Source organism: Protopterus annectens, chromosome 1.part2, assembly GCF_019279795.1.
Source record: "Protopterus annectens isolate FY-2018-M chromosome 1.part2, PAN1.0, whole genome shotgun sequence".
Lineage (NCBI taxonomy): Eukaryota > Metazoa > Chordata > Ceratodontiformes > Protopteridae > Protopterus > Protopterus annectens.
In genome coordinates, this window is record NC_056727.1 from 932,276,001 (window position 1) to 932,420,179 (window position 144,179).

The window sequence follows — 144,179 nt, forward strand, 5'->3', positions numbered from 1 at the left end:
AGGTTGTAAATAGAAAACATCTAGTGAACACAGCAAAGATAATCAATGCTCTTTTCTTAACTATCATCAGTATGTTCACATTCATATATGCATCTTTACCTAGATGTTTTTAGTCAAGTATATATGTTTCCTGAAATATATTCTTTTCCATAAATTTCAGGAATTCAAATGTATGAATTAAATAAACAGAATACAGTGTAGGAATTTATGGGATGCATGGGCAGGCAGAGCAGAGTGCTAACTAGAAATGGAGAAAGTAAAGATAAAAACTGAGTCAAATCTGTATACTGTGCAATATATAGGTAAATGTGTGCAACAGTGTTCCTCATGTACTGAGTTTGTATTTCCATTCTTCTGTCAGGGTACATATATTTGTAATGCATTCATGTAAAACATGTTACAAGGAAGCAGGTGTAATAAAATATCAAGAATAGTAAACACAAAACACTATGGAATGCAATATGGAAAATCACAATTAATGGAAGGTGAAATCACAAACACGTTCAGGAAGTGCTAAAGTACAGCGTCAGGAAGGGAGCAGCTGTTCCCTTTGTTCATTAACACTGGGCAGTTTGCAGCTTTGTGAATAGAAACATTTTAGTGCTGATTCTGTTGGTATGACACATAGTGCGGTACACTGAATGCAACAAGCAGATTTAGAACTGTTTTCAGAAAATTCATTTTACAAAATAAGATAGCTATCCAGGGAAAGAGACAAAGAAGGAATAGTTAAAGGGTTTGTCAAAAAATGGTGTACATTACAAGAATCTGTTAAATACTATCTTAGTTCATCAGACTAGTTATTTTCCACTATAGCCTACGTCCATACTGGAAATACTGCTAAGAACACTTGGATGACATCAAAGATTGAAATAAAACTAATTTCAGGAACTTTAATCATACCCTGACATAGCAATGGAGAAATTAAACAGACAGAATGTTTTTTTAGAAACATCACACACTTTTCTTCTTTGTTTAGTTTAGTTATTGTAAATCTGAATTCAGATAATGGTAGCCAGTAATATTGTATTATGCACTTAGTCTGTATTTTATTTACTTAATTAATTTGAGACCCCAGTAAAGCTTCAGTTGCTAACTGGGATAGCTAGCAAGACACAAGTGCTTGCTTTTCAAGGCATCCCAGATGCACTGTCTGGTTAAGAGGCTAAATTAGAATCACTTAGTATATAAATGGATTCTGGGTCGGGCTGAACCCAAGTCTGCAGAATGAATGAAACTGCAGCTGATGGCCTTAGTCTTTTTTGCTATACATGGCTTTCTAACAAATGATTACATAGTGTAAGCAATCTTCTGTTTTCAGTGGGTAATGTTTCTTCTAGCAAGCTATATTGATGTCTGACCTATGTAACAGTTCGTGCTCAGTAACCATGATGTGAGTACACACTTTCCAACAAAGCCCTAATGTACTATGAGTAGCATTGCTGTGCACTGCTATGTGCGATGTGGATGCTGGATTTTTTATTTTATTTTATTATTTTCTTTTCCAGGATAGAACACTGATCTCCATGGATCGTTTTTACACTCAACCCAAGAAGACCAATGTCTGGTTAAGTGATTTGCTCAGAGTCACACAGTTAGGCAAAAATTTAAGATTTAAGAAAGCTACTGTCACTGAATGCAAAGTGAATTTATCGACAACAAACATCTCTAACTGCCTTGACTTTGGAATGGGGCCTGCTTCTACCAACTTTCTAAACATATAGAAAAAAAGAAACTGATGGAGAAGGTATTCAGTCATTTTATTTACTTATTTTCTTTCTGGGATCACACAGTAAGGATTAAGTTGTAGAAACATGTTTGGATCATGCCAGTCTGTTATGCACATTTCATATAAAGCCAACTAAAGAAAATGCCTCCTGCATAACATCGTCACTAAAATGTCAGTCTCTTAAGCTGCCGTCGTCAGGACACATTAACAATTTACATTAAAAACTACAAGTTATGCCATGAAAGGAATGATATACACTGAAACTGGGCACCACATTCAAATTCATTCTAGTGCTTATTTCAGTTTGCTCAGCATGGTGGAAATGTGCATTAGTATTTTAAGATTGTTTGTTTGTGTCTTTTGGCTTTTCCCGGTTAGGGGTCGCCACAGCAGAACTCCGGTCCGCTAATGATTGGTAGTGGATTTTTACGTACCGGGTTACCAGCCCTGACGCACAACCTTCAACGAAGGCACGCCCCATTCACATATGCCTCCCCACAGAAGACGCTCTAGCTGAGAATCGAACGGGACAACGTCTTGCTATGAGGCGACAACGCTACCGCAGCACCACCACCGCAGTATAAGATGAAATGTATGGTTGAGAATCCATGAGTAGATCTGGGAAGTTTATAAAAATTATTAAATATTTTTTTCTAGTTACTGAGCTGCTCTGGTGAACTTTTGTCATATCTTGGAATTATCTATTTCTTGTGTGAACTTTCCTTAGCCTGGCTGTCATTGTCACTTTCATTCCCTTGTTAAAATTAATCACTGGAAGTGTATTCCGGTGCATTTTATGCATACTAGCCTTTTATTTATAGTTTACTGCTTGATGTTGAGAAATGTTATAGTTCCTTGAGTCCTACACTGCTGTTCAGGAGTTTAAGTTACTCTGTAAATGTCTGTAAATGTCTTGAAGGCTAAACTCCTCATTCTAATATTTGGAAAGTCCAAAACCACTTTAAAAAAATCTTTTGGTTTTAGATTAGTACTAGAAGATGTGGGAAGAATTGGTGGGGACCTCTCAGGTAAGTAAACCCTGTTGATATGAGACTCTTTCAATGATCTAATAGTGATTAAGATCCCTGGAATGAAATGAATCCTGGTACGATGCCTATCTTGCCTCCTTTTGACATGCAGAAAACTACACTTATCATATTAGTCAACCTCCTGGAGCTCCCACGTGCGTGGCAGTCCCATGTGCACTTGGAATGAATGCCAGACCCCTGCAAAAGAAAGACTGCGATAGTATGATACACTGCACTACAAGAAGGAGGCACGCATCATGATAAAATAAAGCATGCCAATCCTTGATCCCTAGCAGTGCTATCATTCCATTTAAATACATTATGGGGATAGGATGCAACTGCAGACTCCTTCTGAACTACCATCTGCTTGATTATTTGAATACATTTCTCAGGGAATTAATGGATTTCTTCAACATTGCAGTGCAATCTTCCAAGGGTCACGGAATGTTAGGGGAGAGGGATGTATTGACATTGCTTCTTAATGTGGTGGCAATGAAAGTGTCACATGCCATGATGAATCTGGGGAAAAGGCCATTTTTTTCTATAGTTGGGAACAGCTTTAGCCATTAGTTAGTTTTTTTTTTCCTAATTGACTCATCATAAACTAAAAGTCAGTGTCAAAATAAAAACGGAATGTGGTGGAGGTGATGATACGAGGGAGGAAGAACATTAGTGGTAGTAGCATGGAAGTGAGTTAAGAACTGCTCCGCAAACACTTCCAGGATACACTTACAATCAGTGATCACTTGTCAGTTCATTAATACTAACTTTAGATAAGTCTGTAAAGACCTCCCAGACAAGTTATTTATCTCATTCCAGAAGTATCTGGGATTTCCCAGAATAAATACTGGCACTTGATTAGAAATTCTGTTTTTTCTTGTTTGTTACATATCTGCATTACTTTCTTTGTGGGGCATTGTGTTGATAGTTATGTTGTCTGACACATTTATACTTAGCTCAGGCTACCTTATATGTAATAAGAGTCTTCTTCAGCACCCGTGATACTCAGTGAGTGACATTTCTACTAATTCTCCTGGTTTCAGCATGACAGTACTTTTCTTGCAAAAGCAGGAGAATATTTAGAAAGTTCTATAGTGTAGCACTGCATGTAGCCTGATTATTCACTGATGAGCAGCCTTAAATAGTAAACCTGTACCAAGCAGTGATTTCTATACCTGCTTCAAGCATCACAGCTGACAGTTTTGGGTTAAGATGCTGTTTCTTGGCATGGAAAATACACCAGAGCAACATGGTTACAAAAGTAAGAAGAATCTGTCAAAAGCGTTTGGAATCTGTAAGGCTGATCTGTGCAAAGCAAATCAACAGGGCTATGATTCCCAGTTATTAGGCTGGGACTTGCTGGCTCACTGTTAGCTGGTAGAGACTATGTTCAGTCAGGGTAGAAAAGGAAGAAAGTTAGCCATAGACTTCTAGTGGAGGTCAAGGCCCCCAAGAGATAACAGCTAATGATAGTTAAATTTATGTAGTATAGCGATCACTGAGGATTGAGTGGTGGATGTGATGGGGCTGATAGACTATATCAGTCCTTAGTCTGACTTCTTTCCCCATCAGGAAAAGATCTCTTACCTCCCAACACTCAGACTTGTGAGAGATGCACTTATATCTGCAAATTGGAAGCTATGCACTCTCCAGCCCAGACTGGACTAGCTGGTCAGGAGGAGAAGGTCAACACCTGCACCACACCACATGGAACACATAGCTCTCCAGAACACCCACCATCACAGCCCTCACATAAAAACACAAACCACACACCCACCTTCGAGGAGGCTGTCAATAGAAATTTACCAAAACAGCAGACACCTCCAAGACAGAAACACACTCGACCACAACACAGCACAAATCACAGGACACATAGCTCACTAAAAGAATAATAGTTCACTGTCTTTTCACTAGCATGATTATTAGCTTGAATAAAAAGTTGCAAGAATGATATGAAATATAAAGGGTTAATTTAGAAGTAGTATAAAATGCAAAAAAAAAGTAGTAAGTGTGCTGGCAGGCATATATATAGCTTAGTTAGATTTTTTAGCATCCATGTAAAGGAGTATGTTATTAAGAAACAAAGTCTATAAAAATAACTGCACAGATGGCAACTGGAAGGACATCAATGAAGTAAAGAGATGTAACATCAAGTTTCAGATAGTGCTGGAACACCACGTTTCAGATAATGCAAGACTGAGTTTTCATGGATCATCAAACTACAAAGAACCAAGGACAAGGGAACAAAAGACAAAGAAAGAACTGTTATAGATCAGACTCCGAGAAAAAATATCAGACCTTTTGGTATAAAAATGAGGGTGTATAAACAAGCTTTGGGTATTTGCCATAGAGAGCTGACAGCATCTGTGTAACGTGCTTGTAGATCTGAAAAGAAAAATGTGATAGTAAAGCGTATTAACTGAAACAGTTATCTTTGTGTATTTATTGTACTCAGTACAATACAGTAATAAGACTAGTTGATTACAATAAATAGTTAAATGAACTGTGGTATGCATGCATGTAAATGCAAGTAACAGCAAGAAACAAACAGGAAGATGTCATATAATTTTTTCAATGGCGAGCCACAGTTGACGGACCGAATGGTTTCTTATTGTGACAATTGCAGCTTGTTTTTTATTTTATTCAGTTAGTACGTTCCATTCCAGTGCAAATGTTTACCTCCTTCTTCTGCACAGTATCCAGTAGCAGAACAGTGCATCTCTGCAAATTCCATAGGTCCTGCACATTTACACAGTTGAATCTGCCAACTGTGTTTGACCTCTTTTTCAGAGAATTAACGAGGGACTTTCCACACTTTCTCGATGGAAGATTTGGCCAACTTCCACAACAGAATCTGGTAATTTTCTTTTTGTTTCTCATTCTGCAGCATGGATGCCATTAGACAGAAAAGTATTAAATGTAAGAATACCTTTCAGGTAGACAGTAATAATATTCCAGCACATGTATGGTCAGGATTTAAAGATTGGTATAAACAGAACTGTAGCACACGCAGTGCTTTATTAGTTAATGTCCATGTCAATGCTTTATGTAAATACATTATGTTTGACTGGTATAACAGTAAATGTTTATTGTACAAGTCATATGAAACTGCTTTCTCTGTGCAATGTCATAAAAGTAATCGTAAACAACCAAATGCATTATGTCCTGTCACCACATGTAAAATGTTAATTTCACAGTTACAATATCAGTCAAGTCAGTTACTTAGAAAATCTTCCGAACATCTTGCTAGACAAAAGTGGCATAAAACTATTGCACATTACAAAACAGATAAGAACAGAAATGAAGTTCATGGTGAACTGACAAAAAGATTTAATAAACTTCTAAGACACAGGCAGAGTGAGTTCAAAAAGTTCAGGCAACATATGCAAAGACTTTTTCAAAAGTGCATAAGAGCTTTAAAGTCAGCACAACAAAATAATCTGGCTAGTAAAGAGTTAAAGCAACAGCAGTTAACTAGGCTGATAAGAAATATTCTATGACGTACTATTCTACTTTTAGAAAATGGTTAAGCGTACACAGCACAAACTTTCATTCAGTTAAAGCAAAGCACTTAAATAGTGATTTTAAAACCATTTCATATAACAAAACAGTTCTATGGCATAGAAATCAAATGAGAGTAGTTAAACGCAGAAAAAACATGACATCACAAGACTGACATGCATGTATTTGCTTTTCACCTACAGTGCAGCAAAAGGCAAACAACAGCAAATGTAAATCATGTAAATATATTTGTTTTAAGCATGTGTTAGTTAAGCCAATATCTCTTTTGTTTCTTACAATATTTTGTAAAATAATCGAGTGGATTTACCGACTCCTGCTTTCCATTCTTTATGTTTCGAGTCTAGTTTGTGTTTTCCCTAATTCTAAACAGTTTGTTTTCACGGAGATGGCAGAAGAGGCGTTTCCACCTTCACAGTCTTTATTCTCTTCCACCTCTCCCCAGGTGAGGGATGAGATGAACAATGGGACTTTGACACAATTGGTTTTGTGTTTAAGTAACAGGGTCGACGAGTTATCTAAACGCATTGACAACAATCAGTCTTCATGTTCGGGCAGTAACACCAACGGACAACATTTTTCATCACTTCAATATTCTGCAATGAACATCTCGGGTTCCCCCACCTCAAACCATCAGTTGGGTTCTTCCGGAACAGGACCCAATGTTTCAAATTCCTCCCCTACAAGGGACCGCAACACACAGTATGGAAAGGATTGATGCAAATGCCAACCTTCATACCAACTTGGATGTTCCTTCCTTGAATGAAATGCTAAGGAAACCAATGGTTTTGTTTTCTAACAGCAACACAGGAAACCAGACAACTTTATTGAATAATGAGTCAGGTAATGAAAATGAAAACATTTCAATTATTGACAACTTAAAATGTTTTGATTTAAAACTATTCAAGTGCAAAAAATTACAGTTGGAGGTAGTATACCACCATGAGTGTCTACAGAGGAAACATATACCAAAGGGACTGAGGCAGTGGAGATAACCCACAGGGTTAGTCAACAATTCTTCTTTCCACTGCAAACTGCTGCACTTATTCGATGAACAGGGTTGTCAGTTTATTGAACTTTTGGTTAAAGACTACAATAACCAGATAGACAAACTTTCCAATGAATTGGACATTTTCGAAAAGGTCATTAAAGCTGATCCAGACTTTCCAATGTATAAATATGACTTCAGTTGTATTTTCACTAGCATAGACTACAGTTTAAACAAATTTAGAGAAACCAAGATAAAGAAATTAGCCAGGGACAAATGAGATTATGAGGGTGGTACAGTGATCTGTTTAAACAACAAATCAAATGATACGCACGTTCCCTGGATGACATGTTTATACTAATACAAGGTAACAAACAAATGGCCAGGGATTTTGTGGATCACATTTCTTCCCTAACAGAATTTTTAAAGTTTACATTTTCATTCAGTAAAGACAACATTCCATTTTTGGATGTTCTCCTAACCAAGGACATTCACAACAAGAGGTATTTAGCAAGTGAGTACAGGAAACCGACTTATTCCAACAGCTTTTTACACTATGAAAGTTCCTATCCTCAACATAAAAAAAAGCAGTAATAAAGGGACAAGTTGTCAGAGCAGCAAAGATGTCCTCTTTGGACACCTCTTTTTCAACAGAGTGTAGTACACTCAAAGAAATGTTCTTGAAAAGGTCCTATCCAGGAACTCTGGTGGAGAATATAATACAGGAAGTTACTGAAAAAAGGAGAAATGGTGCATTTAAAGCCATTTTGAATGGCAATGAGTGGATTGGAGGTCCACCAAACAGACACTCCTCCATACATGGTTACTGATACCAGCACACCCTCAGAATTCAACACCACCTTTATCACCCCTTTTTTATCTGCAACCATTTTAAAAGGAACTTTGATTAAAAATTGGGATTTATATCAGCCGACCATTTAAAAAAATGGTCACCAGTCCTGGTATGTACAAGTGCGGTAGATGTAACTACTGCAAATACATCAAAACCGGTAGCAAAGTAAACATCAAGGGGAACTATTTCCCTATTTCAGGCAGGTACAACTGTGAAACAAAGGGGGTGATTTACCTGGTTCTGTGTGAGAAATGTGGCTGTTTTTATGTGGGTAAGACTGAGAGACACTTGAAACAGCGAATTTATGAACATATTTACAACTTTGGGAAACAGAATCTTACCAATGCACTAGCCATGCATATCTCTAACAATATTCGTCACAGCTTTTCTTTCATAGTTTTAGAAGAACTCCCTCCTGACCCCCGGGGGGTCCATGGTCTTTAATACTTGAAGAAAAGGAACTCATTTGGCAATTACGGCTGAATGCCTTTTGCCATCCAGGTCTCAATGAGAACTGCAACCTGAAATGTTTGCTAAATTTAAAGGACAACCGCGCCCTCAGACTCAAAAAACATATTAATTTCATCATGGTTTGATGTTTCCTACATTTTAACAGCACTCTGAGACTATTTGTAGCTTTTTAGATATTTTTAGATGCAATTTCTGACTCTGACCACATGGGGTCTGGTATATTGAAAAAATTCAGACTGTTTACTCTGCCTCAACTATCCCAGAATGCATCATTTGTCTCCCTAAAATTGCATCAGATCTGCCACTTTTTCCCTTAAGTTGCCGTGACTTCATTGACTTAACAGGCATTCACTGCAGTCTTCAAATCCACTACTTTTGGTTAAATTGTTATCCTTTTTAAATGACCACTTGAAACACAAGCAGTGCAAATGCTACAGAACAGAACACAAAAGTGCATTTTCTAGCTTTTTCTCCTTTCAAATGCTAAATTGCTTTCTTTTGTGAAGGCTGGAATCTAGCTCTCCAAGGAATCTCCTCCCACTTCACACCTACCTTCCCTAGCTGTCAAACAGCCAAGGGTAATTTGAGCCATTATCTGCATGTGATTGACAGCTCATCACAGCAGGTGACCAGACCAATGTATTGTTTGCTAGTCTGCCTTTTCCTCCTTAGTGGGAGACTTTTTTTGTTGCACTACTCCTGTCAAATTTAAAACCAAGCAACATAGCATTGGCAATAGTTCCCTGCTTTGCAAAGCATCAGTCTGCCACTTATTTTCCCTTCCTGTTTAAATAGCCAACAGATGATACACTATAAACAAATAATTTCAGACCTGCATGACAGCACCCACATGCTTTGAGTCAATATTAAAAAAAAACTTATGGTAATGCATACCAGTTGTAAATTGTTGCACTTTAATTGTGCCAGACATAGTCTTATGCAATAACATCCTGTTACTGTCTACGCATGGTCACTGCAAAATTATCCTTTTTGTAGCCGTTACTGTACTTCATCAGTAGGGCTCTTAATAGTGAGATTAGTCAACTTATTTGGCTGGACTTCACAGTTCCAGCAATGTTCAACTACATATACTGCACCATATATTGGTTTACTCAGAATTTCATCGCTTAGTATGCATGGTCTTACTACATTTTTAGCTTTACAGCATCTCAATTTACAAAGTCTGTGCTATATCCATTTATCTCTAAATATAACCCCTGTATACATTAAGACTGCAGCGTAATGAAGATCCATCACCTATGAAACACTTTATTTTAATAGACCTTACAAATCTATAGCAATCATATACCATTTTATTTTTAAAAATGTACCAGAAGTCAACTGATCACTCAGACATACAAGATTAGCTGGCTTTTGGTTTACAATGTGCAAAAGTGGCAATTCCCACAGCACTATTGTGAAAAGCCTCTGAACCTCGTCAAGGTAGCCAGCATCACAGAGGTCCACTCACACCACAATACTTCCGTCTACAGCCTGATCCACTCACATCACCAGTTGCATCCAACAGTCTTCCAGATGCATCCAACAGTCTTCCAGATGCATGCGACGCTTGCCCAGCCAAAAAAATCTACATGCATACATTTATTCACCAAGGACCAGTCCTTAGACACTGTACAAGCTCCAGCTGCCGACAAATAAAAAGGAATCATACACAACTTCATACCGCTCCATCATTCACACAATAGTACTGCAAATCAAGGCTAAGACAAGACATTCCACAATAGCAGTCTCTTGGTCTACATCTGCACAACATGACAGATCTTACACAAGTTATGCCAATCGATTGACCTTTGTTATTTTATTTAATTCTAGCAGCACACATACACATCACTATTTCTGAAAACTTTATTATCACTTCACTATTTCTGAAAACTTTATCACTTCACAATACCAGTACACATTCCATAAAATATTATCATTTGTCCAGAGCCTCAACTGCTCAACAGCAGGAACACCATGTACCTCAAAATTGCAAACTTGCATGCTCAGCTACTTGTTCCCAAATGACCACAACCAAACAAAAGTTTCACCCGGACCAACTTGTTACAAACTACTATCCCTTCTTTACAACCTGTGCCCTCAATGCTATGAATGCTTCACTATTTCATGCTTGGATTGATACTCCATTGAAAATGGCACTTTCCAAGTGTGTAATGTGCAGGACTATAATCATACCATTCACAGATGAAGCCAAAAAGATACATTTAGTGACTGCATGTAATAACCAGTCCATACACCATCAGTAATACAATTCTACCTTACATAGCTTATCAATTCCATCCATTTAACCATCAGACACACACCATTTAATTTACCATCCATTAACAACTTAAGAACCAATCCACTTAGCTATATTCATCAAGTCAGGAAACCATAACATTACACATCACAAACCATCCATAACCCATTTGTAGACTCCATTTCACATCACATGAATTCATTGTAGCACCATGTTAGACATTGCATTCAACACGATGGTCTTCTGTAGTGAGCTGTACTACTTCCATGCATTCAACACGATGGTCTTCTGCAATGTGATTCCATCGTACAGGTAGCCAAATGTAATTACCTTGCAGAAAAGAGGCTGAAATGTGGAAGTATGACCACTACTTTTCCACACAGCCAGGGGGTGCAAAGACAAAATCCTCAACTCTTTACACTCTGATATGTGCATAAAACACAATTAGTCTGTGAACATCCACAGTATGGATAACAGAGGTTCCTGAATAGGTCTATCACCATTGCCATGGACGGTTTTGTCTTGAGCAAGAACATATCGACTAGATGGGAGACCCTACAGTCCCAGGTTAGTGCCCATGAAATGTCATGGCAACAAATCCGAGTGAAATACAAGACTCTGAATAGACCATAGACTATATCCAAAACAGGGGGTATAGCCAGAGGCCTATGTTGTAAGCTCAAATGATGGAAGCCTGTTCTGAGGACAGGGATTATTCCTCCACTCTAGGCCTTTTATCTGTGGGGGTGGGCGAGTACCCCTGATATGAGTAATCAAGTCCTCAGCCATTTTAAGCATCTGCTTCTTCATTGTGGTTCCAGGTGAGGGGCCCTTACCAAACGGTTTCCTGGGGTGTTTGGAAGCCTTGGCCTTGGTAAAGGCCTTTATAGAGAAGGTAGAGGGAGGTCTGAAGATGCCATGAGAAGAGGCAGATTTCTCGACTGTCTCAGCATCAGTAGCAAAGGAGGCTTCGGTATAGCCAGGTAAGATTTTGGCCGACACCAGCCTAGAGTACCCAAGGTACTGCTAAAGAGGTGTCGTCTGTAGGCAGAGGCTGTGTCATAGTCTTGCTGCAAACTGGGACACTAGAGGTCGGCTTAAGCGTGGTGTTGGTAGAGGCCGCGGACCGCATGTGTCTGGCCTTTTCCTTGTGTTTTGTATAAATGCATAGTCGGTATATCAGACGACATTGTAAAATTCAAATCTTCTACAAAAAGATTTTCAGCGAACTCGCCCCGACGCTTTATAGTGCGCATACTGAAAGCACTAAAGTGACAGGCATAGACGTAGTGTTCTGGGCCTAAGCAAGGTATGCAAAGGGAATGTAAATCCCTATGAGGCATTTGCTTCCCACAAGAAATAGAATTACCTTTTACTGCTTTTAGTGACATTGGTCTGAGCCAAGAAAATTATCCCCAATGGGGTACTTATCTTTTTAGATGACTTTGGAATGCTGATATTTAGTTCTCATGAGCTGTCCGACCGGCACTTGCAAACTGCTTCGGGCACCGCGCGGCAAGAAATAGTGAAGAAAATTGCCTCGGCTGTTTCCTTTATACCCATGCAGCACTAACGTCAGGGAAGTAAAGACAAACTACACTGGACAAGGACTTTGGAATACTGCCGACTGAGGGTGATCTCCTGATGGCAGGACAACCCATTTGTGATGACTGCAGCTGTATGCACGATGAACATTGATTGTCCAATGCCACCCACAGGAGCCAGTGCATCACAGGATGGGGAGTGTGTGAAGTAATACTGCAACATGGAAGGCATGGACATCTTTCGAGTAACAATTCACACATCTTTGATGTCCTCCAGTTGCACTGTTGTACTATTCCATGTGGTTGCCTTCTGCAGCTCACCATGAACTCTATTCTTTGCTAGACGTTTCCCTAGGAAAAGGTGGATGACAGCCCGTTCCAATCTAGCTCTGCCCATTGTGATTGCCCTGCTTGCATTTTTACACAACGTCTCAGCTATGGAACAACTAGCTACTTCAATGATAGCATTGGTGGTGGTGCCACGTCCCTTAAGTCCCATGAATAGGCCATTCATTTTCTGTAGTGAGCTGTACTACTTCCATGCAATGTGTTTCCATGGTACAGGTAGCCAAATGAAATTACCTTGCAGAAAAGAGGCTGAAAAACTTTTCCACACAGCCAGGAGGTGCAAAGACAAAATCAACTGTTTTACACACTCTGATATGTGCACAAAACCCAATTAGTCTGTGAACATCCACAGTATGCATAACAGGTTCCTGAATAGGTCTATCACCATTGCCATGAAGGATGCTTTGGTCTTCAGCAAAAACATTACATCGACTTGACGGGAGACCCTCCCGTCCAAGATTACTGCCCGTCAAATTTCATTGCTTCATGTACATACATTTAGGTGAGTCTTTGACACGTCTCACAGGGGGTTCTGTTCAGTACTTTTTCCTTCTAGTTAAACCCATGTAGGTGTCCATTTCATATGTTTTCTTAAATGTAGAACCCCCTTCATGAAGGTAGTCTGTATAACGGTCCATTCAGGTTGCGAAATGCAGACATATATAAAAAAGTCAGTTTATAGCTCATTATGCACCCCTCTGTATTCATTACTACACAATACAGGATTAGGTGGATGTTACTTTTCTGTGTCTCGAAAAACTTCGAAACTTAATGGAAAATATTTTCCTCTTTGATAGGCAAGATTGCCTTGTTCATCTGTGATCACTACAGTGTTTAGTTGGTCCACTGAGTGTGGTAACTTGGTGTGATTGACCATAGAGGGAACCAGGGCTCTCTTGACCAGTATTGAGTCAACCTAAAGATGTACACTTTTTCCAGCTTAAGTTTCAGCTGCACATTTGGACTCTGAAGGGTGGTACAGCATGCAGACAATTCCCCTGCCAAGAGGTGGAGATGGCATCACTTATCACTGCCTTGTCATTTTGCAATGACAGCCTAATTGCCTGTTGGAAAAGGCAAACAGGTGCATTTGAGGTACGCCCCACATGTGTTCCAGTTCCAGTAAGATCTCTGAAGCTGTACTGAATGCCCGGGTGCATCCCAATGGGTGTCACTTAACTGGTCAATCAGGGCTAATCTTGCATATTCTAGCAGTCGTTAGAACCACAAAACAGTTAAAAATAATTTAACTGCAGTGAGCTATTAATGGTATAGGTGTAGTCTCGCCTATTACCATCAATAGCTGTGTATAATACTCTGTTAGTTTACAAAAATTCCCACCATTTACTTACCCAGTCCACATTAGTAAATGTGCTGTTTCAACCTGGAGGTTTACTACAGTCACCGAATCGTGAAATATGTCTAGCAATCACCATACTCTTCTCAGGACGTTCACACTTAGCAATATTCTTTGGTATGTCAGGTATAGACATGGGTTGCGTTTCCAAGATCCCTCGTTTAGCTTTTATAACTTCCAACATCAGGTCATATATGTAGTCAAACTTTCTTTTCTCAAATATTGGTTTGGCTACCCACTCCTGTTTTGCTTTTGGGTACACCACGCGATACCTTAGCTCTCCCTTTGCTGCCGACTTCTTTGTAGGGAATCTCACCACTGCTTGCTCACGATGGACGTTCTCATTATGATCCAGGATGGCAAGTATGATTCTTGCTTTCATTCCTGCAAAACTAAAGTGCTCAAACTTGGGGTAATATTTGCATAGTAATGCATGGAACACCTCAAGATCACCAGTATGGCAGAATTTGGTGATGTGCTTCAAATCTTTAATGAGAAATTTGTTAGCAACAATTCTCTTCAATGCACTGTGACAGGCATCATCTTCTTCCAGCCACTTTGTCTCGTCTCCATCGATGAGTGGCATTTCATGTCCACAACAGGAAACCTTGTTGCCACCATCCCAACTGTGTTGGTCAGTTACATGGTAGAGCAACGACAACCATTTCTCCTCTAATACTACTGCATCCCCTTCACACGTTTCAGCACACCACCACAGGTGATTTGAAATACTGTGGCACCACTGCAGTAAGTCTTGCTTGCCTCTCCTTTTCCCAGCTTCAGTGATTTTCTTAGTCAAATTTTTGGTCATATGCCACACATCAAACTGATGATCCACATTTGGAAATTCTGTGCGCATCAATAACCTTATTCCAGGATGTCTGTCTGTCGCCACAAGACTGACATTAACATTTTTATCCATCAAGTTTTTCATGCACTTCTTAAAAGCTTTCTTCTCCAGTGCCACTGAGGATACACCTCGGCTGACCTGCTCCAGGCAGAAATCTACAATGAATCCAGAATCCAGGTCCATCATGCTGTAGCAGCAGTACTTTGCAGAATAGCCTGGACTATCACACCGCCCATCTCCAGCTAACCTTACTTCCTTACCCATTGCATCTTCTAGCAGACGAGACTGATGCTGTGTCCAAGTATGCTGCAAAAGGGGGAATAAATACTCCCGTTGAAACAAATAGAATGTGGTTTCACTTATAAATTCAAGTCCTAGATAAGCACTGAATTGCGCTATATGTGCATATGTACTTCCACTGAAAAGTACAGACGATGCCAGTAGAAGATTGCCAGCTGGCATTCGGCCAATTAAGGGTTGACTTTCCCAATGGAGAACTTCATGTCCACTAATGCATGAAACATTCACCGAGACATAGGATCCCAACTTCACTTTCCTCAGTTCCACAGCAGAGGTGTGGCATTGTGGACAGGTCAGTTTCAGCAACAGGCAATCCAGGCAGGACTCAAAGACAATGAACTTTGATTCTCCAACCATTTTCTCGTCTTCGTCCTGTTCCAGCACTGTGTCTTCGATCTCTGACGTAGACAAGTTGTAAGAAGTGTACAACCAGTCTGGATCCTTTTCCACATCATCTGTCCACTGAGAAAGTGAGGAGCTGCTATGCATGCTCGAGTTATGCATGCTCGTGTTATGGACGTCCTTTCGTAGCTTGACCGGAGTACTGCAATGTGTCATCTCCACAGCAATGTATGCACTAGAGCTACATGTGGCCTCTTCAGTGCAACTTTTGTCCTTTTCATTGGGACATCTAATCTCAATCAGGTGCTGATTGGCATTATTGAAACTGTGTTGTGGTCTGTCCGCACTCAATTCTGTTTGTACATCCTTAGATTTTTTAAAATATGTGTGGTCTAACAGTGGTGAGACTCCTACTTCTGGAACCTGTACAGCTGCATCAATCATAGTGTGTGGTACTGTTTCAAGGTCCTTTAGCTTCACTTGAATTCCTATGCTGCTACCTTTCTTTTGGGAAAACTTTGTCTGACATGCGACTGTACTCTGACTGCAAATCCCAGTCTCCATTGCGTATACTTCCATGTTTTCGACTACCTCTTCATACAAATCAGTTGCTTGAACCTACAATCACATAAGTGTTAATCAGTCAATGCATGACTAATGACAAAGTTAACTACAGACACTCTATGATAACAGGATAAGCATTTTGATTGCCAACATCCGGACTCAATAAAGTCAAGGGAGTCACAATGAACTACATAAAAATTTTGTAATTTACACTATTACTCAGCCAACCACAGACTGAATGCTTATCCAGTATCGCATATTACTGTAGGTTTTCATCTAAACTTACTTCCACACATTCTTGATGCGCTTGACAGTCTTCCATTCGGTCTTCCACAGTGTGTCTTGACGCATCATTATCTGCATCCCTTTGATTCTGTAGCTGCACATGCTTCCTCTGCAAGAGATACAAAAAGGCACATTAAAATTACACATTCACCTGAGTAGTGAGTAATTATTTGTGCGCTGAAGAGGTAATACAATTACTCACCTTGCGTTGCACAGACCGTTGCTCTGTCATAAGGTCTTGCAATGTAGGCTGCGTTTTACTCAGAAGGTCTTCAATAAGCTGCATGAAAAAAGTACATCCAATTAACTGTTGCAATTTGAAACACATGCAGTGCCAGTATCTCAGTACGCAAACGTCAGTTGACTCATTAAACCTTTCATTGATCCACTGATACTCACCTTCTGCTGCTGTTTCTGCTGCAACCGATGTACTGAAGATGTCCGTGTCTTGCTGTTCGAAAGTGAGAAAATAGATGGTACTGCCGCTTTTATTAATCTCCGTATTGGTCGCTTGGGTCTCATCTCATCAGGAAGTAGCTGTTGCTGGTAGTCAAGGTGAAACTGGCTCTGCTCAAAGTGTTGAGAGCAGAGGAAATGTCGTGGCTTTGCACTACCCAAAACTTCCTTAACAAACTTCGGTATGCTACCAACATCTCTACCACAGTTAATCACCCACTGTCTACACAGGTTGATATCCCGTGGAAACCGATGGAATGATACCCCCCGTGGCAGATTGTCTTGGCACATACTACAGTTGATTGCAAAGCAGGAAGGCATTTTGACGATCACCTAATAAAAATAGAAATTACTATATCAAATCATACAGTACACACAATTCATGGTAAACTAGTTACACTCATTGATATTCATACAACCTGTATGACTTAATGGTTAAAAATCGATGTGCAATCACATATCCAAATTTAATAATGGCTGCTTGTGTGACAGTCATGCAATGCATTTGTCAGTGTCACTTGCATCCGCCTTCTCTCTGCAATCAAAGTGTATCCTCGCTTACAGCCTTTACACGACACATGGAAGTCTGCATTTACTCCGATTTAAACTGGGGCACTGTAAACATCTACTTTTGTGCATGAGCAATGTGAAAGCATTTTTCATGGAGGTGAATTTCTCCCCTTACCACAAAAACACTTTGTGCTACAAATTAATGAAAAGACGCAGGATGGCATATAGCGATTGTATGCCAACTATGAAAAGGCCTAATAACTTATGGATTCATTAGTCTTGCATAGGCAGTGTGATCGGACCTGTACATAATTAAAAGTCACTTAAAGTAGGACATACACTTTTGTCTGCATGGTGTGAAGGACGTCAGTTGCACAGGTGGACATTTGCCAGTGATTTAAAGTTGCTGAAATATTGCTATAAAAAAAGACAATCACCATCATGATATACAACAGTGAAAACGGCTGTAAGTATGTACTCTGCTCTCAGAGCAGCATCAATTTAAGGCAATGGTAGACAGATGTACAAATGTACACATGACACAATAAGTATCCAAGTCAATGATACTAACTTTATTAGTGTACAAACTTCATAATAAGGTAGCGTAAACAGTATTTGACAAGTAAAACCATTTTTCAACTGTGAACAGGAAATGCACAGCTAACAATAGACATGTCAGTGTTCAGAATAAATCCAAAGTCCCTCAAAAGCTCTAAATCCTGTGTACGAATCATCATCTGCACATGGAAACTGTTCTCGAATTCGTGACACTACACAAGCAGGAAGCACCATTCGATTACCAAATCCCAGCCTTCGATTGTTATGCACCCACAACACATATGCACGGTACGCCACAACCCGGTACAACCTGAAATATAGAGCAATCCTGTGGTCAGGCGGAGAGACAGACTGAGAGACAGACTGAGAGACAGACTGAGAGACAGACTGAGAGACAGACTGAGAGACAGACTGAGAGACACACTGAGAGACACACTGACAGACACACTGACAGAGAGAACGTACTTGTTTGTCCACTGTGGTATTTGATAACACCCTCTACGCCAACACAGAAGCCTGAATATAGTTTTTAAATTGTGGGTATAAAGGCATGCAGAGTCAAACTGTGGGTGCACAGTTATGCATGCATTGTGACCTGAAGTTGAAGTTACTTCTGCCCATTTCTCAATTGCTCGTGGAGAAGACACACAACATAGGCATTCGAGTGACGTGGTCATCATTGTGCATTTCCCACATAGGCACCATGTCATACTTGACAGACTGCTGTAATCAGGGTCCGGTGAAGGCGGTTGATGCTGACCACTGTTGCACAAATGGCGCTGCTTCCTTGGCTCGCCAGGTCGATACCTTGGTTCAAATTGATATCCCTGTCTTGCACTATTTTGACTGTGCCCTGCCATGAGTACTGTTACAATGTGGGAGAGAAGAGCCAAAGGAAATGCATGAGAATTCTCCAATGCAAAAGAAATACATGTGTTCAGTGTTCCCAATATTGCATGCATGTACACATCCATATATATGACAGCATGGAGGAGAAATCACCCTCACTGAAGACACCATTGACAGTGTTTCAGTTTTGGGCAAAGTAAACTATATCTATCAAAAGCCATGTAATCATAGTACTAGAGGAAATAAAGTGACTCCACAGACTCCACACACACACAGACACACACACACACACAGACTCTCCACACACACAGACTCTCCACACACACACAGACTCTCCACACACACACAGACTCTCCACACACACACACACACAGACTCTCCACACACACACACACACACACACACACACACACACACACACACACACACACACACACACACACACACACACACACACACACACACACACAGACTCTCCACACACACACACACACACAGACTCCACACACACACAGACTCTCCACACACACACACAGACTCTCCACACACACACAGACTCTCCACACACACACACAGACTCTCCACACACACACACAGACTCTCCACACACACACACAGACTCCACACACACACACAGACTCCACACACACACAGACTCCACACACACAGACTCCACACACACACACAGACTCCACACACACACAGACTCCACACAACCTCTTCTCTAGACCCTTAGTTTATCCGTCACTGGTAAGATCCGACCTCTCTTGTTTGGCATATATTTCATCGAGGTACAGGACAAGGAAAGACTGTGGCTGACCAAGTTCACAGATGACTGCAAACTGGGTGCAATAATTGACTCTCCAGCAGACAAGCATACACCAAAAGGGGCCTCATAGCAACAGACAACTGGTGCCACAGGCATGGCCTCAAGCTACATGACAAAAACTGTACAGTCATCCCCTTTTGAAAAATAAATAAGTAAACACAAATTTAGTCTTCCCTCAGGTTCATAATTGAGTACAATGCCACTTTTGCGATATACCTTACCAAACACCTGCAGCAACTGGAAAGACACCAAAAGTACCTCAACAAGAGGATCAAAGGGCTCAAACAGATGCCATATGCTACCTGGTTAAACAAACGCCAGCTCTATTTAGTGGCATACCGCCTGTTCAGAGGTGATCTGTGCGTGACATATAAATCCATGTCCAACCCGGAATTAGTGGACATGCTGTACCTCAGGAAATCCTAATCACATCGAGCTACATGCTAGAGACTAACCCCAGCATTGAAACAGGACATGCTGGAGGGACAGATTCATAACACAGAGGCTCCCTTCACTCTGGAATAAAATCCCAGTCCATGTAAGGCAGAGTCCCTCATTGACTCTTCAAGAAGAATGTTGAGTGGATGTGGGATCCTAGGTTTAGCCCGGGTATCACTTCTGTGTCACTGTTAGACAGAGGCACAGTATACTAACCTTGAAAAAGGCCATAGCAAAATTAATTTAAAACGGGCGTCGAAAGCCAAACAACTTCTCCATAGGATTATAAATTACCTAGGGCAGATAGGTGCTAACCTATGCACCTAACTCCAGTTATTCAGGACAGGGGCATGTACATGACACGTTAATGGTCACATGCACTTACATTACATTTGGCCAGCATTACACAGAGAACTAAACTGCCGCATGGACGCTCGCAGAGAAACGCATGCCAATTTTCAATTTACCAAATGCCAGCATTACAGAGAAATAAAACGAGTAATTATTAACAATCATTCTAAAAATACAGCCCCCATAATATAATATAGCATCAATAAATACAAAAGAGCTACAGTAATCAAGTAACAGCAGCAAACAGGGTAGCACGTGGCACATGCGCACACAAAAGGTATACAATCTATAAATGTGCAGTCAAACACTTGCGAGCACAATATAAGGTCTAGTAGTACAGAGGCTCCATGTATAATTAACATCTGACTTCATTATGAAGACTTACCTTACTAATGAAGAAAAAATTCAGTCAAGCTGCAGGCAATGCAAACAGTGTTGAGGTCTTGAATCACGTTGACAGGATACACTCACTAAGAAAAAGAGTTCCACACGTTAGTCGGTCCGTTTTATTGTGGGTAAGAGTGTGATGGTCAAGGCACCTCATACATCACAAGATGGGTGCCTCATCTATACAGCATTCACATCAGGCTGTGGTTACATCAATTTGTGGGGGGGGGGATCTACTGAAGAGTACAGTAAGAGTTATGGCAGATATGACGGCATCATTTCTGAGCCAGCTCGACTATTTCTAGCTTATGGTTAAAAACGGAAACTCATACAGTACGTAAACGTAAATAGGCTAAGAGGTAAAACAGTAGAGTGGATTATTTTGTAAAGCTGCGGTTTTTACTTTCTAATCAGGTATCAAATAACTGCGATTAGACGCACACCAGGTTGAGCAATCTAGTTTAATATCACGTTCTCCTTAAATGCAGTAAATCTAGACAAGGCAAATTATATCTGGGGGGACATGTAAACAGTACTAAAAGTTGATCTGTTATAAACTGAGACAGGCGATCAAACAGGTCTTGCCTTGGCATGCATTTTTCGCAAGGTTATGAAGGCTGAACTGTCTCGGCTACTAACTTTATCTCGGAAAATTACAGAAAAGCACAAATTTTGAGAGAACAAACCCAAAAACAAGAAGCATTAATTGGAGTCTCACACAGCCACACTGACAGACTTGTCCCCTTTGCCTGCAGTCACAGTCTTGCCCCACCTCTTTGCTTACCTGCAGTCACACACACTAGCCCCTTTGCCTGCAGTCACACTCTTGCCCCACCTTTTTGCTCGCTTGCAGTCACAGACACAAACACTAGCCCCCTCGCTTGCAGTCACACACACAAACATTAGCCCCCTCGCTTGCAGTCACACACCCAAGCCCGAAATGAGCATGCTTGTTTAGTCTTTTTTTTTGCTGTTTTCTGGTTTCATTCCGATTTAAGCACCACTACAACAGGTAATAAGCAAACTCAAGACCACTGAAAAGGCTAGAAAATTCAGTGAGGAGACAATTCATTTTTTTGCAATCGATTCTGAATTTGAAAGTCATAAATACATAGTAATTTGTCAATATGTGGACACAATACACAACTTGAAAGTAAATCAGAATGAAACCAGAATAGAAAAAAAACAGACTAAAGAAACATGGTCAGTTCACTTTAAACCCCATAGTCAAGAGTAAAAAGGATGGATAACTCATGGGTACTGGCTTTTTTTGATAAGGTTATATCAAAGATTCTTTGAAAAAAGACTGCAGCTGATTGAATAAATTCCAGCAAAAAAAAAATAAAAGACCAGTACTAGGCACTGCCTGCTTCAGATTGAGATGTTGCTTGAACTATTTCAGTTTAACAGAAAACATTGAAATCATAAGCTTTGGAAGGCTCAGCTTGGATTTTACAAAGGAAGGTAAACAGAAAATGTGCTGTTATTGGCAAAACTACTAGTAACTGTAAACTTGAATTACCTTCAGTCCTTAAACATTTCTTAGAGCTAGGTCAAAAACAGATCAAAATGGCATTCTCATGCAATAGTGACAATACACAGATTCTCAGATGTATCCCACAAATTGTCTGAGGGTCACAGGTGTTACCCTTTAGCATTTTCACAGTGCAAGTATTAACAGTCACATCTTGGGAAGACAGCAATTTCCCACACAGGTGAGACAAATTCCAATTGCCCTCCTTTCTCCCTTAGCAAAAATAATGGAAAAATGTATTCACCAACAACTTTTACAGCATCTCTCTCAAAACAACATAATAGCAAACTGTCAACACGGTTTCAGACCACATCACAGTACTACCACTGCTCTCCTATCATTTGTAGATACTATCAACAGGAACCGCAACAACAACCTTCTCTCTTCTGCTCTTTTCATTGACCTCTCTAAAGCTTTCGATATGGTCAACCACTCCATTTTAATTAACACTCTTACATCCCTCTCCTTTGATAATCTTGCCATTAACTGGTTTACATCCTACCTTGGCAATAGACAGCAAGCAGTTCGTTGGGAAAACCAAATTTCCTCACTCACACCCGTTTCCATCGGTGTACCTCAGGGCTCCATTCTAGGACCTCTTCTCTTCTCCCTGTTCATCAATGATCTTCACTTAGCAATTCCTCAATCTACCTGCATTCAATATGCAGATGACTCCACCCTTATCTGCTCTGCTTCATCTCCTAATGAACTTTCATCTATTACTCAAAATGTCTTCAACACTGTAGAAACTTGGTTCACCAGACAACCTCCTCCTCAATGCCAAAAACTAAACTTCTCCTTTTCTCTCCTAGCACTAGGTCCACCCCTTGGACTTCACCATCTCCTCAAATAATGCCACTCTCATTGCTCCTGATCCAACAACAAAATTATTAGGAATAACAATTGATAACAACCTCTCCTTTGACCAGCATATCAACAACACCATTAAAACAGTCAATAGAAAAATAGGAAGCCTATATAGAATTAAACCTTTCCTAACATCATCATCCAGAGCCAAGATTGCCCACTCTCATCTTTTGTCTACTCTTCTTTATGCCTCACCAATTTTTACTAACCTTAAGAAAGCCAACCTTAACAAACTGGCTACTTGCTACAACAACATTGCCCGCTTTGCCACTAGTAACCCTTTTAGAACTCATCACTGTATTAACCTGAAACTTCTAGGCTGGCTTGAACTACAAAACCTTCTGTTAATCCCTCAACTCACTATTGCCCATAAAATCTTATACCAACCAAACAAAACCCTATTCTTTCTAAACTTTTAATCCCTTATAACAACCTAAACTCCCTTCGCTCATCCAGTAAACTTATGGCTACTATAACAAAGACTTATAATTCTGCCGGTGACTCTCTCTTCAATAATACTGTAGGAAGGAACTGGAATCTGCTTCCTAGCGACATAACACTTACTACATCTCTGCCTCTCTTTAAACACAAAATCAAAGATTACTTCCAAAGCCACTGGCTCTGTTCCTGTTCAAAACCTGACTAATCCTTTACCTCCTCTGCTTTCCTACTACTCTGCACTTTCCTACTACTTTACTTTCCCTCTCTCTTTACTGTATCTGCTTCAGTCTACCTCCTTTTAGAGTATTTTGTTTCTTCTTTCCTCTGTGCTAATCTCTCACAACTTTCCCTTCTCTTTTCTTATACTGCTTCCCTTCCTCCTCTCCTATTTTAGTGCTTCTCTTTCTCCTTCTGTTACTAAGATTAGTTCTTTAATATTATTAATCATTTTTGCTCTCTGTTTTGTGCCTTGTTCTTGATGTTATCTCAGCTACTTAATGTTATTTTTAGAAATGTGATCCTCTCTTTGCATATATCTGTTATTGGGTACTATATTTTTTATTTGTCTTTTCATCTATGATGATTTTGTCCATTTGCTTGTCTATTGTAATGTTTTTTGTTCAAATTTATGTGGAGCTTTTCTCCCCGGGCCTCTACTGAAAATGGAAATGTATCCAGCTAGACTAGCCCGGTCAACAAATGTAAAATAAAATTAATAAATAAATAAATATTGGTGGGTACCACATCCTTCAAACATTTCTTTATAAGATAGCAAGCTCACTTTCAAATGTCTTATTCATAGTTTCTTTATAAGATAGCAAGTTCACTTTCAAATGTCTTATTCATAGTTGCTTGTAACTCCAACAGTGAAAAGTACAATATAAATGTTGCTTTCACAAGGAATCTATTTCCATCAAGTAGTACACACACTGTTCTAGAACTGAGCCTCTATCTGCATAGGGATGTTATAAAAGCCAGTACTCAATGTACTTGCTGCAGGAGAACTCACAGCATTACAAGCCCCATAACCATTTCACTACCATGCAGTCACAATCTCTGATGATGTATCATTGTCCAACATAAAAATGTATAAGAATAATTACATAAAATGATGTTTATGTAATGTCCTCATATTCCTATAATGTTGCATCAGAGACTATCCATGTGAAACTAAGTGGGTAAAACTGCCTTCCAGTTTAGAGCCTGCTACAGACCACGCTCCCAAACCCAGGAACCCCACTCTGCCTTCCTGAGAACACTGGAAAATATCAAGGTCTCTCCAAACACCATTATATTGGGCGACTTCAACTACCCAAACAGACTGGGAGCATTACTCTAGCTCCAACACCCTAGCCCAAAGCTTCCTAGAATTTATAAACTCAAATGCTATGGAACAACTTGTTACCACTCCCACAAGAGGGGACAACATACTGGACCTGATCATTACCAACATGGGGACTCTATGCTACAGACCCGAAGAGTATCCAGAACTGGTAAGATCAGACCATAAACTAATCTCAATGGATATTCACATCCTGACCCCACACCTGCCCAGAAAACCAGTGAAAAACTTCTCTAAATCAAATTTCACACTCCTTAAAAACGAGGTGGAATCCTTCAAAGCCCCCGGGCCTGTGGAAAATACGGACCAGACCGCTGTAAGTTTTATAAATGCATTATATGAACACCTTCAGAAATGCATGGATCATGCAATCCTAAATAAAACCAAGACCCAATCCTCCAAAGGCAGACGTCCTGTTTGGTGGACCCCAGCTATAAACTAACCATACAATAGAAGGAGGAATCTACTAAATGATAGAGCAAAATCACAAAAGGTGAAGGCATCAGTGATCAGTATTAGCAAAAAACTACGGGCACTCATAAAATTATCTAAGACCAGCTTCGAGAGAAAAATTGCACAGGACACCAAGGATAATCACAAGGCTTTCTTTAGTTATGTTCGGAACCTGAGTGCTAATTCCCAGATATGCTCAGAATTAGTCCATAATGACAAAAAATACACTGAACCCACAGACATTGCCAACATCCTAGCTGACATGTTCAATGCAAACCCCCCCCTACCCACCGAAAGGGCAAATATCTATCCCCGCAGAGTGCTGCCCCCCTGACATCTCATTTGCTGAGGTAAGAGCCGCCCTCTCCAAAGCAAAGAACACAGCATCAATGGGACCAGATGGTGTCCCGTGCTGCGTCCTACATGAACTCCAAGAACAGCTAAATCCAAATATAAAACTACTGTTCAATCTCAGCCTTACTACAGGATGTGCCCAAAGAGTGGCGTACAGCAACAGTCGTCCCTCTCCATAAAGGAGGTGCCTCAATGGATGCTGGAAACTTATCGCCCCATAAGCCTGACTAGCTTGTTCTGCAAAGCTATGGAAAGGATCATCATGGACCTCATAAATAAAGATATTGGGGACGTACAGACACTGGATCCTACCCAGTTTGGCTTTGTTAAGGGCAAATCATGCCTCTTAAACCTGGTTGATTTCTTTGAAACAGTCACCAAGGCTATTGACGAGGGGAAGGTGGTCCACACAGCCTACCTGCACCTCGCAAAAGCCTTTGATACAATACCCCACTCGGGCATTATAGATAAGCTAACCACCTTAAATAAACCCCTATGTCACTAGATGGATTGCAAACTGACTCAAGGACAGAACCCACATGGTTAGAATTGCTGGAGCCATGTCAGACTCCAAACCAGTTACAAGTGGTGTCCCACAAGGCTCAGTCCTGGGACCTCTTGTTCGGTATACATTTCTTTGAGGTACAGGCCAACACGGAAGAACTGTGGCTGACCAAGTTCGCAGATGACTGCAAACTGGGAGCCATAATCGACTCTCCAGCTGACACAAGCATCCTGCAAAAGGGCCTCATAGAAACAGACATCTGGTGCCAGAGCCATGGCCTCAAGCTGAATGCCAAAAAAAGTGTATAGTCATCCCCTTTGGCAAAAACAAAGTGCCCACAAATTACACCATAGGTGGTAATCCATTAAGTACAGAAGTAATTAGGGACCAAGGTTGATAGCACTCTCTCATTTGACAACCACGTGGTCATAGTGGTTAGAAAAATACCCCACCTAATCATGAAGGGATTCACATCTAGATCAGGGGAGGTCATCGTGCCTCTTTACTCATCCCTCATCAGGCCTATAATTGAGTACAAGGCCCCTTTTGGAATGTACCTTACCAGACACCTGCAGCAACTGCAAAGACCCCAAAAGTACCTCACCAAGAGGATCAAAGGCCTCAAACAGATGCCATATGCTGCCCGGTTAAAGAAACTCCAGCTCAACTCAGTGGCATACCGCCTGTTCAGAAGTGATCTGTGCCTGACGTATAAAGCCATGTCCAACCCGGAATTAATGATCATGCTGCACCTCAGAAAATCAAAATCCCATTGAGCTACGCGCTTGAGAGACTTGAACCTCAGCACTGAAATATAGTACATGCTGGAGGGACAGATTCATAACCCAGAGTCTCCCTTCAATCTGGAATAAAATCCCAGTCCAGGTTAGGCAGAGTCCCTCATTGACTCTTCAAGAGAAATCTTGATGAGTGGATGGGAGATCGTAGGTTTACCCCGGGTAGCACTTCTGTCAGTGTTAGACAGAGGCACAGTATACTAACCTCGAAAAAAGGGCATAGCATAATACATTTAAAATGGGTGGTGAACGCCAAACACATTCTGGCTAGGCTTCTAAATGACCTAGGGCAGATTGCCTATTAGGAACCTATGAACATATTTATTACCCCAAACAGAATTCAAGCATCATTAAAGCAAATTATGACAACTGATACATATCAAACTTATTAATGTTAATTATCCTACTGAAAAAGAAACTACATGTATACCAAGCTAAACTAACCAATATAATCACAATTCACCAGCAACCAGCAATATCCAGTGCAACATGTAAACATGCCAATAGCAAGGCCATAATTGCACAAAGTACAGGTGAAATGGTGACTCAACATTAGGAACAATGGAAGTGATACCATGTTTGTGCAACACTTAAAAATACAGTACAAGGCACATTTCAGCACACCATCACATCTAGTACATTGTTTAATTACTAAAGTGTCAATACAAATTACCAATATTATACATTATACTAGGTACTGAATACTGAGATGATAAATAATCATTTAATAAAACTTGACAATATTTCAAAATGGCATTCACTAAAAACGGACACATTGCAGAATTCTCTGCCCATGTACTTAGAAAACAAGCCCACCTTGATTTCACAAACTCAATGAAAAAAGCATCACAATTTTTTTGCTAATTTGTTTCCATGTTCTCGTGTAAGTAAAATTAACAAGCCAACCTTGATTTCACAAACTCAATGAAAAAAGCATCACAATTTTTTTGCGAATTTGTTTCCATGTTCTCGTGTAAGTAAAATTAACAAGCACCTGTTACACAACAAATCCACTTATCTAATTTTACCAGTCATTTCACCTCCTAGTCACACACTTACATCGGTGTTTGGACACCTGACCCACTTTAAATAAACATGAATTCTCTTACTCTTTATTCTTCCTACCGGTAATTCTATATCTTCATCTCTCTACTCAATCTCTAAAATTTGTTTTAAGGTCAAAAGTGTACAATATAGTAGCTATAATGTTCTTATTATTTTGCGATCATATTGTATATTTCCAGTTCTATATTCGGAACATTTTAACCAAGCGCCCGGACTAAATACGTAAACGGTCTAAAAATACCAGTGTTCCATCCCAGTTATAAAATTAAAATACACATACTTGTGCTATCTGTGATCATAAACTTACAGTATGAAGTATAGGTACGACTGCACTTAGCTTGTAACATTTCTTGTATTGTTAAATATTCTGTAACTTTCATTTCTTTAACAGTACTGATTTCTATCTGGAAACAGACACTTTACGACATTTGACTTTAAATGAAAACGTTCACAATTAAAAAATGGTTGCAGTCACACATACACACACACACACACACACACACACACACACACACACACACACACACACACACACACACACACACACACACTAGCCCCCTTGCTTGCACTCACACACACACACACTAGCCCCCTTGCTTGCACTCACACACACACTAGCCCCCTTGCTTGCACTCACTCTAGCCTGGTCAACAAATGTCAAATAAATAAAATACCTAAATTTTGTTTGCGGCATAAACAGAACATGCTAGAGAGACAGATATGTTTCAAAGAGCATTCCCATTCTCTGGATCAGACTCCCCATCCATGGGAAGCAGCGATCCTCCCTACCTGCATATAAGCGGCACTTGGACCAAGCATTGGGTAATCAAAAATTGTCCCCTGGTCTGACTGGCACCAATGTCGCTGATGGACAGTAGCAGTCAGTAAATCAATCCCATACAAGTCAAATTTGTGGGTCACAGTTGGGTAGCACTGCTAGGCTTCTAAGGGCACTAGCAGTCTTTAGTGTAGAATATATCTATGAACAGAACAGTCGGACTTTCCTGGTCAACAAATGACAATAAATAAGAGTCTCGCTCCCACACTAGCCCCCTTGCTTGCACTCACTCACACACTAGCCCCCTTGCTTGCACTCACTCACACACTAGCCCCCTTGCTTGCACTCACTCACACACTAGCCCCCTTGCTTGCACTCACTCACACACTAGCCCCTTGCTTGCACTCACTCACACACTAGCCCCCTTGCTTGCAGTCACTCACACACAGACTCACACACTAGCCCCCTTGGTTGCAGTCACACAGACACACACACACACTAGACCCCTTGGTTGCAGTCAAACAGACACACACACACACTAGCCCCCTTGGTTGCAGTCACACAGACACACGCACACACTAGCCCCCTTGGTTGCAGACACACAGACACACACACACACACACACACACACACACACACACACACACACACACACACACACACACACACACACACACACACACACACACACTAGCCCCCTTGGTTGCAGACACTCACACACACTAGCCCCCTTGCTTGCACTCACACACACTAGCCCCCTTGCTTGCACTCACACACACTAGCCTCCTTGCTTGCACTCACACACACTAGCCCCTTGCTTGCACTCACACACACTAGCCCCTTGCTTGCACTCACACACACTAGCCCCCTTGCTTGCACTCACACACACTAGCCCCCTTGCTTGCACTCACACACACTAGCCCCCTTGCTTGCACTCACACACACTAGCCCCCTTGCTTGCACTCACACAGGATATGTAAGTGAATAGAGTACCCAAGCCTAATCTCATTAATTTATTGTTATGTTCTTAATTTGCTAATTATATGTCACCCTTTAAGCAAACATACCTGTTTTCCAAAGTACTGAAGAAGCAGATGTCTAGTAAAATGGCATACTTTTACTAACACAATCTGGAGCAGAAACTGGGAGAATCAAATCCAAGAAATCACAATTAATAATCTCTTGGCCATGGCCTACAACACTATATTGCCAGCAATTGCTTTCTACTCAGTCCATTGACGTATATGTTGTATTTCTAGCATAAAATAAGCAGCTATACTTCACTGTAATAATGTGCACTTTGTGAGTGTGTGCTGAGTTTCAGTGTAATACCTGCGCATTTTTGTGTGGGTGTGTGATCATACCCCAGCCAGATGTTCAGTTACTAAGGTGTCACTTAGCCAGTTACAGTGTTTGTACAGTATACCATCAAAAATCAGTGCATCACACAAAAATCCGTATTTGGCTGTATAGCAGAAAGGTTTATGACTATAAGATGCCAGTGGCCTTAATCATGTACTCCAATGCTTGATTCCCATAGTCTATTATTTTAAGTGTAAGCCACTTTAGCAGTCCAGTTCACAAGGTTACTATAAAACCTCACGCTCAACAGTTCTTCTGTGTTATACATGAATAGAGATGTTTGTGCCTAAGGAAATTTACAGAGATAGCAAATAAAGTGGATAAAATATATATAGCATATCATTAAAAATATATAGACTGTCCAAGATGATTACATTCAACATAACCTGTCTTTTTAAGGTTGGTTTTCTGCTTTCAGCAACAATTCTGGCTTGTTAAACTTGATTGTTAAACACAGCACGGTAAATAACTCAGCAGCATACAAATGAAAAGCACGTGGCACGCAGTAACATTAGTAAAGACTAACAAAAAATATATAAATTAATAAATTAACCCCAAAAAAATTCGACAATACTTTAAACTCCTACAGCCAGCAGTATGCAAGATGAACCAAAAGGCAGAATGCATACAGACAAGCATGTCGACTTGAAATTAACGACATGCCAGCATTACACAGATAACGAAAGCGAGCAGCAGCAAAAAAAAAAAGAGAGCCACTAAATATTACAGCAGTGCTGCTTAGGAACACAGATACTGACTGTATTACCTTTACAGGTGCACTTGGTGGACAAACATGCTAATGTTCATTTCAATGGCATACACCGAATTCATGCAAAAGTGGGGACATTGCTCCTCACTAAACGTTTACTTCCTAATCTTGCAAGTGTATTACAAATGATAATGCTGAGATTCCACACCCCCAAGCGTATTCCCTTGCTTGCACTCACTCACACACAGACACACACACTAGCCCCCTTGGTTGCAGACACTCACACACACTAGCCCCCTTGCTTGCAGACACTCACACACACTAGCCCCCTTGCTTGCACTCACTCACACACTAGCCCCCTTGCTTGCACTCACTCACACACTAGCCCCCTTGCTTGCACTCACTCACACACACTAGCCCCCTTGCTTGCACTCACTCACACACACTAGCCCCCTTGCTTGCACTCACTCACACACACTAGCCCCCTTGCTTGCACTCACACACACTAGCCCCCTTGCTTGCACTCACTCACACACACTAGCCCCCTTGCTTGCACTCACTCACTAGCCCCCTTGCTTGCACTCACTCACACTAGCCTGATCAAATGACAAATAAATAAAATTCTTACATTTTGTTTGCGGCATAAACACAACATGCTAGAGAGACAGATATGTTTCAAAGAGCATTCCCATTCTCTGGATCAGACTCCCCATCCATGTGAAGCAGCGATCCTCCCTACCTGCATATAAGCGCCACTTGGCCCAAGGAATGGGTAATCAAAAATTGTCCCCTGGTCTGACTGGCACCAATGTCGCTGATGGACAGTGGCAGTCAGTAAATCAATCCCATACAAGTCAAATTTGTGGGTCACAGTTGGGTAGCACTGCTAGGCTTCTAAGGGCACTAGCAGTCTTTAGTGTAGAATATATCTATGAACAGAACAGTCGGACTTTCCTGGTCAACAAATGACAATAAATAAGAGTCTCGCTCCCACACTAGCCCCACAGACTAGCCCCCTTGCTTGCACTCACTCACACACTAGCCCCCTTGCTTGGACCCACTCACACACTAGCCGCCTTGTTTGGACTCACTCACACACTAGCCCCCTTGCTTGCACTCACTCACACACTAGCCCCCTTGCTTGCACTCACTCACACACTAGCCCCCTTGCTTGCACTCACTCACACACTAGCCCCCTTGCTTGCACTCGCACTCACACACTAGCCCCCTTGCTTGCAATCACTCACACACAGACTCACACACTAGCCCCCTTGCTTGCAATCACTCACACACAGACACACACACTAGCCCCCTTGGTTGCAGTCACACAGACACACACACACTAGCCCCCTTGGTTGCAGTCACACAGACACACACACACACTAGCCCCCTTGGTTGCAGACACACAGACACACACACACACGCACACTCACACACACACACAGACACACACACACACGCACACTCACACACACTAGCCCCCTTGGTTGCAGACACTCACACACACTAGCCCCCTTGGTTGCTTGCAGACACTCACACACTAGCCCCCTTGCTTGCTTGCACTCACACACACTAGCCCCCTTGCTTGCTTGCACTCACACACACTAGCCCCCTTGCTTGCACTCACACACACTAGCCCTCTTGCTTGCACTCACACACACTAGCCCCCTTGCTTGCACTCACACACACTAGCCCCCTTGCTTGCACTCACACACACTAGCCCCCTTGCTTGCACTCACACAGGATATGTAAGTGAATAGAGTACCCAAGCCTAATCTCATTAATTTATTGTTATGTTCTTAATTTGCTAATTATATGTCACCCTTTAAGCAAACATACCTGTTTTCCAAAGTACTGAAGAAGCAGATGTCTAGTAAAATGGCATACTTTTACTAACACAATCTGGAGCAGAAACTGGGAGAATCAAATCCAAGACATCACAATTAATAATCTCTTGGCCATGGCCTACAACACTATATTGCCAGCAATTGCTTTCTACTCAGTCCATTGACGTATATGTTGTATTTCTAGCATAAAATAAGCAGCTATACTTCACTGTAATAATGTGCACTTTGTGAGTGTGTGCTGAGTTTCAGTGTAATACCTGCGCATTTTTGTGTGGGTGTGTGATCATACCCCAGCCAGATGTTCAGTTACTAAGGTGTCACTTAGCCAGTTACAGTGTTTGTACAGTATACCATCAAAAATCAGTGCATCACACAAAAATCCATATTTGGCTGTATAGCAGAAAGGTTTATGACTATAAGATGCCAGTGGCCTTAATCATGTACTCCAATGCTTGATTCCCATAGTCTATTATTTTAAGTGTAAGCCACTTTAGCAGTCCAGTTCACAAGGTTACTATAAAACCACACGCTCAACAGTTCTTCTGTGTTATACATGAAAAGAGATGTTTGTGCCTAAGGAAATTTACAGAGATAGCAAATAAAGTGGATAAAATATATATAGCATATCATTAAAAATATATAGACTGTCCAAGATGATTACATTCAACATAACCTGTCTTTTTAAGGTTGGTTTTCTGCTTTCAGCAACAATTCTGGCTTGTTAAACTTGATTGTTAAACACAGCACGGTAAATAACTCAGCAGCATACAAATGAAAAGCACGTGGCACACGCAGTAACATTAGTAAAGACTAACAAAAAATATATAAATTAATAAATTAACCCCAAAAAATTCGACAATACTTTAAACTCCTACAGCCAGCAGTATGCAAGATGAACCAAAAGGCAGAATGCATACAGACAAGCATGCCGACTTGAAATTAACGACATGCCAGCATTACACAGATAACGAAAGCGAGCAGCAGCAAAAAAAAAAGAGAGCCACTAAATATTACCGCAGTGCTGCTTAGGAACACAGATACTGACTGTATTACCTTTACAGGTGCACTTGGTGGACAAACATGCTAATGTTCAGTTCAATGGCATACACCGAATTCATGCAAAAGTGGGGACATTGCTCCTCACTAAACGTTTACTTCCTAATCTTGCAAGTGTATTACAAATGATAATGCTGAGATTCCACACCCCCAAGCATATTCCCTTGCTTGCACTCACTCACACACAGACACACACACTAGCCCCCTTGGTTGCAGACACTCACACACACTAGCCCCCTTGGTTGCAGACACTCACACACACTAGCCCCCTTGCTTGCAGACACTCACACACACTAGCCCCCTTGCTTGCACTCACTCACACACTAGACCCCTTGCTTGCACTCACTCACACACTAGCCCCCTTGCTTGCACTCACTCACACACTAGCCCCCTTGCTTGCACTCACTCACACACTAGCCCCCTTGCTTGCACTCACTCACACACTAGCCCCCTTGCTTGCACTCACTCACACACTAGCCCCATTGCTTGCAATCACTCACACACAGACACACACACTAGCCCCCTTGGTTGCAGTCACACAGACACACACACACTAGCCCCCTTGGTTGCAGTCACACAGACACACACACACTAGCCCCCTTGGTTGCAGTCACACAGACACACACACACACTAGCCCCCTTGGTTGCAGACACACAGACACACACACACACTAGCCCCCTTGGTTGCAGACACACAGACACACTAGCCCCCTTGGTTGCAGACACTCACACACACTAGCCCCCTTGCTTGCTTGCACTCACACACACTAGCCCCCTTGCTTGCACTCACACACACTAGCCCCCTTGCTTGCACTCACACACACTAGCCCCCTTGCTTGCACTCACACACACTAGCCCCCTTGCTTGCACTCACACACACTAGCCCCCTTGCTTGCACTCACACACACTAGCCCCCTTGCTTGCACTCACACACACTAGCCCCCTTGCTTGCACTCACACAGGATATGTAAGTGAATAGAGTACCCAAGCCTAATCTCATTAATTTATTGTTATGTTCTTAATTTGCTAATTATATGTCACCCTTTAAGCAAACATACCTGTTTTCCAAAGTACTGAAGAAGCAGATGTCTAGTAAAATGGCATACTTTTACTAACACAATCTGGAGCAGAAACTGGGAGAATCAAATCCAAGAAATCACAATTAATAATCTCTTGGCCATGGCCTACAACACTATATTGCCAGCAATTGCTTTCTACTCAGTCCATTGACGTATATGTTGTATTTCTAGCATAAAATAAGCAGCTATACTTCACTGTAATAATGTGCACTTTGTGAGTGTGTGCTGAGTTTCAGTGTAATACCTGCGCATTTTTGTGTGGGTGTGTGATCATACCCCAGCCAGATGTTCAGTTACTAAGGTGTCACTTAGCCAGTTACAGTGTTTGTACAGTATACCATCAAAAATCAGTGCATCACACAAAAATCCATATTTGGCTGTGTAGCAGAAAGGTTTACGACTATAAGATGCCAGTGGCCTTAATCATGTACTCCAATGCTTGATTCCCATAGTCTATTATTTTAAGTGTAAGCCACTTTAGCAGTCCAGTTCACAAGGTTACTATAAAACCACACGCTCAACAGTTCTTCTGTGTTATACATGAAAAGAGATGTTTGTGCCTAAGGAAATTTACAGAGATAGCAAATAAAGTGGATAAAATATATATAGCATATCATTAAAAATATATAGACTGTCCAAGATGATTACATTCAACATAACCTGTCTTTTTAAGGTTGGTTTTCTGCTTTCAGCAACAATTCTGGCTTGTTAAACTTGATTGTTAAACACAGCACGGTAAATAACTCAGCAGCATACAAATGAAAAGCACGTGGCACACGCAGTAACATTAGTAAAGACTAACAAAAAATATATAAATTAACAAATTAACCCCCAAAAAATTCGACAATACTTTAAACTCCTACAGCCAGCAGTATGCAAGATGAACCAAAAGGCAGAATGCATACAGACAAGCATGCCGACTTGAAATTAACGACATGCCAGCATTACACAGATAACGAAAGCGAGCAGCAGCAAAAAAAAAAAAGAGAGCCACTAAATATTACAGCAGTGCTGCTTAGGAACACAGATACTGACTGTATTACCTTTACAGGTGTACTTGGTGGACAAACATGCTAATGTTCAGTTCAATGGCATACACCGAATTCATGCAAAAGTGGGGACATAGCTCCTCACTAAACATTTACTTCCTATCTTGCAAGTGTATTACAAATGATAATGCTGAGATTCCACACCCCCAAGCGTATTCCGCTCTGACTGAGAAAAGTTTGGAGCCTACTGAATGACAGCTGGGGAAGAGAGTCTGAATACTAGAGACTGTGTTTTGGAACATCGATCCTCCACAGAAAACCGGCCATGCGTTCACAAGTGTAAAACAGTGTTCTGAACTGCACAACCCCAACAGTCTTGACTCTCTCAAAATTAGATGATATGACATTACAGGTCCTGGAAAGATTAAAATGTCTCCGTGAACTATTAAAAATAATTTGGTTTTGTGTTAGTAGCGCTTGTTAATAAACATAATTTATTATGGGTGTATGCTTTTGTAGTTAATTGTCAACGCTTATTTTACTTCGTAGGTGGGCAACATGAGTTTAAATCTGTTGAAATATTGTAGTCTACAATATTTCAACAGATTTAAACTCATGTTGCCCACCTACGAAGTAAAATAAGCGTTTACAATAAACTACAAAAGCATACACCCATAATAAATTATGTTTATTAACTAAAGCGCTTCGGTACTAACACAAAACCAAATTATTTTTAATAGTTCACGGAGACATTTTAATCAAGTACATACCATCACAAAAAAGCCACTGATAAGTGCACGTTACAGCAGCAATACATACCAAATAAAACGAAACAAGAACGACCCAGGAATAATATTATTGAAGCCACTGAGCAGAGCCAAAGGAAAAAACATTGCGAATCCAAAATTTTAAACACTTTTATTGCACACGAAGCTATCAAGTTCTTGAAAAAGCTCGTAATATCCGAGCGAAAGCTGTTGTTCTACTTGGTCCTGTTCTTCGTGTGCAATAAAAGTGTTTAAAATTTTGAATTCACAATGTTTTTTTCTTTGGCTCTGCTCAGTGGCTTCAATAGCAATACAACTAATTCAGCTGCAGCATACAGTACGGAAGCACGTGGCACACGCACAAACAAAAATCCTACAATCAATGTGCACTAAAATACTTCGGAGAACAAAAAATCTGGTCTACTAATACATACAAACAGGGGATACATTTAGAATTAAAAGTTGGCTTCATTAGGAAGACTTACCTGAAAAAAGATGACAATCCGAACTGTCCTTAGGTCCGATCAATGAAGTCGACAGGATACACTCGCCTAGAAAAAAAGTTCCACACGCTACTAACTCCTTTTTATTGTGGGTAAGAGTGGGCTGGGCAAGGCGGCTGTGACATCACAATGTGGGAGGTTCACTGGCTCATCCATAGAGAATTCAAATGAGGCTGTGTTTACGTCACTTTGGGGGAGGAACTATGCTGGGGACTGTAGCAAGAGCTGTGGCAGATGTGACATCATCTTTTACGAGCCAGCTCGAGGTTTTCAACTTTTGGTGTATAACAGTACGGAAACCTAAGAAGGCTAAGAGGTAAAACAGGTGAGTGAATTATTTTGTAAGGCTGCAGTGTTGACTTTTTAATATTGTATCAACTAATGGGGACTAAACAGACACCAGGTTGAGCAATCGGGTTTAATATCCTGTTGTTCTCCTTTAAAGGCTTTAGAAAGATGACACATTTTTCAAAACAACCTTTTTTAGCAGTCTGGACAAGCAAAGTGACACTTTCACACATCATTTATATGTACACTTATATTTTTTTATTTGAACATTTAAAGCAAAGATTTGAACTATTAATTTAAACATTTTGAAGTTTTTTTTAAGGAATCAGGAAGTGATGTCATATGACTTTCCCTATTTAATGGATGTAATATCCTTTTAACTTTTATTTGAAGAAGTTTGTTTAATTTGGACAGATGAAAGCGCTAATAAAATACAAGTGGATTTGCCGACTCCTGCCTTCCATTCTTCATTTTTCAAGTCTAGTTTGCGTTTTCTCTAATTCTAAATATTTTGTAATTGTATGATAGCATAAAACAGAGCACGGACTCCAGCAAAACAGTATTCAAAAGCAATATTATGCATAGTTAAGCAAGTTAATATTTATTACAACTGCATTCTAATATCAAGTTGCAAGTATATTAATGAATAACTGAAGGTACGAGTAAGTGCTGAAGGAGTAATGCGTTAAGTGTCTGGAATGTGCAGAAACAAAAAAAGTAAGTAATGTGAGCTCAAATCTTTCCAGGCTGGAATGAGTAGTTACAGAGAATGTTGTATAAGATAAAATGTTACTGGTACTGAAATTTATAAGGTCAAGGAAACAAGACTGGTCACCAGGCCAAATGGCTTACGTTTTTCTAAAACATTATTGTTAAGTATTCACGTGCAGCATTAAGCAAAAAGAACAAAAGTTTGCAAGTAAATACTACACCGAATACAGTCAGTACATTGGCTATGGTATGCAGTTAAAATAAATTATACAGGTCCCTTTACAAAAAGTGAGGATACAAATAGCTAGTAGTAACAGTAAATACCTTTTCAAAATGGCTAAAAGCAATTCCTACTACAACTTTGACAGGATAGGCAACAGCAAAAGCTTTATAAACATATTTTCTGATTTTGAAAATGGCCAGAAAAATGAGCAAATGTGTAAGACCTAGGTGTCACAGTCTAGGTAACAGCCAAAGGGCAAGCATACATTCAATTCTCACAGCATAAAGCAAATAAACAATACTGCAATAAAATGATGTATACTGAAGGGGAAGGGCATACTTTCAATTTTACACTGTGTAAACAGTACTGCAAAAGAGACTGAAATAAAGGTGCAAAGTAGTAATACCAAAAATACATTTTAATGTTTCAAGTAATGTAAGCACCAGGCTTCAGTTTAATGCTAAGGTTAAAAACTGCACTGAGTGTACATTACAGCCATGTATATACAAATAGAAAAACAATCTGTACAAGCAAGTGTATTCTGTACAGTATATAGTAAATGGCTTATCTATGTAAATAAAGTGACAATCCAAGCTTGACATTTGTGACATATGTGTGTTTTTTTTTCAAAAAAGAAGACTGCAATGCCTTTGCAATAAAATCTGCAGGCATTGTCAATAAATTAAATGAACCAAAATAGTCGTCTTCTTCTTCTTTCGGCTTTTCGCGGTTAGGGGTCGCCACAGTGGATCATCTGTCAATGAACCAAAATAGTAAAACCAGTAAATCCTGAAGCAACCAAGTATAAAGCAGGCAAAACACATTCACTTCTCCTTGTAGTAGGCAAAAAACTTTATTATTAGAAAACGAGATAAGTGCTTTTGTCTCAAATTAAAAATCCAAGAGACTTCATCGGATAAACTAACACAGGCAAACCAAGACTTAAAACTAATACTAGGAAGGACTTCATTTCCTGAGAGCAATCATAGTTGAACATTTTAAAGTGACAGTGCCTAAATAAAGCAGCAATTCCCCAGATAACAAATAAACATTCAACGACTGCTATTGATTAATTGCAAAAAGCTATCAGCTTGTACATGAACACCCCATGTCATAAAATTTATATAATAAATACATACATAATTAATCACAGCTTAAAAGTCCACTATAAAAGGTTTGGTGTACCTAAAATGACTATGACAACTGTATAGAATCATTATAAAACACATTTATAAAAATAAATTCATTATAAAATTGAACAGATAGTGGATTAATATCAAACCTAATAAATATTATGGGAATAAATATATTCAAAGCCAATTAATATGTATAAGTATATAAATAGATATAAATACATAAGTTATATATATATATATATATATATATATATATATATATATATATAATATATAACTTGAATCTAAATGCCCCTTTCACAACCAATGACTAGCACCTACTAAGTGCTTTTATTTTTAGTAAGCTGCTAATCGATAAATTTTCATTCAAACCCCCCAGTATTCTGAGTTAAGTCAAAGCTGCCAGGAAAGCTCCATTTTCTCGAGCAGGTATGGCCAAGCTCCACCCCGGGGTGAAATCTTTATGGTGCTAAGCACAACAAATTTAAACTCCCGTTGTGGAAATGACATAATATGTTTTGCCAAAGCATTAAATTCATAACCATCATATATATTCCTCAGATGCTCCCCAATTCTACTTTTCAGTCTACGCTCGGTTTTGCCCACATAAATTCATGCGCAATAACAGCAAAGGGTGCAATAGACAACTCTCTCTGTTAAACAAGAGAATTTTTCCTTAAACCAAATTTTCTTCCCATTTATCTCCACTACCTCAGTCTCTAAAATATTTTTACAAAACTTACACATACCACATTTGTGCATATACCCTTTATGTTGCTTAAATTTATTATTTTCAAGCATACTCTTTAAACAATATCCTTTTTTATATACACAAATGGGAACATCTCCTAAAATATCCCTCATTTCCTTATCATTTCTTATAAACTCCCAATTCTTAACTAAAATATTCTTTATGGTAGGTGCATCCCTATTGTATGTAGTTAAAAAACTATTTTGATAAGCTGTCCTAACACTAGAAGTGTTTGTCTCCATAACATTTACAAAAGCATCTTCCTGTGTATGTAATTCATCATCCATTTCATTCATAGGTTGTAATACACCCATACCCCCGGTACTCAAAATGGGCAAAAAATGTCCACTTTTTCTTTTATTTTTCACTTCCTCCATAATCTGATCTATTAATGTACTTGGCTATCCCCTTTTAATAAACATCTGTTTAAGTATTAACAACGAAAACAAAATAGTGGAATCCAAGTGGTAAGTCCTCCGTTGTTAAGTAGAAATAAATAAACCAAAAGACTGCTGTAAACTAACAGCGGATGGAGCCAGGCATGCAGGAAACTCAAGTTCCAAGCAAGAACGTAAGAAATAAGGCAGTTCAAATGATTCAGGTAGCAAGCACAAAAAGTCCAAGTATATATAAAAGCATATAAAATCTCCTTTATTGTAGTCGACAAAAGGTAAGCGCTTTCACTATCTAGCTTTTTGTGCTTGCCAGCTAGATAGTGAAAGCGCTTACCTTTTGTCGACTACAATAAAGGAGATTTTATATGCTTTTATATATACTTGGACTTTTTGTGCTTGCTACCTGAAAAATTTGAACTGCCTTATTTTTTGAGTTCTTGCTTGGAACTTGAGTTTCCTGTATGCCTGGCTCCATTCGTTGTTAGTTTACAGCAGTCTTTTGGTTTATCTGTTTAAGTATATTGCATTCCTCTATAAAGGTCTCCCATACAGTAGTCATCCAGGCCGCCTGGACAAACTGGCCCTTAACTACTGCCCATTTCTGCTGGAGCAGATGACAACTACTGAAATTTTTTATTTATTTTTTTATTTATTTTACATTTGTTGACCGGGCTAGTCTAGCTGGATATAAGTCCATTTTCAGTAGAGGCCCAGGGAGAAAAGCTTCAAGCAAAAACAATAACAATGTTAAAAAAAAAAAAAGAAGGAAACTATTAGAGTATGTACTTTTACGATAAATTTTAGCCAAAAACCTATTATTGACCTCATCTTCCGTTAGTAAAATATCCAAATATGGGATAGTCCTTTCACTTATAGTATGTGTGAATTTCAAAAAAATTGTTGCACTATTGATATATTCTAGGAAGGCTATAACCATATATTTTGGTCCTGCCCATAAAATGAATATATCATCCAAATAGCGCATATAACATTTGCAGAATGGGAAATATTGAGACTGTTTCAGATATCACTTTTCCCATGCTAACATAATAATATTGGCATATAGGCCCCCACAAGAGGAGCCCATTGCCACAACCTTCATTTTGAAGGAAATACTCTCCGTCAAACAGGACAAAGTTATTCCTTAAAATTAGATCCAAAAATCTGCTCATATAAGTTGACTCTATCCTGTATAATGCTTTCGGACTGCAAATATTCACAAAACCATTGTATACTAATCTCATGGGGTATCACACTGTAAAGATTAACAACATCAATCATAATAAGTAGATATTCATTTTTTAAATTCAATAGCATCAATCTTCTTTAAAAAATCCCATGAATCGATGCAAATGTTGGGCTCATCCCATACAAATTTACTAAGCTCTTTATCCAGGTATTTAGCCAAAGGATAAGTAATGGAGCCCCTAGCATTCTCTATTGGTCTCATTGGTGGTTGACTCACATCTTTATGGATTTTCAGAGCCCCGAAAATAGTCGGGTAACTGGATACTCTACTGACAAATAATGTAATTCATTAATAGAAATTAATCCATCTATAAACATGTCCTGTATATAAGCTTCATTCATTTCATTTAAGAGCTCTTAGTATAAGTATCAGTGTTTAAAATTTCTAGCATCTTGTTATTGTAATCAACCAGGTTCATAATGACTACTCCGCCCCCTTTATCCGGCTTCATAATTCTGACCCCTTTATTGTGGATCAGAAAACCAAGTTCAAACTCTTCATCATGATTTAAATTCCTATATATTCTATTCATACTATACTTATTATTAGAATTTCTACTAAATTCACGTAAATCAAATTCACACACTTTTTCAAATAATGTCAAAGTCGGATGTATGGGTGGATTATAGGTGCTAGAGATTTTAAAAAGGTCCCTAATCGGATCAAGTTTATTAAACATAATAATAATTTAAGGAACATAATATTAAGGTTCAATTTCCCAATGTGTTTCTAGTTAATAGCAATATAACTTGACTAAAAAGTACATACTAATGTAGATAGTTTTCAATTTAAAATAAAACAGAGGGAATGTATACAGTGATATATATGTTTAAAAATGTATAAATGCATGTGCACATCAATTTGCTAGTTAAATGCATATACACATCTGTTGCTATAATATATGTAAAAATAATATAGTTAGTTAAATACATGTATTTCTGTTTGGTAGCATACACATATTCTGGTACAGCTTGAGGCAAGCTGAATGTTCAGTGTCTGGCACATGCTTCAAGGACTATAGATAAAAATGCAGCTGCGAGACAAGGCACGCAGCATTCAACACAGACATCTGCATTTCATTTACATCATTGTGAACATCAAAACAGAGGGAATTACAGTATTTCATGAATAAAATGTAGGAAAATGCTACAGAAAATAGAACACAAGACAATTTCAGTTATAAAAAGCATTCAGCATGTACATTTAGGAGGATAACATTTAACACAAATATAACAGCATGGTTAGCTAAACAAGGTCAGGCATACATAAACATAGAGAAAGGAATCAAAGACTGACATAAGCATTTCAATAAACAGCTCTATCTCTATTAGATGATGTACATTACCTCAGAAATGTAACAGTTCTGACAAGGAAAGACATCATGCAAAAATGTCACAGTGTGTAGACAATAACACAAACTGACAAGGAAAGACATCATGCAAAAATGTCACAGTGTGTAGACAATAACACAAACTGACAAGGGAAGACATCATGCAAAAATGTCACAGTGTGTAGACAATAACACAAACTGACAAGGAAAGACATCATGCAAAAATGTCACAGTGTGTAGACAATAACACAAACTGACAAGGGAAGACATCATGCAAAATGTCACAGTGTGTAGACAATAACACAAACTGACAAGGAAGACATCATGCAAAATGTCACAGTGTGTAGACAATAACACAAACTGACAAGGAAAGACATCATGCAAAATGTCACAGTGTGTAGACAATAACACAAACTGACAAGGGAAGACATCATGCAAAATGTCACAGTGTGTAGACAATAACACAAACTGACAAGGAAAGACATCATGCAAAAATGTCACAGTGTGTAGACAATAACACAAACTGACAAGGAAAGACATCATGCAGAAATGTCACAGTGTGTAGACAATAACACAAACTGACAAGGAAGACATCATGCAAAAATGTCACAGTGTGTAGACAATAACACAAACTGACAAGGAAAGACATCATGCAAAAATGTCACAGTGTGTAGACAATAACACAAACTGACAAGGAAAGACATCATGCAAAAATGTCACAGTGTGTAGACAATAACACAAACTGACAAGGAAAGACATCATGCAAAATGTCACAGTGTGTAGACAATAACACAAACTGACAAGGAAAGACATCATGCAAAAATGTCACAGTGTGTAGACAATAACACAAACTGACAAGGAAAGACATCATGCAAAAATGTCACAGTGTGTAGACAATAACACAAACTGACAAGGAAAGACATCATGCAAAAATGTCACAGTGTGTAGACAATAACACAAACTGACAAGGGAAGACATCATGCAAAAATGTCACAGTGTGTAGACAATAACACAAACTGACAAGGAAAGACATCATGCAAAAATGTCACAGTGTGTAGACAATAACACAAACTGACAAGGAAAGACATCATGCAAAATGTCACAGTGTGTAGACAATAACACAAACTGACAAGGAAAGACATCATGCAAAAATGTCACAGTGTGTAGACAATAACACAAACTGACAAGGAAAGACATCATGCAAAAATGTCACAGTGTGTAGACAATAACACAAACTGACAAGGGAAGACATCATGCAAAATGTCACAGTGTGTAGACAATAACACAAACTGACAAGGAAAGACATCATGCAAAAATGTCACAGTGTGTAGACAATAACACAAACTGACAAGGAAAGACATCATGCAAAAATGTCACAGTGTGTAGACAATAACACAAACTGACAAGGAAAGACATCATGCAAAAATGTCACAGTGTGTAGACAATAACACAAACTGACAAGGAACGACATCATGCAAAAATGTCACAGTGTGTAGACAATAACACAAACTGACAAGGGAAGACATCATGCAAAAATGTCACAGTGTGTAGACAATAACACAAACTGACAAGGGAAGACATCATGCAAAAATGTCACAGTGTGTAGACAATAACACAAACTGACAAGGAATGACATCATGCAAAAATGTCACAGTGTGTAGACAATAACACAAACTGACAAGGAAAGACATCATGCAAAAATGTCACAGTATGTAGACAATAACACAAAAATAAAAATAAACTCAACAGGGGAAGAAAAGGGCATGATTTCTACCGATACTCTGTTTATTTGTATAAGCAACACAGTAATACAAGGAAAAGGGCCATGGGTTAAAATACTTACCATTTTAAATAACAGGCCAGTATTTCATACAGATCAAATGGTAAAAATACCATCCACTTGTACTATAATAGGACAACAATACCAAAAAACAATATTGTACTTCAATATAACATTTCCAAGTTTTAAAGATACCAAATGCAGATTTAAAAGAGCTTGGTATAAAAACTAATAAAACAAGATATCTCACAGATTGCACATTTACAAGCACAATGGAAGTAAGTCATTACAAGTATCTTTGATAAACAGATTACAATTTAGTACTAATGTATCTAAATTTAACAAAATGTTGTGTAAATAGATAATATTTCCTTCAAATTGCAAAATGTTTGTTAAAGTGGCACCACAATTTGTATGTGTAGTTTCAAATAACCCAGTGTTAATAGTAAAAGACAAAAACAGAAGCTGACACTGTCCATAATTGATGGGACATATTCACAAAATGGTCATCATCTGGGACCAAATTGCTAAATTAGTTAATACATCCTGTGTTAATAGTTTTAGGGGTCATAATAATAATGACAACTTGAAATTGTTTTATATGCTGCAGGTAATGGAGAGTTGCAAAAACTCAGAAAGTTATAATTGTAAATATGAGCAAAGTAGTAAATGCTGTAAATAGCAATGCTAATAAAACTAATGCAGTCTTTTCTTTAACTGAAGTTTAGTCAGTTCCTCAAAATAATAAAATAAGGGGGACCTGAAAGAATAATAGTTCACTGTCTTTTCACTAGCATGATTATTAGCTTGACTAAAAAGCTGCAAGAATGATATGAAATATAAAGGGTTACTGTAGAAGTAGTATAAAATGCAAAAAAATAGTAAGTCTGCTGGCAAGCATATATAGCTTAGTTACATTTTTGGCATCCATGTAAAGGAGTATGTTATTAAGAAACAAAGTCTATAAAATAACTGCACAGATGGCAGCTGGAAGGACATCAACAAAGTAAAGAGATGTAACATCAAGTTTCAGATAGTGCTGGAACACCACATTTCAGATAATGCAAGAACCAAGGACAAGGGAACAAAGGACAAAGAAAGAACTGTTATACATCAGACTCTGAGAAAAAATATCAGACCTTTTGGTATAAAAATGAGGGTGTATAAACAAGCTTTGGGTATTTGCCATAGAGAGCTGACGGCATCTGTGTTACATGCTTGTAGATCTGAAAAGAAAAATGTGATAGTAAAGCGTATTAACTGAAAGAGTTATTTTCGTGTATTAATTTACTCAGTACAATATAGTAATAAGACTAGATGATTACAATAAATAGTTAAATGAACTGTGGTATGCATGCATGTAAATGCAAGTAACAGCAAGAAACAAACAGGAAGACATCATATAATTTTTTCACTCACCTCCACAGTATGCCCCTGAACCTAAGCCCCTAAGGCTAAACACCTTGCCCAATACACTAATCATAGATGATTCAATAGTGAGACACACAGACGTCCCACTCACTAGGTTGAATAAGGAGAAGGTAACAGTCAACTGTCTATCAGGCACCAGAGTCCAACACATAACACATGCACTCAGGTCACTCCACAACAAGTACAAGTATGACTCTGTCATTGTCCACTTGGGTGTGAATGACCTGAGATGCACCTTCCTGGACTAGATGAAAAGAGACATGGTGGAGCTCTCGGATTATGTGGCCCAGGCAAGTATGACCCCAGCCCTGAGCAGTATCCTACCATCAGCCAAAATGATACCGCAGTACAAACAAAAAATGATTGACTAAGTTTCTGGTGTCATTCTAAGGGGATTCAGTATCTGTCTGCTTGGGATGACATGATTTACAGACCTCAATGCTTTGCCAGAGACGGCCTGCATCTGTCAGCCCTGGGTTTCTGGGTACTGGCTAAGGCTTTTGCCACCCCTATAGTGCCTTTTTTAGGCAGTGTTCCAAAGACCAAATTACCACCAAAACAGCTATAAATAAATGCAGCATGAGCGTCATGCTGCACAATGCTAGAAGTCTAAATCTCAAGATTCACTTGCTCGAAGCACTCCTCAAAATGGAAAACATCGACATTTGTGCTGTAACAGAGACCTGGTTTAAAGTGGCAGAAAGCACCCCTGCTACCAGGCTATAACTCATTCCACACCTTTTGGCCCCGAAACATGGACCAAAGCTCCAAAGGTATTGGTGTCTCCATATTCATAAAGGATATGCACACCTCCAGACTAGTATCCCAGCATAACGCAGCTGAGATACTTCAGGTGCAAGTAACATTGGGTAAGACGGCGATCCAGGTCATAGCCTGCTATAGGTCCCCAACTATGTCCCTTGACTCTCACTCCATGTTCCGAAGGACCCTGGAATCTATCAAGGTCCAACCCAATACTCTCATACTAGGAGACTTCAACTACCACTCCATCAACTGGGAAAATGACTCAAACACCAATACACTGGTCCAACGCTTCCTGGAATTCATCAATTCCAATGCCCTACACCAGCTCATTCTGACCCCCACTAGAGGAAGCAACATCCTTGACCTGGTTATTACTAACATGGGTGACCATTGCTCTAAACCAATAGTCAATCCGTCCCTAGTCAGATCCAACCATAAACTAATCACCATGCAAATCCACATCTCACCCACACCCCCTGCAAAGGTAACCACCTTGAAAAACTTCTCCAAAGCTGACTTTGGGCTCCTTAAAACAGAGGGGGCTAAATTCACGGCACCTATGCCAATGGAAAATAGCTGCATGACTGCAGAATCATACACCAATGCACTATACAAACATGTACATAAATGCATGGAACTAGGCATAGCCGACAGAGCCAAGACGCTCTCCTCCAAAAAAGGAAGCCAATCTGGTATTCCGGTACCATTAATAAACTCTACAACAGAAGGAAGAAACAGTTGCAAAAAAAGGAGAAGGCCAAAGATTGGAAAAACTCCCTTATTAGCGTCAACAAAAAGTTGTGATCCCTCATCAAATCCTCCAAAGCCAGCTATGACGGCAGAATTGTGGCAGACACTAAAAACAATCACAAAGGCTTCTATAGTTATATCAAGAACCTCCACGGCAATGCCCATATTTGCTCTAAGTTACTACACAATGGTACCTCCAATACTGACCCAACAGATATTGTCAACATACTGGCAGACAGATTCAGTGCCAACTTTACCCCTCTCTCCCCCCTAAAGGAACAATTACAATACCAGAAGAATGCCAGGCACCCAGCATTACTGCAGCACAGGTTAAAACTGCACTGTCCAAGGCCAAGAATACAGCTTCCATGGGACCTGATAATATCCCTGGGTGTGTTCTACATGAACTACAAAGCAAACTGTCACCACATCTGTGTGCCCTGTTCAATCCCAGCCTCACCTCAGGCTTTGTCCCCACTGAATGGCGCACTTCTACAGTCATCCCTCTCCAGAAAGGGGAGCAACTACAGACGCTGGGAATTATTGTCCCATTAGCCTGACGAGTCTGATATGTAAAGCTATGGAGGACATCATCATGGACCTGATTAACAAAGATATAGAAAATCTCCAAACTTTAGACCCCACGCAATTTGACTTTGTGAAAGGGAGATCATGCCTTCTTCACCTGGTTGACTTCTTTGAGTCAGTCACCAGGGCTGGAGATGAAGGTAAGGCAGTGCATACAGCCTACCTCAATCTGGCCAAGGTATTTGATACCATTCCTCACTCAGGAATTATTGATAAACTCACCAAACTAGGCATCAACCCCTGTATCACTAGGTGGGTTGCAAATTGGCTCACAGATAGAACACAGTGTGCAAATAGCGGACTCCAAGTCAGACTGCCGACAAGTCACGAGTGGAGTCCCACAGGGATCAGTCCTGGGTCGTCTCCTGTTTTGCATCTACTTCTTAGAAGTCTAGGCCAATACAAAGGGACTCTGGCTGATCAAGTTTGCAGACAACTACAAGCTGAGAGCCATTATTAACTCCCCAAGTGATGCAGACATCCTACAGAAAGGCCGCACTGAGAACAATGACTGGTGTCAAAACCATGGGCTTAAGCTTAACACCAAAAATGCTTCATCATCTCCTTTGGTAAAAACTCAGTTACCACTAATTGCCACATCAATGGGAGCCCACTGAACACTGAAGGTGTTATAAGAGATCTGGGGATGCAGGTTGACAGCAACCTCTCCTTCGACCACCACATTGCCACTGTGGTCAGAAAGTCCTTCTATGTGGCACATCTCATTATCAAGGGTTTTGCATCCAGGAAGAAAGAGGTCATCATCTCTCTCTACTCTTCCCTCATTAGACCAATCATTGAGTATAATGCCCCATTTGGCATGTACCTCACTAGACACCTGCAACAGCTGGAGAGGCCACAGAAGTACCTCACGAAGAGGATCCTAGGCATTAAACACATGTCCTACATGGACAGACTCAAAAGGCTCCAGCTATTCTCTGTCTCATATCACCTACTTAGAGGTGATCTCTGCTTGACTTACAGAGCCATGTCTGACCCAGCTCTGTTAGAAATGCTACATCTAAAGAAATCCCAATCCCTTCACACCACACGCTCCAGAGACCTCAACCTCATTACCACAATTAACAGAACATGCTGGAGGGACAGGTTCATAACCCAGAGACTGCCCATGCTATGGAATAGACTTTCAATACATGTCAAGCAGAGCACCTCACTGGCCCTCTTCAAGAGAAATCTTGATGAATAGATGGGAAATAGAAAGTTCACTCCAGAGATCACTCCAGTGGCTCTACTTGATAGAGGCACTGGGAACTAACTTCAGGCGGCACAATGCCAGGGCACTTCTATGAGCTAGGCTTGTAAAGGCTCCAGGGCCATTAGCCTAGTACACACCTATGAACCTATGAACTATCCAATTAGTCTTGGTCAGAGACATTAAGAGAGAAAGCACTTAGGGTAGTATTAAAGTATTTGCTCAACAAAAGTAGGATTCCTCACAATATAAATATTCCATAACTACATCTGTGAGTTAGGAGGTGATATTTTGTGACATTTCCTTGGTAATACATTAATCTATAGTTTCTACTACTCTGCAGCTAGAGGTAGCAACATCCTTAACCTGGTCATTACTAACATGGGCGACCATTGCTCTACACCAATAATCAACTCCTCCCTGGTTAGATTCGACCACAAACTAATCACCTTGGAAATACACACCCCCCCACAAAGGTAACCACCATGAACAACTTCTCCAAACCTAATTTTGTCCTCCAAAAAACAGAGGTTCCTAACTTGACGGCACCCATGCAAATGGAGAATAGTTGCATGACCATCGAATCATACACCAATGCACTGTACGAACACGTACACAAATGCATGGATCTCGCCATACCCAATAGAACCCAGACGCTCTCTTCCAAAAAAAGAAAACCAATCTGGTGGTCCCTTGCCATAAACAAACTCTACAACAGAAGGAGGAAACTGATGCTGAATAAGGTGAAGTCCCAAGACTGGAAAAACTCCCTTATCAGCCTCAACAAAAAGTTGAGATCCCTCATCAAATCCTCTAAAGCTAGCTATGAAAACAGAATTGCAGCAGATAGTAAAGGCAACCACAAGGCCTTCTATAGTTATGTAAAGAATCTCCACGGCAATACCCAGATTTGCTCTGAGCTACTGCACAATGGTACCTCCTATACCGAGCCAACAGATATTGCCAATATACTGGCCCACAGATTCAGTGCCTACTTTACCCCTCTCTCCTCCCTCAAAGGACCAATCATAATACCAGTAGATGGCCAGGCACCCAGTATTACTGCTGCACAGGTTAAAATAGCACTGTCGAAGGCCAAGAATACAGCTTCCATGGGACCTGACAATATCCCTGACTGTGTTCTACATTAACCGCAGAGTGAACAGGCACTTCACATCTGTGCCCTGTTCAATCACAGCCTCACCTCAGGCTTTGTCCGCACCGAATGGCGCACTGCTACAGTCATCCCGCTCCACAAAGGAGGAGCGACTACAGACCCTGGGAACTATTGCCCCATTAGTTTGACAAGTCTGATATGCAAAGCTATGGAAAGCATCATCATGGACCTAATAAACAAGGATATAGGGAATCTCCAAACTCTGGATCCCACACAGATTGGTTTTGTGAAGGGTAGGTCATGCCTGCTCAACTTGTTCAACTTCTTTGAGTCAGTTACCAGAGCTGTGGATGAAGGCAAGGTGGTTCATACAGCCTACCTTGATCTGGCCAAGGCCTTTGATACCATTCCCCACTCAGGAATCATAGAAAAAAAATCACTAAGCTAGGCATCAACCCCTATATCACTAGGTGGGTTGCAAACTGGCTGACAGATAAAACCCACAGTGTGAAAGTAGTTGACTCCAAGACAGACTGCCGACCAGTCACAAGTGGAGTCCCACAGGGATTGGGCCTGGGTCCTCTCCTGTTTGTTATCTACTGCTCAGAAGTCCAGGCCAACATGTACGGACTCTGGCTGACAAAGTCCACAGATGATTGCAAGTTGGGAGCCATTATTAACTCCCCAAGTGATGTTGACATCATACAGAAAGGCCTCACTGAGACCAACGACTGGTGTCAGAACCATGGCCTTAAGCTCAATGCCAAAAAATGTGTCGTCATCCCCTTTGGGAAAAAAAACTAGTTCCCATGAATTACCACATCGATTGTAGTCCACTGAACACAGAAGGTGTTATAAGAGATCTGGGAATACAGGTTGACAGCAACCTCTCCTTTGACCACCACATTTCCACTGTGGTCAGAAAGTCCTTCTATGTGGCACATCTCATTACTAAGGGTTTTGCATCCAGGAAGAAAGAGGTCATTGTCTCCCTCTACTCTTCCCTCATTAGGCCAGTCATCGAGTACAATGCCCCTTTTGGCATGTACCTCACTAGACACCTGCAACAACTTGAGAGACTGCAAAAGTATGTCACAAAGAGGATCCTAGGCCTTAAACACTTGTCCTATATGGACAGACTCAAAAAACTCCAACTATTCTCTGTCTCATACCTTCTACTTAGAGGCGATCTCTGACTTACAAAGTCATGTCTGACCCAGCTCTGTTAGAAATGCTACATCTAAAGAAATCCCAATCCCTCCACACCACACGGTCCAGAGACCTCATCCTCATTACCACAATCAACAGAACGTGCTGGAGGGACAAGTTCATAACCCAGAGACTGCCCATGCTATGGAATAGACTTCCCATACATGTCACACAGAGCACCTCACTGGCCCTCTTCAAGAGAAATCTTGATGGGTGGATGGGAAATAGAAAATTCACCACAGGGATCACTCCAGTGACTTTACTCGACAGAATCACTGAGAACCAAGGTTGGGTGGCACATTGCCAGGGTAATCCTATCTGCTAGGCTTGTAAAGGCTCCAGGGCTATTAGCCTAGTATACACCTATGAACCTATAACCCTATGAACTTGTAATATCTATAATGAAGTAGATGTTTATTAAACATTAGGTTAAAGTACATTTTTATTGTCAGATGTTGCATTTTACCCATGATGCTGTCCATGAAGGCACATCTCTATCACACAGTGAGCTTGGCCCCTTCAGTTTTAATGGTGTTGTTGTAACATTCCATGGGAAAATATAATCTTGCTCCAACTAAACATATAAAATCTGGTCCTGATGCCCTGGTACTTTCAGATTATTCAGATTTTCCTGAAGGAAGTAGTGTCCCTTACTTTTTAAAGGAGGCATTAGTGACCCTTACACCTAAAAACATTTTCTGTATAGAAATCATATGGAAAATTATTTCCCATTTCTTACCTTTCATTTATCATTAAGGTTGTGGGAAAAAGTAATACATTTTCAGACATATTCCTTTCTTGTATCTCATAATTTATTGGATCAAATATTTCAACAGTGATCTTAATGGAGTTGTTAATGACCATTCATAGCTAGAGATCAAAGGTCATGTTCCATTCAAGTTTCTCTCAGTCTGTCATCTGCTTTTGATGCTCTAGATGTTGCAAACCTGATGAAGTGTCTATGAGTCTTTGGTGGGTTTTCATATACAGTGTTCAGCTGGTTCACTTATACTAATGTCTGGATTAATTTTTTTTCTGGCTTTTCATTAGAATATGGATTACCATAAAGATCAGTTATAGCACCTTTGCTGTTTGCTGCATTCATATTGTCATTAATAGAAAGCATTCAGGAAAAAGCATTCCTTATCCATCTCATACTGATGACACTCATTGCTATCTCTGTTTTACACAAGAGATGAAACTAGACTTTTCTAAATTTACAGACCATCTTGAATGTATCACTCAGTGGATGTCAGAGAATGTAAATAGGCTAATCCTGAGGATACTGAAGCACTGCTAATACAAGTAAGTGTTTGTTCATGGTAAAACTACTATTAATTATAAGAGTACTAACTTTAAACAGAGCATTCTACAAGGGTGGAGTTTAGCACCTCATTTCTTCTTCTCCCTTCCTGACAGATAATCATCATTCTAATGTGATACCATTATTTCAGCTACCGCAAAGATGTTAGGGCAGTTCTACTTCCTCCTTTTCTTCTGTATTATATGAAAACGTATTGGTTACCAGAACATTCTGACTTATATTGTTGTGTTAACTTCATGTATATCTGGTAATCTTGGCAAATTACTAGTCGATAGTGACTGACCTTAGGCTAGCACATTGCTAACCAGTCTTTTATAGAGTGAGGCACATGTGTGCAAAGGAGCCTTTCTTATAGGTGACTTCAACTATCTACATATAAACTAGCAAACATTTACTACCAACAACAAGCATGGCATGGGCTTTCTTGATGTTGTAAATGCCAATGCACTTGACCAAACTGCCCCCTACTCTCCAGAAGGGCTACTGTTCTTGATCTTGTTCTCACAAACATTTTATGCAATTGCACCAGATGGCCCAGACCACTTTTAACCCCCTTCCTACTCAAATCTGACCTTCTTTCTGTGGGTTTCTCTCTGAAAGCCTGTTTTGTGGTCCCTGATAACTCCTCTATATTCAGGGATTACTCCAAGACCAATTATTTATTGGTCACTGATTGTGTTGATAATCACAAATGGTATAGCTCGCAATAAAACTTGTACCCGAGGCTTCTATTCTGAGTAATGGATAGATGCACTGAGGTATTCTTACAAGTATAATGGCAAGTTTAGAACTAAGGCCAAGTTGTGGAACCACTGCATCAGCAAACTCAAGAATAAACAGGAAGAGCTCCTAGCCATCATTAAAAGCCTTCCACTTCATCATTATATAAGGGATTTAAAACTAAGTAAGGAGGTCTCTCAGATCTCCACTTCATCATTATATACGAGATTTAAAACTGATAAATAAGGAGGTCTCTCAAACTTGCAATTAGGAAATGTATGGCTGGCTATGAACTTAAGATTGCAACTAATTCAAAAGATAAACATGAGATCTTCTTCAGTTATATTAGGAAGATCATAAGTAACCTATAATTCTGTATTGAATTTATCTCACGTGGTACCTCATTCTCTGACCCCAAGAGTAGTGCTAATTTTTTTTGCTGACAAATTCTCTTCTAGCTTACCTCCACCTACCCTCCCTTATCCCCCTCCATCCCACCCTCACACCCCCTCCTGAGCTCGATTTAGACCAAGTCCTTTTGACACTTTCAAAAATCAAAAACACAACTTCCATGTGTCCTGACAATCTCTGGATACCTTCTGAGAAGAGTAAAGTCCTATCAACTCTTCAACCTGAGTCTCTCCACTGCTTATGTACCAAGGAGTGGAAAATGGCAATTGTGGTAGCCATGCATAAAGATGGTCCCTCTTCTGACTCTGGGAATCAGAGGCCCAGTAGTCTCACTAGCATTATTCATAAGGCTTTGGAATGTATTATAGTTGAATAAATAACTAATTATAAAAAAAAAAAAAACAATCTTCTATCTCTGGATACATGAGTTCAGCTTTGCAAAATGTAGATTGTGCATGCTCAACCCTGGTTGAGTTATTTGAAAGGGTTACTAAGACCATGGATAAGGAGTGCAGTTCACACTGCTTATCTAGATCTTGATAAGGCCTTTGACACTATCCCTGATGCTGGAATTAATAACAAACTCTGTCAACTTCACATTAGCCCATACATAGTTTGCTGGATTGGTAATTGTCTGCCTGGCAGAACTCAGAAAAATGTCACTAGTTGTGTCCCACAAGGATCTGTCCTGGGTCCCCTTCCCTTCTATATATATTTCTGTGACATAAAAAACGATATCAAGGCATACCTGGGTAACCAACTTTGCTGATGATTGCAAATTGGAGTCAGTTGTCAAATCCCATTCTGACTCTCAAATTCTTCAGTAAGGGTTGGACTAAGCAAATGCATGCTATATTAATCATGGTCTTATCCTCAACACCAGGAAATGCAGCACAGTTTCCTTTAGCACACTTGGCATCACTACTGCTTATTATAAATATAACATGCCACTTACATGTGATACAGTCATCAGGGACCTGGGTACATATGTTGAAAACAGAGTCCTTTGACCACCATATTTCTATGATGGTTAGAAAATCCTTCTGCCTTGCACAGCATGTCCTTCATGGCATCTCCTCAAGGTCACGAGCTTGAGACACCTCATAGACAGCGTGTCTTTTGTGGCATCTCCTCGAGGTCACCAGCTTGAGACACCTCATAGTTTCCTAACCAATAAGGTCTCAGTGCTCTTAGTTACTTTAATAGACTAAAAGCTCCGACACTAAACAGTGTCATACAGACTCCTGAGGAGTGATATCCGCTTAGATTTCCATGCTATGAATCATCCAACACTGTTTGAACTCCTTCCCTTAAATAGAACAAGTGGTAAAACAACACCTATTCTAGATAGCTAAACCTACACAATTATAACAACAGCAGCAGATGGTATGATAGACACCTAACCCATCATATATCCCATTTCTGAAATAAGCTTCCCTTACCTTTTAAGCAGAGTTCTTCCCTAGCAACGTTTAAAACCAGTCTGGATGACTGGATGGGTGACCACAGATTTCATAAGGAACATGTGGAGAAAATGTACTTAATGGAAGGCACCACTAGTTTCCTTCCAGTAGTGGGTGACGTGACTGAGCTTCTTGGTGGCCTTTTTTCACTGTAACCTTAGTAAGAACCTATGAACCTGGGCAAGTGGGCACCTGCCAGCCAGTAGCTTATTGACCCAGGGCTGCTAGGCTTTATGGCAGGCACACACTGGCCAATAGAGGCATATAAGCCACCTACCACCATTAGCATGGGTCTCTGGCATAGTTTGGAGTAGGCTGGGTCCAGTATCATAGCTAGAGTAGGGCAAAGTGTTGGGAGGGTGCGATCAGCTGATCTCTATCTCTCTGTAATGCAATACCAACTTTTAAAAGCCAGTATTGCATTTGCGGTCAAACCTGAGAACTGTAGTGCTCCATGCAGTCAGGGTATAAACAGTTTGCTACAGTTGGTACAGTTTAAAAAGAAGATTTTTTTTAAACTATAACACGAGTGCTAAAGTGGTCTGTGCAGGCAGGGTATAAACTGCAATGTTCAAAAATATTTTTTTTACACTAAAGCATATGTGCTCTAGTGCTCCATGTAGGCAGGATATAAAATCCAGAAATTGTTTGCTACAGTGTAAAGGAAGAAATTATCATTTATTTGTTTACCAAAATATGTAGAAGGAGGGTTGGGGGCATTGCACAGAAATGGGACCTGAATGGTTGAGGCAGGAGGATGGAGAGGTGTGTCCTGCATCTGACCAGCTGGTTGGTGTGCCAGCAAAAGGAACACCCACTTTTATTTTTGCACTCTTCAGGGATGAATGTGGGGGGCATAGATCTATGTGCATGATTTCACTTCATAATCTCGAATTACTGAAATCTCGAATTTCAGTAACCCGAGACTATAAAGTTGAGCCATTCACAATACTGAAATCCACAAACCCAAATCACACAATCACGAACATACATACACCACATAACACACTCACCATTCCACCCACAGCACACAAATCACACAACCCTACACTACATATAAACAGGAGGGCAAGCACCCCACACCCCCTACTTAGATATACCAACTCCGAGGTCACACATAACATAAAAAAAAATCTCACATCACGCCATGCTACTCACCTGCAATCTCAGGCACCATAACACTACATGCAACATGCATAACTGTGGATTTGAGATATTCGAATTCGCTCTTATGCACTTTCGGCATTCTGGTTTTTGCCTTCATGGTCTCGCGTTACTGAAATTCGGGATTTCAGTAATTCGAGATTATGAAGTGTAACCAGTGCATACCTCTCATCCTCTTAGAGCAAGAAGTCTGGACAAAGCCATGGGGGGGCAAAGACAGAAAAAATAGGGACAGTTTTTAAATATTGGTCATACAAACTTTTAAAGTTGATAGAATAACAGATTGTTCATTTGCATGAATTTTCTAAAGGATATGAAGTCTGAAACTCACATCTGTCATCATTTTCTGAGTTCAGTCCTCAATGATTTGTAAATGATTAGTCAGAAAACCCAAATTTTATGAGGGACAGACCAACAATAACAGGCAAAATTCTGGACATTCTGGAAAAATCTGGGCAGTTGAGAGGTATGTCTACATATACTAAGCCAATCACTTACAATGTAACAATTGACTTATTACAGTACAGTGCATTTTTTTTTCACTATGCTTGAAGATCTGAGGGGGTGGATTACTGGTTCATAGTACATTAGTCAATGTGACCAAATCACCTAGAGCCAATTTTATACCATCTCATTTCTAGTCTTGAAACAGTGGGAAGTCTGTGATCTGTGTTCTATCTAGAGGATACTGTTCACCACAGCTGATGCCTATACAACTCTCTCTGATTGGCACCATCTAGAGTCTGTTATTCTGCCCATGTCCTTTCTTGGGTAAGTTTTTTTTTTTTTTTTTGATAGCAGAAACACCTAGCATGTTTTTGGGAGGTTGGAGAAACTCCACAGAGACAAGATGAGAACATGAAACTCCACACAAGCATTAGCGAGTCATCAAGACTGAACCTTGTACCTTGTGTATAGAGGGCAAATACATTAACCATTATGCCAACTGTGTCTAATTAACATAAATGTATCCACTAAAAAATCATGAAGACATGGACAGACAGTAAGGATAAACTTTAAACCATGTCTCAACATGGAATCCAAAGCATCAAATAGCTCAGGTCCTGAAATGTTAACAACAAATCCTTTGTCTATGTTAGCTAAAGTATAGTTTAAATCTGTATCACTATAAAGAAAACTATCAGAAGATAAAGTTTCATTTGGCAGATTCACTGAGCCTGAGGTAATCTTACTTCATCTGCTTCTACTATTGCTGATAGCATCCATGTTTATTTGTGCATGACCTTCCTTGCCTTTGCCCTGGCTGCTGAAAAAGATGCGAGAGGGCTTGGAAGTTCATAGCAGCATGGCGTTCATTGTCTGATTCTAAGCTGCTAACATATTCAGAAGCTTTTGAAGAGTTCTGTAAAATATTTTTTGAACGCACATTTCCAGCTGGCATCTTCTGGTCCCCCTGAACCTTGCTGCTGATGTTTCTCATTTCCACTGTCCCTCCTTTTGGTGGATCCATTTCTGCATTCCAGAAATGTTTTATTACTTATCATTCAAATCTCATCTTATGTTTTCAGTTGAATGAGTTCATTCTATAAGGTTTTTAGTTTTGAATTGTTATTCCATGTTTTTCCATTTTATTAAGGAAAGAATTTAGATTTTAATTCTGCATGTAGTTTATGGAACTCCAAGGTCAACAGTCTTTGTTTTAGTAAGTCCCTCTCAATCACATTTTGTAGAACAGTCATACGCTGAAATTTCACACTTCATCCTATCATTGAAATGAGCTAGTAGGACTCTTAAAAATCCATATTCCATAAGGAGTTATATTTAAATCCCAGATACTTTTAAGGACAAAGTAATATAATGTACAATTGTCCCTGCTCTCATATTTTTTTCAAACTTGTCAGTTCTGCTTTTTTATCAAGAAATAAATTAAATGTCATATTAGGTATAAAGGAAGCAAACAGATTCTGATTACATGCACTCATCTTTGCATGTATTATGTCCAACAAAGCTTTCTAGTTATTTTAATTTGCAGTTTGTAAGGAATGACGTTCTTTCTAAAGAACTGTCCATAGATCTCTCTGTTGCGTCCTAAGTTTCATTTCTGTATATCCTCAGGGACTGGATGATTGGGATAGACACAAAGTTACCCAGAGTTATCAGGTATGGCACTGTTTGATTTGGGAGATGAGCACTATTAAGGGTTCAAAAAGGGTGTCAAGACTTTTAAGTGTGCCTTCTTAAAGGTATGTAGGACTAAGCATGTTATCATTCTCATGACTGCTTGCATAATATTGTTCCTAAGTTTCTCTGTTCGTATTTTCAAGTGAATCCATAGCTATGTGTTAAAATTATAACTACTAAGAGCAACGGAGTTAGTAAGGTAGTGAAAATAAATACAACCACTAGAGCGGACAAAAAGATGTTTAATAAACCTCTATATATTTAGTATTATGCCTATAATGCAGTTAAAATCACAAAGCTAAGAAAAGTGAGTATTAACAATTATATAATGACTGGCCATTAATATTCGAAAATGAGCACGCTGATTGGCCAGCCCAAACAGCGTGCCCATTGTAAATCCCAGAATATACTAACGGAAAAAGGTCCAGTCACCTGGACTTCTTTCCATTCATATATTCCATAACTCTTTTTTTTTTTTTTTAACAAAAATTAAAAAAAAAAAAATCTGTTGTCCGGACCCCAGACATACCAGAGAGGCAGCATGGAGAAAATACAAAGAAAATCAGGTACGTTATTTAAAATTAAAGACACATACCCGATTTTCTTTCCATTTCCTCCATTCTGTCTCTCTCTCCTGCCCCTAAAGTAGCCAAAACTTTTTTTTTTAAACAAAAACGGAGAAACAGAGACTTTCTTTTCTCTGTTGCTTCCTTTTCAAAGCATTGATGCACTGGGTATGCGTGGGAACGCAAGTCCCATACACATGCGCAGTACATCAAAACAAGGCAGAAGGATACCACCAGCCATGGAAGAACAGCATGGCACTGTTATACAAAGACATTATTTAAGAAAAGTATGTTTTTTTTTCTTAAATAATGTCATTGTATAATAGCAATAACTGACTCCATGATTATGGTATATTGAAATTTACCCACGGTTGGCTTTATTTAATCACGAGAGTGAAGCCCTCATGATTAAACCACACCAACTGTGGGTAAATCTTCAATATACCACACCACGTCATTGGTCATTGCTTAATTAGTCAGTCAAATGCCTCCAACTATGTGTTGAGACCGTGAGATTTAAAGTCCCATACTTGAAAATGCAAACACATTTGTTGTATAATGGTATAGCTTTAATACTTTTGCACCATCTAATATGTGGGAGTGCTTTTTCTAATATGTAAGTTTATGGCTTAGAAAACATTTGAGGAATGTGTTTCAAAAACTGTACATACACAGGATTCTCTAACCTCCTGTTTTTAATAACTCTGAAATGCTTGTGCAACCTTACCCTAAATGTTCTAATAGTGTGACCAATATAAAATAAGTTGCAGGAGCACCTTAGACTCAGAAAGTACATCATACCTTCTGTATTACATGAAAACCTATTGGTTACCAGAACATTCTGACTATTATTAATAATATTAAAATTATTAATGATATGTTTGCAAGCAATATAATGATCTCAGGAGTATGTACACTTTTTGTCATCTAAGATATCAGGAATAGCATCTTATGGTCTAGTAAAGTGACGATGCACTAGATATTCACAAATACTATACCTCTGATGACAAGAAAGAGGGGATTTCCATCAATATAATTTATAAAATTTCACCTTGCTTCAAAAAAAGGCATATATTCCTGCAACAACATCAGTATTTATTGAGTTAAAAGAGAAAATTCTTTAACCAAAATACAGAAATGTTATTATTATTGAAATTGTTATTTAAATAAAAATTTAAATTAAAAGTATGTAAGATGGTTTTGTTTAAAAGCCAGTCTCTATTTTGGGTACTGGAAAGATGACAGACTGTTAGGACATTGGAATGTGATTAACCTCTATGTACAAACATATTCATAACTTATAAAACCTCACTTAACAAATCCTGCCTTTTTCTGTGGATTCTGCTAATCATAGGAGGTTACTAAGCTAATGGCTCTAGATCCTTTTTAAGCCTAGCCATTCATGCCCTAACTTTCCCAGTTATCAATACCCCAGGCTAGAATGGCTTTGGTATATGCCTGTGCCTTAGGGCATTTACAAACTGCCCCGTCCATAAGGGCCACAAGCGACAACCCAGGGGTGAATATGGAATTTCCCATCAATTGGTCCAAACTGAGTTTGAATAAGCCTAGGGAAGAGTTCTGTTTCACATGAATAGAGAGTCTGTTCCAGGGAAAAGGGAATTTCTGAGACACATACCTGTCCCCACAACATGTTTTGTTTATGTCACAGATGAGGTTTAGATCCTTAGATCAGGTAATTCTACTGCTATTTATTTTGCAAATCTGTCACTGATCCATCAAGGCTGAGTCAGAGAATGCCTTGAAGCTTAGGCATAGATTGCTCCTCAGTGGTCAGCAGGAGACTGAGTACTGGGATAGGGCTTTGAGGCAGTCTGCATAGGACATATTATTTATACCCTACATTTTTTTTTAGTGGGGAAACCTTGTGGCCACATCAACTGTTGCAAATGCCTGGTCAGGTACATGCCAAAGGGTGCATTGTATGCCATTATTGATCTACTGAAGGCTGAGTATAGTGGGACTATGATCACCCCAGATCTGGATGCCATGCCATTATTTATAACTTGTGCCATGTAGTAGGATTTTCTCACTGCCATGGACACATGGTGATAAAAGTTCAGGTTACTATTGACCTGAGTTTCCAAGTCCCTTACCACTGGGTCTGCTCTTAGGGGAGTGCTATCACTGTTGTAATTTGCAGAGGTGGTTGTCTTCCCAAAGGGTATGATGATTATGCATTGCTTTTGCATTGAATTTTAGGCAATGGTTCTGGTACCAGTTATTTGCCTGTGTCGGGCCTTCCTGGAGGATATCTACATCTTTGAAGGATTCAATGATTGCACCCAGCTTGCAGTCGCTAGCAGATTTGGTCAGCCCAAGGCCCTCTACATTTCCTTGACTTCAGGGAAGTATATTCCAAACACGTGAGGTCCTAGTACCAAGCCCTATGGGACACCACTAGTAACAGGCCTCTTGGTGGAGGTGGATATCCCCCCTTAACTTCATGTGTCCTATCTGTGAGCCACTTGACTGTCCTTTGGGTGGCATAGGGATTTATGTCTAAATTTGTGAGCTTATCTATAATACCCAAGTGAGGTATTGTGTCAAATGCCTTTGCCAAGTCAAGGTAGAAAATATGTACGATTTTGTTCTTGTCCATGGCTCTAGTGACCTTCTAGAAGATGTCCACCAAGTTTATTAGCCATGACCTGCCCTTGACAAAACCAAACTGGTATGAGCCCAGTGTTTGAATGTTTCCTGTCTTTGTTTATCAGGTCCACAATAATCCTGTTAATGGCTTTGCATGTAGGATTAGTCAAGTTTATGGCTCTGTAGTTCCCTGGGTCTGTTGATGGTCCATCTTGTGTAGGGGGATGACAGTTGCAGTTCTCCATTCCCTAGGGATGAAGCTTGTCTGAAGACTGTGGTTGAATAGAGAGACCAGCGGTCCTGACAGGTTAATGTTTTAAGCTATTTAGCAGGCATCTTGGGATATTATCAGGTCCCATTGATTCAGTGTTTTAGCTGTAGAGAGCGAGTTAAACCGGTTCTTTAGTGATAGTTGTAGAGAAATGGGAGAGGGTATTTCCTGGGGGAACTGGGGTGATAGGGGTGAAACTGGAGTTAAACTTATTGGCTGGCAAATTTGCTATATACCTGGTTAGTGTAGGAAGTTCCATTTACTATCAGTTCAGCACACCATTGGGTATTCCCTTTAAGGTTCTGTTCATAACTGAAAATGCCTTATGGTTATCCTAAACCTGGGAGGCTATTTTTGCCATGGAGTTGGCTTTTGTGGACTTGATTAGTCCCCCAAGTTGCTTGTTGAGACTGATGAGGGAGTTTTTTTGCCTTTTGGGCATAGCCATTCCTATTTTTGGACAGGATTTCTTTGTGTGTTGTACAAGCTATTTATACTGAGGGTCCACAAAAAGGGCTTGGGTTTGGAGTTTGTCTTAAGTGTATTTTGCTTTGGTACTGCTGTTTCTGGGCAGTTATTTACATGCATGTACAGGGTTTCTGTAAACATTTCCACATAGGTCACTGTGTTTTCTGAGTTTGGGAGGGACTTGGAATTTAGCTATTCCTTCATTTAGTAGGAGGGAGTTAGACCTGGAAAAGTTCTTAAAGGTATTGGGTTTGCTGGAAGTTCAGTCTTTATACTTATTTCAATTGTTACCACTTTGTGATTTGATCTGACCAGTGAGGACATTATACAAAGGGGGGGGTGCAACTTTCCCTCATATTTATGAGTACCAGATCCAGGATATTTGCACCTCTAGTAGGTGTGCATGCAAGCTGTTTCATGGTGTTTGCATTGACAAAATCCAGGAATCTTTGAGCCTGCATGTTAATGTTTATGTATGTGTCCCATTTTATGGTGGGATAGTTGAAATCCCCCATGAATATGGTGTTGGGCTGAACTGTGAATGACTGCAGTACATTCAAGTATGTGATATGGCTGCCCTGTGTCATAGATGGTGACCTATAACTAGCAAGGATATGGTTCAGGTTAGATGGACATGGAGTAGCTCAAGCATATCATTTGACCAATCTTCAGGCATGCTTATTTTTTTATGTAGACTGATATACCACCAGCTCTTGTCCCTTCCCATGTAGTGGCTGGTCTAAATGTGTGGAAGGCATTATAGCCTTGTATTGCCAGGATGCCTTCCATGGCTTTAAACCATGTCTGAGTAACTGCACAGATGTCAGTGCCCTCCAGGGTGACGAGTGCTTCCAGAGAGTGGAGTTTCTTTTTGAGACTCCTAGCACTGAGCAGTAACACATTTAGCTTATCTTGTATAAAATTTACTATGTTGGAAGGTTTTTCAGATTGGCATTCCCTAAAAAGGCACTATAGGGGTGGATAATGTTTTCGACAATATTCGCGAGCCTATTATGGATAGGTACAGATGGGCACACAGTAACGATGAGGGTGTCATGCAGAACAGACATGAAGCATATAATTTTAATGTCTAGCTTTGCTGATGAATGCATGGTCAGGCCACACTAAGCATCAGTCATTCCTACACATATCACACAGGAGGGATGGTGGAGTGGATCACAATCAGCATGTGCACAAGTGGCTCACAACACAACACAATGACTCATGCCAATCTACTCACACACAGAGTGAGGGCATTTCACAGGAGGTGGAGATGAGGGTCTCAAAGCGATGGATGCTCTATGAAGTGATCACATCCTCCTACAAAGTTAGTGGAGTGGCACTATGTGTCCAAGGTTTGGGGCCAGTCTTCTAGCTTGTTGTCTTAGGACTTTAAAGCCTTACATGACAGGGTAGGTATGCAACTGTGGGATCATGAGCTGAATAGAATCTGCAAGTGTAGTTGTCCTCCAGTGGAGGCTGGGTGCTGTCGCTGCCTATGACAAGGAGCAGTAGACTGTTGTAATCTGTCTGACATATGTGAGAACTGTGTACCTTGTGACAGCCCCTTCTACATGGCCATCCTGGGTATGTACACTTCCCTGGTCTCAGACAATTCTGGCAGTCTGGGCAGCGATGGTGGTACTGGCCATCATCTCACAATGAGGTGGAAGCTGGAGTGACCATAGCCTTCGTTAAACCTATCATTATACTATCCTTGTACTCCAGGTACCAGTACTGATTGACAGCCTCACAAATGCTGTGCAACACAGCAGCCAGCTGCATGATGACCTGGGTAGCTGCAGCCTGTTCCAGGATGACAGCCTGGCACATCTGCTTATTGGCTCCCAGTGTTGCCCACATGCCAGGAGCCACCTCCAGCATGGAGCAGTGTTGGGAAACTCCGAGGGGTTGCATTATAGTGGGTATAGTTCAAATGCTGGCACCAGCCTCAGCAGGAGCATCACTGGTACTTGCAGCCATAGGGGAACCCCCACATTGGAAAAGTGGCCTTGGCTTCTTTTATGGGTGAGACCACCACTGTAACCCTGTTTTGCAGGTATATGTTCACCCAGGATGGAGACAGTGCCCCTGTGTCATCTGACTGTGACTCAGGTATTTGTGTCTCATTGTCATTGTATCATCAGCCCCTGGTTAACATCTGTCTCTTTCCATTGTCCCTAACTGCTAAAGGTGTCAGCATAACAGTGGTCTACCCTGTGAATACACACACACACACACACACACACACACACACACACACACACACACACACACACACACACACACACACACACACACACACACAAAATAGAGGCACACATGGACTCCCTACAACATCTTTGCTAGGACCTACAGTTACATAAATGGGAGGGTTGTCATTCCAGATGACACTAGTGTGGGTCATATAAGGAAATAAAGGTGACATATACACACAGTACTACAGTGGTGGGTAAACAGGTATAGGCATAAAAATGCTGTAGCTAACATTATAGGCTACTATATACTTTAGTCAGGGTATACAATCTCTACATGATGTGGCAGGCATGGACAGGGACAGGTTGCCATGCAATCATACAATACCTTGTTGCCAATATAATGTATACTGTACACATAACACATACAGGTATGCAGGTGCACATTTTGTTATTACTAAGCTTATGTAAATGAAGTATGTGTACAAGGGTACATAGCCATAGGAAGGAAGATAAAAGCAGCTTCCAACACACTTGCAGAGCATCGTGTATATCATCAGAGCTAACAATATACACAAACAATGCTGCTATTCCTCAGAACACTTCTGTCTACTCCAAAATAACTTTCCAAATCTGTGCAGGTTTGTATCCGATATGGTGGCATTTTTTTGACTACACAACTTTATAGCAGTTTGTGCAGCAACTATGTGAATGAAGCCAAGTGTGATGAATGACTGAATTGCTTTATTTTGCCACCACGCATGTGCATCATGGTACTTGGGCATGCATCTGGCTTATGCAGGGGACCTCCTCAAGTCTGCTTAATGAGCTGCTATGAAGTGATATGCTCCACTACCTGCTATTCAGGAATCATGTTTAATAAATGAGTCACCAAGACCATTTTATTCCAGGGAAAAGTACTACCATATTTGAGGATAATCACAAGGGAATGGATACTTCAACAAAGCACCCAGTGGAGAGTGCCTGTATGGTATGCGGAGGAGACTCAGCATGGCCTCTATATGCGCTGCTTTCTTTCAAGATGCAAGGATCTTTGAGTTCATAGTTTCAGTTCTTGTGAAGTTTGTGTAAAATACACCATAATGATTATATGGAGTATGTCTTGTGCATTTGTGCTCATATTTCAATACACAGATTTCATAAAAAAATACATACTACACCTGGTTGCAGAAGGAAAATCACTGAATACAAAATAACATAGTCCCTGCTGTAAGGTATTCATTATCACATAGATATGTCCACTTGCGTATTTGCTGCATTGCTCAGTTATGTATCCTGGAGTGCAAGTAACCTGCATGGAAGCACTGTACACTGGATGAAAACACTTTGGATCTGTAAATACTACCAATGTCACCAGGAACTGCCAGTAAGCTGTGCAAGCGCTAGCAGACATGTAGTGCATGTCTATGAATCCTAGCAACGACAGATTCCAACAACTGCAACTGCCAGTATGAAAATTAACTTTATTCTATAATGCAAAACATCCATAGCACCTCAGCAAGTACTTTCATGGGAGTAAAATAGCAGAGGAAAGACTGCCTAATAAATTCTGATAACACCGTCAGCATTAATTAAAAACAGTCAAACCAAAAAGAAATTAAAAATACACAATCACAGTGAACGTTTCAATGAGCATTCGTTATTCCGCTACCTACTAACCCTGTTTATTCTTGCACCCTTATCCCTCTATCTCTTGTCTTGTTCTGTTCTATCTTAGCTTATTTACTCTACCTCTAATCCTCTCTTCCTGTCCTTTCTGCTATTCCCTCTATTGTTGTAGCTTAGTTATCCGCTACCTCTGACAATAAAATCTTCATCTTTGCTTCCTCTGTATTGCATCTTTCATGTTCCTTTATGCTGTTTACTGTAAGTCTTACAACAGCATGCACTATGACACATCTCATTTCAATGCTGTAATTTTGTAAGTGCGCCCCTCTAAATAAAGAAAAACAGACAAAAAAAATTGCAGTAGCGTAAAACTGAACTTTTTTTTTAATAGAAGTAGTGCCTAGAGTATATTGTGCTGAGGTGCAAGCAAATGCTTTTACACACAGAAGGAATATGTCACATTACCAAATGCCTTTAAATTGAATGCTATTTTGTTGAGGTGTAACTTTGGGTGATCTTTGTGGTTATATTTTTCCCCAATGTTATGCAAACTCAGTGCTGGCATATATAAGTTTGTGTGTGTGTGTGTGTGTGTGTGTGTGTGTGTGTGTGTGTGTGTGTGTCTTCCCTTATATTAGATAGGTATAAGGGCTTGTCCCCCCTGCAAAAAATGGCTTGTTTTGTGATCACTGAAAGTGGTTTTCAGCTATCTTTTGGACTGAATTGCACTCAATTTAAAGTTGTTCAGTGGATCGACATGTAACTCTCAGAGAAAAGGGAAATCTTAAAGAGACTTTACAACAAAGGTTACAAAGAATGGTGCACAACAGTAGTGCATTTTAAAAATGCAACAGCCATGCCCTGGCTTCACAGTATAGTGGGATGGTGCCCTAACTGCAAACCAGGTTACCCAAGTTTGATTAGCAACTCTGGGGCTAGAAGAGCTGGGAAGGGAGAGATTGAAAATACTGACTTTATTGACTCTCCACTGCAGAAGGAAGGGAAGGGGGTTCTGTCTGTTATAAAGACACATCCCTACTGATGGGAATGTGACATAACCACAAAGCAGATTACCAATAAAACTACTGCATTCGAGGAGGGTCAGAGCTAATTGATGTTATGAGAAATTATGTAACTGACATTACTAGATCTGCACAGTTAAGGCATACAAAAAAATCTCCTGGCATGCAGAGGCAGTGTATGTAATGCTGCATGCTGCTCAGCTCCATTCCCCCTGTCCAGCCATCACTGGTGTTGTCCCAGCCCTGGGATATAGTAATGGGGACACTTACAGTAAAAACAGTGCTGCTGAGCAGCGGATGGCTAGATGGATGGGGGAAGAATTCGATGAACATGCAAAAGGGAACTGCTGGGGATATAAAGTAATTCCAAATGCTGTACATCCCGGGGGAGGGGGTGTACAAGAGATAACTAAAACATTGAACTATCTCACTAAAAAGGGTAGCTGTCTCCTGTCAATAAAAAGCAGACTGATTAACTGAACGGGAGAGTACATACATTTCTGAATTTTCATCAAAGCAGTAATGAATAATTTAAGCAAAGAATGCAGGTAATAGAAATTTCTTTTGCTTCAGACAGTAAATTTTAATGAAAATCCTGTTATAGCATCAGTTTCTAAACTGTACCAATGTTTAAAGTTTAAAAAGTGTCCATAATTTTCACTTTATTCCTGAGTCTTGAGATAACAGGTTGTAAGCTATGGCTTATCATGCATGATATGTTGAAAATCATAAACAAAACTAGATTGGATGAGCTAAGTGACCCTTTTCCACTGACAAATTTGTGTTTGTTGTCATACCAAATATCTAGGAAGGTTGAGCCATTTCAAATATCTGAGAAATGGGGAAGTCCCGAATTACATGCCCTAGAAAGCCAGAATAAAACCTACTTCACAGATGCTGTTGTTTATGGTTTCTCTTCCTTCCTTTTATTAAACCAAGCGACTGGGAGTTAAAACATTTTTTTCATTTAGTGTGCTCTAGAAAGACAAGCTAACACTGCAGTTTAAGTTATAACCAGGCACGCCTATAATCTAATTTTAATTTGGAACCCACAGTAAGGCAGGATCAATAAAAAACATGTTCAGCCCTGGTGAGAGCCAAGGGTGGAGTCAGTAGAAACACATTTTATAGTTGAAACACATTTCATATCCCACTCTAAATTAGGTAAACAGCAGACTAATCTGCAGCTGTTTGCAATATGGTCAGGCTTCAGTACCAAAAAAACATGTGCAACAGGAAACCTGATTAACCGCATAAACTGACACTGTAGCTGAAAACTGCTGCAGGCTCTGCAAAAAACTAACTTTAGTCATCTGCCTTTTTTAAACAAAAGTATCAAGCAGGTCCAAAATTACTGTATAGTTTTAGTGACTTTACATTAATATGCAAATATGTTCCAGCGTACATGTATTTTTGCATATTATGTCAATACTGGAATAGCATTAACAGTTACATTTGTTACAAATGTGAAAAACAGTGCATTACTTCAGATATATGTCACTTATGTTAAAAGTAGTCTGGAAATAAGCCAGATGTATTGCTTGGAGTAGGATATCTAAGAGGAGACTGTGTATATTTATGTATTTTAGGAGGGTTTGCTGAAAGCAGGATTGTTCCAGGGGTATGGATTAAATTCTTCTTGCACACTACTTCAAATGATTGGAACAAGAAGTTGTTTGGGACAGATACGAAGCCGTTAGTTATGCCACCATCTTAGGTTTCTTGGGGATCTCACTGATCATGACTACCAAATAGCCAGCTTGCACTACACTATGCAAAATAATTATACACACACCCACCCCCACTTGCACATATGTATACAATACCGCCCCCCTTCCAATACACATATGTGAAGGACTGCATTTTCCATAACTCAAAACTTCAGGGATCTGTAAATAAGTATTCTTAACAAATGGAGGTTTGCTGAATTTTTCAGCATTTTGCCTGATTACATTGCATGTTTTCTTTTTTAAACATCGTTATTAAATTGTTACTTAAGACATAGGCAGACATACAAGAAAAAAAAACATATTAACATTTTTCCATTTACGTACATTATACATTACATATCTTTTTTTTTTGTAGTTGTCATCAGTGCAGCATTACATAAACTGCTGATTTCCTGCTTTCCCTTAAACCTCACTCCTGAACATTATTCTTATAGGTTCATAGGTAGGTTCTAGGCTATCGGCCCAAGGGCCTACGTAAGCCTAGCCAACAAGGTTCCCTGGCTTACGCCACCCAAGAAAGTTATTTTCCTGTGCCACTGTCAAGCAGAAACACAGAAGTGATCCCTGGGGTGTATTTCCTATTTCCCATCCACTCATCAAGATTTTTCTTGAAGAGTGCTAATGAAGAACTTTGCTACATGTATTGCTTCCACAATTTCCATTTACTTCTATGTAATTGGTGCCTAACCTTTTTTAAAGATCCCACTTCCAGTTCTTTTATAATATTCAATATGTCAAATATAGTTGATTTAGACTTTGCTTTCCATATTTTAGTAATTGTTTTTTTTGGCAGCCACAGAATTAAACTTAATAAGGCCTTACTATGTCTGGGCAATTCAGCTCATGCTTCTCAGCTCAAAAAAATATATCCCTAGTTACAGACCTTTGCTCACCCAATATTTCTGACAGAGTGCACTGTAGGGAATTTTTTTTAATCTGCTAACTCATTACATTCCCAAAATACACTTCCCAGTTACCTCTTTCTTCCCCATTACACCTCTAACATTTGCTATCTACCTGAGGGAAAATTCAAGAAAGTCTGCCTGGGGTATAAAAATACATATGCAAATATTTCCATGCAAAGGTTCTAGACTTTGTTGCAGACTTGGGAGCCATACAGATGCCCTTGCATTATTCTCTTGTAAATTACTTTTCCAGTCTCTTTCCCCAGTCTTTTCTAACCTCCTCTGATTGAGTCTTATAGTTATCACACAATATTTTATATGACCTGTTAATTGTCTCATCTTTAACAACAGCTTCTGTCCTAGATTTGAGTAAAACCCCCACCAGAGCAGGTATTTCACTTAGGATTCCCATATCCCTTTCTCTTTGCCTCTACTCTGATGTCAGTCCCTGGTTGGGAAGGCAATCTCTAGCCTGCAGTCCAAATGCCTTCTTGGCCTCATCTGACTTCATTATTTTTCCCTCACTAGTTATTTGCTCCCAATACCATGTCTCCTTTGCCAGTTTTCTCTAGGAAATTCCATCTCTCTCTTGCTTATTTTCCTACTCTTACCTGCAGTCATCCCTATTGGCAACATATCCTTTCTCCATTCTTGTATTGGCTTAGTTATTAGAACAATTTCTGATACTTTATGAATATAATATTATGTATGTTTTTTTATTTTTCTCCTTAAAGATCTGCATCCAAAATCCTACCCTGTCCTTGTTTCTTGAATTTTCCCTGTTTCATCATCATCCCTTTCCATTTTAAATTATAACCTTCTGCTTGTGTGATATTTATGAGCCTTAACTGTGTAGCTCTAAAATATCCCTTCAGATCAGGTAATCCTAAACCACCTTGTTCCTTGTTGAAGGATCAGCTTATCCAACTTAACTCTTGCCCTTTTCCCCTCCCACATACATTCCTTCAACTCTTTACTAATTTTTGTTCAAAACTTTTCTTCTGGTTGATAAAAATATGCCTAACCAGTATATATTATATTATGCGTAATAGTTTTTGGGTATGTATTTCCAACTTTTGTGTTACATATACACATAATGTTTGGCAGACTAATCTTTGCTACAGTAGTTTCTTCTCATCTCCATTAGAATCTATGTCACATTTTTAAGACATTTGTTTTAATGAAAACCTTCAAACAAAAAACTCAATACATTTTCAAAACAATCCTATTCCCTATTAACTTAGTACAAATACACAAAACTAAGTACATCTTCAAAAAATGAAATATAACCCTCCATATAGAAATAATTACCCCAAATTGACAGTTGCATCCACAGCTAATACTTAACCTAAAAATTAGGGGTTTTTTTGTGTGTTTCGGCTTTTCCCGATTAGGGGTCGCCACAGCGGAACTCCGATCCGCTAATGATTGGCAGTTGATTTTTACGTACCGGCTTGCCAGGCCTGATGCACAACCTTCAACGAAGGTACGCCCATTCACGCATGTCTCCACACTGAAGGCACTCTAGCTGAGAATCGAACTGGACAGCGTCTTACTGTGAGGCGACAATGCTACTGCAGCACCACCACCGAGACAACCTAAAAATTAGGTTATCCATGCTAAATCCCATGCTACAGCCTTTCTTCTCAGTTACAATGATTGCTGTCTGTTCTGTTCTTATCTCTATTCCCTTCACAGATGTGAAAACCAGCTTTTATTTTTTCAGAAAACATTAACTTTTAGCCTTAAAAAGTGCACTGGCTATCTTTAAATAAAACTAAATTCTACACTGTTCTAGCAAATGCATTAAACCATTAAGGCTACTAGGGAGGGTGCTATCACTTATTCACTTCCCATAATTTCAGACTTTATTTTTCCCTGAACTGCTTGCCATTGCACCTTTAAATTTTGCATTTTCCTCAGCAAAGAAGCCTTAGAACTCTTCTCAAGATTAATTGCTTGCACCTGCAAACAACTTGTCTCCATGGAAAAGTACTCAGCGATGAAACTTTATAAATTTAAAATAACATGTGAGAGGTGAATAAACTTTTCCTGTGAGTTTTTCTTCTGTGGTAGTTGTATTTTGGCATATTGGTTTGATTTAGGTTTTTTCTAAACTTGTAAATTTCACTCAGAACAGAATGTACAGCTAGCTTCAGCTACAGACTTATTGACTCCCACCAGCCATTTGAAAATAGATTAAAGCAATTTTTTTGCAGTTATACGAAACTTAACATGTTCATGGCTTTTTGTCATTTTGTTTTATTTTAAAGACTACTTGCTTATAAAACACTTGTTTATAGTTTAAGGCAATGGCATTGATCTAGAAACTCACCCTTGTAAAATGAGAAAACATCTGAAGTCTACATATAATATAATCAGTGCACTTTTATACACCCCTTCCCCACCACAGCAACCCAAGATCACAACACATTAATATTAAACTTTCTTATGTCCATCCTTTTTTCTCTTGTTGTACCATAAAGACTATATTTCTTTCAACTAAAAAGTACTTGTTTACTTTGATATCTTTAACACATTCAACAGTCACTTAAAAGATTCTCCCAGATTTAAAATATTCCTGACTGTATACTTCACAAAACTGCTTTACTTTATATAACATGAGGTTTATACCATGAAATGTTTTCTACACATATAAATAAGAACAAAAATGTTTTACTTACAGTTACTTTCCCCTTTCTGTGTCCTTCTAAACATTAATGACATAAAGTAGGGTATATACTTTACAGTCCTCCCACAAGTTTAACAAAGTTTACAGAAGTCCAGTCTTTTTCAGCCACTTTTTCTTGCAAAGTCATAGCTCACAAATGCAATCAGTGCTTTATAGTCTCCGATTTCTACTAATTTCAGTGTTGCTAGTCACCTTCCTATTCATCTCCATCTTCCAACACCAGACTCTGGTTCAAGTCCAAGGTACTCTTGATTCTTCTAGTCAGTTCTTGTGCTTGTTTTTGTCTCTCAAGCATTTTCCTTTGGAACAGTGGAAAAGGTTTTACTGGCAAAGTATCTCAATAAGCCTCACTCTCAGGAGAATGAGAAGCAGAGTCCCCTTCTCTTTGCTGGCTGAATCTGTGTTGGATAATTTTTTTATTTCTCCCTTAGCCTGTACTGCATCAAAATGACTCTTATCCTCCAAGAAAAAAATACCCTGAAGACAGCTGGATACAGCAGCTTGAATCTCACATCTGTCTCTCAACATTCCTGATTGCTGGAATAAATTTGTTTCTCTTCTGCCTAGTATGCAGTGAATAATAATTTTCTACAAACACTCTGCTGTCTTCAATTTTTAATACTTTTCCCTTCTGCCACAGTTGTGCCAGGATTAACTCTTTCTGCTGGTATGAGTGTATCTTTACAAATATAGGTCTAGGCTGTTTTCTCATAGCCAGGTTTGGAGCATACACTAGATGTGCCCTTTCAGGTCCTGCCGTGGACTATCAATCTTGTTGCTTATTTGTGCTTTCATAACATTAATACAGTCTGGTCATTCCAGTTTCTCTGGCACAATAGAAAATCTCAGGTTTTCTCTGTGTACTCTGTCTTCCAACTATATTATTTTTTGAAATAGCTCTTCATGAAAAGCCTCATACTCAATCAGTTTTGTTTTTTCATTTCATCCCCTGATGTTTTTGCAGTTTTATCAGTTCATCTGAACAGGTACTTAAAGCTTCTTTTATTTTTTCCAGGCTTTTGTTGTTTGAGTTGATATATTCCTTCAATGTTTCATTTAATTTAATCAACTCTAAGTACATTTGAGTTATTTTTCCTCTAAATTACTGGAAGCCATCTCTTCAACCAAATCTGAAGCTTAAACTGCTTTTTCTGACCAGGTACAGAATCCTTCCCTGACAATGTTTTCTCTTAGGTTCATAAGTATTTACTAGGCTAATGACCACAAGGGCCTTTTTAAGCCTAGCCATGCATCCCAATTCTCTTGTAAGTTCTGGTACCATTAAGTTTAGGCAGGTGCTTGAGAGATGAAATGGGAATTGGGTTAGGGAGGGTCTCCCTTTCACATGAATGGGGAGCCTGTTCCAGAGATGGAGTAGTCTCTGGGATACATACCTGTCTCTCCAGCAGGACTTATTTTAAATCACAGGCAAGGTTTAAGTCTTTAGAACAGGTAATTCTGGTGCTGTTTGTTTTGTGGATATGCAGGAGGTCCAGCAGAGTGGGGTCTGGCAATGCCCTGTACATTAAGCATAGCTCTCCCCTCAACAGTCTGTAGGAGACAAAATGCAGGGATAGGGCCTTGAGGCAGTCTGCATAGGACATTTTACTGATGCTCTGTATTTTTTTAGTGAGGAACCTCTGTGGCCATTCCAATTGTTGGATATACCTGGTTTGGTACCTACCACTGGGTCATTGTACTCAAAGACAGGTCTGATGAATGCCGAATACAGTGGAACAAATACTTCCTTGGACCTAGATGCCATACATTTGTTTATAAGTTGTGCAACATAGGATGATTTCTTCACTACTGTAGACACGTAATGGTCAAAGGCTAGGTTACTATCTTTACCTTTTCAAGTTGATTTTCTTTCAGGTTTCCATATTTCGTCAATCCAGGCAGTATACTTAATAGACAGTAACTGAATTTTACCCAAAAGACAATTTCAGTGGCAGCCCTTTTTCTCAGTTGCTGTTTTCACACTGGGAGAGTTGAAATTAAGTTGTTGATCATTGTGCAGCTATTTAGGAAGTCCTATATTGCAAGCTTTCTATTCTCATGTCAGCAATTATCCATATCAAATAGAAGCATTATTGTATCATCATCATTGTCAGGTTTTTGTCACTCAGTATGGCTACAGTTATTTCAAACTTTGTGTTTATTAACTTTTCTAATTTCTGTTTCTTGTATCTTTGTTTAATTTTTGGGAAGACTTGCTGTTACTATGAAATATAAGAAGTCATTCTATCTCTAGCTTAAGACTTGCTGAAGAGCTCCAGTGAGTGCATGTAGTGTAGAGAGAAAGGATCTGGACTTCTAACTGTTCTTATAAACTCTCTACTGGGTGTAGGGGCTTCATAAAGCACAACTGTCTCAAAAAAAAGTAAGATCTAGATATCTTGAAGCTGTACTGCATTATGGTGGCTATGTGACCCACGCAGGCATTCAAAGTTCCAGGCAGGAAGACTGCAAGCTTCAAAACCACTGCATGCCTGTTTGCTTACATGTAAGTGTGTGTGTGCGTATGTGTGTGTGTGTGTGTGTGTGTGTGTGTGTGTGTGTGTGTGTGTGTGTGTGTGTGTGTGTAATTCTGTTAATATGACTCTTTTTTTCATACAGAGACAATGCAAAGGTAGTGTGTTATTTTTTCCTGACCTTGACTTTCTTAAGGCCTAATAAAATATGTTTAACCACAAAGGAGTGGGGACATTATTTAAATAGACATTTTATCCAGTTGTAAAACATGCAAGGAAAAAAAACCTTGCAACTCTCTGTGAGACCAACAGCCCAAAAGAGAAGTGTTGAAAAGCACTGTGACTAGCAAAGCATAAACAACAGGAAACAGCTTAAACAAAGAAGTTAACAGCATTGCCAAATAATGTTTATGTTACCTGAAGTAGCCGGAAAAATGTTTCAGTTAAAGGCAGCAAACACCACCAAAAGTGACTGGATGAATTTAATTATTGCCCAGAGTCCCAGAGCAGGGAAGTGTAAAGATAATGTATTTTTTTGTAAATATTACATGCTTACGATGAAGAATAGCATAGAAAGCTCTCAAAAAGCATCTTACAGCCCAGCACTTGCTCAGACCTAATAGGAAGCACTAATATACCCAGACACTGATTGCCCAGCAGGGCAAGGCTCTTTATTCACCCCTCACCAACCAAGCAACTAAGCAGCTCACCCTACTATTCAGGCATGAGCAAAGGGCAACTTCAGGTGCACTCTCCAGTCCAGCTGGTGAATCTGGGTATCCTGAGGCAATGTTACAATTGCCTCATATACACAGACAACCCTCTCCTCCTACCACAAAACACTAACATATGCGAGAGATGCAATTATACAGCCAAACTGGAAGCTAAGCTGTCTGCACCCAACACTGGAACAGACAGTCAAGAGGAGAAGGTTAACACCTGCACCACAACTCCAGCTGCACACAGACCTACTAAAACAGCACTGGCAAAAAATACACATAAATACACAAAAATCATAGTCAGAGGCTCTAAATAAAAACCTGCAAAAGCATCAGAGACTTCCAAAGCAGACACCCACACAACCTGCACTTCCCGTCACAAACCAGACAACACATAAAACACAAAATCAGTCACAGCCCTTAAGGTGAAATAATATACCTAACACACTAGTAATAGGTGACTCTATAGTCAGTTACACTGACGTCCCACTCACTAGGTTGGACAAGCAGAAGGTTACTGTTAGCTGCCTGTCAGCACTCAGGGCACTCCAGAACAAGTACAAGTATGACTCTGTCATTGTTCATGTTGGTGTGAATGACCTAAGACGTACCTCCCTGGACTACATGAAAAGAGACATGAAAGAGCTCTCTGATCATGTAGCCCAGGCCAGTATGACCCTGGCCCTGAGTAGCATCCTGCCGTCACCAAGAATGACACCTCAGTATACAGAAAAAATGATCAATTTCAACAATTGGCTAAGCTTCTGGTGTCATTCAAAGGGGATCCGGTGTTTGTCAGCCTGGGACAACATGCTCGACAAGCCGCGTTGCTTCGCAAGAGATGGCTTGCACCTGTCACCCCTAGGCTTTTGAATACTGGCCAAGGCTCTTGCTGCCCCCATAGTGCCTTTTTTAGGCAAGGCTTAAAAGTCAAACCCACCTTCGTAAACAGCACAGTTAACAAAAAACTGAGGGTTATGCTACTTAATGCCAGGAGTTTAAATCTCAAAATGCATGCGCTCAAAGCACTCCTCAGTATGAAGAACATCAACATCTGTGCAGTAACTGAAACCTGGTTCAAGGCTCCAGAGAGCACCCCAGCACTACTGGGCTACAACTCATACCACCCGTTTTGGCCACAGAACACGGACCGAAACACAAAAGGAGGGGGTGTATCCATATTCATCAAGGATACCTACACCTCCAGGTTAGTGCTGCAGCATGATACATCTGAGATCATCTATGTGCAACTAACATCGGGCAAATCTGCAGTGCAAATTGTGGCCTGCTACAGATCACCCTCCATGACCCAGGACTACCACTTCACCTTTCTGGAGACACTGGAAAACATGAAGGTCATACCAAACACCCTGATATTGGGCGATTTCAATTACCCCACCATTCACTGGGAAAACTACTCAAGTACAAATTCCCAGGCCCAGCACTTCCTGGAATTCATCAACTCAAATGCCCTGGATAAGCTGGTAAACTCCCCTACCAGAGGTGAAAACATATTGGTCCTGGTCATCACCAACATGGGCGACAGGTGTTCCACATAGGAGGTCAACACGTCACTGGTTAGATCAGACCATAAACTAATCACTCTAGATGTCCACACCCCACCACCACCCCCAACTAAGGAAACCACAGTAAAAAAACTTTTCTAAAGCAAACTTCACCTTACTTAAGACAGAGGTGGTAAGTTTTACTGCCCCCACGCTAAAGGATAACACTGCCCAAGATGCAGAAACCTTTACAAATGCACTCTATGAGCACCTACAAGGATGCATGGATTGTGCCATCCCTAGCAAAACCAAGACTCACTCCTCTAAGAGAAGGAAACCAGTTTGGTGGACCCCTGCAATAAACAGGCTATACAATAAAAGGAGGAAACTAGTTCAGAAAAAAAAGCAAATCCCAAGAAGGAAAGACATCCCTGATCAGTATCAGTAAGAAACTGAGGTCCCTCATGAAATCATCCAAGGCTAACTTCGAAAGAAATATAGCCAAGGATTCAAAAGATAACCACAAAGCCTTCTTTAGCTATGTTAAGAATCTAAGTGGCAACTTGCAGATATGCACTGAACTATTGCAAAATAGCACAAAATATACTGAACCTACTGATATTGCCAACATCCTGGCAGATAGATTCAGTGCAAACTTCACCCCCCTCTCACCTCCAAAAGGGCCCACATTAATACCGGAAAAGTGTAGTGTCCCAAAAATCACAGATGCACAGGTGAAAACAGCCCTTTCAATAGCCACAAACACAGCATCAATGGGACCAGATGGTGTCCCAGGCTAAATCTTGCACGACCTACAGAATGAACTAACCACCCACCTAAACACGCTGTTCAACCTCAGCCTCTCCACAGGCTATGTGCCCATAGAATGGCACACAGCAACAGTTATTCCTCTCCACAAAGGAGGGGCCGCAACTGACCCTGGTAACTATAGCCCTGGTCTGTAAGGCTATGGAGTGCATCATCATGGAACTCATTAACAAAGACATTAGGAACCTCCTAACACTTGACCTGACCCAGTTCAGCTTTGTTAAGGGCAGATCATGCCTACTAAACATGGTGGACTTCTTCAAGACAGTCACCAAAGCCATAGATGAGGGAAAGGTGGCTCACACAGCCTACCTTCACCTTACCAAGGCTTTTGACACCATTCCCCAGTCAGGTATTACAGAAAAACTCATCAGCCTGAACATAAACCCCTACGTCACGAGATGGGTTGCCAACTGGCTTCCAGACAGAACTCATATGGTAAGAATAGAGGGCTTCAGGTCCGACTATAAACCAGTCACAAGTGGTGTCCCACAAGGCTCGGTCCTGGGACCCCTACTGTTCAGGATATACTTCTCAGAAGTACAGGCAAACACAGGAGGACTATGGCTAACCAAGTTCGTCGATGACTGCAAACTGGGTGCCATAATTGACTCTCCTGCTGACATGGACATCCTCCAAAAGGGCCTTACTGAGACAGACACCTGGTGTCAAAGTCATGGCCTCAAGCTAAATGCCAAAAAATGCATAGTCATCCCATTTGGGAAAAACAAAACACCCACGAATTACCACATAGGTGGCAGCCCCCTTAATACAGAAGAGGTAACAAGAGATCTGGGGACCCAGGTAGATAGTAGTCTCTCCTTTGACAATAATATTGCCAAAGTAGTTAAGAAATCCTTCTATGTGGCCCATCTAATTAATAAAGGGTTCACATCTAGAAATAAAGAGGTTATAGTGCCCCTCTACTCGTCACTCATTAGCCCCATCATAGAGTACAATGCCCCATTTAAGATGTACCTCACAAGACACTTCCAACAGCTGGAAAGACCACAAAAGTACCTCACCAAGAGGATTACTGGTCTCAAACATATGTCCTATGCGGCCCGACTGGAAAAGCTCTGGCTGTACTCAGTGGCATATTGCTGACTCAGAGGTGATCTCTACCTGACATACAAAACCATATCCAACTCAGAATTGATGGACATGCTCCACCTAAAGAAATCCAAGTCACTGGAGAGCCACGTGCTCTAGTGAGCTAAACCTCACCACAACAATAAATAGAACATGCTGGAGGGATAGATTCCTGTCACAGAGACTCCCCATGCTTTGGAACAAAATTCCAAATTACATCGGGCAGAGCCCCTCACTAACACTCTTCAAGAGAAACCTTGACGAGTGGATAGGTAACAGAAAATACACCCCTGGGATCACTTCATTGGCTTTGCTTGACAGAGGATCAGTTAATTAATCAAATGGTCGGCGAAAGCCGACACAATCTGGCTAGGCTTATAAATGCCCTCGGGCAAATAGCCTAGTACCTACCTATGAACCTAATAAATGTGCAATAAAGTTTTATTTTTTATTTACTACATAGTACTTACTTGGAAAAGCCGAAAGAAGAAGAAGAAGAAGTACTTACTTAGTACAACTACTCTCTCTCGTCCCCTTAATTTGGACAGTAGGATAAAAGCATTATCCGACCCCAAAATAAGTATGTATGCAATTGCTGGAGCTCCCAATTATTCAGAAAGAAAATAACTTTCATTTTTTTTTTTCCATTTTACTTTTTCTCTGAGTAAGCATTTGATGTATATTCAAGAACTAAATGCACACCTCTCGTCTGTCTCTGATTGTGCAAAACATCCCTGATTTTGATTCACATTTTGCCCCATCACTCATAAAAATTTTGATTTTATTGCAAATCTAGGAGTATTACAGCCATTCAATAATGCCAGACATAATTTCATACTTCTCATTGTTCTGAAAATGTATACTATTACAAAAACGTTTGTTATATTAACTTTTTAGAGTAATGCTTGAAAAATGTCCCTAATTTGGGGCACTTGTTTCGAACCCCCATTATTTTTGGTTTTCTACAAAATTCCTGAACAAAGACGTCAACAGGTATAAGTAAAGGTATTAGGTATTAACTTGTCATATTAGTTAAAAGAAGAAAACTTAAGTAAAATAAGATAGTTCATGTCTGCATTTTTAAATTATTATTTATGAATCTCAAAACAGAGGACAACCCCGTACCTGCTTTGTTATTTGAGAAAATATGTGGTTATTAGCGAAGTCTAACTTTTTGTTGTCATCTGAGTGCTTGTAGGAGCCGCTGCCTTAACTCTATTGCAGCCTACTTCTTATGTGAAAGCACCAAATGACTGGTGCATACTAATGCAAGGGGTTGGGCCTGTTTTCCTATCCACCTCATGGGCTATGGCTTTAATAAGTTGATACTGAACACTCAATGCACCCAACAATCTCCTTAGAGACACATGTTTATACAGTACTGTCACTAGCATCTGCATTGAGATCGAATCAATCCATAAAAACAGTTTAACCGTACCTATTCTGATTTTTTCCTTCTCTTCCATTGCATGTGCAAAGCATAACACTGAAAGCAAATATTATGAATTTTAGTGTACAGACTGACCTGATTAAATACTGCAAATGTATACAGTATAACACAATGCTATCATTAATGGACTCTTATTATCAAGAGCCAGTGTAACAAAAGTAAGTAACATAGTCATTTTGGTTCATTTGTCAAATATATGACCTACTGGCCATTAAGAAGCTTGAGTGCCCTAACAGCATATTGGCATTTTCTGCTAGACACACACACACACACACACACACACACACACACACACACACACACACACACACACACACACTGTCCACTTTCTGCTTTGTCCTTTATAGAGCTTATAGGCTGAAGACAATGGCAGCAGTCACTGGGCATATGGCATTAACACTTGTCTGAACATGATCGGGCTCTATCACAGAATACATGCTCTCACTTACTTATTACAGGCACATCTACAGACAAACTGAAGAACACCAATTTACCCACTGCATATCTTTGGGAAATGTAAGTAAACTGGACTACCCAGAGAAAACCTTTGCAAATTCATGGAGGATATCCAGAGTCCCAAGCCAAGATTTGAACCCAAGAAATTCTAGCTGTGAGGTGGTATCACTACTGATCATGCCACTGCATTATTTGTGAAGGAAGTTAATGACTGACTTCTGATTATAAGGGGTGGCTTGTTCTATAATTTTGGAGTGCAATGTTTTTTGTCATTTTTTTATTTACTGATATTTATTTTTAGTATTAAGTTTCCCAGTTTAGCATTAGTTACACCAACAGTGCATTCCTGACACAGACTTTCATATAGTTTGCTTTATAGACCAGACAGAAATCACAGTTAAGCAATGTATAAGAAACAGGATATAATGTTTCCTGAAACCTGTCTGATTCATTCAAGTTTTCCAGCCCTGTGATTTTTCTAATAGAGAGCAGTTGAACCTTTTCAGTTTCTTTGTGGTGAGTTGTTTGAAGTCTACAAAACATAGCATCCTATTTAATAAGTAGTTATATGACCGAGTTATAAACTGTGGTACAGTGATCTTCCTGGAGGGACTAGACACGCCTTTTGCAATCAGATGAGCTGCAGAATATACCTTTCTAATTTCATTAGGCTTCAGTAAATATGCATATTGTTCAAGTTTAAATTGCCACCTGCCATTGTACTTAGGCTTTTAATGACCATGTCATTTTTATGATCTGACCACTATTTTGCAGTCATAATGTATATTATTTTAGACAAGTCTCATGACTGGTGTGAAAGGTAAGTTGTTCATCATAGGGGTTTAGTTAGAGTTAACGAAGGATGCAATATGTCAGATGGTGGGCTGTTACCTGTCTAGCCAGTGCTGGTGACCACTGGTATCCCACAGGGCTTCCTATTGAAACAGGAAAGCATCCACTATGCTGCCTTATCCATTGGAGTTTGAGCTTTAGTTGTATTTGTGGCTGCAGATTTGTTAACTGTTGTTGTTTAAGTACCACCTCCACTTGTCTCTACATGTTGCATTCACAGATTTCCCTTTCAGGTTTCTGAATTTCCCTTTCAGGTTTCTGATACTATTTAAAAATGAATACACAGATAGAATATTTTGGGCAAATACTGCACTGAAAGCAGACTCCAGTGAAGTGGGTCTGGCAGTTATTGCATGCCAGAAGTGAGTCATATGCATGGTCTTCCGATGGGAAAAATTTGAAGACCTGAACTTTTTGTGGCATATGGCAGGAATAGACCAGAGGTTATAGCTGTAGAGTGACTTTTTCTTGGAATTTATACTGGACACACATCGACTGTATCTGCCAGCAGCTTCATTTTAATGTATATGTGAAGCCTTTCTAACAGGGTGCATCTTCCAAATGTGAGCATGTAGCTGCACCAGTGCTTAAATCCCAATAGAGGGAGGCAAAAGCACCTCAAGTATTATTCTACGGTTGACACAACTATCAAGCAAAACTGAGAATTAGTGATGAATCCAAACAAAATAAGTTGAAGCAAAGTGATGCAGATTCCGGCATGGAATGTCTTCTGGCTTGGTTTGGAAAATGCATGGATAGATACAGATGAAATGGATAAGCATGAGTTGCAAGAAAAAGTAATTCCAGCTGCAACCCCTGCATTTTCTACCTGAATACTGTAGCAGTTGAATCTTTCAGTGTTACTCATTTGAAGTTCATGCATATGAGTGGCTTAAAGGTTGTGCTTGTAGTTTGCACAGGATATTAAACTCCCGAATTGTGTGATTCAGCATCTATGTCAACAATTCCCATCCCAAAGAGTTTATAGTTTGTACAGGATATTAAATCTCTGAATTGTCTGATTCAGCGATTATGTCAACAATTCCCATCTCAAAGTATTTGCAGTTTGTACAGGATGTTAAATCTCTGAACTGTGTGATTTGGAAAGTATGTCAACAATTCCCATCCCAAAGCATTTGCATTTTGTAAAGGATATTAAGTCTCTGAATTGTGTGATTTGGAGTCTTTGTCAGTTCCAGTCCATTTGCAGTTTGCACAGGATACTAAATCTCTGAATTTTGTGATTGTGTGTCTATGCCAACAATTCCCATCCTGTAGTGTTTGTAGTTTGTGCAGGATATTAAATCTCTGAATTGTGTGATTTGACATCTATGTCAACAATTCCCAGGATATGGCAATATTATATTTAAATCCCCCAGATATGTGATGGGGTAGTATCAGGGTATTGGATTGAGTGTTGGGACCCTGAGTCATTTTAAAGACTGCCTCTGTCCATAAGGAACATGAGCAGTACCCTGGGAGTGAATTTATGGCTCTCCATCCATTCATCTGTCCACAACCCCCTTTTCTCATTCCAAATTATTTTTGAAGACAGTGAGGGACAGGCTTTGTTTTACAAAGATGGTAAATGTATTCCACAGACCAGTTAGCTTTTGGGATACAAATCTGTCTCTCCAGCAAGTTCTGTTAGAGTTAGAAATAAGGTTCAGGTCCATGAAAAGCATAATCCTAGCATAATTTTTCTTATGAATATGTAACATTCTCATCAGGCTGGAACAGAGAATGTCTTGTAGGTCAGGCATAAATCACCTCTCAATAAATGATATGAGATGGAGTAAAGGAATAGGGCCTTTAGTCAGTCCACATAAGACATGAATCTTATGCTTTGCATTTTTTTTAGTGAGAAACCTCTTGGGCAGCTCCAGTTGGTGTAAGTGCCTGGTTAGGTACCTGCAGAAGGGAGGATTGTATTCGATTATGGGCCTGATGAGGGATAGATACAATGGCACTATGACTTTCTTTGACCTTGATACCATGCCTTTACTTATAAGTTGAGCCAGGCAGAAGGATTTCTCCACTGCCGTAGCTACCTGGTGTTCAAAGTTTAGGTTGCTATATATACATGTTTTTATGTCCCTCACCACTGGGTCTAACTTTAGGGGTGTAGCAATATAATAATTTGTAGGAATATCTGATTTAGCAAAGGACATGATTAGTATTTTTTAGCATTTAGTCTCAGGCAATGGTTTTGGCACCAGTTATTTGCCATTTTTAGGCCTGTTTGTAGGATGTCAGCATCGTTTGGGGATCCGATGACTGTTCCCAGCTTACAGTGGTCAGTGACAGGCCCCAAACATTGGCCTTCACTTCAGAGAAGTATATACCAAACAGGATAGGCCCCAGTACTGAGCTCCATGAGAGACAATTAGTAACAGATTTCTTATCAGAAATAGATTCACCTATCCAGACAATATGTGTCCTGTCAGTAAGCTAGTTTGCTATCCACCTGACAATTTAGGGGTTTATGTCTAACACAATAAGTTTATCTCTGATCTCTGAGTGGGGAATTGTGTCAAAGGCTTTTGCCAGGTATAGATAGCAGTATGTACCATTTTACCCTCATTCGTGGCCCTGATGACTTTCTCGAAGTCCACCAGATTGAGCAGGCAAGACCTCCCTTTGATAAAGCCAAATTGAGTCTGATAGAGTGTTTGGATATTTCCTATGACACTAAGGATCAGGTCCATGATAATTATCTCCATGGCCTTGAAGATATGACTGGTCATGCTTATGGGTCTGTAGTTCTCTGGGTCAGTTGATGGGCCCCCCTTGTGCAGAGGGACAAATGTTGCAGTTCTGCATTCCTGTGGTACAAAGCCTGTCCAGAGGCTGTGGTTAAAGAAGGTTTCTAGTAGCCCTGATAGATTCTGTTTTAAGCTATTTAAGAAGCATCCTGGAATGCTGTTGGGACCCATGGAGGCTGTGTTTTTGGCTTTAGCGAGTGCAGTAAGGACCTGTTCCCTCATAATGACCAGTAGGGGGATGGTTGCGGGTATTTCTTTGTCTGTGGGGAGGTGATGGGGGGAGTTTGAAATGAACTTGTCAGCCAGCAGGTTTGCTATAGCTTAAGGCTGGGTGCAAGTGTTGCCATTCATGATTAACTCGCCACATTGCTGAGTGTTTCCCCTGAGGTTACAAACATATTTAAAAAACCCTTATGGTTATCTTTCACCTGGGAGGCTATCTTTGCCTCATAATTTGCTTTGGCAAATTTGACCAGCTTTCTAATTTGTTTAGACTGTTGGGTGTCATTTTGCACTGTTTTGTCTGTTCCTTATTGGATTTGGATATGATTTATTCCTTTTGTTAAATAGCTTGTTCATGCTAGGGGTCGATTAGAGTGATTTATTTTTGGTAGTAATCATAGGTTTGACTTGGACAGGTACTGCCTCATCTATGCAGTTATAAATGTGGTTGCATAGTGCTTTTGTGTGCAGCACAGAGTAGGTCTCAGTGTCATCTGGGTTCAGAGTAGCTTGGAAGTTTAATAAGCTGTCACTTAGTTTAAAGTAGTTGGCCTTAGCAAAATCCTTAATGGTTTTGTAGTTTGCTGGTGGCTCTAGGTTAGTATAAATATTAAAGGAGATAAATTTCTGGTCAGATCTTACCAGAGTGGAGTTAATGCACAGGAGGAAGCAGGATCCACCCATGTTTGTGAGTATGAAGCCTAGGATGTTTGTACCTCTAGCTGGGGAGCTAACTAGTTGGTCCAAGGTGTTTGCATTGACAAAGTCCAAAATACTCTTAGCAAGTGAATTATGAGTTGCATAAGTCTCCCAGTTTATGGAGGGGTAGTTGAAGTCACCCATATTTATGGTGTTAGGCTGAATGTTAAGAGATTCTATAAGGTTTAGGTAGGATGTGTGGTTTGCCAGACTCATGTTAGGGGATCTGTAACTAGCAAGGATATAATAGGGGGTTGCATCTATGGTTAGTTGGGCATGGAGAAGCACTATTCTCTTGTGCCATAGCCAAATTATGGAACTCACTCCCACCCACAATTACCTCCGTACTATCATGCACCAACTTCAAAACTTTATTAAATCCAACCACTACCTTTCTTTCACCTCCACTAACTATCTTGATGATAGCAAGCTCAGATGCTCATAAGCCTAGTACTTATTATACAGCAGGAACTTCTCATTGTTACATTTGTTAATGCCTGTTATGTACTTCACAGATAAAGATTCTAGTTGTCTACTGATGTACTATGTTCTTCATCTGTAAATATGTTGTAAGTAATTTCTATGTTAAATTGTTAATCGCTATGTAATCCAATGTAACTACTGTCTGTTTATTTTACTGTGGAGCTTTTCTCCCTCGGCCCGCAAAAAAAATGGACCCACGTCCAGTCGGACACTCCCGGTCAACAAATTTAAATAAAATAAATAAATAAATGGAGCAGCTCAAGCGAGACATGTTGTTGGACCAGTCCAGCAGTGTACTTATCCTTCACGAACACCAAGACACTCTTTCTTTGTTTTATCCTGAGCTGAGGGAGATAAAAATGTATGAAAGGCATTGTAACCTTTGATAGCTGGGGTGCTCTCCATGGTTCTGAACCATGTTTCCATGACTAAACATATGTCTGTTTTCCCCAGGGAAGAGGAGTTTTTTTTATTTAAACTTCTACTGTTGAGCAGCCTTACCTTTAGGTGGTCATGAGAAATATTTGTTATGTTAGAGGTTTAACAACTTGGCATGGCCTAAAAAAGGCACTGTGGGATAGATAACATTTTTGCCAGTATCCAGAAGCCAAGTGATGACAAGTGCAACGTTTTTGCAAGTATCCAGAAGCCAAGTGATGACAAGTGCAAGCCATCTCTGGCAAAGCATTGCGGTTTCTCAATCATGTCTCCCCAGGCTGATAGATATTGGATCCCCTTTCTATGACACCAGAAACTAAGCCAATTACTGAAGTCAATCATTTTTTGCTGGTAATGTGGCAACATCATTGGTAATGGTAGGATGCTACTCAAGGCTAGATTCATTCCTGCCTGGGAAACATGTTCAGGGAGCTACATCATATCTCTCTTTTCACAAAGTCCAGTGAGGTATATTTTAGGTTGTTAACACTCACATGGACTATGAGAAAGTCATACTTGTACTTGTGCTTTAAAGTCCTAAGTGCATGTGTGATCTGGCAGATCCTGGCTCCAGATAGACAGTTTATTGTGAGACAATTCAAGTCATGTAGTGTTTGCAGTTTGCACAGGATACTTAATATCTGAATTGTATGATTTGGCATCTATGTCAACAAATCTAGTCATGTATTTTTGAAGCTGCAGAGGCCATATTTGACATGCATTTTGGTAAGAGATGGATCACAAACATTCTCTGTAGTTTTCCTTCCTCCTATAAATAATCAGAGGCTGTAACAGGGAAATTTTCTGAATGCAGAAAAAACAGAGATTGAAAGCTGAGAAGTAACACTGAAAAGGAGAAGTGAAACTGGTCCACACAAGGCTTGGAATTAGCCTGGTACAAGTTTGACTGCTTCCAGTCAAATATAGTAATGAAACATGAAAGCAAAAATTTTTTTTAGTTTGCAGATCGAGTTTAGTTTCTAAGTCTGCAAGGTTTGATAAAAACATTTTCTGCATTATATTTATTTGTTTTACAACTAGAATAATTTTTGAAAACTAAGTTTCTGTTGCTGCATTCTTTTTTGTTTGTTTGCATTTACTTGTATATTTTTTGCTTTACTGGCTTGTGTTTATGAATGCAAAAACGAAAAAGATCTTAGCCTTGCCGACCATATCCTGAGCAGATTTATTTGAGTCACTGAGGACAGTACTTTTGTTTCATTTAATAAATATATCACTGCATCATAGTTTTAACTGAAAATATCAAGGAAGGATGAATTATATATGACTGAGTTTGACTGACTAGGTTAAAAAATGATGTATTGTAGCCTGTGTTATCTTCAGAAGGTGTACTCATGGGGAGAAGCAGAAAGATCCTAAATTTGTCACTACAGCTAACATATTGCTATTCATCAACATTTTTATTTGTTTTAGAATTTGAAGAGATCTAAAAAGACAATGTACTCCCCAGGGAGAAGGGTGAAGTCCATGAAGCGTAAAGCATTTTGACTAGTTTGATGTCTTACTCCATGCTGACAGGCACTGAATGTCCAGTCTTTGATACTATACCTTTATCTAGAAATGAAATGCTAAATCTTTGTCTTATATGCAGGTGCCATCTAAGGTTATAAACAGCAGATGTGTTTTTCCCATGCTGCATTTGCATGTGGGAGTAAATACCACAATATTCTGTTGCATATTGAAAAGGGATAGCCTCCTCAGATTTTTGTGTCCAATGTGAACAATGACTGTGCCATAATTACTCTTATAAATTCTGTCCAATGAGAACAATGGCAATGATATAATCACCTTATGTCATAATTCCTCTTAAGCTTTTTTCACCTAGTTGAGATGCTTCTAATTTTAGCCCCTGGCAAGCATAATATTCTGACACACTCCTTGCAAAGTGAATTGAGGTAGGTATCTGATTTTTGCTCAGTGGAGTTACCAGTAGTTATGTTTTTGGGGTTGCCAGGTTGCAATGTCTGCCTTACAGCTATTAATTCTAGCTTGGGTCAGTTTTGATCCCAGGTATTTTGTTATTATGGACTCTCCTCACTGCCATGTTACTGTGATTGTGTAAGTGGGATTTACTATGGTCAGTGGAAGGTGGTGTAATGTGGTACATCTAGAGGGTTTTGGTTTTGTTGAATGTATGCTGTCTGTAGATGAAGATGAAATTCTTGTTGGTGTATCTCTATGTGTGTAGTGTTAGGTGGTATTTATATCCCCATATGGAAAGGCTCATGTTAAGAGTTTGGCCTCAGTTTTAAGAGTTTGGCCTCAGTTTTCTACATATACTTACAGTGCATGCAGATATTTAACGCTATGTTAAAAAAGGAATATATTTTCCATGACCATGAAGTAATGTCTAATATCAAGTCTTAAAAAGTTAACATCGAGCTTTCATACTTAATGTAAAGTAAAATCCTTTGTATGTAAAATTAAATAAATAATTCAGAGAAAGGCATACTGCTAATCAAAGCATTTTTTTACATTGTTGAATGGCCACTAAAGTGGCTAATTTTGTAATACATTTTTTTAAACAAACCGTATACATTCTGCTTTACCCATTTCCAGCTGCATTGCAGAAGAGTACTAGATACTGGTACCAACTACAGATGTTAAAAGTAAGTGAGAAAAACATTTACAGTACCGGATACTGAACAAGGCAACTAATGGATGGGAAAATATAACAGGGAGGATAAATGAAGTATAATTAGGTTAAGGGAAGGGACTTTACAGTATGAGCTTGCATTTGTAATCATTAGCAGCAGCAAATGAAACAAGAGTGGGAGAGCCTTGTGAAATTAAAGTGACATAAGAGTGGAACACTGAACCTAGGCCCTCAGACACAGGCCTCTTACAGGCTGTTGAGGGTATATCTAGGCCTGGCATGCAAGACAATACCAGACCCCACCTTGATGGACCTCCTGCATATCTACAAAACAAACAGCACCAGAATTACCTGTTCTAAAGACTTAAATCTTACCTGTGATATAAATAGGCCTGCTGGAGAGATAGGTACAGTGGATATAAAAAGTGTAAACTCCCCTGTTAAAATGCCAGGTGTTTGTAATATAACAAAATGGGACCACAATAAATAATTTCAAAACTTTTCTCACCTTTAATGTGACCTATAACCTGTACAATTCAATTGAAAAACAAATAAATCTGTTAAGGAAAAATATAAAAAATAAACAACATACAATAAGCTGGTTGCATAAATGTGCACACTCTAATACTTTGTTGAAGCACTTTTTAATTTAATTACAACATTCAGTTTTCTTGGGTAGGAGTCTATCAGCATGGCACATCTTGACTTGGCAATATTTGCCCACTATTCCTTGCAAAAGCACTTTAGATCTGTCAGATTGTGAGAGCATCTCTTGTGTACAGCCCTCTTCAAGTCACCCCACAGATTTTCTATTGGATTTAGGTCTGCGCTTTAGCTGGGCCATTCCAAAACTTTAATTTTCTTCTGGTGAAACCATTCTTTTGTTGAGTTGGATGTATGCTTTGGATAATTGTCTTGTTGAAAGGTGAAATTTCTCTTCATCTTCAGCTTTCTAGCAGATGCTTGAAGGTTTTGGGCCAAAAGTGACTGTTATTTAAAACTGTTCATAATTCCCTCCACCGTAACTAAAGCCCTAGTCCCAGATGAAGAAAAGCAACCCCAAAGCATGATAATGCCACCCCCATGCTTCACTGTGGGGATGATGTTCTTTTGGTGATGTGAAGTGTTGTTTTTGCACCAAAAATATCTTTTGGAATTGTGGCCAAAAAAAGTTCAACCTTGGTCTCATCAGACCATAACACATTTTCACACATGCTTTTGAGAGACCTGATGTATTGTTTTGCAAATTTTAGCCAGGCATGGGTGTTTTTTTGTTTAAGAAAAGGCTTCCGTCTTGCAATCCTACCCCATAGGCCAGACATATGGAGTATACAGGAGATTGTTGTCACATGTAGTACACAACTAGTACTTGCCAGAAATTCCTGCAGCTCCTTCAGTGTTGCTGTAACTTTCTTGGCAGCCCCCATGACCAGTTTTTGTCTTGTCTTTTCATCAGTTTTGGAGGGACATCCAGTTTTTTGCAACTTTACTGTTGTCCCATATTTTCCCCACTTTTGATGACTGCCTTCACTGTGTACCATGGTATATCCAATGCTGTGGAAATGTTTTTGTACCCTTCTCCTGACTGATACCTTTCAACATTGAGAGCCCTTTGATGCTTTGTAAGCTCTCTGCGAACCATGGCTTTTGCTGTAGCAGGCAGCTGAGTAAATGTCAGGAAAATCCCATTAGGACAGCTGAATTTTATTTGGGGTTAATCAGTTTCTTTAATTGAGGGCAGGTGTGTACCCAAGAAGACTGAATGCTGTATTTAAATCAAAAGGTGCTTCAACAAAGTATTAGTTTATGGGTGTGCACACTTATGCAACCAGCTTATTGTACGTTTTTTATTTTTGATATTTTTTTCTCCCAACAGATTTGTTTGTTTTTCAATTGAACTGTACAGGTTATAGGTCATATAGTTTTGAAATGATTTATTATGGTGTCAATTTTTTATATCACAAAAACCTGGCATTTTAACAGGGGTGTGTACAGTTGTTATATCCACTGTATGTATCCCAGAAACTACCCCACCTCTGGAACAGGCTTCCCATCCATGTGAAGCGGAGTTCCTCCCTGACCCAGTTCAAGTGTAACTTGGACAACTGGATGGGGAACAGGAATTTATCCCTGGTTTGGCAATGAACACAGGCAGCCTATAAATGATTTATCTCCCAGGCCCCTGTTGTAAATGTTTAATCTCCTATGCCCCTGCTTACACTTATTAAGGGTACCAGAACTTGTCACAGATTTGGGATGCATGGCTAGGCTTATAAAGGTCCTTGTGGTCATTAGCCTAGTAGACACCTATGACCCTATAAACCTAAGGGGTATAAAGCTCTGACTGCACCCTAGACAACCGTGCTTCACTAGTGGCACAGACACTGGAGAGACTTGGTGAAGGAGGATGTAAGTGAGTGGCCGACACTGGCTCACCAATCCTGAGGAGAAGGAAGGAAGGAATCCTGGTGAGCCCTGTTCTACAGGTGGTGAAACACTTGATTAGAAGGTTGAACATGCATGAAGTGAACACACACCTCCTGAAGGTAGCCAAAGCAGAGCTAGCAAGGCTGCAGTAGCGTGGTTAGGGTATATCCCCTGGCAGCAGTATGATGCTGCACTGGCATTCTCAGTCTCCCCTCAGGATCCAGATGTGGTGTCATGGAGAACCCAGAAAAGGCTAAGGCAGGTCCAGTGACAGAATGGCTCAGTGGCCCAGTGACCCATGGCCCAGTGAATGAGGAGAAGAGCTAGTGGCAGCTGAGCAAAACCAAAAAATAACCACTGAGTTTAGGAATGCAACAAGAACATCGTGAGTAAGCTAGTCAAAACATGGCAGTCTCTTCAGTCAACTCTTAAATAAGTTCTTGCAAATTAGTACCTGGGTCATTCTACATTAAACAGTAGCCATATCTGCACATACAGTTTGCTTATAACTTATAAATACATTTGCAGGGTCATTCCACACTGTTAGATTTTTAAAATTATGTTCTCTAATCTGGCCTAGAAAATCAGATCATTATCGCCCTGCCAGAGTTCCTCACAAACAGAGCATCACGTTATTAATTCTCTTATGGTTATTGACATTAAGGCTTTACCCAGCATTCATTCCAACATAAATCAATATCTCTTTTTAACTTTTTCCCTTTTCTCCTCTGACATCCATTTAAAATCTTGTGGACTAAATGGTTACATCTAGAGCAGGCTTTATATAATCCTATATTTGATTTTTAAGACAGTTTAATATATTTTCAAGTCAAATGGAAGTCTGTTTTGCAGTTTAATCCACTAAAGAAGGTACAAAGAAAAGCAAAAAGTGATCGAAAGCAAAACATTAAAACACAATTTCAAGCCTGCAAAATCATTTCTGGGGTTTGTGTCTGACGTTGTAACAAACTAAAAACAAAGGAAAACAGGAAACTTAAATATACTTTTCAGCTCTCTAGTATTTTGCAGAATGTCCAGATTTTTGCCTCATATTTTTGGCCTGTTCCTCATAAAATGTGTGGGGTTCATCGCATATCAACATCACTAAATAATGACAAACATTTGAGTTTAAGACTTTTTATCCTTCAAAAATCAATGATAATGCAAAATCTGCTATTCTAGTAGCTTTCTAAATTTATAAATGTAATATGTAATATTTAAAATCTGTCCCTGATTTTGACCCTTTGTCCCCGATTATTTTTGGTTTTGTCCAAATTTTTGAACAAAGAAGTTAAGAGGTATGAACCTGAAGCCTTGCTGTTTTACTCCAACACCTCTTGACTTCTTTACTGTTCAAACTGCTTAGCAAATCTAGTCATCTGTGCACATTTCTACTTAGACAAGAGTATAGAGCAGAAGGTTTTAGTTTCCTGATTATTGTAAAATTTTGTATTTCTTGGTTCTACAAAGATTTTAATGCATGTTATGTTCTTATTTATAGTCTTTTCCTGTGTGAGACAATACTTAGCACTAATGACAAAGCCTTCTATACAGTCTTTTAGTCAGTGTTCTTACCCAATGAGTGATGCCCTTTCACATTTCACCTACGTTCTCTCACTTTAATAAATACAAGGGATGCTCACCTTTCAAGTGTATTAAAAACTATGTAGTATCTTCATTTCTTTCAGTGGTTTCTGTCAGATTGCCAAAATATAAGTTTATTTTACTACTATGTAATAGTGACTTAATTAGATTTATGAAATGGGCATTTGCATCAAATATGTTCTACCACATAGAACACAATTAGTGTATGTTACTTACAGTAGCGGTTGGTGACTTCAAATCAAAGGGGGCTGCAGGAGACAGTTGAATGGGTGGGACAAATGGGAAGGGGTGTGATCAACTAGAAAGGGGCGGAGCTACACTCAAAAAACACAAAAACTGGGACTTTAATTAAATATGCTGCCCTGGGTGCCAAACCATCATTATGAGAATCCAATCAAGACAAAATGAAATGTATTTAAATGCATTGGCTACATGACAGCTTATTTAATATCTAGATGGAAACAAAAAGGTTGTGAGGCATGAAGAAATAAATTACTTTTTAAATACATTACTGGAATGCCAGTCAAAATCAAGTATAAAAAAACAAGCAACTCAAACCACTTCTCCTTGTGCTGCAGTTCTAATTATAATTTATATTCAACTTTATAAAAGTACCAAGTAACATGCTGAAAGTAGCAATCTCTGTGATACCCCCACTTGTAAAAATGTTTGTTATCCAAAAAAGACCTGCTGCCTGACAACAACTATCTACTTGTTTCATGTGGAGAACATAATCAAAGTAAAAAAATGAGCAGCAAACAAAAAACAAGCTCAAGATACATTGCTTAAAGGATTACTGCACAGGGTATGGACCACACATGATAGATTGGCGTTCTGTTTAGTTTACTCGAAAAGCCTGGAAATATGACTGCAAGTCTCCAAACAAATGTAGTGAGCTTCTGAAAATACTGTAATCATGTCCTTTATTACAAATACTGCCATATGCATTTCAATACTTAATGCTTATATGTTATCTAGTTATGTAAATATTCTCTGCATGGCAAGAACAAATAGGCATTCAATGTTGGTAATTCTTTAACAGTATGCTTATTAAAGCTTACTTGCATCTTACAATCTCTGACAAGCTTACCTGATGGTCATTAAAGCATTGCTACTTAAATAAGAGCAACAGGCAGTGCAACAACATGCATTTTCTGAATAATAAGTAGAATAAATCAATAGTATAAAAATATGACAGAAAACCAGAACATTATGCAAATTCAAGGACAGATAAAAAGCCATTGTAGTACTTGTGTCTACCTTGGATGGGGGGATACTCTGCACACTTACACTGTGTAACTGCTCCTTGCCTTGAGTAGGTCTTGCAGTAGTATGAATTTTCTGAAGAGTATGAAATCTGAAACTCAAATGTCTGTCATTAATTTCTAACTTCAGCCTTTAATGATTTGCCACTAATTTGCCAGAAAAACACAATTTTATGAAAAATGGACCAAAAACATGATGCAAAAATATAAAATAGCCACACAGTACAGCTGGGAACCTGTTAAAGAAGGGGACACTTTTAATATTAGTACTGTTAAGTTGAGCAGCTGACAAAATAAGAGAATCCACATGCATTTCTGAAATAAAATTAATCTATAGCTCTGATCATTACAATTATTTATTAATTGTAAACCCTCCACATTTTCTTCCAAAATTGTCATTTTGTGGAAGGATTATTAGGAGGATAGCAACATTCTGAGCCAAAGTCAGGGACAGTTGAGAGGTTTGGATATACCAAATTCTATAAAGTGATTTATTTGTGCGTACCTCTCAACCTCTTAATACAGGAAATCTGGACAAGGCCAAATATATTGGGGGACCATACAGACAGTACTAAAAATTGCTGTTGTATAAACTTAGTTGATAGAATAACAGATCTTCTTTAGCATGCATTTTTCTGAAGGTTATGAAGTCTGAAACTCAATGTCTGTCATTACTTAGTGACTTCATTCCTAAATGATTTGCCAGAAAAACAAATATTTTATGAGGAACAAATCAAAAATAAGAAGCAAAAATCTATTCATTGTGTGAAAATTTGGACAGTTGAGAGGTATAGTTCGGCCAGGGCTGTCTTTGAGTTTTCCACCCTTCCCCCCTCACAAAATCATGGTCGAATGGGCCCCCCCCACAGCCATTCCAATGTTCCATTACTTAGCTATTTCACCCCATTTACCATAAACACTGTAATGTGCATACTGCTTTACTTCTACGATGATTTGGATTTCAATTAAAAGTTTTATTTTACATTTTACAGCACAAACACTAATAGACATCTGCTAAACAAAGCACTGCAGTCTCACAATGAAAATCGACTTATCATTAAAAATTTGCTGCCCTTCAACCTCACATTCATTAAAACAGCATTTAAACCCACAGCCAAAGAAACTACATCTGACCAGTGGCAGATAAAGATTAACTTTGGGGTGTTTTGAAATCATAGGCCCCTTGTACACGAAACATACATGTGTTCTTTGATACACCTTCCTGATTATATTAAATTATATTCCTTATATAATACAGTACAGTTGTTAGAGGATGTTTTAAATTTATTGCTTTGAACATTTTTCCAGTAAACAATTAAACAAAATGCATGCATCAATAATCACAAAACTGCCCAATTCAGAACACTTCCATCTTAAAACTCTACTCAAACTTATACAATCTACCAGTATCAGTAAATATGCACAATCTCTGCAGAAGTAAAAGTCATCTAAATAATTACACATTAAAGAGATCTGTAACTAATGAAGAGGCTGCTGCTAGCAAGCAACTTTATATTTCTTTGTTTCATCTGCAAATAAAGTGCCTGTTGCTCTCCAGGAATAAATTGCCCATGTTACATTAAAAACTGATAAGCTAGTAATATTGCAATAGGGAATGGATGGCAAACTGATAACAGGTTGATACTTACTAGGTGTCTCTGCCAAAGAGGACATTCTCAGGACTGCAGCATCCATCCCCTTTAAAAGTACAACACAGTACAGTAATGCATCTACATACTGTGGAAGTAGAACCCTTAGCCTTCTGCATGGAAAGCAAGTACACTACCTGTTGTGCTATTAATAATGCAAGCTAATTCAGCATGAGCAGCACTAAACTTCTCTTCCCCTGAAGCTCTTAGCTCCTTGTAAAATCCACTTGACACTCAACTGTATCTCTCAACTTTGCAGCACAGAAGCACAAGAAATCTGGAAAAAGCCAAAATTTATTTGGGGGGGACACAAGCCCAAAAACCAGGACACATTTTAAGCATTGCTTGTATAACTTTGGAAAGTTGCTAAAATAAAATGCTCTGCTACCGCCATGTATTTCACTGCCAAGTCTTGAATCGAGGACCCTGTGCACTACAGTCAGAGCAACATACCACTATGCAAAATCAGCTGTTTCTTGAAAGACAGAAACACTGAAACTTAAATGGCTATTATTTAGTGAATTCAGTTCTCACCATAGCTCTCAACCTCTTAGCACAAAAAAGCCTGCACAAATCTAATAATGGGGGAATATAGCCCCAAAAATAGGAACAAATTTCAAATATTGATCTTATAAACTTGGAAAATTGCTAGAATAAAATGTTTTGTGTCACCATGTACTTTCTGAAGAATATGAATTCTGAAATTCAAATGTCTGTCATTATTTAGTGAATTCAAAATCCATAAAAAACACAGATTTTATGAGGAATAGAGCAGAACAAAAATATGAGGCAAAAATCTGAATGCTTTTCACAAGTGGTGGTAGGTAGGGAATTCAAGCTCTTGCTACCTGCACCTAAGGTTGAGGGTATGAACCTGAGTTACTCTCTCTAGCCACCAGGGGCATGTTAACACACACACACACACACACACACACACACACACACACACACACACACACACACATACCCTGAGTGAATCCAGCTCAAAGTTCCCATGTGCTCTGATGCAGAGTCCCTTTATTCCACATGCAAAAGTCCCTGTTTCTTCCATTCAAAAACTAAGCCAAAGGTAGTTTCACAAGTTCAGGCGCCAGAAGGCTGAGCACGCATGTGTGCGCTGCCTCCTCTAATTTGTTCAGAGCATGCACAAACTGCAGATCTTGCAGTCCGATCCCATTCAAAGCAGCAGACACTGGAATGCTCAGCACGCATGCATGCGCTGCTCCTCTAGTTTGTTCCGAGCATGCAGAGACTGCAGACTGCAGATCTTGGAGTCCAATCCCCTTCCAGTCTATGTAGATCTCTGGGATGTCTGTATACTGCTGCCTTCTTTCTGAATCCAGACTGATTAAACAGCAGTCTGGATTTGAGTTTCCAAGCATGCATGCGTGATTTCTGGGATTTTTTTTATTTTGGTTTTCTTTTTGTACAGCTGGGGGGGGGCACATCCCTTCTCAATAAAATACTTTACAATTCCAACCATGAAATATAGAAACACTTTAAAAATCACTAGATAAGCACATCCCAGTTTAAAATCATTACTAAATCTGCATAGAAACAATAATAAAAAATTAATAAAAAAAGCAGAAATCAAACTTGTGACACAAATTAAGCACATGTTAGAGTAAAACACGCTTAAACATAACTTTAGGTGCATTACCAGATCAGGAAGAATATGGCCATCCAAAAAGTTAAAAACATAGCCTGCTGATAAAAAGGAAAGCCTAAGTCCCACAAACAGGAAATGAAGCAGTGTAGGGAGGGATATGAAGTGAATAACATGAAGAAAAGGCAAACAGAAAGTCATCTGCTTTAACCAAGTCATCCACTTTAACCAAGGCAAAGTTTAGTAAGAAGTCTTGGCAGAATAAATGTAGCAAAACCTGTATTTTATGAATGGTTTCATTAAGCAAAGAGCTATTTATATTTACAGTGATAAGGACAAAAGTACATCATGGTAGTTAACCTACCACATGTCATTATCACAAGGTAAGTGTCTTAACTATGATTTCACACTTTAAGAAAAATTATGGAGGCATTGCTGTTTACATATGTCTGTTTTTTCAGTTCTTGGAGATGTCACCAGCATTATTATTCCTGTGAATATTTTTGAGACACTATTTTGAAAATAATATACATGTTTATGAAGTACTGTGCCACTAATATTTAAATCTCCTCATTTGGACCCGCTCACCTGTCAATGTTCAGTTATGCAGGCTGGACAGCAATTGCCTGTAGTTCTGGCTAGAGGGCTGAGGTTCAGCTACTGCTTAGTTCTGAATCATTCATGTTTTTGCAGAAATAATCCTGTTACTCAAAAACCTACTGTTAATGAGACTACCTTACTCAGGTGAACCTCATTTTATACTAAAAGAGAATGAATTTATGATGATTTTAGGCTAACTCCAAAATAGTCTTTGTCTAAAAACGCCAATAATACATGAAAGATTGCTGGTCAGGTGTTGTGTTGTGTTGTTTAGTGTTGGCAATGTTTATGAATGAACTGCACAACAAAGTTTGTCAGAAGGATGCTGCAAATAACTACACTGAAATTTTTGTACTAAAATTCCACACATTTAAAAATATATATCCCTTCACAGCAATGAGTTGGTTAAAATGGGTGCATAATCTCTTTTATGCTAGTAAACATATAATTATAATACATTAATAAATGTAAATTTCAAACTGCAAAAAACATACATACAGACGTCCATTTTATAAGAGTAATAAGGCACTTGGGAGTGTGCATGATACAGATATTACCACATAAAAAGGAATTCTCAGGCACTTGGCCTTCAAACTCCTGCCTCACAATATATCTTGTTGTGGAAAAATATCCATATCATTCCTACCCTTTCATGTCTTATTGCATACATAATACAAGGGCTCCAGTCTAACATCTCCCAGCTTGGTAGTTTCCACTTTAACAGGATAGTATTTATCTGTTAAGAAATTAATTATCAGTTGTCCCCTCCCTTAAAGCTGCATAATAATCTACTGACACTGCAGATGCTTATAGGTTTAGGTTTTTAGGTATTATAGGAAATATGACAGGAATTTATGTTTTTTTTCTATTTATGTGTACTATTCCATGCTCTCCTGACCATTATATTAACCCTTCCATTAATGGTAGGGGAATATGGAATAACTAAACTTCATAGAGATGCTGTTTCAAATATACTCCCTGTCTTTGGAGGATAGTAGCCTGGATATACTTGGAATAACTGAATCTTACTTAGAACCTGAGAGTACTATACCTCAAAACATTCAACACAAATTTCACCCTTTTCAGTTGCAAAGACCAGGCAGAAAAATTACTGGTGCTTGTAGGTGCATTTTACACAAAAGCCATATTACAAATGTGATTATCACTTCTGCTCCAACTCTCGATGATGAATCAGACTGACTAGTCTGTGAATGTTTTACTAACAAGACATTGAAACCAGGACTTGCACAGGTCAACCAACCACCAGCAACCCCAAGTACAAATATGTTCATTAGTAACATCATGCTTCACCTACAGTATAAACGGGCAGTTTAATGGCTGACATTCAGCTATACTGGGATGAAACTCTTCAGCAAAACTCACTTCAATCATTGACAGATTACATTTTCATCAATCTGTCTGCTGACTATACCTCACTAAATCCACAAACCATAAAGCACACTATTCTTGACAGGGTATGCACCAGTGGATCGGAAAGATGCCTCTCAATTAATGTTATCATAACACTCCTAAATAATCACTGTAAACTATTCAGTCTTTTCTACTAAAACACTCGATCTATGTTAGAGAGCTTAAAGCTCAAAATTAAAAGCAAATGTGCTATACCATGGCTATTATTTAAACTCAAAAGCTGTAAACACAAATAAAACAAGTTAAACCAAACAACCTATGATATTAAAATAATAAACTGCCATTTCCACAAACCATAAAAACAAAAGCAATGATTTTTGTCATATCACACATATTCAAATCTGTTCCTACTAACTGGCACATACAAACTGAAGATAACACAACTCTTGAAATTACCAACATTTCTATCATTTAGGCATTTGGGTTGATCAAACTATGAACTTCCAACATCACATTGGGCTAACTAAAACTGTTTTAGTAAAGAAAAGCTTACACTTCTTATCTCCTAAAGGAAGAAGTGCCATAGGAAATGGCATATTTGGTATCCAGTTGAATATGGACTCCAGTTATAGCATCTACTTCCATAATCAGTCTTCTTTACAAACTACTACAAATGGTATTTGTCAGTTTATTACCCTCATACCTTAAAGACAATACTGCTCTTTTATTCAGTTTGCTAATTGCCTTCAAGTAGGGTATGTAGCTGGTGTCATCCTAAGAGGATCCATATTGTGTCAGACTGGGATGATATGGTAGACAGGGGTTTCTGTTTCACCAGGGGTGGCTTACACCTGTCATGTCAGGGTTTCCACATACTGGTTAAAGTCTTTGCTGTCCATCATAGTGCTTTTTTTGGCAGAATTCACCTATTGGGCATTTCTACACAGAAAACGTAAACTCAAATTTATAAAACATCAAGGTGGCATTACTTGATGCTATGAGTCTAAATAGAAAGATGCCAGAATTTGAGGCCCTCCTGCAACTCAAAGACATTCATATTTGTATAGTTACTGAGACATGATTTCAATGCAATGACAGCACTCCCTTTATACCAGGGTTTAGTGCCTATCATATCTTCAAACCCTTAGGTAACTGCGGATGGAGTGCCTATATTTGTTAGAGACACCATTACTTTACATAAAAGTATCCACAGCCCTAACTTGGAGTTCCTAGAGATCCAAATCACCCAATTGTTACTTAATTGCTAGCTGTAGATTGTCATTCAAGGATCACAGAAATTATCTTATCACCAATGTGGCATTAAATATCAAACAAAATACCTCCTTACTAGAGGACTTCAATTACCCAAGCATTGATTGGCACACAGTCACAGTCATCCCTGACTTTTACCAGCACCTGGACAGTTGTATAGAAAAGTCAGTACCCACCTAACCAAAATATAATGGGAAATTCAGGGATAATCCCCTCTGATGGTATTACCATATTAATTAACTGTACAACAAAAGAAGGAAACAATGAGAAGTTACAAGAAATTCCCATCCCCCTACCTCATGACAACATTGAAACATGCCAGCAAGGAACTTAAAAATACTATCAGAAAATGGAAAACAGATATGAACTTAATGTTGCTACATATTCCAAAGTAAATTACAAATCCTTCCTCAGTTATGACAGAGAATTAAGGAATAATATCCTACAATACATTGAGCTCATCCATAATAATATCATCCATTCTGGCTCAAGGATTTCGCTAATATAAATTAGCCACATTTTGTTCTAACGTTACCCCTCCTGCCCACATTGTTGCCTGTGCTAGTCCTAAGAATTTAGTTTCCCCTTGAAATTACCTTGGAAGGACTCTTACAAACCCTGTCAGAGGTTAAAACTAATACTTCCATGAGACCAGACAACATCCCAGACTGCATACCCATCATTGCCAAGTATGTACTATAGGAATCTCTACCTAATCTGTTCAACCTCATCCTATCTACAGGGTTTGTTCCTGGTACCTGAAGAACTGCCACTGTGACTCCCCTACACAAGGGTAGGCTCTCTATAGACACAGCTAATTATAGACCCATCAGCTTCACCAGACTTATATTTAAAACAATGGAATGTATCATAGCCGAACTCATTTATGAAGATATAGTCAACTTAACCAACCTAGATCCCAATCAGATTGTTTTTTGGAAGGGCAGGTCCTGTCTCCTGAACCTGGAAAGCTTCTTTAAAAAGGTTACAAAGGATATGGATAATGGTCATTCTGTGGGCACTGCTTATCTCAACCTGGCCAACACCTTTGACACTATCCTGCATGCTGGTATTATTATTATTAAAAAATTAGGCAACCTTAATATGAAACCAAGCATTATCTGCTGGATTACAAACTGGCTTTCCAACAGATCCCATATTGTGAATGTTGTTGGTTCCCTCTCAGAATGTACAATTATAAATAGTGGGCTGCCAGCGATCAGTTTTGGACACTCTCCTGTTTGGCATTTATTTTGAAGATATCAAAACCAAATGTCTCAGAAGTGTGGTTGACCAACTTTGACCATATTTGCTGATCTCTGAAAATTGGGCTCTGATTTTTTAAACACCTTTATTGAATTATCACTTGTGACACAAGCAAATTTACATTTAAGTAAAAGTAATCAAACTGTATTAACGAGTTCATGTTTACAAATCTTATACATAACCTAAGCAACACTACATAAATTATTCAATTCCTGCCCTTTTTTAAACAAGAAAACATCTTTATTAAACCATCACTTATGACATAGGCAATCAGACATTTAAATAAATGGAAACATACTACACGACCCAATCCTAGTTGCAAGCATTTTACATCACAAACCATACTGGCACACTCCCAGATGAAAATATTATACATGATTTATAATCTACTCAATCATTTACAGTCAAACATTACATAGCTCATCTAAGTCCTGCCTTCTTTTAAACCTCATTCCTTTCCTGTGTGTATTGTTCCCACAATTCCCATGTTTTCCTATGCAGTTTGTTCTTACCCTTTTCTAAAGTTCTCAAGTCCAGTTGTTTTATCTCTGTTACTCTATTCATTACTTGTAGTATAGTTGGTTTAGATTTGATTTCCATTTTCTAGTAATTGTTTTTTTTTGGCAATCCCCATAATTAGACACAGCAAGGCCTTACCATATCTAGGCAATTCGGATTCTGTATCATAGCTCAGAAAAATTATTTCCCTCATCCTACCAATCTGCCCACCCATTATCTCTGACAGTGCATCCCACAGGGAATCCTTAAAGTCCAACAACTCCCCACAATCCCAGAAAATATGTTCCCATTTACCTCTTTCTTTCCTGTCACACCTCCAACATTTGCTGTCTACTTGAGGAAAAATTCTCTGTAGTCTTCTTGGGGTATAAAAATATCTATGTAAACATTTCCAAGCAAAAATCCTAAATCTTCTAGATTTTGTTGCATATGTGGGAGACATACATATATCCTCCATTGTTCCTTTGTGAATTGCTTATCCAGTTTGTTTTCCCAATCATTTCTGACCTCCTCTGATTGATTCTTATAGTTATCATGCAATATTTTATATGGTCTAATTATTAATTTTTTAATGGCAGCTTCTGTTCTAGATTCTTCTAGAAGCTCTACCAGTGCTGGTCTTTCATTTAGAACACCCTTATTCTTTCGCTGTGTCTATACTCTGATATCAGTCCTTGATAGAGAACGGAATCCTTAACCTGCAGTCCAAATAAATTCTTGGCATGTTCCCATCCTATCATCTTTTTCTCTCCAGTTATTTCCTCCCAAAACCTTTGTTCATTTACTGTTTTTTTCCAGTAAATTCCAGACCCCTCTTGCCTATTGTCTATGTTCCTAATTGCAGTCATCCCTATCGAAGAATCTCCTTTCTCCATTCCCATGTTGATTTAGTTCTAAGAATACTATCTACTACTTTATAGGTATAATATTCTGTATGATTATTGTCATTCTCCTTAAAGGCCTGCATCCAAAATCCCAGCCTTTCCTTATCTCTTTAGCTTCCCCCCATTTCATCATCATCCCTTTCCACTTTGAATTATAGTTTTCTACTTCTGCTATGTATAGGAGCCTTAACTCAAATTGTATAATCCTAATCCACTCTGTTCTACTGGAAGAATCATTTTATCCCACTTGGCTCTTGCCATCATCCCCTCCCAGATAAAATCCTTCAGCTCTTTATTAATTTTTATCCACAACTTCTCCTCTGATTGATAAAAATATGCCTGACCTGTGTATAAGACTAATAGGACTAAAAACATTTTAAATGCTTGTATCTTACTATCCAAAGCCATATAGCAGAGCTTCCATGTTCTCAGTTTTGTTTTATCTTTTGTTTAATCTCTTCCCACATATCCTTAGCTGCCACACCAGAATCATTTTAATCCATACTCCTAAATACTTAATGTTATGATTTCCCCATAAATATGGATATTGCTGAATCAATTCATATGTGGGTACATAATTTACTGCTATTGCCTTTGTTTTAGCTTTATTAATTTTGTATCCCGAAAATATTTGAAACCATTTCAAAATGTTCCACAACACTGTAATGTCTCTTTCTGGTTTTGTCAAGTATTATCCTTTTATTCACTGATACCAAACAGCTCCAGCGAGTATTGGAATATGCACATACAGTACACAGTGTACTAAAAATGGTCTCAAACTAAATAAAAAATGTAGCATAGTAGTATTTGACAGAAAAGGTGTCATACCTCAAAAGTTACAAATAATCCCACTCTTCAGATAGAAGTGGTCATAAGAGTCCTAGGTACTTATATGGATATCTCTCTGTCATTCAGTCATTATGTTTCCACCATAGTCAGAAAAGCAGCACAGTAAGGGTATGGTGAAGGGGGCAGCCCTCAAAGCACAATGTGTTGGGGTTGTGGTCAAAAAGTCCTGCATTTTTTTTCCGTACTGAAATGCTGGTACAGAAAAGCACGTCAGGGTTTTGTGTGGCAAGCTAATATCCTTTCTACAGTTTACACAAAGCACCTTTTTTCCCCCTGGGGGTGTGTGCGTCTGTATGAAGCCAATTAGTAGAAAAGTACTAACTGTTTTTTTTCCCTTGAAGAGCTGATGGGGGTGTGGATTTGTGGATCTGGCTGCTGTAGGAAGCCAATTCGTGCAAAAGTATCAATTGCACTAATTGGCTTTTCACAGTAAAAAACAAAGTCCTGGTTTTTTTGGTCTTCATTTAAAGAACTGATATGGTTGAGTGCTATTTCAGGGATTGGCATGGAGAGCTAAATGAGCCAGCTATGGCTGCGAATAGAAAATCCTTCTATCCAACCCAATTAATTTCCAAGGGAATATCTTTAAGAGCCAAAGAAATCACTCTACTACTTACTCTTCCCTCATCGGACCCATCATTGAATACAATGACCCCTTTGGTATGCACACTTCCAAGCATATCATTTAAGTGGAACGGTCCCAAAGATTTCTATCCAGGGAAATTAAAGGTCTTAAATCCTTCAACTACCCTGATAGATTAGTAAAACTCTCCTATATTCAGTAGCCTACAAATTGCTGATAGCTATGAAAAATCCAGGTCCTATTTGACCTCTTATTTCTTTGCAAAACCAGTGGCTCTAAAAACACCCACACTAGGGACCTGAATCTACGCAAACAAATAAAGGAGACTAACTGGATGGGTTCCTAAAGCAACATATCCCTAGCCTATGGAATCAGTTAGCACTACAGGTCAAACAAAGTACTACTTTGGCTACCTTAAGACTAGTCTTAATGATTGAATGGGTACAAACAAATTTACACCAGGGTTATCATGTACATTCCTACTTGATTTGGGAGGTGAGAACTATTAAATGCTTGAAAAGGTTGCCAAGAATGTCTGAGCTCATCTACTTAAAAGTTATGGGTAGATAGCTTCCTATTCAACAAAGATGTGACCTTCTCCGAGGTTCTTTACTTTACAAACTACTAATTTTTTTTTTTAATTTAAAGTTTTTTTACTGGTGAGGTCTAACTGGGCTATTAGCCTATTTTTCAATGGAGGCCCAGGGAGAAAATCTCCACATATAAGTAGACAGTTGTATCTTTTGGCTTTTCCTGGTTAGGGGTCGCCACAGTGGAACACCGGTCCGCTAATGATTGGCAGTAGATTTTTATGTACTGACTTGCCAGGCCTGACGCACAACCTTCAACAAAGGTACGCCCATTCACGCATGTCTCCACACAGAAAACGCTTTAGCTGAGAATCGAACAGGACAACATCTTACTGTGAGGCGACAATGTTACCGCAGCAGTAAACAATAAAATAATAAAAAAATTTGCAATGCAATAATATACAATAATGCTTGTCAAATTACATACATCTTGCATCAAAACATATTGCATTTTACAGCACTGTGACTGGCACAGTTTAACAGAGACATTTTACTTTACAAAGTATGACATATTTGATAAAATCAGAGGTTTATAACTATCTAATGTTGAAGGAGAAACTCAGTAGAGAGGAAAGAGGTGGTGAGGTGGTACAGGTGAGGAGGTGAGAGAGGGTGGGATAGAAAGATGATAAGGGAGAGACTAGAGGAAAAATGCTTAGTGAGTAGATGAGAGGATCAGAGAACAGGGGAAATGAATGAAAGTAGTAACTGCTTCAGTTTAGCCGTGGGAGGTACATGAGTAGAGCCAATTGCGAGTTAGATGTGTCCTGACAAGTTGTTTAAACTTGGTTGGGCTGGTAGTGTTAAGGATGTGCTGTGGATGGAATTTCAGGCTTTGGAAATCTGGTTGGAGCAAAGAGAATCACCAAAGCTCTCATTAAATTTAGTGACCTGTAATAGGGATTTGTCAGTAGATCTTAGGGTTCTGTTATCTGAGGAGGGTTGGAAGAGATTATGGAGAGCTGTGCATTTGTCAGGTTTGATTATGTTGGCATGGGCAGTTGTGATATGAGGGTTAGGATGTTGGGTAGTTCTAGCCAGTTTAGTTGGTACAGTGTATTACAGTGGTGGGATCTATATGATAAATTCATTGCGAATTTCATTTTGTGGTAAACTGAATCTTTGTTGTATTATGCCAATGAACTCACAATAAGTGAAAAAACTACCATTTACTTTGAGTAACCTCCTTTGCCACCTCCCTTCAAACTCCATTTACTAAACTCCAACAAAGCAATCACAGCTTCCCTATGTTAGCACTTAACCACTGGGAATAAATTCAATTCAACTTTACTGTTATATGTACTAGAGACAAAATCAAACAGTACAATGAAATTCTTATTCTCCAGCAACATGAAAATATCAACAATTATCATAAAATTACGTAGTTAAGAACAACAATAATCATTAATATAAAATACAAATATCAATAAACAGATAATTAAGCAAAAGAGCGCATTTGTGCAAAGAGTGCATTTCACCCCTTCAGACATAAACCAATCTACAATACTTGAGGGAGAGGCTGTGAATAAATGTTATTCATCAGTCTAATGGCTTGAGATATAATACTGTCTTTCAGCCTGATTGTTCTGGCCACTATACTCTTATAACACCTCCCTGACGGTAGCAGCATAAATAATTTATGTTGTGGGTAGATTCCACTTAATATCAAAACCTTAGTACATATTCTCAGTTCAGATTCTCACTCAAACATCATTTAACTAAATCTGCTAGCTGTTAATGCACTGTCAATGCTAATGCAACACATGCCCCTCCCCACTCTACAGACTACTAACACACACACATCCCTTATAGTAAATCTGCTTGTGTTGTGCTATCATGTCACCTTATATCTTTAAAGTCCTACTCTTCTCATGGCTTGTCCTCTTCCTGACCTCAAAAAGACTGTCTTTCTCCTCTCTGTCATTCTTCTATCTGCAGTTAATGCTGCCTCTATAGCTTACTTTTCCTACCACTATTTATTCAATTTCCATCTAGACCTCATCACACCTATTTACTTTAATCCTACCTCTTTTGTAAATTATTTATATACTTTTAAAGTCAAACAATTTCTCATATAGTCTTGAGTTGAAACTCTGCATGCTATTGTACTAACCCCATTTTAACTTTGCTCTAAAAGATGTTTATTTGTATCTTGCATGCCTGAATTTTATTTCTCTGTATCCTCTTCAGTTTTTCACATATGTCTGTGTCCAGACTATTTGTCTGTATTATACTTTGTTTTATTGTAGAATTCTAATTTTGTTTGGTTTTAATTAACCCTAGATTAGTTCTGAAAAAGATCCATTAAGACCAGTACCCTGCCCCTGTAAAGGAACTCAAATAAATAAATAAATAAATAAATGTAAATTAAACTCCTTGTGACAGCAGTTTCCAAAAGGGGCATTAGATGAATTTCAGAAGTGAAATGCAATTCTCTGCAGTCTAAGTGCATCACTACTTAAATATTCCAGTTCTGAGGTGGTGCAGCTCTCCCTGTCCATCCACTGCTTTGTGTCCCTGCCCAAGTAGCTGACACACATACTCTTTGAGATTTGATTTGCATACACACACACACACACACATATGGGAAAGGCTGGCACAGGTTTATTTGCTATGCTCCCTTTTGCCCATTCTGTAAGGTAGTTATCACAGCCACCAGAACCCCTTGCCAGCTACTTTAAGGCCCTTACAAGGGTACCCAATATACTAAGTGAAATTAATTTTAATACAAATGGTAGTTTGACTAAGAGCAAGGCTATTAGGAGTGGCCCACACAGTGTCACCAAATAAATAAGCAAGCACTCTCAAAACTTAAATATCTCTACAAAGATCAGCCACGATGAAAGGTTTAAATATATTTAATAATAAATAATAAAAGAACAAGAAAATACTAAGTATATGTTCACAGTGACATCATAGTTAAAAATCACAGGAAATATTTAAAATAACATTGAAGGACAGGCTCAGACAAATAAAGTAAAACAATATCTATCTAAACTACGTCTCACTATATTCCTGACTGAATCTAAGAGAGTTACTATTCCCTACTTACTTAATAGAGCAAGGCCAATGGTGTGGTGAATGGTCCTTCTTGTTGTCAGGCCCAAGACAGAATACAAAATGCTCTGTCTCACTAAGAGACTTCTCAAAATAATATCTAAAATATTACTTCTGGGATAGCTTGCAGAATGACATTACTTCTGGTCATCTGACTTCTAGTTCCCATGCAAGCCCCCATTACTGGAAGCTGGCAGGATTTAGCACCTACCTGTAAAAATACACACACAAGGGCTTTTGCTCAGATCTGTGGCAGATGCTGGAAGTCATAAAACAATTTCATACCCCCACGCTTCCAGAGTAGTAATTATTTCATCCCAAAGACAATACAGAAAGCTTCCTGGTACAGACTTTGTGTCTCTAGCTACATTGAATCCTGTGAGATAGCTTCTTTATGGCCTAGCCCGTAAAGTGATTTAATTTCAGATATATTTTAAAGTTTGTTGGACTGAGGTTAACCGTCCAGTTTCCTCTGTTAAAACATATATATTTAAGTCATTGTAATAGTGCATGTACAGTTCTGTTCTCTCCAGTAGGGCACACTGTTGATACATCAAATAAAAGCACTTTACAAACACCTTTTCAACACAAACATCTGTACAAATCAGTTTGATATACAAATGACATACAGTTCTAATACATTTGTAACACAAGCATCTTGTATAAATCAGTTTGCTATTCACAAATGACATATAATTATTTACAAAATTCCAGCTAGCTGGCCTGGCAGTACCTCCTATCGTCACAGGGGGGCATACATATGTGTATGTTTCTTCCTAAAAAACACCTCTATTTTATAGTCTGAACTGTTCTTGACCACATAGCAGTTTGAACCATACCTCTCAACCAACCTGCACTGCCCTGCAGTCATTGAAGATAGGTACAGAGGCTCTTGAAAAGTAGGTACCTCCAGGAAAAAATCCGGACAGCTAATTAACATAAAGTGTGCAAATTAAATAGCTTATAAGTCTTCCCATGTGTAGTGGGATTGTGGGATCCTACTTAGAAACTCAAGTTTAATAAGATGAGTTTGACAAGAAATTATATGTAACATGTGAAATCTGTAGACTTTAATGAATGTTTTTCAAAAATGTACATCACAAATTCACTTATTTTTGCTTCTGTAAAGGGAGATGAGACAGATAAGTCCTCTTTTTGTAATTGTTGGTACCAGCAGTATTCTATGGTAACATCTCTTGTTTACTAAGCTGCTTCAAAATTATGTGTGTGGGGGGTTTAGAAAATCGTGTGTGTAAATCAAGTCTGAAAATAGGAAATAACTGCCAAAAATATGTATATCATGTAAAGGGTTAAATCCAGCCTGAAAATAGATATGCTCCTCTAAAATAGGTAGAGTTGACTGGTCTGAGTTACTTTCAATATTTTAATTGTTTGCTTGGTGATGCTTAGATTGAGATAGATTTTAATCTTTCAAAACTAACACATTTTTATTGGTGACTTTCCAGCTACAGAATGAATTATTTTCCAAACTGTAGCTAAAGGGCATTTTTTGTAGTCCAATTCTTAATATACCTTCATTATAGTTGTCATAAATAAACATACATTTGGAGAAAAACAATATTGTAGAAAATTTTCATTAAAGCTTCATCTCCAAGTTCTGAAGTAAATACCTTTCCAGGTCATGCTTTGATTTAATACAATGTGTAAATTGAAAGCTAGTTTAGGTAAAACATGTACAACACCCTTACCTTAATGCTGATTACAGTGTGAAACTGGATCTTAAGTGTAAGGCGGACAATGAACCTGAAAATAGATATGAGTAATATTTACATCCTGTTGGCCAACCTATTGGTACTCTTGTCTTCGTACTTATAAATGTATATACCGCATAGTTTACAAAACCATTTTATGCAATAAGGCAGACCAAAGACATTCACTAAGAGGCATGTCATATCTCCCTGGTATTGTGGCAGCCAGGCGTTGATTTTTTACTGGAGAAGGCAGGATTCAAATGAAAACTCCAACATTTCACACTTCCAGTTTTTTTGGGTTATATAGTTTTAAGGGCTTATATTCAAGTATTCTGATCCTTCGGTAGGTCTCAGGTGACCTGGCTCAGTCAGTGGCTATCGAGAAGGCTTGGCTAATGGAAAGGATTGAAGAATAATGGCAGGGCAGGTATAAAGGCTGGCATAATGGTTAGGGTGTTTATCTTACGAACACAAGGTACAGGGTTTGATTCTCTCATGGGGTAACTGGCTAGGCTTAAAATGGCCCCAAGGGGAGTTAGCCTAGTCATAGCTGGCTTTAGGTATAGGCCAATTAGGAGGCTGCCTATGGCGTCGGTCTAGCAGGGGGGCACTTTCCCAGTATTTATTTGGTGTAGGTAGGCCAGGATGGGGGCACTGGGTGGTGTGGTGGGGGGTGCCCTTTTGCACAGAGCACCAGTTGACCTAAGGCCACTCCTGATGCCTAGTATGAACTTATGATATAATCAGCTGTCAGTATTTAGTGGTCCAGGGGCAGCAGTGAATTTTCCATCCCATCTACAGACAATATTCATTTAATAGGAAGATTGGAGCTATCCAGTAATAGATTATGTGTGTAACTGCTGCTAAACTACATTTTTCAGCCCATTAAATATATTTATTTATTTATTTGCCTTTGTTTACTGTGAAAGTCCATCTGGGAACTAAAATGCCTATTTTCAACATAGGCCCAGAGAGAAATGCTCCAAAACAAAATAAATAAGCAAACATGGTAAAAAAACAGAATATTCACAATGAAACATTAAAAAGTAAAATATAAAAATACAAAAACAAGCTTTAAGTTATAAAATCTTTAATTATCGTTAATAAACTAAAACATTAAATCAAGCTCAGCGGAAGTTATTAGCAAATGCCAATTCAAGTAGTTAACACTTGAGCATTCTATCAAAGCAGGCCAGAACTGAATACTTCTGAAGAAATTGTGCTAGCAAGTTCCACAATGTGGTGCTTATTAGACAAAGGAGTGAAGGCCTGATGTGTCCAGGTGCATGTAGAAAACATCAACCACCCTAGGAGGCTAAGGACAACACCTAAAGAATTTAATATGACACAAAATGCCCTTTCAGGCAATAAGGACCCAGGTCATATAAGGACAAATAGACCAGTGCCAAGATTTTAAAGACAACACTGAATCAGGCAGATGCCACTAGAAACTCTGCAGCACAGGCATGATATATTGGTAATGTGGCACATTAGAAAGTAGCCTGGCTGCACAGCTTTGCAGCACTCAGATAGGAGGAGACCAGAGTATAACAACTACAGAGTGATCTTCTTGAAGTATCAGGTTCATGATCTCAGAAATGCTCCAGAGATGGAAGCAAGATTCCTTACCACTACCGACACCTAGACTATAAATGTCAGCCTGTTATTTGGGATAACACCAAGCTTACATGAGTTGGAAACAAGCTCAGTTCTCTTGCCACCATAGAGAATAAATAATGGAAATATTAAAGCAAACAAATCGCTCAAAGTAGTATACAAAGCCATAGCCTCACTCATGGATATGTTTAACTTCAACCAGTTTGCAACAAGACATTAATGAATGGCCTCTGAATTATCCACAGGGGAATACACAGTTGCTGTTTGATACTGGAGAAAGAAGACGTAAAGCTGGGTGTCATCAGCTTGGCAATGATACACCAAACATCACCCTCTAATATGATTACTTAAGGCACACATTAACATTTTGAAAAGAAGAGGGTTCAGGATTGAACCCTGCTGTTCTCCACAATCCAGAGGTGAGAACTACAAAAGTTTAAAAACTTCAGGGTATGGCCAAAGAGGTTGAAGGTTAACCACACAAGGTCCATAGAGGAATAAGCACAGTACCAATGTAAATGGGCAGCCAGAATGTCAAAATCAACAATGTCAAATGCAGCACAGAGATACAACAGTGCCTGGACAGAATAACAATGCTGGTCCGTACTGAGCAGGAAGTCATTCAGCACCCTAATAAGCTTAGTTTCAGTACTATGTAGGGAGTGAAAACAGGACTCATGTGGGTCCATGAGTCCACTGACTAAGGTAGGAATCAAGCTGAACATAAGGTACTTTAACCCTATCAAGAAAGGAAAAGTTCAAGTCAGGACAGAAATTACCAGGAGCATTACTGTACAAAGATAGTTTTATGAGAAATGGGAGCTAACAAAACACCTCTTTAAAATACTTGAAAAAACCCAGATCTCAGAGGGGGCATCAGTGTCTTATAATTGGCCCAGTACATCCAGCATCCAGACTTGAAAAAACAAGACTAGATTGGCAAGATTCCGGCCAACAAGTTATCGCACACATCACACACGTCTGAAACAGTAATCAGACAGGTGTACAATGTAAGTGCTGGTAACAGGAACTAATTTCATCGAAAACCATTTGCAGTTGAAATGGAGCTTGCATTTTTCCTCAGTTTTGTGTGTCCATTGATATGGTATATGTAACTTCGGAGGGTGTCTCCCAGGTGGGGGGTGCAGAGGACTTACCTCCTGTAAAACAAAACTTTAAGCTCACTGAAAGCCACTTTCAGTGATTTCATTTCTTGGTGTTAGATATTGCTACTACTTGAAATTTAATTTGGTGAGTTGACATGAATCCCTTGAAATCAGGATGAGGAGCTAACAATAATTAGTAATGTCAAACACAGGCCAAAAAGAGGAAGAAGAAATCACAGCAGAACTAGAGAAATACTCATGGAGTCAAACAGAGAGCGAAATGCAGAGGATAGATATAGTGACAACCTTATTAGTGAAAAACCAGGCTGCCAGCTCCCAGTAATGTGAAGAAAAGGCCTATCAGATAGCAAGGTCGACTATCTCATGCAGTCTGTTCAGCAGAACCTGCAAAAGCATGGCTGGTTGATTTGCTGCTTCTGAGACCTTCTAGGATAAATAAGCTTCCTTCATATCAGAGATAGCAAAACAGTACAGAGCACTCATCCATATGAAGTTTGCCACTTCAAGGACATGCACACCTCCGACAACATTCCAATTTTTACTCTTCCTGCTGCAGGGAATAGAGCTCAAGCTCAAACAATGACTCGTATTCCTTCAGTAAGACTGAGAGAGCACAACTTAGGGCTGGTCAGTCTATAGTCATCCACCATAGTATCCAGGCAACCAGCACCATCCTCTTGAAGGAACTGCTAGAGTATGGAGAAAAATAATTCAGTCTGGCTCCACTGTCATATCAGACATCTTCACATCTGATAGGAAAATTAAATCAAGTGTATGTCCTAATTTGTGGGTCAAACAGGCCAGGATTCATAGCTAGATTCATGGGTTCATAGTTGATAACCGTTTTAAGCCTAGCCATGCTTCCCAGATATCTGACAAGTTCTGATACCCTGGGGTTATTCTAAGTGGTATATGTAGGCTTGGACATGAATGGTCAAGTATTTACAGACTACTTCTGTCTAACAAAGGCATTAAGTGCTGGACCAGGGTTAAATGTCTGATTCGTCATCTACTGGTTTAAGTTACACTTGAATTGGGTTAAGGAAGAGCTCTGCTTCACATGCATGCCTTTTCTGAAGAAGTGGTAGTCTTTGAGACCTACCTAGCCATCCAACATGTCCTATTTATGTTGAAGATGAGGTTTAGGTCCCTAGATCAGCAGATGTGCAACAGGTCCATCAGAGTGAGATCAGAGGATGCTTTGTAGGCAAGGCATCAGCAGTTGGTAGGAGACTGAGTAGAGGCAAAGAGCTTTGAGGCAGTCTGTGTAGGACATGTTCTTTATACCCTGTATTTTTTTTTCTGAGAAACCTCTGTGGACACTCCATTTGTTGCATATGCCTGGTCAAGTATATACCAAAGGGGTGTTGTACTCAGTGATTGGTATGATGAGTGCTGAATACAGCGGAACAATGACATCCTTGGACCTAGATGCCACACCCTTTCTTATAAGTTGAACAACATAGTATGATTTCCTTACTGCCTTAGATGTGGTTGTCAAAGGTAAATTTGCTGTCTACATGCATTTTGAAATCCCTGACCACTGGGTCTATACCTAGGGGTACACTAATAAATGTGGTAGTTTCTAGGGGTAGCTGTCTTCCCAAATGATTCTATTATACATTTCTTGGCATTGAGTTTTAGACTGTGCCTCTGGCAACAGTTATTGGTCTGCACCATACCTTCTTGGAGGGTATTTGTGTCTTTGGGGGGTTCTATGATTGTGCCTAGCTGGCAATTGTCTGCAAACCTGGTCAGCCCAGAGGCCCCAATGTTGGCTTAGACTTCAGAGAAGTACATACCAAAAAGGAGTGGCCCCAGCATCGAGCCTTCAGGGACATCATTAGTGATTGAGATTTTTGTGATGGTAGACTCCCCTATATTAACTTCTTGGGTCCTATCTTTGAGCCAGCCAACTATCCCCTGGTAGACATAGTGGCTTAAACCTAATTTTGTGAGTTTGTCTGCAATGCCCAAATCAAATAGGCAGTATGCACCATTTTGCCCTTGTCCACTGCTTTGGTGACCTTTCTGAAGAAGTACACCAGGTTAAGCAGGCATGATCTGCTCTTGAAAAATTACAAGAGGGGAAGAGGACTTGAACCCTATACCCTTGCCACAGTAAGCCATAGCATGAACTTGCTACTATAACAAATACTTGTGCCGATATTGAGACAGGCACAGGCCAGTGTTGATTCTTTGTCCTATGTTATGCAGCATACCCAAAAACACAAAATAAAATTTATGCAAATGGTTGTATAATGACATCTAAATGGAATGGGATAGTAAAATTAGGTTCTAATAAAACTATAGTGTTTACATGATGAATTTTGTCACAGTTCATAGGCGTGCGCAGAGTAAATAGCACAGCTATCTACATCTGTATGTAAAATGCAAATCATGCAGAAAATGTTATCCTTAAATTGTACCAACCATCTTGCAGCTTCTTTATATAGCTGTTATTGTCACTGATTCCTGTTGGTATGTACACACTACCATTCAGTGCTAATGACAGTATTATCAGTGGCTGACTTGCAATATTGATGGAGGGACAGAGTCATGGCCACCCTTGAGAAGGAGTGACAGCGCATAGCAAATATACAGGTACAGATGGAGACAGGGTACCCCAAGGCCCACTTGCAAGTTTCCCCTGGCACTTACCATCTTCTGATCTCAGACAACACTACCAGTGAGTGATGGTGGTAATAATAATTGTCCACTTGGAGGTGGACATGGAAGTACTGTGAGCTACCAGAGACCACAGGAAATCTAATCATAACAATGTATCTCCATGACCTCACAAATACCACTTAACCCAGCAATGAGGTCCATGTTAGACTGAGTTGCAGCAGATTCTGCCTGCATTACACTGCCACACATCTGCTGATTGATAGTGAGCAACAGCTGCATGCCAGGGGCAACTTGTAACATAAGACAGTATGAAGAATTGCTATGTGGCTGCAGAATGGTAGGTCTACCCATGTTATATACATTGTACAAATCTGTTTATGCAAATACAGAGGGAGCATAACTGCCGGTGGACACCAGCACCCCCCCACTGATGATGATTTGTGCATGTGCTGTACAGCCACACGCTGGTAACATGTTTATGACACTACTGTAATGTACATTTACATCCCCATGTCATTTATGTCATGGACTACTTTATGACATAAATGACATGGGGGATGTCATTTATGTCATGGACTACTGTATGACACACCTGGTCACATCAAGGAATGTCATCACCCCCTGTCTCCAACAGATGTTACCTACGTGTCCTTAGTACCTGCACCAAAACATCATTTTCAACAGTGCTGAACCTATTCACTTCTGCCATACACCTTGTACTCCAGATATATAGAGCTGTGGGCATGTGACACAGAACTTTAACTTTATACTGTTGGGATAGGTGTAATAACAGCTTCAAAGAGATAATTGTACCATACTTTAGTTGACTGGATAGGTGGGTTATGCCATACAACAATGGTAAGAGCTCATATGGGAATACATACAGCAGGTGTATGTGCTAGTGCTTATGTATAGGGCTAGGTTGGTATCTGTACTACTAAGAGTTGGGATCACCATAGTAAATACCACTGCTATGGCCATTCAGTTATATAGTGGGGGTGAACATGTGTGTAGACATAGGACTGTTGTACTTACCATATCTGGACAATACATACCTTGGACAGATCATGACAATGATGTAAAGATGGCAGGCACATACAGGGGCAGGTTATGCTGATATTGTGGGCTACCTGGATGCCAACACTGTATACAAACCTGAAACACATACATGCACCCATCTTCCTGTTGCTAACCTTTTGTGATCAGAATTCCAGGAGACGAGATCACATATTTGGGAAGTTAGAGAACACACAGCTTACCACAAATGTTCTGAGTAGTGTGTGCCTCCACATATTGCCTCTGTGTCTAAATATTGAAATGAATCTTCCCAGTAATTATATGGCTTTTTCTGCCTACACTGTTGGACATCAAAGCAGGGTCTACTTGCATACTTGTTGCCTGTTTAATTTATGCATTCTTGAGCATAGCTTGCTGTCCATAAGTATTGCATGGTTTCATTTGGATATTTATTGCTTCCTTCTGTTGGCTTGCACTGTCACTTACCTGTGCAAGTAAAGAGCTATGAGGCTCAGCCATCGGCTTCCATTCTTAAATAAAGCACTGAGATCACAGGTGCAGAAAACCTCAGACAAAGAATTCCAAAAGAGAACACCTGCTGACTATGTCCAATAAAGTGCATATACTAAATATAACATAAATATAACAGATATTGATCAAAAGCCATCAAGGAAAAAAAAAAAAAAAAATCAGATTGAGCAGTCAAAATAAATGAAAAAGAAAAAGTCAAGCAGAGTTAAATAGTTTGAGTCCTGCAAGAAGATGCCACTATATACACCAAAAATGATGTAGATAGTTTGAAACAAGCAGGTCATTGTCAGCTGAAAGCTTTTATTAGACCATTATGTACAATTGTTACACAATAATTACACACAGAGTTCATCCTACACAAGACTTGCAAAATTAAGGCTACAAATCATGTACAAAAACATTCACATTATCCTTGAAACAAATTGCTAAAAATACAGACACACACGCACGCACACATGCACACACAAACACACACACACACACACACTCGGGCATGCACACATGCACACAGGCACATGCGCACACACGTACACAGGTACATGCGCACACGCACACACGCACACACGCACACACACACACACACACACACACACACACACACACACACACACACACACACACACACACACACACACGAAAAACAGACGAGTTAATTTCAAATCATCCCAGGACAGCAGACTCCAGCTGGAAATCAGAAGTGGATTAGGCTGCAAGCCTCTTCAAAAAGAAAAATACAGAGTCCACAAAACATGCTTCCAAATAGTAGGAATAGCAAAATAACCGACAGCAGCCAGTGATGATGCTAAGTACACTTGAAAGGTATCCTTCAATGTTCCTGGTAACAGGGGTGACAGTTGGTGCAAATTACACCAACTAGAGTTGCAGCTTCTGCAAAACAAAGTCAGACTGAACTAAACGGCATTGCAGAATCATCAGAAACCAAGACAAACCAGGTGTCCATAGGATGCACCCAGCAAGAATAACAAAGATTGAGGTAATTTAGAAAAATATTATTGGTTTAAATATAAAACATGGAAACACAAGACAGAGTGCAATGGCTTGGCACAGAGCAGTTGCCTTCTTGCCAACATAAGCACTATGCTTGTGCTGAAGGGAAGAGCTATAGAATACGTGGAAATCAGTACAGGATGGTATCCCACGCAACAATAATTCCTGACAATAAAGTCATTCCAAACAAACCAATATGGTCCTTTGACAGGGTAAACAGACAAGAAGATCAGAAAGGCACTATGCATGTGGATTAAGTTTCAACACAGTACCACATGACAGGCTAATGACCAAATCAGAATGACTAGGAGACCGTCCATAGAGGGAGTATCAATAAAATGCTTGTTAGGCAGTAGGATGCAAGGTCACTGTATATGGGGTCTGTATAGATGGCAGGACGGTGTTGTTAACCACATAGGTAGACCTATTCCAATGCCTTAAACCACAGGGCAGGCAGCACATATAAACTACAGTTAGGGAACAAGAGAAATATTGACAAATACAAGACTCAGTATTACTATCAGTTGCATCACAAAATGCCTGAATAAATTAGACCTCTCATGAGAAGGTACAGATGCAGCCGATAAATGTTATAATTCATACAAAATTTAAACCACCTAAACTGAGTCACTTACTAGACAAAGTATAATAATGAGTTTTAGTATCCAGATGGAAAATTAAAAAGATAGAGAAGGAAGCTCACTTTAGGCTAAATTAAGACAGAAAGATGAAGGAGAGATCATGTGTTACAGGGACATGCAGTGGGGTAAGTCCTTCCATTTTTAAGTGACACCACAAAAGATCTTGAAAGGGAAAAATGCCCATTTGCTAGCGTAACAAAGGTATATAAGAGAGCTGACACCAAAAGGAAAAGAAATGATGAAAAGGGACTAATAAAGATTGGAGGAGTAGTTGAAGTTATGGACAAATTAAAGTGAGTACAAAAAATGCAACATAAAGCATCTGGGAAACTAAAAAAAAAAAGGCAAACAAAACAAGAAGGCAGTACATAATCACAGGAAATGGCAAATCAAATGAGGAAAGATTCTGGGTTGTTTAAATGAGATTACCTAAAGATAAACAAACAGTGTAAGACAGCAATAAGAAAAGCTGTCAGCGTAATAGGATTCATTCAAAGTACTAATGATCTAAAGATAAACAAAGAATGTGAGTTAGTAGTAAGAAAAACGGCAAAGTGCTAGGTTACATACAAAGCATTACTGACTGCAAAAACATCCTTCTCTATGCACTGGTAACCCTCCCTTTACAGTAGTATGTTTATTTCTGTAAGCTCATGACATCTTAAATAGGATACAGGCAGTTCAGACGAGTCCAACAAAAATGTTTTTTGGTGTGCATCAGATGTATAAACAGACTAGAAAAACTTACTATGTCTTGTTAGAAGAAAGAAGGCAAAGGAAGGATATACTGACAATTTTAAATGTACATTAAGAATCGATAAAGTTCAAGTGGGCACCATCTTAAATATGTATGACAAAAACAGGACAAAATGTCAACATTTGGAATTACTTGATGAACAGCTTAGGGGAAAGAGAAAGAAATATTATTTCAGTGAGAGTGTAGGGGTGGGGGGATGCAGTAGTATTCCTGAAGTAGTGGTAATGTCTAAAACAGTAACATTATTCACTCTGGCCTGATGGCACAGAGGCAAAGTATCCATCTGTGCCATCAATGACCTGAGTTTGGGAATTGGCTGAGGATGCCATTAAGGTGATCAGAGGGATAGGATAAAGTAGCCTATGTCTAGTTCTCTTATTTCAGGCAGGGGGATAGGGGGAAGGAGGCCACTGCCTGTGCAACATTTGGAGGAGTCCAGGTACCTCACAAGCTACTAACTGACCTTGAAAGAGTGACAGAATGTGTTTTTCTTGGCGAAGAGGTGCATTCACCAGGCATGCTGACTTCATAACACATTGTTCCTCTTGGGGTAGGAATACTGACCATCCGCCACCACCACATGATGCCTCCTATCTCCTTTTTTTCATTTAGGCCTTGTTTCCTGACTCTTCACACTTATACTGTAAGGCCAGTTTCCTGAGGAGGTTGGGGACCTCCTTTTGAAGGGCTACATCCAGGGATTGTATGAAAGGAACAATAAGAGTACCTGAGGAGGGCAGATGATGTTGAGGGTAAAGCTAGCAGTGGACCAGCCAGGTAAGAAATCTAAAAAAAAATAGTAAGAGAATTCAAGAATGTTTGGGAAAGACATATGCCAAGTCTTAGAAAGACAGGAAAAATGTTGGTTAAATGGGGTCTGAAGCTTATCCAATATGTAGAGAAAATGCAGACTAAGTGAGTCACGTGGACATTCTTTTTTAACACCTTTATTAAATTATGACTTAAGACATAGACAAACATAGTGTGGACATTATCTTTTGTCAATTTCTTTCCTTCTGTGAAGAGATTATGATTATAGTATATATAGCAGTATAGATATCTGCAAATGTATCATATGACTCTGTGGAAAGTGATATCTAATCTACCAAAACAAATGCAGTGGCATGGCGCTCTTTCTTTATTTGGTGAGTGAGTGGGTGTGATTTTCTGGTATGAGCAGTGCTAGCACAGACTATAGCATAATGGATTCTATTCTAGGTTCCTAGTTATTGGTTTTAATGCCACATGACAAAAGGCACTGATAAGAGACTGTAACAAGCGATATACAGGAAAAAGTAACTTCACCAGGAAGGCTGCAACACCCATATTCACATTACTGAGTGTATTTAAAGCCATAATTGCATTAATACATTGGCAACCAAAACATGATATGCATCAAATACATGAAAATGGTAACCATGAAGGCAGCAGCACCACCAAATGTAATTTTTAAAGGCATGTTACCATTGCATGAACTTGCCATCATCCAGATGCAAGACACTTGCATTCATTGCAAGGTGCATTTGAAACAGTCTTGTTTCATTTCTTTAGTGCATTTTGTTTCAAGTTAAAAGCCCTCAATGTACATGTCCCAAGAAAGAATTCATCCATAGGGCCACTGCTAACCTTGTTCAGTAGAGCTCCAGCCTGCATTCTTGCATGTGTTTAAAGACCTTTTGCTCAGAAATGGTCATAGAAAAACTGAAGGTAGCCAGGGTATGAAACGTGTAATTTTTGCAAACAAAACCGTGAAACCAGTCAATAAAAAACAAGATGAATGAATTTTAAAGAATCGTTAAAAATCAAAGGCAGAATGACCAGGCATGACAGTCACCACAGACTGACCTAATCAACTACTGTTATACAGAGATGAGTCAATATCTGGTCCTTGAGTTAAAGGGACAGCATACTTAGCAGTCGGATGGTTTTATTTATGTATTTACTGAATGTTGGTGTGGCTAAGAAATCCTACTACACCTGGAGCTCTTTTTCGAGTGAGCTCCCAAGGCAGAGACAGTAGAAGAAATATGCCAGCCACATTACTGAGGTCTGTGTTGAGGATCAGGCTTCACATGCATTTTACACGTAATTTGCTGACTGTCAAGGATCAATCAAGGACAGATGACTGTCTACATCTCAGTCTCTTTAAGCCTGTAGCCAGCTATCAAACACAAGCCTCCTCCAAGCTGTGACTTCACAAGCTCTAAGTGCTTCATAGTGACAAAAGCACTGGTAGCAGAAAGCTGCTTAAAGACTCCATGTGGGAGATGAATGTGTGACTCCAGAGGTTGGGGGGGAGGCTACCTACTGGTCAATAAGCTCTACATAGATGAACATTCATCCTGTTGATTTAGACTCACCAGTTTTGTAATCCCTGATCACTGTTCTTCAGAGAAAACCACTGCTTTTGCAAATGTTATTAATGCTGTGGTAGTAACAGGAATGCCTGCAGTGTTTTTCCTTTTCACCATGTTGTTGCAACTGTGAAGGTCAGAGTTGTGGGGGTCCCGCCCCACATCAGGAAGTGAAGAGTGCTTGCCTCCTACAAAAAGTGTTTTTTAAAAAAAGTTTTATTGAAAGGAAGGTTTGATCAGTTGTTTTTGTCTGGGTGAACCTTTGCCAACTTTCAAGTCTATGAAACGCAGGGGAACCATGACAGGCATTAACAGCAGTGCTTTGTCTTCAAAAGCTGCAGCCAGTAACAGAGCTGATAATGTGAGGGACTAGTCTCCTTTGATAAAAAATTATAAAACTGATAACACTGCCGGTACACTGATTAGTGTAGGGGTGATGTTTTATATCTTTTTCTGACAGGGCTATCTAACATAGTACAGGAGGAGTTCATGACAGGAAGGTTTTTACAGGTAGGAATTAAATGTTTACAACTTGCATACAGTAATCTAGTAGCTTTAGAGAGGATGAGTGAAGTTCTTCCACCATTCCTCGCCAACAACTGACCACTTCTTCTCACCTGAATGGTGGTAATTTATGGCATACCTTTAACCCGAATATTGACTTCTCATATGTGATGGTAAGTTGTTGCTATAACTTTACCTTTTGTCAGACAGCCCCATACCTTTAGCATATATGAATATATGTATTATATTATTATGACACTATATCTGTACTTTTAAATATTTTATTTATTTATTTATTTATTGACATTTGTTAACCGGGTTTGTCCTACTGGGCTTGTGGCCCATTTTCAGTGGATACCCGAGGAGAAAAGCTCCAGTAGTACATTTTAAACAAGTACAATTTTAAATAATATTGATATAATAGCAGTTATAGCAAAAAGATTGACATATGATGGGTTACATGCATAAAGTTAAAGTTGCATTAAAAAGAAGCTAAGTAACAGTTTCACATTGATATAGTTCAATAGGTCAACAATAAAAAAATTTTGTTTGTATAAAATTATGCAAATGCATAGTGGACACATTGGATAGAGAGGTGTAATGAGGTACTAAGTATGGTTCTTTTGAGGGTACATAAAGAGAAGGAATACTAGGTAGGGTCATGACAAGGGCAGGTTCTGGAATTGAGAAAATATGCTTTTAGTTAATTTTTAAAGTGTGAGATCTGGGAGATTGAATGTAAGTCAAGGGGAAGTTTGTTCCAAGCATGGGCAAGGGAGTGTTTGTAGAGTAGTTTGCCTACTGACCTTTTTGGGTGGTAGATATCAAGTAATTGTTGGTTAGAAGTACGGAGGGTCTGGGATGGGATGTAGATGGAGACTAAGGAAGATAGAGATGGACAGAAGGAGGGTTTATAAAGAATAGAGTGTAGCATATGCAATTGATAAGATAGCAGAAATTGGGGAAGTTCAAGCCATTGAAGAGAGTTTAAAGAAATGCAGTGGTGTGAGTTGTATGGGGAGTTAGTAATGAATCTGGCTATTTTATGGTAAGTCTGTTGGAGTTTGTTTAGAGTGGAGGCCTGGATATTGGTAAGAACTGGGGTGGTGTATAAGAGGGAAGGGAGGAGGAGTGCCTGGCCCAGGGTAAGTCTAGATTCAGGGGTTAGGAATTTTTTGTTCCGATATAGCAGACCTAGTTTCTGTTTTTTTTTTTTTTATACATTGGAGTATGTGTAGGTTGAACTTTAGTTCGTCATCGATAATGACCCCTAGGAGTTTTGTGTGGGTTTCAGGTTGGATAGTTGTATTGTTAGAAGATGTAATAAAAAAGTAGGTTTTGTGATGAGAAAGAGAACGGGGAAGGAAAAGTAGGAGTTTGGTCTTTTTGGGATTTAGGATGAATAGGTTGTGAGAGAGCCATTGTTCAGTGGATAGTAGGGCCTGTTGGGTCAGGGAGTGCAGTTCAGGAATGTTATTTGAGATGGATATAAGTGTGGAGTCATTGGCATACTGAATAAGGGAGGATTCTTTGCATGAGGTGTAAAGATCATTGGTGAAGATGTTAAACAAAAGGGGTCCCAAGATGGAGCCTTGGGGAACACCGGTGGAGATGGGAAGGAAAGGTGAGGAGGATGAGAGCCATTTGACAGATTGTTCCCTGCCAGATAGGTAACTATAAAACCAGTGCGGAGGGGGATAGGTGGAGATTTGTGAGTTTGGATAGTAGTAGAGGATGAGAGACAGTAGCAAAGGCTTTGGAGAGATCTAGGAAGAAACAGGAAATGAGTTTATTGTTGTCTAGGGCCTCTGCAATGATATGAGTGAAGGAGAGGAGGGCAGTGGTGGTGGTGCTGTGGTGAGGACGAAATCCATGTTGGGTAGGGGTAAGTAAGTGGTGTGTGAGGAGGTGACTGAGAAGCTGTGAGTGAATACATTTTTCTAATATCTTGGAGAGGGGGACAGAATGGCAATGGGTCGGTAGTTTGAGGGGTTAGTGGAGTTTCCACCTTTATGAAGAGGGATAGTGAAGAAAGATTTTCAAAGGGTGGGGACAGTTGATTCCAGAATAGATTGATTAATTAGTATAGATATAGGATAGGCAATTGAGTCAGCAGCAAGTTTGAGAAATATAGGAGATATATTGTCAGTGGAAGGAGAGCAAGGTTTTAGCTTGTGGAAGAAGAGCAAGGTTTTAGCTTGAGTAGTAGAGATTTGATGTAAGTAATGGGAACTGGCTCAAAAGAAAACAAAGTTGTGTTAGTGGGATTTGGAGGGGTGGGTGTCGAAGTAGTGGGACTTGGAGAGGTGGGTGTCGAAGTAGAGTTTGGCTTAGAGGTTACCAGAGCTGTTACTGGGAGCTATCTGTATGTCTGTGTGCTATGTGACTTTTTGTCAGAGTGCAGTGCTGTACAGCTGTTGTTTAAGTAAAAATCTTGTGCCGTACCTCTTTATTCATTCATTCATTCATCTTGACTGTAGATCTACTTCATATGCATATGCTACATGGTGTCAGAATGAGAACATGGCATTAGATGTAAAGCTATTTTTGGCACCAAATGTTGATTGTTTTGTGTTGCATCAAAATTATGGAACTTCTACAGCAGATTTCATCAGTATGTGAATTTCTTTTGTGCAGAGATACCTATAAAGTATTAGAGCCATGAGCAACAGCAAATCTGATTTGTTTTCTGTTTTTAATGTAAAAAAAAATATGTTTCTGTGTTTTGTTTTCATGGTCATACTGTTAAAATCAAAATGATTAAAGCTACAGTATTTTGAAACATACAACTATTTTTTTTATTCTTGAGTCTTGTCACATACAATATTTTTTTTCCATTTTTTTTCAATACTGTGACCACAAATATCCATGACTGCAACTATGTTTTTGGTTGAAAATGCCTCCAATACTACCAGTGGCAGCTGGTGACTTCAAATCAAAGGGAGGGGGGGCTGCAGGAGACAGCTGAATGGGTGGGGTCAACAAGAAGGGGTGTGGTCAACTATAAAGGGGTTGACTATACTAAAAAAAGCAAAAACTGGGACTTTAATTAAATACGCTGCCCTGGGTGCCAAACCAACATTATGGGAGTCCAATCAAGACAAAATGAAGTGTAGAAGAAAAAAAATACTTCATGTAGAAGAAAAAAATACTTCAATGCATTGGCTACATGACAGCTTACTTAATACCTAGATAAAGTTTACGAGGCATAAAAAAAAAATTACTTTTTAAATACATTACTGGAATGCCAGTCAAAATCAACTATAAAAAAACGAGCAGCACTCAACTCAAACCACTTCTCCTTGCACTGCAGTTCTAATTATAATTTATATTCAGCTTTATTAAAGTATCAAGTAACATGCTGAAAGTACAATCTCTGTGATACCCCCACTTGTAAAAATGTTTCTTATCCAAAAAAGACCTGCTGCCCGACAACAACTATCTACATGTTTCATGAAGAAAATATGATCAAAGTAAAAAATGAACAAGCTCAAGATAAATTGCTTAAAGGATTACTGCACAGGTTATGGACCGCACATGATACATTGACATCCTGTTTAGTTTACGGGTAAAGCCTGCAAAGGTGACTGCAAGTCTCCAACAAATGTAATGAGCTTCTGAAAATACTGTGATCCTGTCCTTTATTACAAATACTGTCATATGCATTTCAATACCTAAGGCTTATACACTACCTAGTTATGTAAATATTCTCTGCATGGCAACAACAATAAGGCGTTCAATGTTGGTGATTCTTTAACAGTATGCTTATTAAAGCTTACTTGCATCTTACAGTCTCACAAGCTTACCTGATGGTCATTAAAGCATTGCTATTTAAATCAACAGGAACTGCAACAACATGCATTTTCTGAATAAGATGAGACATAAATGGACAGTATAAAAATATGGCAGAAAACCAGAACATTCTGCAAAATCAAGGTCAGATGAAAAGCCACTGTAGTACTTGTGTCTACCTTGGATGGGGGGATAATCTGAACACTTACAGTGCATAACTGCTCCTTGCCTTGCTTGGACACATCCAGAATCACTATGTGGGGGAGTGGGATGCAACAAGTATGTCACAATTTGAAATGTCTCTGGCTGACGGTGATGGCCCTGACACATTTTTCATACCTCTCAACCTCAGAGCAAGAAATCTGGACAAAGCCATAAATAGAATTGGGGCAAAGGCCCAAAAATAAGGACAATTTTTAGATACTGCTCTTATAAACTTAGAAAGATAATAGAATAGTAGATCTTGCATTAGTATGAATTTTCTGAAGGGTATGAAATCTGACACTCACATGTCTGTCATTATTTTTTAACTTCAATCTTTAATGATTTGCCACTAATTTGCCGGAAAAACAACATTTTATGAAAAACGGACCAAAAATGTAATGTATAAATATAAAATAGCCAAACAATACAGCTGGGAACCTGTCAAAGAAGGGCCAATTTTTAATATTAGTATTGTTAACTTGAGCAGCTGACAAAATAAGAGAATCTACATGCATTTCTGAAATTAAAAGTAATCTATAACGCTGATCATTACAATTTATTAATTGTAAACCATCTATGTTTTCTTGCAATTTGCCATTTTGCGGAGGGATTATTAGGGGGACAGCAACATTTTGAGCTAAAACTGGAAACAGTTGAGAGGTTTGGATGTACCTAATTCTATAAAGTGATTTATTTGTCTGTACCTCTCAACCTTTTAATGTAGGAGATCTGGACAAGACCAAATATATTGGGGAACATACAAACAGTACTAAAAATTGCTCTTGTATAAACTTAGACAGTTGACAGAATAACAGGTCTTGCTTTACCATGCATTTTTCTGAAGGGTATGAAGTCTGAAACTCAATGTCTGTCATGTTTAGTGACTTCATTCCTAAATGATTTGTCAGAAAACCACAAATTTTATGAGGAACAGACCAAAAAAGAAGCAAAAATCTATTAATTTTGCAAAAATCTGGACAGTTGAGAGGTATAGTTCAGCTGGGGCTGTCTGAGTTTGCCACCCTTACAAAATCATGGTTGAACAGGGCCTCCTCCCTGCAGCTATTCCAATGTCCCATTATTTGGCTATTTTGCCCCATTTATCAAAGACTGTAATGTGCATATTGCTTTACTTCTACAATGATTTGGATTTCATTTAAAAGTTTTATTTTACATTTTACAGCACAAACACAAATAGACATCTGCTAAACAAAGCAATGCTGCCTGGGTCTATATCACATCGTTGAACTTGTATAAGTTTGAATGATGTAATATCGAACCCAAAAGTCCAAAATGCAAAAATAGCGAAGCCACGGCACATAGATTTTTTTGTCAGGGAAAACAATTGGTGGGCTGTTTTCAGGGCTTTGCTATTTCCTCTATTGTGGTGCGATCTTGGAGTTCATATATTTAAGTAGGGAGAGGTGGGGGGCATAGCCCCTACATTGGAGCATGTGGGGGCAAAGCCCCCCACCTTAGTTTTAGTTTAAGGTTTATGGTTTTTTTTTGTTGTTGTTAGGGAACAGCAATTTTTTTTTCCCTGGGAAAAAAAATCACTGTTCTCTGTATTCGTTATTGTGTGGTTTTGGGCTTTTGGGTTTGATATTATATAATTCGAACTTATACAAGTTCGACAATGTGATATAGACCCATGCTGTCTCACAATGAAAATAGGCTTAGCATTAAAACTTCTCTGCCCTTGAAATTCACATTCATTGAAACAGCATTGAAACCCACATTCAAAGAAAATACATCTGGCCAGTGGCAGATAAAAATGAACTTTGGGCTGTATCATAGGCCCCTTGCACAGGAAACATACATGTGTTCTTTGCTACACTTTCCTGATTGTATTAAATTATATTCCTTATATAATGCAGTATAGTTGTTAGAGGGTGTTTTAAATTTATTGTTTTGAACATTTTTCCAGTAAACAATGAGACAAAATGCATGCACTAGTAATGTCAAAACTGCCCAATTCAGAAGATTTCCATCATAAAATGCTACTTAGACTTCTACAATCCACCAGTATCCGCAAATATGCAAAATCTCTGCAGAAGTAAGTCATCTAAATAATTCCACATTAAAGAGATCTGCAACTAATGAAGAGGTTGCTGCTAGCAAGCAACTTTCTGTTTCATTGTTTCATCTACAAATAAACTGCCTGTTGCTCTTGAGGAATAAATTGCCCATGTTACATTAAATCAATGATAAGCTAGTAATATTGCAATAGGGAATATATGGCAAACTGATAACAGGTTCATCATTACTAGGTATCTCCGCCAAAGAGGACATTCTCAGGACTGCAGCATCCAACCCCTTTAAAAGTACAACACAGTACAGTATGAGCAATGCATCTATATACTGTGGGAGTAGAACCCACAGCCATCTGCATCAAAAGCAAATACACTACCTGCTGTGCTATTAAAAATACAAGCAGACTCGGCATCGGCATAAGCAGCAGTAAACTTCTCTTCAAGCTCTCAGCTCCTTGTAAAATCCATTCGACACTCATCTGTATCTCTCAACTTTGAAACACAAGAAATCTGGGAAAAGCCAAATTTTATTGGGGGGGGCAAAAGCGCAAAAACTAGGGACACATTTTAAACACTGCTTGCATAATCTTGGAAAGTTGCTAGAATAAAATGCTATGCTACCACCATGCATTTCACTACCAAGTCTTGGTCCCCAAGACCCTGTACATTACACTCAGAGCAACATATCACTATGCCAAATCAGCTGTTTCTTGAAAGATAGGTAGACTGAAACTTAAATGGCTATCATTTAGTGAAATCAGTTCTTACCATAGCTCTCAACCTCTTAGCACAAAACACCTAGACAAAGCCAACAATGGGGGAATACAGCCCCCAAACATATTCAGTGAATTTAGTTCTCACCATAGCTCTCAACCTCTTAGCACAAAAAAACTGGGCAAACCCAATAATGGGGGAATACAGCCCAAAAATTAGGGACAAATTTCAAATATTGATCTTATAAACAGAAAATTGCTAGAATAAAATGTTTTGTGTTACCATGCACTTTCTGAAGAATATGAAGTCTGAAATTCAAATGCCTGTCATTGGTGAATTCAAAATGCAGAAAACAACAGATTTTATGAGGAACAGAAAAGAACAAAAATTGAGACAAAACATCACAAGGGGTAGTGGGTAGGGAAATCAAGCTCTTGCTACCTGCTCCCACGGTACAAGGTTTCAGTCTAGTCAGCAGGTTTATTTAACTGGGGCATCACACACACACACCACTTCTTTTAAAGCAAAAGTGATATAAAGCACCCCACCACAGGTTTCTTTTTCTTTAAACGCACACACACACACACACACACACACACACACACACACACACACACACACACACACACACACACACACACACACACACACACACACACACACACACACACACCACTTCTTTTTCTTTTAAAGCAAAAGTGATATAAAGCAACCCATCCCAACACTATTGCAGATAACAAGCTCCTTTTCACTTATTCTATCCGGTAGTGAATCATTATAAACTCCTCTAATTATGCTTTGTCCCATGTCTGTAGATATAGCTGAGACATCTGAAGGAGTTAGGTAATCAGGCACATCAGTTTCTTTGCTAATTTGCAGTAGTAATTCATCTTGTCTGGGCTGGACTGCTTTAAATCCTTCACTTCAGTCATATGCCTTTTGCACTCATCTACAATCTACTCACTTTGTTGCTTATTTGCAGGTATTTATAATTTTTGCAGCAGCAAATTTTCTGAATTGAATATACATTTTCATAAACAAATCATTGAACATGGTAGCCCTCTGAAATTTCTGAATGTATATATTGCCTCACATTATAAATACAAATGAAGATAGTGTTGTTACTAAAAATAAGTTGCATACTGCAGTTAGAATCTTAGAGCTGTGGTGGTGCAGCTGTTATCGTTGTCGCCTCGCAGCAAGAGGTTCTCCCATTTGATTCTCAGCTGGAGCACCTTCTGTGTGGAACCTGCATGTCCTCCCCACAGTCAAGTGACGTTTAAAGACATGCAGGTAGGTTGCATGAATGGGTGTGCCTTCCCTGAAGGTTGGGCATCGGGCTGCCAACTTGGCACTGTAAAAATCCACTGCCAATCATGAGTTGACCGGAGTCCCGCTGTGGCAACCCCTAACCAGGAAAAGCCGAAAGACATTACTTTACTGCAGTTAGAATCTTAGAGCACCTCTGCAGCTCTCTTGGAACATGTTTCGTGTATTGAGCATGAATTAATACTTCTTTTTAATGCATTAGAAAATGATTATAGAAAATTAAAACAGTTGTACAGAGTTTTGAAGAGAATCACTTGATGTTACAACTGTACTAGTAAAGGAAGAAAGTCAGCTGTGCCAAATAATTTACTTCTTTTTAAATAAGTTTTTTTCCCCTGAAGAAATGTTGCAAATTAAAGATTATAAAAAGGATATTTTCTTTTATTTAACTCATTAAACCAGAGAAAAAATACTAATGTGTATCTGAATAAATGTTTGACTTGTCTGTCCAGATTTAGCAGTCTAAAAATGTAAATGTTTTGTCCAGCTTTATGAAATGTTGAATAGTCTTCATTATCAGATTGTCTGATTCCAAATGTTAGCTTTAAGTCTTAGCAAAAAAAAAAAACTTTTTCTTTTTCTGAGAAATATTTAGAACGGGAAGTTGTGTTTTGTAAGACATATCCAAAATCTGAAGGAAATAGTACAGGCTATACAAGCAAGGAATACAATATACTTCTGTCAAAGAAGACAGCACAGCCACTTCATGAAAGAAAACTTAAAGTCAGTGGGGTTTCTGCCCTACTACTCCATGTTTGTCTCATGTATGAAGGATTTCATGGCTGACAGTAATTCAGAGTCTCACTTCCCAAATGTACACCTCTTCTACACTGGCAGTATGCAAAGCAGCTTTAAGAATACATGGTAGGCAGTGGTGTTCAACTCTTCAGCACCCATAGTGCTGATGGAGAGTCAAGTGAAAAATGACAGACAAAATGATAAGTAGATTTCACAATGACCTTCTTTATGAGTGAGGCTTCCCCATATAATATTATGCCACAGGGCTCACACCATTCTGAACATTATAAAAGCAAATTGCTACAGCCATATATAAAAATACAAAGGGTCAGTATCTATTTTCACCCACAAAATTTTGCGCTCAAACCCCTGTTTTTCTAACTTCACACATTCATACACACACACACACACACACACACACACACACACACACACACACACACACACACACACACACACACACACACCTCTACCTGCTTTGATTCTAGCTTCACTTCAAAGAACGTCCCAAAGGAGGAAGCCAGTCATTCCATTAATCCAAAGGAGGCTTTGATAATTCAAACAGCCCTGCGAGAAAGTCCATAAACTCCATTCCTGTGAGAGCAAGCTATCCAGCCTGCAGACCTTGCAGTCCAATCCCCTTCCAGTCTATGCAGCTGTAACTGCATAGACTTCTGGGATGTCTATATGCTGAATGCTGTCTTCCTACTCTGGACTGGTTCACCAGCAGTCCAGAGTCCTGTGTGCGTGCATGCAGGTCTAGGAATGCAAACACTCATGCCCGGGAGTTCCAGAACACACTTTTTTAAATTTTGTTTTACTTCCTTTTTTTTTTTTTAATTTCATTTTGCTTTTTCTTTTCTTTTGTTTTATTTTTACAGCTGGGGGCATAAACCCCTCGGAAATATTGAAGGCATTGGTGTATAGGTTTTGGCCTATCATCCAGCAGGATGAGGAAGTGGGCAATGTCTTTATTGGTAGAGTTATATTTTCACATAGTAGATTTTATAATTTAAAGGAATTACTTAATGCTAGGGTTAACTGTAGGGTGGATGAAAATTTAAACACAGTAGGCACTTTCAGATGTGGGAAGTGCAAGGTGTGTGATAAAGTCAGAAACATTTCAGGTAGTTTGATTAATGGATAAAAGATCATAGCTTTAGGATCCTATAATTGTAGTAGTAGTGGGGTTGTTTATGCCATTGGATGTGATTGCCAACCTACAAAATGGTACATAGGTCAAACCAAAAGAATGGTTAAAAGAAGAATTATGGAGCATTTGGGGGATGTGAAAAATGCCAGGTTAAACAATCCTGTTGCCCATCATTTTCATGCTGTTCATAATGGGAACACCAGTAGTTTATTTTTCACTGTATTAAATAAACCTTACGCAGTACAAGGAGTGGAATATGGGTGCATCCTTTTAAGATTGTAAAGTAGATATATCATCAATTTTGGAACACTTTGGCCACATGACCTCAACATGGAGTTAGATTTGTACGCATAAGATGAGATATTTTGTATAATTTTTAAAAAATGTATTATGAATGTTTTTGTATTAGCATTGGAAAATATTAGGTAGTTATATAATTTCATTATGTTTAAGCATATTAGTTAGTATTATTTGATGCTTATGCACTTTAAATCATTGTGACTCACTAAACAATTAATTATTGGATAGTTAATTGAATAATTGATTTATTGATGTAATGAAATGCATTTAAGCTGTACCATCCTGCTGAGAAATTATTCCCTGGAAGGCTTTATGCCGAAGTACTAGGAGCACAGTAAATTTGGATGGTGACCGTTTCTCCAGTTGTCAGTGTGTTTTTTTTTTGCACACGTGCTTTGTCAAGTCAACTGTAAACGTGCACATAACCACGGAGAGCTTTGCAGTCATATGAGTTTAACAGTGTCAAAAGAAATGGTACTATGCATGCTTCTCTAGGAAAAGCAGTTCTGGAAGAATCTGTTAAAGACATTAGTATTGTTATCAAGTGTAATAACATGAATACTATTAAGAATACTTCACTGAAGGTCATAAGGCAAAATGCTGGAGATACAGATGATATTCTACAAAACTGCTGTGACATATTTGCTGGTTTAATCTCTCTGTCAAGGGAATAGTATATTAGAATTTTTCCTGATATGGTTTCACTTACACATGCATCAAGATGTTTCCAAATAGCATGAAGAAGCAGGTTTGAATAAGAATGGAAGTCCATGATGGCTACGGGAATATTTCCAAACACATGGAACTGAATGAGTTGATGAACAGTATTGTGGTTAGTGTGAGGCAGGAGAAGCTTAGAATATATGCTGAGCTTCAACTCTCAAAGTCATTGATTAAGCTGCCAAATGCTAAGTTCCTCTCTGTGCTAGATGATAAAGATTTTTGCAAATTAGTCTAGACAAAGCTAATTTAAAGCTTTACATATTCACAACCCCTCCTTTTGGACTATCAGCCTAGAACTGTTTCAAAGAGTATCAGCTGAAATAATTAAAGGACTAGGAGTCATCACCATAGCTAGTAGTTTCCTATTCAGTGAGCTGCAAAGCAAAAGCATTATTTGTTACGTCAATTGTCTGGATAGACTAAGGCACAAAGGTCTGAAAAGTAAAAGGAACAAGTACCAGACGTGTATCTACTGTTATATACATAAAACGTGTCTTGACTTTTGAAAGTCCCAAATTAGACTGACAAAATCAATGCCACAGTGAATATCCAAGAGACTCATGGCAAGTCACCTCTTACATGATTTCGTGATGTGTTACATTATGTTTCTAAATTAATTTTAAATGTATCAAAAATAACAATTCCACATAGGAAATTATTTTAATAGAGTATAACCATGTAATATCATGGTTCCGGTCACAGCAGCAAGTTAAATGTTTTGAAATATTATCAAGCTAGTTGCTGAGGTATCTACTCTGAATTTCTATAATGTGTCACAACCAGTTATGCTTCAAGTATATGTTCACCAGCCATGCTTAGAATATCATCACTGTACAAAAGTAAATAAGTAACACATACATCAAGAGTTTGAGTGATGCTCAGACAAGGTACACTCAGCTAAAGAAAACAAAACTGCTGACCATAGTCTTTTTGTTTGCCAAAGTAAACTCAAAATCCGACCAGCAGACAATGGCAGCAACTTAATGTTTATTAAAGAATACACATATACATATACACTAAAGCTGCGGTGGTACAGCGGTAGCGTTGTTGCATCACAGCAAGAGGTTCTCCTGTTCGATTCTCGGCTGGAGTGCCTTCTGTGTGGAGTCTGCATGTCCTTCCCATAGTCGAGTGGCCTCTGAAAGACATGAGTGAATGGGTGTGCCTTCGCTTAAGGTCGGGCATTGGGCTGGTAACTCGGAACCATTAAAAATCTACTGCTAATCATTAGCGGAACGGAGTTCCGCTGTGGCGACCCCTAACCGGGAAAAGCTGCAAAGACAAACACATATACATATACACTAAATAGTGCAAGAATAAGCTAAACAGTGAAAAGTCCCATTATTATATCTGTGGTAAATCAGTGACCTTAAGCCACAGCACACCCCTTTCAAAAAGTTTTTTTTCACACGGTTCAAGTTGGACTTCAAAGAATGTACCAGAGTTTGCAAAAATATGGCTCACAAGTTCAATATAAATCAGGTAAACTGATGCACATAGCTGATACATAGGATCATAGGTGTGTACTAGGCTAATGGTCCTGAAGCCTTTACAAGCCTAGCCCAAATAAATTGCCCAGGCACATTTAGCACAGAATAATTGCATCACTGTAAAAAGACTCGATAGAGAAGGGTTTGGAAGTTCTATGGGTTGTTTCACAGTTGCCTGTATCTGCTGTGAAATCAGTCGAACTAAGAATTGATACAACAGAGATATAGTTTTCAACAGACTTACTCATGAATGGTCGGTTTTCTGAAAAAAATTTCAAGCCTTCATAAACTAAAAAGCATTGTTGGTGATTCCCTGCTGGGTGAAGAAAGTAAACCTATATTTCTTGTCTGTGAGTGATAGAGCTGCTTTCTGTTTTAACTGCTCCATTTGTTTCCTGTTTTAAGAAATCTATGTGGCCTAGTGTTTTTGTCCTGTATGAGACATATACACATAAATTAAATAGGATGCACATTTTACATTTTTTCATTGGTTAAATTGTTTCTTGAGTGATACTTAAATACACAGTGAACTTCTGGGTCTTTGTCTTTTTCTGAAAATATTTCAAGCCTGTGTAAACCGAAAAGCAATGCTAGTGATTCCCTGCTGGGTGAGGAAAGTAAACCTATATATATATATATATATGTATATATATATATATTTTTTTTTTTTTGTGTGTGTGTGTGTGTGTGTGTGTGTGTGTGTGTGTGTGTGTGTGTGTGTGTGTGTGTGTGCATGTGTGAGTGATAGAGCTGCTTTCTCTTTTACCTCCTGTATTTTGTTTTCTATTTTAAGAGATCTGCTTTTCCTGGTGTTTTTGTTCTATGTGAAAGATATACACTTAAATTAGGTTGCATATTTCACATGCTTTTTTCCATTGGTTAAATTGTTTCTTGAGTGATACTTAAATACACAGTGAACTTCTGGGTCTTTGTCCTTTTCTGAAAAGATTTCAAGCCTACACAAACTAATAGCATTTCTGGTGATTCCCTGCTAGCTATTTTTTCCACCCACCGTCCCAGTTGTTGTTCTGCTTTTTAAACCTGGTGATTTTAAGCTACCCATCCCTACTGTAAATTGAGCTTAAGAAGCTTCTCACTTTCTACACTGCTGTTGATATCTTAAGTTATTTCCCTTTCCTTGTACTTATTTTGAAAAAAGTGCATTTTGCCTCTGATTGTCTGTTCTAATGTTTTACTTGCTCTGAATTTATTATCCACTTAGCTGTTGGATAAAGTAGTGTATGTTTACCCTCTAGCAAGTACTTTTCTGTGTTTTTACATCAAGAGGTCAGAGGATTTTACATCTAGTGCACCAGCTTCGTCTGTTTAGGTTGGGGAAACGCTTGAGATTTCTGCATGTAGTTAAATTGACTGCAGTGCTTTTTAATCAGCTTATCTTGTTTTTAGTGCCTTTATAAATATACTACAATTGAGTGGCTCTTGGCTCATTTATACAACGTGAAGTACTTTTATTGAATAATCACACTTTTATAAGTTGTTTAAAGTATGCTGCTGTATCCATATCTTTAAGTTTATTTGTGGTAGCAGTTCATATCTTTTAAGTTTGTTTGTGGTAGCATTTCACTTCGGACACTTCTTTACTGTGCTTTTACATTATAAGGACTGGGATTATTCATCTAGTGGCAGTAGGTTTTTATCTGGTCTATCTGAGCTGGGAAGCACACAAAGGGCTATAAGTATAGTCACTGTATTGACTAGAGGGCTCAGTCAGTTTTCTGTATTTCCAGTGCTGTTATACATTTGGCACATTTGCACAGAGGTGTTCACTGTGCCAGTGCCCTTTACAGACGCACACATCTGGAAGTATTGCTTATTTTCCTTACACTGTGAAAGAATACTGTGCTTGTTGCCTTATTATAACACCCAGGATTATTGCTGCTTAGACAGCATCTGATTTGGTGTTGGGCAGCATCACTACTTAGGTTAGCTGCAGATTACACCAAGTAAGTACACTTCCCTCATTCAGTTACAAACACCCACTCCTATTCCTTTTAATTACATATTAGGGCCTGCAACCATGGATGGGCACTTTCTTGCTATTTCTGCATCCAGCTTGGTGGACATGGGTATCCCAAGGCAGTGTAACAATTACCTTATGTACACTGGCAACCACTTAATTTTCGAACAGATAAATACTGTATGTGAAAGATGTAGTAACCCATTGACATTGGAGGCTAGACTCTCGCATACAGACACAAAAAACAACAAATAGGTTGTCAGCAACTCACATACATCACTCACTGCACCCACAAAGGACCACACACATAGACCCACATATGCTGAGCTGCTCACATGTAACTTACCCAAACCTCAAAGGCCAGTCCTCAGATATTCCATATGCACACAAACAACTCCTTCACAACACATAAAACCACATCTCATTGTGCCTTCTCTACTAAACCCATAAGGTGAAACATTCTATGACTCAATATTCTGGTAATAGGAGACTCTATTGTAAGACACACTGATGTCCCTCTTACCAGGCCGGATAAGGGGATGGTTACAATTAGTTGCCTGTCAGGGTCCAGAATTCACTAGATCACACAAGCACTCAGGTCACTTACCTCTAAGTACCAGAATGACTCAATCATAGTCCATGTGGGCATGAATGTCTTGAGACATACCTCCTTGGACTATATGAAGAGAGACATGATTCAACTCTCAGAATATGTGTTACAGGCAGATAAGAGGCTAGCATTGAGCAGTATTCTACTGGGTCCAAGGATGATGCCACAATACCAGCAGAAAATACTCAGCTTTAACAATTGGCTTAGCTAGTGGTGTCATTCCAAAGAGGTCCAATACTTGTCAGCTTCGGAAGACATGGCTGTTAAGTCATGCCGCTTTGTCAGGAATGGTCTTCACCTGTCACCGTTAGGCTTTCAGATATATAGTACCTTTTTAGGCTTTGCCAAACAGACAAACCTTCCAACATAACAAAGGCTGCTTAGGACAAGCTAAAGGTGTTACTGCTCAATGCTAGGAGCTTCATCAAGAAACTTCACTCCCTGGAGGCTCTCCTCAGCTTGGAGAATTCTGACGTTTGTGCAGTTACTGAAACATGGTTCAAAGTTACAGAAAGCACTCTGGTAGTGTGTGGCTATAATGCCTTTCATACATTCCAACCACCCATCGAACATGAAAGAGCTAAAGGTGGAGGAGTATCTATCTACATAAAGGATGAGCCCACCTCAAGGCTGATCAAAGAATATGACATCTTTGAGCTACTCCGTGTTCAACTAACTATGGGAATAATGAATTACCATATTCTTGCTAGCTACAGGTCCCCCACTAGGAACCAGGAAACCTATATATCATACCTGAAGTTACTAGAATCACTCAAACTCCAGCCCAATACCATACTACTCATGAGTGATTTTACCTACTCCTCCATTAAATAGGAGGCATACATAACCACTAACAAGCAGGCCAAAGATTTCTTGACTGTAAATTCAAATGCTCTGGTGCAGCTAGTCTGCACTCCTACTAGGGGAACAAGTATCCTAGATCTGGTACTCACAAATATAGGAGAGTGCTGCACCCCCCCCCAGTATTATGTCAATACTATTAAGATCAGATCACAAAGTGGTCACTGAAATAAAGGTAAAACTAGTCCCTCACCTAACCTCCAAAACTTTAAAAAGTTCTCTAAGATAAATTATCCCCTATTAAAGAATGGCATAGCTAGTTTCCAAGCTCCCCCAAATCCAGAAAACACAGAAACATAAGCAGAGACATACACAAATGTTCGTACCAGACTGAAATAAACCCAGGTTAAACTGCAAAAAGAAGCCACCCTGTAGACCCCTAGTATTAACAGGTTATACTACAAAAGAAAGAGAATTCTGTGAAGCAGTAAGATGGAACAAGTCCCTCATTAGTCTAAACAAACAAATCAGGGTAATAGCCAAGTCTCTGAAAGCAGACTTTGAGGTAAAAATAGCAAAGCTAAGGATAATCAAAAGGCATTTTTTAGTTATGTCCCCAGTCGTAAGGGCTATACCCAACAATGTGCAGAATTAGTTGTATATGACATCACCTATACTCAGCCAAAAGATATAGCAAATCTGCTGGATGACAAATTCAGCTCAAATTTCACCTCCCCATCACCCCAGTTCTCCCCTTAAAATATCCTCCACCACTCTATTGCCATTTATCACCAAAGAACAGGTTCCCACTGCACTGTCTAAATTTAAAAACATGGCTTCAATGGGATCTGACAATATACCAGGTTGCCTCTTAAAATAGCTTAAATCAGGACTTCTCAGGACCATAGGATCTCTATTTAACTACAGTCCCTGGACTGGCTTTGTCCAGAAAGAGTGAAGGACAGCAACAGTCATCTCTCTGCATAAACGGGGACCATCTACTGACCTGGGAAATTACAGACCCATACGTTTGACTAGACTTGTATGTAAGGCCATGGAAAGAAAAATCATGGATCTGACAATTAATGGCATAATAGACCTCTAAACACTGAACCCCACCCAATTCGGCTTTGCCAAGAGCAAGTCATGTCTACTGATTCTGGTGGATTTCTTTGAGAAAGTCACTAAGTCCATGGATGAGGGTAAAATGACATACCACGTACCTCAACCTGGCCAAGGCATTTGACACAATTCCCCACCTGGGTATTATAAATAAACTCACAAGGCTGGGCATAAATCCCTATCTCACCAGATGGATAGCCAGTTGGCTCATAGACAGGACACATGTGGTTAAAGTGGGTGAATCCAGATCCAGTAAGAGGCCAGTTACTAGTGGTGCAACATAGGGCTCAGTACTGGGAGTATTCCTGTTCTGAATATACTTCTCTGAAGTCAAGGCAAATGTGGAAGGCCTCTGAATGACAAAGTTTGCCAATGACTGCAAGCTGGGGGCAATCATTGAATCCCCCACTGATGTAGATATCCTTCAGGAGAGTCTAGCTCAGACAAATGATTGGTGCCAGAATCATGGCCTAAAACTAAATGCAAAAAAATACATTATAATACCTTTTGGGAAGTCAAATACCCTTGCAAATGACAACATCAATAGCACTCCCCTTACAGTGGACTCAGAGATGAGAGATCTAGGTATGGAGATAGATAGTAGCCTGAACTTTGACTGGCATGTGTTCACAGGTGAGGAAGTCCTATGTGGCACAACTTATAAGGAAAGGTATGACATCCAGGTCCAAAGAAATTATAATCCTGCTGTACTCAGCCCACATTAGACCAATAATTGAGCACAGTGAGCTATTTGGCATCTGCTTGAGTAGGCACTTACAGCAGCTGGAGTGACCTCAGAGATTCCTGACAAGAAAATACAGCGTGTAAACAACATGAACTATGTGGATAGACTAAAAGCCCTATCCCTTTACTCTGTCTCTCACTATTAAGGGTTGACCTATGTCTGACCTACAAGGCACTCACATCCTGCTACACATCTATAAGTCAAACAGCACAAAGGTCACCATATTTAGCGATCTAAACTTTGTCAGTGACTCAAAAAAAACAAACTGGAGAAACAGATATGTGTCTCAGAGATTGCGTCTCCTTTGGAACAGGCTTCCTATAAACATTAAGCAGATCTCTTCCCTGCATATCTCTCAACCTCTTAGAGCAATAAATCTGGACAAAGGCACAAATAATGGGAGGACAAAAGCCCAAAAACAGGGACACTTTTTAAATATTGCTCTTACAAACTTAGAAAGTTAATAGAATAACAGGTTTTGTATTAGCATGATTTTTCTGAAGGACATGAAGTCTGAAACTCAACTGTGTGCATTATTTTCTGACTTTAATCCCAATTATTTGACAATGATTTGCAAAAAGACCACCATTTTTTGAGAAACAGACCAACAATATGAGACAAAAATCTGGACGTTCTGTGAAAATCTGGACAGCTGAGCTGTATGCTTCTCTGGCCCTCTTCAAACACATTTTGAATCAATGGATGAGGAATCACAAATTCACACCTGGGGTAGTGCCTATGTCCCTTATGGACAGGGGCAATCTGTAAGATACTCTTCACAGGCACAAATCCATGCCATCCTCTTGCCCCTAGGGGCAACATATTGGGTAAAATCGGGCTATACTGGCTTGGCTTGTAAGGGCCCTCAAGCCATTAGCCTAATAATCCCTTATGAACTTATATTCCTAAAATGTTACATTAGTAAATCCAAGTAGTAGAGTATATTTTATATGTACCTATAAGCTTTTGTGGGCACAGTCAAAGAAATAATATAGATTTCTCAAAGAGAAAGAAATATTTATCAGGAATTTTAATAAGGCATACTAACAAAGAACTTTTCATACTTTCAAAAAGAGGGATGACTGAGGATGAGTATAAATTTTGGAATTACTGTACAGGAAATTAATTTAACTGACACACTGATTTTACAAGTGGAACAGCCAAGATCTTACTGTATGCAAGGCTCAGATATACAGATGGAATAGAAAATAGTTTATTAAGCAGAGTAGTAAACGTGAATCCAGGCAGGATGGACTGCTCAAAGTAAGAAGTGTTAACATCTATAAAACACATACCAGCTTTCAGACAGAGGTGTTTTTTTAAGTGACACACAATTGATTACGGAGGAACAATGGGAAACTGAAGTCAATTAACACAGACAGCACTACAGAATACCTAAAAAACTTCATATAAACTTATTAAAAACATAAAACTTATTAAAGAATTACACTGGAAATCTGTACATTGAACAGATCCATATGACACATTTCCAAATTTCAGATATTAAAAATTAAAAATCATTTGTTGCATATGTGAAAACTGTAATTGGATGCAAAAATCGAACTGTTTTTACAAAAGGGGTGCAGCTGAAGAGCACTAGGCTGTAGTAAAACTGCACCATGTTAAGGACATTGTAAACAAGTCTTTAAAAGATAAAAATAAAAGAAGCTGCACTGTACTTGCCTTTCCAGTAGAAATACAATATGCAAAAGAAAGGTATAAAACTGTACATAAAAGGGGTACATTTACTACTGTGGGAATGCATTGCAGTTTGAAAGTAAAACTAATTCTGCTGTATATACATCTGCAATACTGGAAGCCTAATGCTCCTGGAAGGTGCAAATCTTGTTCAAAAGATATTTCTTTATTTGGGACTCCCCCCACAAATATGTAACTGTGTTAACAAGAAATCATCTTTCAAAATTCAACACTGAAGCCAATAAGAAATACTACCAGGGATTAGTGTGTGTTTATGAGTGTGCGTATGTATGGATCCTTATCATATGATCAAAGTTTCAAAACTTCGAAATTCATATGATCGAAACCATATGATCAAAGTTTTGAAACATCAAATGTTTTGAATTGAGATTGCAGTACAGCGTGGCTTTGGAAATTTACCCTTTTTCTCACTGTAGTGCAAACTCAGAGTTGGTATATTTAATTTGTAGGGTGTGTGGGGTGTGCAGGGAGGCTCCCCCCCTGCAAAAAATGTAAAAAAAAAATTTTTTTTTTTATGTTTGATGTTTCAAAAGTTCAATTAAATGGTCTTGATCAAATGAATTCTGAAGTTTTGATTCATTGATCATCTAATAGGTCTCTCTCTCTCTCTCTCTCTATATATATATATATATATATGGGTCCCCTTCAGTAGATTGAAAATATAACAAGTTCGAACCTCATATGGCCGAGACCATATGTTTGAACTTGTAAATGTTCGATCGGACTGAATGGAGATCTCTGTACAGTGCAGAACAGGAAGTTTTCCCTTTTCTGCAATGTAGTGCAATCTCGGAATTGGTATATTTAAGTAAGAGGGGTGTGTGGGTGTAGGGGGGCATAGCCCCCCTGCTACAGATGTTTAATTTTGTTTTTTGTTGTTTTTTTTTTTTTACTTCAGTGTTTGAACTATTACAAGTTCAAACATATTGCCTCGGCCATATGTGGTTTGAACTTGTAATATGTTCAATCTACTGAATTATATCCATATATATATATATATATATATATATATATATATATATATATATATATATATATATATGGATCTACTTTGATCCATCGAAAAAGCACTTATTCAAAACTCACTTACCCGTTCCCAATTCAGCAAAACCTCACTTTAACGAAAACATGGACTGCTGACATCCTTTCCCTGAGAAAGGAACCACTTGGC